We start from the raw sequence: 144179 nt of genomic DNA, 5'->3' as shown, positions 1-144179 counted from the left end.
TTCCTTAGATAGGGACTCACATGCCTGCTTCATAATCCAGTTCCTCCTCTGATTCTGATTGTTTTCTGTTCACAGTTCTGCTATTCTTGAAATTTATACAATACAAAAGGTTAAGCAATAACTGAAATAGCCATTTAACTCACCTATTTTCCTTCTCCTTCCTGATGAACACTCAAAGTTGATATAAGATCATTTTACTCTGACCTCAGCATACTCTGATACCTTTTTTAACTGTAGTATCTTGAACATATAGGTTCTTGTAACTCAAACAAAATCTTCCATTTCCAAGCTGAGTACCTGTCCTCTGCTGCTGTAGAGACAGTCTATTGCTCAGTGGATAGTTGTATAGAAGCTTTGAAGGCTGGACTTTCGGATGATTACAATGATCAGGATGATAAAGTTCAGAGCATGCTTTGCATTTTGGAAACATGTGTTCAAATAATACATCCCAAGGCACAGCAAGAGGATAAAAAAGGGTGTCCCTAATAATGTTTTGCCTCTCTGAATGAGAGTTTCTCCTGATTCCCTACTCCCATAGACTCCACACTGGATTTTGAGAAAACTTTTCTAAAATATGATAAAAAACCCGCCAAAAATTATCTGTCAACTCAGCACTGAATACCCAGTGCTTCCCAAAGTTTTAAAGATCCAATTTATTGGTTCATTGCCTGACCAATTGGCTCATAAGAAGATGTGAAAGGGAGGAAATATGAAAAGTGTTTTTCCCTAAAGCAGTTTTCTATCATTTTCTAAAGGATTCTCTAACCAGGGACTACAATAACAAGAGTATCTACAGTCCACAGGGGAAAAATATAGCAGGATTTTCAGAGTGATTTCTGAAACTTCTTTTCTAATAACACCACCTGACTTCTCCAACTCTCTCGACTCTACCACATGGAATATGCAATTTCCTGCAAATTTCCTGGTATCTTTGCAGGTTAGAAGTGCAGCAAAGCAATGGAACTGGTGTGTTGCTTCAAGTAGGATTTTCTTCTAAAGATGTATTTATTTGGCTTAATTTCAAAATACAAGGAAACTTCAATATAGTAATGGGTTTGCTTTCATCTGAAATAAAAAGAATTTATGCTTCTAATTGTTATAGCAAAATCAAACTGAAGAATTTTAATTTTGCTTAAAATACATTTCTTTCTGACAGATTTCAGTTTGAGGACTGGAAGCAAAAGTTAACCAAAGCTGCAGCTTCCTTCTCTTCCAAATCCACAGAAAAGCTCAGGTCACAGCAGTCCTCAGAAAGTTCAGAGCACAAATACAGACAGAGCTCTTTAACAAATGATACCCTTTTACCCAGCTGAGCTGAAAGGAGCTATCCATCACGCAGGAAGCCTGATACACCTGTTCACTGCCCAGGAACATCAAGGGCCTGAACATCTCTATCCTGCAGCAGAACAGCTACTTTTAAAAAGCACTGCTTTCCAGCTGTCTTTCCTTACCATGCCAGATTTCCATAACTCTTTAGGCTGGAATAATGCAGAGCCAACAAGCACATAGTGAGCCTGGAAAGGAGGAATAAAGACTGCCACCTTGAAAAAGCAATAAGAATATGTGTGGAATAGTAATCAACAAAGGTGATACAACGACCTCTGAGCTGTTTGGATAATGTCTTGGGAGCAAGTACTGCATGGAAGTAAATTTTAAAATACAAACAGTAGAATGAGATTTCTTGATGAGCCTTCTGGGTGCACTGGAGTCACGAAATCTAAGTCCACTGGTGCTTTAAGCATCAAAGCTCAAATACTTTAAATGATCAGGAGCCTAAATTAGTTATTTTTATCACCATATTTTAATTCATAATAATTGTTAACAGTATTTGCATACAGAATATCAAAACAAATAGGCCATTGTAAATCTACACCTATACTTTTTAATTGGCAAAATTCTTCTGAACTGTGAGCTTAAAAATTCAACTGGAGCTATTTTTAACATTATGCATTTTTGTATTTGCTTATTTCTAGAATAGAGGGAAAGAACTCTAGGGTCATTTATTTTAAGCTACAATTTCTGACAGGTTGTGAATTAGTTTAGATTTCAAAGTCACCTTGAAAAGTTCATCCAACTAGTTTTTAGAAAAATAAATAAGGAATTAAATACTCTGAGAAATTAGTGCTTTGGATAATTTTTTTCTTCAATATGACCATAAGAAACCTCTGGAGTTCTTACATCCTGTTGTGTGTCTGTCCCCTTGCCCCCTCACTCAAAATATTACAGAACACTGAGGACTAACGGGGTAGGATTCTCCTGTCTAAACACTGATGTCTAGAAAACCTAAGCAGAGTTGGCAAATATGATACAGCAGATGTAGACTTTGACAGCATTAGATGTTATGATTGGGACATAGGGAGGATGTAATGCAAAACTTCTACAGCACTTTCCTGAAAGTATGGGCAAGTGTCCAAAAGTAACTTCCTTACATGGAATTTTAGGGAGTGGAAGATGTGACACACAGAATAAATGCTGATGAAGAGAAAACAGGCACATGTGTATATGTATATAAACAAATCTAAATAAAATGAGATCTTCATGTCACCTGCACTAAATACATTAATTACATATAACTTTATAGATTCAGTAAGCATTTAATTCAAAAGAATTATTCCTCTGTGTTGAATACATAAAAATAAATACGACAGTGAAATAGTTTTGGAGTATTTTTAGAACACAGTCTAACAGAATAAGTGTAAAATCAGTGTGAAAATTTTAAATCGACATGGTATTTCAGAAAAAAAAAATCAGATAAAATATTTTATTAAAAAAAACCCCCTCACATTTTAAAAGTTCCCACCTAAATATAAATACTAAAAATTTGTCTATAGTGGTGTATTCATTGAGTGGATGTAGTGCAAAAATAGAGATGAGCATGTAAAGTCACATCACACACTCTTATGTTCTGAGAGGCACTATGCTTTTGGTGTACTATATCCATATTGACTACTTTGTATATAAATATATACACTAAGTCAGCACATACTTCTTGCATTTTGAAAATTCCAGTTAAAGATATGTCTGTGCTGAATAACACTCAAAAGAAATTTATTGAAGGAGTTGGAAGAAAGGATGGAGAGAAATATACCAGGCAAAAGTGGAAGAAAAAAACCTACGTTTTGCAGAGGGGTTTTTGAAAGCATTCATTTCTGAATCCACTCCTCTTGAAGTTAATGATAAAACTCTTATGGATTTCGGTGACAAAAAGACAAGTTCCCAGACCTTTTGAAATTTTCTTCCTATCAGTATAAGTGTCTCCCTGCTGAAGAGTTGCTTCTGTGGCTTCATGCTTAACAGAACAAAAGAAAAGTCTATTCTTTTTGAGACTATAAGAGCAGAGGCAGAAGGAACGAAAGAATAATAACAGAGCAAGAAATAAAGAACTAGAATTTCTTTTACTGTGCAGCTGAAGCCAATGGAGCAACACATGCCACATAAAGAGGAAACCCAAGAAGTTTGCCAACAATTTGTTAACATATGCATTACATTATTTCATAGCTACTGCTCTCATTATATGCATCCAATAGTATCATTATGAAAAAAGAAAAAGAAAATTATACATGGATAAACAATCCCTCAGATCCTTTTAGTTCTCAGGTTCTAGGAAGAGTTGATGTATTTTTGTAGCTTCTGCATTTATACAAACAAGGCTGACGTAATTATTCTCGAGGAATGATTTAGGGTGTTTGGGTATCTAACCTGTTCTTATCACTCTGTTACTGCTTTCATCCTAAAATGAATTTTAGCTTGCTATTTTATGAATATATTGTAATGAAAATTGCAAATTTAATATAAGGTCTTCTGATAACAGGATATCATTTTCATCAACCCTACAACTTCTGTGATGACTTTGAAAGTAAATAGTCTCTTACATGAACTTTCTAATTAACAGTTAAAAAGAAACTGAATGTAGGCAATAAACTTCGTGACTTGAATATCTCAGGGTTTAAGCATCCCTTTTTTACAACTGGCTCCTTAAGGAAAAAATGTTCTGAGAACTGCCACTGTGTTGGTGTTTTCTGTGTTTTTCATACATGTTCTGAAAGTTTCCCTTTTACTCATTTCTTAGTTACATCAAAAGTAAGTACTGTAAACTAGCATCAATTTTGCTGGGCCTTTGCAATCCTACAGTCTTTTGGGGTCAAACAAGGGAGTTATATCTAAGCACCAAAGGATAAGGAAATATTTTCAGCAAATCACAAGTCAGACACAGATAACCAAACCCAGTTTCAGGGTCCCCTGAAATGGAGGATGCTCTGGCCAATACTCCTGCATGAGGCCACAAGTTTAGAGCTCCTTATTGGCCAACTCCTCCCATTAGACTGTGACAAAGCATTCAGTAACCTTAGCAATTAAAGGTTAGAGCAATAAGTAATTATGAATTTCTAGGTTACTTTTCAGTAATAGCACTGATCAAAATCTGAGGATTTTTATGAGAAAAATTGCCTTGTTAATGCATTTTTATAGCATCCTTTAATTAAAAATTCATTTAGTCTAACTTTTAGGCTGAATATAATCTTATAGCCAAAAGAGAAGAAAAGACAAACAATCAATCCCCAATCAAATACAAGTTATGTTTACCTTGGTTACTTCCGGCTCTAAATGTCTTCTACAATCTGGAAAATTTTACTTTTTGATGTTGCTTTTTATAGAAGATTAGTTTTGAATGATTAGGCTGGTTGGTAACAGCCAACAAGGCTTTACAAAGAGCAAATCATGCCTGAAAAATTTGGTGGCATTCCATAATGGGGCTGCAGCATTGTTGAATCTGGCAGAGCAACTGACATTGGCTGCTTGGACTTCTGCAAAGGAACTGACATTATCCCACATAACATCCTTGTCTCCAAATTGGAGAGACTTGGATTCTAAACCCTCAGCATCCTATAATAAGTTTATTTGCAATAAACTATTTTGAGGAGAAAGAGTTAGAAGCAGAGGAATGGTGAGGAGAATGGTCAATTGGCTCAAGTGACCTTGCAGCTGGGAATGCCAAGGCCTGGAGAATAACAGTGTGGAGATTTTGTTTCTGGACATCACCAATATAAATTTTCAAAGCTTGTATTTCTGCAATTATAATATAAGTTTTATAGTATAAGTTTTATTAGTAGACATCTGAGGTATGGCAATAATTCCTTGTGCTTAGAAAATCAATATAATTATTCTCTCATACTTTTTAAACTTATAGCCCAGTTCCAACTGACTTTTAATAGTTACTATATAATTACAGTATTTTGCATTATAAGTGCTTACCACAAAATAGTGCATATTAAGCACAAAGGGTGTCAGAAATACAGCTGCATGAGATTTTGTTTTGTAACAGAGATTGCCAATACTAACAAGAATACACAGCTGTGGAAAGCAACAACCTCCTCAAGACAAAAATTACTTCATTAGTACTACATTCAGTCAGGCTGGCAGGGGTCTTTCAAAGGAAGTGTTTTCACTTAATTAAAAGCTGGAAAATATATAAATTTGGACACTCAGTTGAAATGTTGTTTCCCAACATTACCTCCCCTCATTTTGATACCTTTCATAAAAGGTATTATTTTATTTAGGCAGTGCAGCATTGTCAGGATTCCTAGTGTCACATAAAAGGGATATGCTAAAATGGATGGGAAATTCCATTGAAGCTAACTGTTGTTTTGGAAATCACATTTATAAGGTCATTACTTCATTTCTGGAATCACAATCCTCAAATGAACAGGACTGTTCAAAGTATATGCAGTGAATAATCTAGATACCTGCTGATTCTCATGCAGCAAACTGTTTCCTATGAAGAAAAAGAGAACACAGGCTAGAATCTCAGCTTTTGTTGCTACCTCATGAATGAGTTCAAGATGTATATGCAGCATATTCAGCATATCCTAAAGTGATTTAAATGTTTTTGATATTATTCCCATTTCAGCAAAGAGAGCAATTAAATCCTACAAGAGAATGAGAACTTTTTTCTTTCCCTTCCTTCCTTCCTTCCTTCCTTCCTTCCTTCCTTCCTTCCTTCCTTCCTTCCTTCCTTCCTTCCTTCCTTCCTTCCTTCCTTCCTTCCTTCCTTCCTTCCTTCCTTCCTTCCTTCCTTCCTTCCTTCCTTCCTTCCTTCCTTCCTTCCTTCCTTCCTTCCTTCCTTCCTCCCTCCCTCCCTCCCTCCCTCCCTCCCTCCCTCATCAATAATCTATGGAATATATTAAATATTCAGGCAACTTCTCCTGTAGGTGCTCCCAGCTGATGTGGGACACCCAAGGACCAGTGGAGTTTTAACCAAGTAAGAAAATATGACTCTGGGATTCCTGGGAAATGCTATGATTCCCTTGGGACACAAGGAGACCAACCTCACCTTAGAAAGACAGAACAGTGATGCTTTCTGCTTTTGTTCAACATACAGACTTGTTAATTTATGACTGCTGACTGATCGTTAAAACTCCCATGGTGTTGGTTCTTTGCTCTATATATTTTCCTGCATCACCTGACTTGCTGATCAAAACAACCAAGGGAAATCCTAGAGCATATTCAAACCTCTGTCTATGGAAGAGTCCAATGTTTACAGGGAGATGACTGCCATGTGGATAAAAGGAGATTCTAGGTAGTTAAATTTTATGTTCCACACCTCCAGAGACAAAAAAAAAAAAAAAAAAAAAAAAAAGAGTATTATTGCATTAAGGTTTTGCTCTCTGCATGTGTTACTTTTCTTTTTTTTTCTTGAAAAGCAATTGTTAGAAAAAATTCATCCAAGACTTTATTCCTTTAAAGTTCAAGGCAGATCTTAAATATAAAAGCTGAGTATACACTTTGACAGAAGAAAAAAATACAGATCAGTCAGCAATCAATAGAAGAGTCTGGCCTTCTGCATTTGAATCCTGCAAGGCACTGTTCCCAGAGAGAGCTCCCAGGTTTGTTAAAACATCTCCCTCCCTCTGTTCCTTCTTCCTTTGAAGTAAATTTCTTTCTGCTGCTGTAACTGCTGTCACTGCTAAATTATATATGCCCTCATGTTCTAAAAACTCTGCATCAGGCACGGTAGTCAAGCACCATTTTCTTCTGTAGCTTACAGCTGTGTGAAACTCAGGTTTTCCTGAGTTTTCAGGTAATTCTGACTCCTTGAATGCCTCATCTTTATTATCCTCCAAAAAAGAAGGAATATCCTCCACTCAGTGTGTTGGAATAAAGTAGACTTGTTCCAATTCAGCAGCATGTCTTCCACAACAGAAAGTTTCTCCGTGGTTCAGAATCAAATTTAGGAAAATCAAACCAATTAATCAAGGTACAATTACACTGTAAAATTAGGACTATCTCCTGAAATGCTTAAATCTGGTGCAATATCCACCTTCTCTTTGGAAAAATTAAGTATCTTCATTTGCTGAGGTTTCAACGATATAAAACACTGAAAAAGAAAAAAATAAAAGTGTGCTGAAATAGAAAGGAAGAATCATCTTACTTTTGCCTAAATATGATCTCAAGGTAACTGGCTAAAGCCCACGGTAAACAGTGTAACTTTGACTAAATTAAGCAGACCTGCAATCTTAGAAATAGAGAAGTGTTTCCTTGGTTTGGTTTATTTTCTATTTTGGTCTGTTCTTTCTGTAGTAGTTCACTATATAACACAATCAAATAAATACAATGTCTGTTTGTCTATAATCATGTAACAAAAGAGTGAAAAACAAGATAAAGGAAATATATTCCCCTCTTCTGCAGGAAGATAATGGCCTTGTACTGAAACCAACCAGAATATTTTAAAACAATTCTAGATTGCTGCAGTTTTCCACTTCAAAGTTAAGCAACTAAATCTAAAGGCACTTCACAATATAGACTGAATCTGAAGTCCTTTAGAGGTGATTTACTGAAAATTGGGCAATTCAAGAAGTTTTTGAAAACAGAAGGTTAAATGAGAAGTGTCAATATCCATTTATAGATCTGCTACTAAGGAGCCAAAAAGCCATTTTGTTGCAAGAAAACTAGCAATGCACCTTTTCACCAGACCCAAATTCTGCCAAAGCCAAAGCTTTTTCACATTGTTCAAGTAGCTTCTATATCAAGGCCAAAGTTAAGGAAAAGGGTGCAGTCAGGACAGACATAAATGCAAAATGTTCATTTTGGGGAAAGTGTTGGTTTGGGTGTACAGACTGTATTAGTGCCCAACAATACTGGAAAAATGGATATGGACTTTTCCAAAATAGAGCCCTAGTTTGGCGTTTCCTGCTAACTTCCCAGAAAAAAGACACTTTTCTTCACTTGCAAACTGTCAGTCATGCTGCAATGAGCACAGACAACATGAATCACTGTTTGAGCTCTAATCTCTGCTCATAGTGACAAATAAGCCTCAAAAATCAATCCGGTTCTGACTCCTCATATCTTTGGGGATTTTTTTTTTTTAACTATTAAATAAATGTATTGCATGTTTTAGGTACAAAATTAGAAGATATAAAATTGTAGGTATAATTAAATGAAATGGGAAACGACCTGGAAGGCACAAGTAATGGTGTTACCATCTTGTAATAAAAATGGAAGCTAACTCCCAGACCTTTAGATCCTTTTTAAATTTACCTTTTTAGGCTTATGGCAGCCTAATTCTTGCCTACAAATTGTAAAGCAACACAGTGCATGTCTCTTCTAGAAGTCAGAAGAAAATACATACAGAACAAATATGTTGAACTATAGCAAAAGGATCTGCAAGTAATGGCTTGATGTACAATGTCCTCTCCAAAGGTTACTATCTTCCCACATTCATTCTATTTTTGTCCAAAATGTACCTAACAGAAATATTAGTTATCTTGTATATCACCTATACACCTATCGAGTTAGGGACTTCCTTTGCCACCAGATTTTGTGGAGATAACTATTCCACTAGTCCCTTTAGTCTGAAGCCTTCTGCAAAAGAGTAAACGGAGGTCTGCCAAAACAGAACTACCTTTCACAGTGTCAGATTTAAATATTTGAGACTAATTAAGATTCCACATTCTAACCAATACCCTTGGTTAAGATGAGAATAAATATTTTTTCTATAACTACCTCTGTCATGGGATCCCCCATGCTCTGAAAAAATACATCCACTTTGGTTTTGGTTGTAGTTTCACGAAAGTCTTACAGATCATCATCAACTGAAACACTTTTCTCCTGAAAAATTTCACTGAAAATTTTAATCACATTGGACAATACCGTAAGAGAAAACCAGTAGTCCTAATAAACCTGCAGATTTGCTACTATTTTAACTCCTTTAGTTGAGGATAGAACTTTGCTTGAGAATGGAAATAACTGCATGACCAGAAGTGATACAATTCCTGCTTTGTGAACATCTATATCAGAAGAAAAGCATTCCTGTAAAAGAATTACTCCTTTTCAGAGTTCAGTGCACATTTGGCTGATGGCACAATTTATCACTATGGTCACAATGGTGCAAGTGGTGTATCTAAAGATGACCTTAGAAATGCAATGTATTCTCTATTCTCCTCCTAGCTCTGGTGCTTAATTTGCTTATCTATCTTATATATGGTCTTTTACATAATCAATAAGAAAGATAAACTAGCTCTAAAATCAGATTTAATTGATGGAAAAGCATCAGTTTCAAACCAAAAGTACCATTTATAAGTTCAGCACCAAAAGCTGCTTTTAATTTCCCTTGGGATTTGAGTAGCCTTCAATTGTATTATCACTTCTTCAAATGAGCAAAGGAAATTAGGAAAAAATAGTGAAATCTAATACTTACATTGAATGCAAGGGTGGATTTTATTTTTATGAGAAGTAATTACAATGTTCATGAAGTGAGAGAGATGCACAAGAAGAGTACTACAACACAGCTCAATACTGCAACCCCTACCAAAAAATCCCTACACCTGTTAATCATTCTGCAAGATATTTCTAGTTTGAGCAAAAAAGAAGGTGCTATACTGTGTGAGTTTGATATAACATTGTTTCAGACACTGCAAGAGGATGTGTCAGCACAAATATGAAAGCCATAAGTAATAAAAGCCTCAAATAATAATATATGCACTCTCTCTGTCATCATTATGCACCATCATTTATGGATGTCACCATGCACTCTTGCTGGGTCCTCTGGCATGTGTCCATTAGGGCCACTTACTGTCAAGTAAGCATTCTCCTTTGTGGTACTGGTGATCTTTTCCTTGCTCATCAGAGAAACCTACAGAAAGATAATGGATATCTTGGAAGCTGACTGTAGAAAAATTTCCTAAAAAAAAAACCCAAAAAACATTTTTCTAAATTAATCTCGGAATTTGGAATCCAAGTGTGGACTTTCACAATCCCAGAAAACAGTATTAATCAAAGCAAATCTGAAACCCATACCCACGGTATATGTTCAGGGTGTATGAGAGGGAGTGCACTTGAAAAGTGTATTTCAGGAGGGTTATCAGAACTTTTTGGCTTGAATTGCAGTGTACAAACTTCTAAAAAATCAATATGGAGCAACAGTAGTTAAGCTCTACATTCAATGCTGTAACAACTTCTCTGAATGTTCCCAGTTCTTAATGTTAGCAGGAACTTTTCTCTGTTCAATGCCTTGAGAGAGAGCAAAGGTGTCAAGTGAATCTCCAGCCTGTACTGTAATATACAGAGCAGCTGTGCCAGGAACACCCAGAGAAGTGTAATACAAAGAGAAGATGTTGTAGGACAAAACTGCTATTGTCTAGCACTGCAAAGACTTTGTAAAGTGACTAATTCACAGAGTGGACTTGCTGTATTTTAACTGACACCAGGCTAGATGCAAAAGCATTTATTATGTCATTAAATCTCCACTGGAAGCAAATATTTCTGTGCATCAGAAGAGTGGTGAAAATAATACACTCATACAAACACACAATTATCATCTTTGCAATTCAGACCTCAAGTGACTTCCAATGTAATCCAGGCTGATTGACAAAGTCAGTGAGAGCTACTGACAGACGGATCACACAAATTGATTAAATTTTGTACAGGCAAAAGAAGTTTTCTTAAAATAGATGAAAAAGACCATCCTGTCATACCAAGCAACATTTGGAGATCTACATTTTAAGTGCTGTGTCAATGTGAGAATTCTTCATAATATTATTTATTAATTCTCAAAAATAGTTGGAAGAATTATCTAAAGTAATGAAATCTGTATTTTATGATTCTTCCATCCAGGTTTGATACTTATGAAAAAGTTATTTCAGTTTTAAGTGGAAAACTAAGATATGGCATTGGATATAAAATAACAAATTTTTTCACTAGTCTTTCCAAGCTGGCTAGCTGCCTCCCTTCAATTTGAAATTTGTACTTGTACTCTGTTGTTGTTGCATCTTATACTAAAGAAGTGTGAATCACAGCTTATATTAAACAAGTCTGAATCAATGCTGTGAATAGAGATTGGGTCTTTTCTTCCCAAATTCTGTTAATAAGATTTCTGGATTCATTCTGGCTGACGTTTCCTGTCCTGAAGTTAAGGGTCTAGTCTAACCTCATTATCTGTCTTTCCTGCACGGCCAGTGCAGCAGGAGAGATGCACAGATACCTTCACAGGTACATTTATACAGCTTTCCACTGTCACCTGTCTGAGGTGGCTTCTTGTCAGCAGAAGTGAAGCCCACCTGCTTAGCAGTTGTCAGAGGTGTCAGTGGGAGATGTTTGGTCTGACAGCCATGAAGCTCTGCAGAGCCCAGCTACACAGCCTTCCACTCCAGCCTTACCCCACCGAACCCAGGAACACAGAAAAAGGGTTCTGAGTCAATTTTTCACTTACTTTACATCCATGCAAGTCCATATGTCTTAACTAAAGAGTAACCTCTGACCTGATTGGAAAATTCAGAAGATGGAAGAAAAAGGGAGTTTAAAGTGTAAGGTTAAAACTAAGAAAATCTGAAAATATAATTAACATATCAAACTGGTTTTCAGATTTGCAGCAGAATACAATTTTACCTGCTTTAAAATGTATTTAACTAATTGTTAGCTAGTAACAAACGGAAATAATATTTGATGTTTTTCTAAAGCTTTTCTATGCTATTTTTTTGCATTTTTTCCAAATACGAGCATCATGGTTTATTAAAAGAGCTCCATCTTCTGGTAGCTGATAAAGAATAATTCATCATAGATGAAGAAAGGCTTAAAATCATTTGCAGAATATAATGAAAAATTGATCCTGAATAACAAAGTCTGCAGCTGCATTCCACAGAGACTTTGTGACATTTTGATTTTATACTAATTTGTTACTTGTTAACCTTGATTTCTAACCTTTTGTCAGGAAACTTACTCATTATCAAATTAAAATAAAAGGGTAATACATTAGAACAATCCTGAAAAAGAGAAGTAAATGTATAAGCAAAAAAGTAGTAAAAATTTATTTCAGCTTTTCAGAAAGAGCTGAATTAACATGATTAGCATATTCTTTCACATTTTGTCTGCCTGTCTTACCAGTAGCTCAATATTTAGAAAAGGTAATCAATGCCAAAGGAGGAAGATGCCATCCTGCACTTACATAATTTTTAATACTCATCTCCTCATTGATTTTATTACTAAGGAACTTAGCCTCACTTATTTTGCTTTTTTCTGAAGAGGGTGTGTTTGAGGAAATGTAAGCTGAATCCCAAGGCTTTTCTCCCATGTTCTACCAACAATGGCACGTCTGCTTGATGTTACAGCACCACAGATCTGAAGAAAAATCAGTTTAAGAGATTAATTACCACTCTTTGAAGTGTTTATTAATAGAATAGCTGCATTTATAGGTTGGAGGTTTTCTGTAGTAAAAATCTATACATAAAGAATTATTGAAATGGTAACCCAACTTCCATATTTTTCATCATCTCTGTATGAAAAGAAATAACATGAAAATGGAGAGAGATTGAATGTGGAATCAGTTGTTTAGATATCTCTGTAAAACTGATTTTGTGTAACTTCCAAAAGAAAGTTCAAATGTTTGAAAGTTTGAAATATCTGTGATATTTCCTCTTGCAGGAAATGCAAAAGCAAGCAATGAAATAGGAATACTATTCTATTTTATAGCAATGTCATCCTTAACAATTAATTGCACATTAATTAAATAGCATGAAAAATGGTTTTCAGGGAAGTAATTACTAAATATTCACTCTGAAACAATATTAGAAAAAAACAGACAGGGGAAAAATATGATGTATATAATTAATTAGATTTTCTCCCTGTATTTTTCTTATCTTTATATTAATTGATCTTTGAAGCTGTATTTTTTATAAATTTACTTTAGAAAATCAGTTCCTTCCTAGTGACATCTCTAAAATCATACTTAGACCTATTAATTTATTGCAGATAAACTGGTAATAAGGAAAACAAATTCAGATAGAGGTTTTTAAAAATCCAAGCAGTAAAGTCTTTCATTCAGTTCTCACCCACCAGAAAGCTTCATGAAAATTAATCTGAGTAAAGCTGACTTGATTATTCCTGTGTACATGAAAAATGGAGAGAAAAAGATACACATTATTTTATGTAGTTAAAATATTTCAATGGAAACAAGTGTGTTTAAAGAAAAGGGATATTATATAAGGGCATTTCTGTCAGATATTGATCATTCTATCTTTCAAAAGAAATTTGTTTTGGTTTCAGGAGGCTATGAAGGTCTGAAAACTAAGTATCAGTGAAGTATGTAATCATCTGGAAAACACTGGTGTAATGAAGAAAAGACATATTGTTCTAATAAAAAGTAAGGCCCAGGGTACATGCAGAATGTAAGAAAGATCATGGTCAGGAAAACTAGATTCCAGTCTTTTCTCTGTTGGGCCATCACAGGCATGTATTTCATTTTCCCTGTTTCAGTCTCTTCCCCTTGAAAAATGTGAGAACGTAATTTGCCCCTCTGCAGAGAATTCTGCTTAAAAAAAACATATCAAGAGGTCAGCCTGACTTAGTAACTAGAATATCTGGTAGAAATATGACATCTGGCCATCATTCCTTACTTGAAGCTGCCCTGCTGTTGTATCTACTGCTCTCCAGCCTGTTTGCACTGTCCTGGACTGAGGCATTGTCTCCTGCAATATGGCCTGAATGGTGTCTATTTACTGTGGAGCCACCTTGATCTGGAAGGATACACTTTATATTAATTGTAATTCAAATGATGGACCAAAATAAATAAATCACAGTGAAATTCCAATCATTTATCTGTAAATACAGCCAGAAGAGTGGGGGAGTTTACGCAGTCAGATGGCTAAAAATCAGGAAAGAGGGTGTTTTATGGCATACCTAAAAAATTCCAAATAAAAAAGAAACCTTTTCAGGTTTGGTTTTTTTTTCAGGGAAGATGATGCTACTGCAATATAAAAAAGAAACATATAATGATACTGACTTATTTTCATGAATCACATTTCATTAGATGTGTCTTTAGCTATTTGTAAAAATATTTTCAGATGTAGAGGGAAGAGCAAGCTCTCAACTTGTTAAATATATTATTTTTTTCATGCAAACTATACTCATAAAATATTGCTGTGTCTTAGCATCTCAGTTCTAAATCATTGCTTCTAAATTTGGAATTAACTGTGGTAATGTCAACTCTCCTTAGTTTCCCATAACACAATTGTTTAATCCACTGCTGCTACTGATTCCCCTTTATGGAGCTGTTAAGGTGTCAGGGGAGAGCCAGTGCTTGGCCTAGACAGAGGAAGGCTCATCCAAGGTTCTCTTCTGAAGGAGAAGCTCTGTCCCAGTGCTGTGCTGCATCCAGAACCTGGGAACCATCAACCCATCACAGATTTATGTATCCCTCAGCTAAAATCTACAATGTAAAATTGAAATAGTATACATGGAGTGACACACACCATCCCTCTTTAACTTTACAGGTACTTACACAAGCCTGCTGCAGCCAATGTAGAATGAGTTCCCCTACAGAATAAAGAGGCTAAATCATCAATCAGGATTGGCTTTTAAAGTTTCACACATAACAGGGTTTCCCAGATTCTTCTGTGGCACTTAGTTGTCACTCTGGTTCCTTAGAATCCTAAAAGCAGATATGTGAGTGTCATCTTTGGACAGAAAAAAACTATTGTATGAAGGATTAAAAAATGAAAGTTTGGGTATCATATTTTATAAAACTCCCATTCTAAGGCTTTCTTCTGTAATAGACAACTTCTAATTTGTACATCTTTGATTAAGTCAGAAGAAATCCTAGGGAGACTGACGTGGTCATGTATTACATTACTGTGAAGTTTGGTATCACCATATCCCACCTTCATTTTTGAGGTGCTGCCAAGTGGGTGTTTAGAGCTCTCAACATTCAGGAGCAAAGAGGGAAGAGGACAAAAATATCACCCCAGTAAAAAAGACAAATCAACAGCTGTCCTTAATAGTCATCAAAGAGCAACACCTCTATGCATGTCTGGAATAACACATGCTCTCCTGCATCCTTCAGAAACAATATAACAGATCCACCTACTGAAATTCAGCAACTTTTTCCATATTATTTATTTAATTTTTATTACTGAAGCAGCGCAATAAAGACAAGTTAAACATAGAAGCTTCAGGGACTTATTTCACAGTGTGTCAAGCAATTATATATTGAAGGAGATGAAATAATATTATACTTAATGTAACTTCCCACCCAGGGCCTGCAAAAGAAACTGCTGGAAGTTATAAAATAATAAAAAAAAAGAAAATTAGGAAGAAAAATAATTATAAAGAACTATCCAAGACTACCTTGCTCTAATATTCTTTTCTTGCTCTAATGTTCTTTTCTTTGCATTCGTAAGAGATTTGAACTCTTTGAAAAAAGATTAATAAAGATCAGGCAGAAAGGGGGGATGAGAAAGGGTTGTCATTCTTATTAAATAGAAAAGACTTATGAAGGATTAACTCTACTGTTCGTTATGCATATTAAAATATACTTGTAGAATATAATTTAGTTTATTTCAGCTTTCCATTCTTTACATATCTCTTTGAGAGAGGGGTTGTATACCAAAGATAAACAGATTAGAAATACACAGATACTGAAAATAAAGTCTTGCATATATGAAGTAAATAAACATAAGGTTGACACCAAGAGAAAATATGAATTTGTCAGTAAATGTGTAATTGTAATTAGCCACAGATTTGGCAAGCAGACAAAGAAAACATCCACACAGAGGAATTTCATGCCAGAAAATAAAGCTAAACTGAAAAAGATAAATTGCACCCCATCAACGAGCTGGCCAGGTATAGCATGAGCTTGTGCTCTCTGGCCAGCAGGAACTCTGAGCCAGCCCACAGATTTGTTCTATTTCTGACAATGGCACAACCCTCAAAGAAATCAGAAGGCAATAAACAAATAAACAAATAAATGTTAGAGTTATTGTCAGAAAACTAAGTCCTGGCATTTTGTTAAAAGGACATTTTAGTGCTCAGCAGAAGACAGATGTGCTGCTGTCTTACACAGCCCTGACGGATCTGTAGAGTGCTTTGAACACCAATTTCAAGGAGAAAAGATATTACTTATTTATACCAGCACAACTTCCTATTGTGTCTGTACACAGGAGGCACAGGAAGGGTGGTGCCTGCTGGCTTCTGCTCAGCTGTAAGGTTCCAAGCCCTGTGGAATGGAAGGGGTTGCTTTCAGATCTCAGTCAGCACCCAGAAGGACCCTGTGCTGGTACCCTCATCTCAGAGCTGAGGGGTCATAGCCCACGAAGCAAGTACAACAGCAGCTCTGGTGTTGACACCAGAATTTTACAGGAAAAGTAAAATATAGGGATCCCAAGCTTCTCTTGAGTATGGATGTCTTCAGTTTACCTTCCTTCTTAGTACTGACAACAAGGTTACCTCTGAAACCACACAGATATTTTCTCTTTTTTGATAATCTTATCTGTTTTACTCATAGATAACTTCTCATAGCTTTCTTTAAGGAACCAAAACCAGTTTTGGGCCATGCATATCCCTATTTAACACTCAAAAGTGAAGAAGGTTAACAGATTAAAAAATAAAAAAAAGATCAAAAAAGAGGAAAAGAATTACAATCATCTGCAATAAACTACTGAGCTAGGGCTGTATGGGAGCATTATGTGGCTTTCCGAGGGAAATAAAATGGGAGTGGAGTCCTGTACTGCTTTCTAAGCTCCCATGTAATACTAGACTCAGGAACACTGTGACATGCTGAATTTTGTTTTCTCTAACAGCTGAGGAAGTTACGGTTGACCTTGCTGCCATGCACTCTAATCACCAAAAGGAAGCCTCCAGATATTTTTTTCCGCAGATCATTCTACTGAAAGACCAGTAAACAATATTCTCATTTTCAAGTGTGATGAGTAATGCACATTACTAGAATATGAGTTAATTTAGACAAAGATGCTGTGTTAACTTGCAATGAGGACTGACTTCCACCTGCTCACTCTGTGCAGAATTCCACTTTATGTTTTCATTAGCAAGGAGCTATGGTGTTTGAGTCAGATAAGGAGACTAGCACTGATCTCCACGCTACTATTTTATCTTACACAATGTTGCTATGTTTGCAAAACCTTGGGCATAGATTTCATTCATAGTTTATATTTTCACCAGAAATGTCATCAAAATGCAGGTCAGAATAGGGACAATTACATGTACTATTTTTATATTAGTATTTATATTAGTACTATTTTTCCTCTGGACATGCATTATTTTGACTATCTGACTGTGATGTCCACAGCAGAAAACAGAGACAGCCGTATTAAACCTCAGGAGTCTACTGGCTGCTATCAGACTGCACACGCTTCTATGCACCATAATACATGCTGAACACAGCTGAGCAGGACAGCAGGCCTAGAGGAGACTTCAGAAGCCCAATTATCACTAGTTTGTGTCACTAGAGAATACCCAGATGACTTCCCTTCAGGTGAAATTAAAATGAACTTATCTAACTTTTTAACACATTTTGCATCTCCCTCAGAAAGAAGAAAAAGCAAATTTACAGTAAGTATAATATGCTACATGGCAAATATTTGAGCTAAGCCTGGCTGGTGACTGAATTTATTGGGAAAAGATTTCATTAAAGAATAAAACCCCGTAACTGTTGTTGTGACTCCTGCAATGAAACCATTGAAGCTTACATATTTCATTGTAAAATTGAGGACAAAATTCTTTTATATTTTCATGTTTTTCATCATTGTTAACTGTGCAATATTTCCCTTTTTCTTCACTACCAAATTTTCAACTATAATAATCTGTTAAAAGTGGTTTCTGCAGGCTCCTGCAGTGTCTGATGAGACAAAAACAAAAAAATTGCATTGTAGCTATTACTAATTAAAGAAAAGGCCACTATTGTCTTCTCTATGTTAGCCTATGCCAACTTTATTTAAAATTTGCATTTTTGAGTTAAGAGGAGGCTTAGATCTGTCAGCTTCCTAGAGTTTACCTTGGTTCACTTCTTTCTCTTTTCTTCCTTAGACTATGATTGCACTTTCAAGAAGGCTATTTTACACTAATATCCTCCTAATAAATGAACTCAAAACAAGCAACTTTGTCTCATATATTTCTCATATAAAACCCTTTCAGTGCAAAGATGATAAAGCAAAAGGAGCAGAGGCAGCAAAAGCATGTGCAATTTACTTAATTTAAAATAATATCTAGTAAATCTGATGACCTTATCTTCCTCCAAGACCCCTTTACTATCTGTGGATGAGTTTTTTGTATCGAGTAAATCTATGCTCTTGGAAATAATAATGCAAACTGTATTTACACTGAAGTTTTTGCAAGTATTAGTATCCTTATTTCAAATCCTTCTGCAGGACCTCCTCTCCAGATTCTACAAGCATAAACCAAGTCTTGAGACACAAAGAGGGACATCAAATTGTCTCTCTATAAAAACATGATGAGACAGTTTGCTCCAGTGGAGGCATTGCAAAAACCTACTCACAAACAACAAATACAGGATTCCCATTTTGGGAGAAGGAAGCTCCAGTGTCCTTTGTGCAACAATCCTGTCCAGATCTAGCCCTGAGAAACAGTGTCTGCTTGAGAGATAGATGTACTAAACAAGGTCATCTGGATCCTTGCCTAGGCTGGCATCCCAAGCAGTATGAAACATCCTCACAAGCCTTAGGACAGATTTTTCCTGTTCGTATAGGCAGTGTCCTTCCTTGTATCCCCTTCCATTCTGGGACCCACAGGCAGGCTTTTACTGCCCAGTGTCAAATCTTGTGATATTCTGTGATTGTAATACATGAAAAAGTAGAAGGACTAAATTCTGCCCCTAAAGTATTTTCAATAAATAGTCTTCTCAACTTCAGGTGCACTGATAGATAGCACTGATAGATAGCACAGCTTTCCTTTCCAAGTGGCTCTGGTGTTCCCTCTCCTTTCCAAGATTTATCAGTATCCCAGCCTACTCACATTTTCATCCAGTCTATACCAAACTTCCCTCCATGTGAGATGCTTCCAGTCATCAGTGCACCAAACCTTTCACTGGTCTTCTTTCATTAATTTAAAATTCCATCTCAAGGCACAAATTATGTTTATTGGTTTCAGGAGAGTTTTAAAGCATCCTCTCCTCTGAATCATTCTACTAGCTTTCATGTTTGATATCGCAAGTTCACCAAATTATGGAATCATTCTTTAAAATGTCATAAGTTAATCAGGGTCAATACTAAATTATAGAATTCAAGAAGGGCTGAATATTGGAGAAATATTGCTTGTATTCAATGCAGGTTATTTATGCCCAAAATTGAAAACCAAAGCCATGAGATAAAAAGGGAACTGGATGAGGAAAGGACAATGTATTTCAGCCAGAATAAGAAAGAGGTTTTGCTGGTTTGCAGGTAGCAGAAATTTGCTGGTGCTTATAGTCCGTCTACCTAAATGTTTCAAACACAGATGTCACTACTCATTTCAGAGTAATTTGATTTCAGTTTACACAATGTCTAGTCCCCCTGGTGACTGGTACTTGATATTAATTCAGAGCAAAATTGCATGTCACTCTACTGTCTGTTCTTTGCTGCTGCATGCCAATCTGAATTTGGCTGTATTTCTGTGGGAGGTAAATCCTGTTTACCTATATCTCCATGGATTTGTGATACCTAATTACTGCTTTAAAAGCTTTCCTATATCACTGATCTAAACAAAAAAAAAAAAAAGAAAAGCCCCTCAGCCCTCCTAAGAATCATAATGCAGTGCTCCTAATAACATCTTCAAATTGAAAGCCCTACACTTCCTCTGAGAAGAGCTGAAAAAGAAAGGCACAATCATTATACTTGCTTTTTTTGTTTGTTTGTTGAAGGTTTTTTTAAGTATATAGATCAGACAATTCAACCATCACTGTGGTGGAATTTATCAGGCATAAACTCAGTTCCTCCTCATACCAGCTGGTTACCAAAATAGGTCCCTGACAGAAAAAAATGTATTCTATATGAAGTCTATATATGGACCACAGAAGCACCTAAATCCCTGTTAATCTGGCTCTTGACAAACTGGAGATAGGCAGTTGTATTTTTATTTTTTTCTATTTTGCATGCTGAAACATCTCTGCAGTTGGTCTCCAAAAAGAAAATCCTAAAGTACTTCGAGTGGAATAGAAAGAAATACAAAACTACATTTTGGCTCTAAAGTTTTACCAGTACTCTAATGTTAGATCTCATAGGCCACTGAAAGTGTTAAGAATTGATTTCAGAGATTTCTACTGAGCTGCTGGGGAAAGAATGGAAGAAAAAAAACCCAAAAACATACTTTTCTTGGCTCTACCAGAATGAGGAGCCTTACCAGCAACAGAAAATACTTGTGTGTATCCCAAGAATTCTGTTCATGAAAAGAAACTAGACACCACCATACTGGAGGAACCTTGAGCTGCTCTGTAACAGATATTTCCAGTCCATTTTTTTCTTTACTAACCCAAATCCTCAACTGCTACTTCTTAGAAACATATGGAGTTTCACTTTATGCCTTTCCAAATTCACCAAAAGGAGGCTTATTTTTTTTATCTCCAGAATCATGAACAGTCACTCTTCTTTATTAAAAAATCATTTTTTTCCCATAACTTGCAGTCTTGTGGTTTAAAGCAAGAACCAGGCATGTTTCTGACTGTTGTGCTATCTTTGTACCACAATAGATGCTATGTGCAAACATAATTGTGATTCAAGTCGCTTTATTTTGCAAAAGTTCAATCCCTTTTATTTCAGTAATCCTATTTCCCTTCCTAACAGTTTTTAAGCTCTTTTATTTGCAATAGACATCAAATCCACACTTCAGTATTTTAGTCTGGCTGGTATACATCATATAATATGCTATTTTATAACTGATGGACAGGAGTCCTTTACTGAATTCATTTTGCAAGATAAATCAGGATATTGAGCAAAAGAGAATGCTATCATTTGACAAAATCTCTTTAGTAAATCTATCTAGCTCATCAGATATGATCTCTTCTAAAAAAAATTTTTAGATAAGAGGTCATGTGCTGGCCTCAATGCCACCATAAAGAGCCCAGTGATATACATATATATGTATATATATATATATATATATGTATATGTATATCAGTGGCTATATCCATATATCTGTATCTATCCATATATTGCCAGTGGCACATTCACAGAACCTTTCCCAGCTCCTCATCTTTTTTCCTTATTGTTTTCTTTTTCTTTTTGTACATTCAGATGGTAAGGGGTTAACACAGATAACACTAAAATCATGTGGATTTGTGCAAACTGAATAAAAGATTAAGCTGATCATCTTTCCATATATTTCTCTGTGTGTACCCTAGCAAGGATGGATTTTCTGGGGGAAGAAGAAATGTGGAGGTCATACAGGACAACCTCACAGTGCTATGCAGAAGAGGGTGGCATTCAACAGTGTGTGGGTATGTTTATATTTGCTCACTGCTGTATTTTTTTCTTAAATTTAACTTATTAGAATTGAATTACAGTGACCTTTCTCTAAGTCCTTTCTGACTCTCCTCAGTATGTAATATATGTGTGTATACATATATATACAGACAGATAAATATTTCAGTTCTAATAACTGGGAGAACAGAATGACAGCCACTTACACTATTCCTGTAGTTTCAGCAATACAAACAGTATGTGTCTTTTTTATTTTTTCCTTTTTTTATCTTTTGGTTTTCCTTTTTTTTTTCCTTTTTTTTAATATGAAACAAGACAGAGGAAACACATTTCCACACTGCCATCCACTGATAAACTCACTAGGACTGTTATTAGCCAGATTCCATTTGCAGCCTGTGTGGCGTGCTGCTGGGAGAGCTGACAGCCAGAGGAGGAATGATGGTTTGGGGTCAAATTCTGCTCTGCTACCCAGGAGGAACCCTCCAAATAACTCTAGTGACTTTGAAAGAAAAGAGTATGTGTGTTGCCACAAAATCCCAACATGCATCAGGACACAATGACAGCAGAGCATCTCCCTTCAGTAGATAAAAATTAATGTTTTCTAAGAATAATTTAGAAAACACTCTCATTTTCAAACATTTTAGGCCAGCTACAGTGACTGCTGAAGCCTACTAGAGTCCTAAAAGAAGTTAGCTTGAACTCTCCTTGGTATCAGTTATGTTCTTATGTTGAAGGTTTTCAAATGTTTCCTTCCTGGTCTGATTTTACATTACCAGTCTTACTATGAAAGCTGAAGTAGGAACAAAATTATTGTGTAGCTGTTTAATAAAAGAAAGTACATCAAAAGAAGAAGCAACACTGCTCTCAGGTCTGATCTCTCTTGAAGCTCTTCTTTCTGTTCATTCATTTTTGGCACCCTTTCAAACATAAGGAAATAAATGTGTAAGTTCTCTCGCTAGTAAAAATCTCATTTATAGTGTAACAATCTACATGTTTGTTTCTCTACATTTTCTCTTCTATAATTCTTAATTATTCATCCTAACACTCTCTGTTTAAATACATTTTTTTCAAACAGCTGCAAAACCAGCCTACTACATTATCTTGCATGTCTAGTAGACTTTTTTCTTTTTCATTTATAATCTGTTTTCTTTCCATGCCAAGATTTATCCACAGTCCTGCCTGCAATCATTATTATGTGCAAACATCAACATCCCTGTGGGGCACTGTTGTAATGAGGATCAAGAAATTTCACTTAAAAAACTGAAAGGGGAGGAAATGGGAGGTATTAGCACCACATTTCACTTTTGAAGATACTCCTCTGCCAGTCAAAGGAAATCAACTAATGTTACTTTTTGCTTCCAAAAATGCGTAAAAACTAACTGAAAGTAAAGCCTTCTCTAACAAAGGAATACCCAACAGATTTAATTATGAGAGAAGACTGTGACACTTATGGAATAAATATGACACTATATTCAAACCTTTAATGTATCCTTCCTACACAAGAGATTGCTGAAGTGGCCCCACAGCCACAGAAGAGTCAGAAATTCGATTCTTAATATCATAATCACAGCAATTAGCACACAGTGTCAGGATTTTGACAGAGGCAGAGGCAGAAGAGTCTGTTAAGTATGATTGAATGAGAGGAGGGGAAAAAAGAAAAAAAAAAAATTCCACACATTAAACCCTCCTCAAAACAAAAGAAAATAAACAGAACTAGAGCAATCCTCTGGAGCTTTTATTGTACACATGCAGAGGAATTGGTTCCTCTAAGTGGCTCAACTTCATGACCTGCAGTGTCATCAGCAAATCCTGGCTGCCGGTCTAGGCTCAGTAAATTTTTCAGAAAGAGTTTTTTAAACACTGAGTTAATTTTCATCGTCACATCAGAATGAATGCTTGGATGACAAGTTGAAAATTGCTTGCAGTGTTTCTTGTGGGAGAACAAGAATTAGAGCCAGGGGCCACTGAGGACTTTTCCTTTGGACTTGAGCTGGTAACAGGTAGTAGTATCTTTTTGGTCTCTCTTTGCTTTACTTTTTATTTCACCTGACAAGGTCAATTTTTTTAAGGGAAAAGGAAACTGCATTACTGAATATAAAATTTGTAATAGGAAAAAAACCTATCCCTTATTATCTGAATGAGGAAACAATTCCTAATGTTCTATGGTATATCATGAGTGTCATCAGCCATTCCTACTCTGTGTTGTTATTCTGAATAAAAGAACCTGTACAAGAGTAAGTCTGCCTTATAAATGCATCTTAAAGTGTTTCAGTTTAAGGAAAATTGAAAGAGATGTGAGTATAAAAGACCTTATCGTCTGTTCTATTCCATCCATTTTTTCAGCATCAGAAATATGACTATATATCCATTTCTTACTTAATCTTTCTGCAAATAACCTGCTTTGTGTGGACAGCTATTGGAAGGCTACAATGCTGATGCAAGTTCTTACTGGTTAACAACCCTGTAAGGTCTATTATCAACTAGCACAGATCATTTCAGGTCCAAGGTTAAAGTATGCCATCAAAGTCTCCTACAGAGCAGGCTCAGGAATCAGGGACAGAACATGGGATCTTTTAGTCTTACTTTTGAATCTTCTGGGTACAATGGGGATCAAGAGACCTGAAACAAAATAGTGTGCCATTAACCAAGATTTCTTCTCAGTTTTCATCTGTTGCAAAGTACTGCCAATCTTTCAGCTTCTGCTGTTCACTGGGAAAGGACTGAGCATAATTCGGCATCATTTAGGTTATGTTTTAAAAGTTTTTTTCTTCTGTGGTGGCAAATCTGAATAATCAAATGGGCTTCATGGCTAAAACATTACCTGCTTTGAAGTTCATGGGATTGGATTTCTTCAACTTGCTGGAGAAATGTGAACATGTTACTCAGCATGTTATAGTGCACAAACTCTGCATCTCTTCATCATTCAGTAGTTTCATTTTACAGCAGCTGCAGACCCTACTTTCTGTTTAACACAGGACAAAATTTCATTTTCAGTGATCAATACACATATATTCATGAAATAAATTAAATAAGAGGTTACGATGAACTAATATCTGGTGAATAAACATCTCAAGACAATATATTCAAACTAATTCTGGAAGCAGAGTTAATAAAATTAAAATGTCATCCTCTACTTTATGTGTATTTTTTTCATTTAGAAGTAGGATTTATGTCACTAAACTGGGTGCCTAGTTTGGACTTGTCATTGTGCTCTAACCTGTGGAGAGAAATGAGCACACCCAGAGGGAATTAATCCTATTCTGTATTAGAAATCTATTTCTGGCTATAATGGCTCACACTGAAAATATCTTCAGTGACTAAAGAGCTGTCTATATAATCACCTTAGGCTGAACATGTAATTTTCACACAACTGAAGTTAGGTGAGACATATCCTATTAAAGTGGCAATGAAGCTATGTTCATGCCATTTTCTGGGCTAAAAGAAAATGGTTATCCACAAAATTCATACGTAGATTTTTGTGTTATCAACAAATAACTTGTTTTTAATGAAAGTTTTCACTAGTTGTCAAGGAAGTATCAAACCACCTACTTTCATGCTCTTCTCCACTTTGGAGATGTTTAGCCCTCCATCAACAATAGCCATTGTCCTGTGACTAAAGCAAATTTATAAAAATTACTGCTCTGGATTCTTAAAATGCAACCTATATAGTGAGGAATCATAGTAAACAAGATCTGACCTCTTAAAGGATGGCAGGTAACATATGTAATTTTATTGTTAAAGGGGGACCTTAATTACTTTCCTGTGCCTCCTTTTGTACAGTCTATAACATTTGTTTCCAGAAATATAAGCCAAGCAAAATTAACCTCTTAACTTCACCTTAATATCACTTCAGCATCTGTAGAAGTACAAAGCAAAACACAAATCTGTTGACTGTTTATTAAAAAAAAACCACCAGCTATTCTGTCACTAAATCATCTAAGTAACATACAGTAATTTCTAGCTGTTAAGAAAATCCAGAGATATCTTTTTCAAGTGTTATGCAATTCTGTATGCAAGCAGTCTGTGATGATAGTTCAAGGTACTTTTTTCTTATTTCCAAACACAAAACAAGCTTCTTTCATTTTGTTTAATCTAGTCTTATATAGAATATCCTCTTAAATGGGACTAATACTATCTGAGATATATTTACATTTTTGCCAAAAGATTAAAAATGCAATTTGTAAGTCAAAAGATTTTTTAAAATTATCTCAGGCAGTGTTTTCCAAAGCCACCCTAGAGAGATCATGATTCTATTTTTATGCCAGGTCCTCTGTCAAATCATTTACACCATCACTATAAGATTTTGGGCTGAAAAGGATGGCAGCAGTCCTTTTTTGTGTGCGACAGCCATATCAAAAATCTGGTTTTTTAGCTAAAAAATGTGAAATGTTTTTCATGTTATTGGCATGAATGCACCAGTCAACACAGCTCTGCAAAGATGATAACACAAGATATGAACAATTTCTTTTTCTGTTACGTTTTCTTGTTACCCCCAGGTAATGTATGTTAGGTATTGCTTTCTGTGTTTGAACTAAATGGTATTTAGAGTTGCTACAGCAGACATTTAAAATCGAATGGTAGTGATTCATGTTCACATGACTGGAAATACCCAGTTTGGTTTTTTAGTGCATGACAGAGCCATGGATATGGCAGAAAAAGAGGAGAGGACCAAGAATTGAGGTTTTTAGATTCCTGAAATGAAGTATTGCAGAGAAAGGGTGCTCTTTAATGTTTAAAACTAAAAAACCCCAAACATGATTAGAGTGTTATTGTCCCCTTCTGTGCATACTTGCACACTTTGTGTAAAAGACTTACTGCAGTGAGAGACTACACCAAGGGCTGAATATCTTCTCTTACTCTTTTAACCTGATGTATCTGCTAAAATACTTACTATGTTAATTCCAGAAGACTGAAAACTCTCAGAAGAATGTTTATGCATATTTCAAGCCTTCTTCTGTCAAGAGGCGCATCCCATCTTCTAAAATTATGTGCCCTGAGCCACAAAAGTGCAATTTCCATTTACTTTGTCTGAGGTGTGTCAAAGGGGTATAATACTCTATTGTGCAGAATGGGCATGCACTGCATTTCATATATGCTTGCCTTTTCATAGAAAAATCACACATAGTAAATGTTTTCTGTTGACTCAGGATAGTGAGAGCAAACTAGATGGCATAAAAATAGAAAACAATGTGAATGCATACTGCTGAAGCTTGAAGGAACTGATTCAATCAGTTCTTTCCATTTTCTTTTATTTCTTGCTCAGACATATCACACAGATGAGCACAGTGTGAATGCTTGTATTAATAGGTTCTCCTCAAAGAATGCTTCCCAAAATATTAATTTGCTCAAATTATAGGTAGATAGGGTAAATCACCGTAACAAACTAAGGTCCTGTAGAGCTTGACTCTAAATCCTATCATAGGTCATAGTCACAAGTTTTAAAAGACACACAACTGACATGAACAGTGGTATCAACTTATACCTGCTGAGCAATAATATGATCTCCATGGATAAGACATACCTATGTGTTATCAAATATGAACAGAAAGATTTCTACCTCAGTAGAAATCCCTCAGTGGTCAGAGGAGGCTGAGAACACTTGAAAAGTCTTTATATGGTCTAAAGAACCCTGCAATTAGAACAATGCCACCATTTTTAACTGCTTTAGCAGAGGAGACTATACTCAGTATGTTGTGTCACTAATGTTTTCCACAAAGTTCATGGTTTATTTGTAGCCATGTGATGCAGACACCATTGAGTTTAATACAGATTAGAATTTAATTAGTATTTCAGTGTTTCCATGCTGTGTTAGTTTTAGTCCATAGATATGAGAAGCATCTGAAAGTGAGTTTTGTCACTGTGTTGGACCAGAACATTTGTATTGTAATGTGTGCTCCAGTCTTTTGCACCAAGTAGAGAAACTGATCATTGTATCAGAGCTTAAAGGAAAGGCAAAACTATGATCTTTGGGAAACAGAAAAATTTTCATTGAGTGCTTTATTGCTAAAGCACAGAAATATATTTTTTAAATAGTTTTTCTACTTGAATTTAATAAATTCCAGTAATCTTTATCTATCTTTCATAATTTTTTTATTTGAAGACTATCTTATATTATTTTATAAGATACAAAGGTAGATGTGGATGTAAAATATTATTAATATCTCTAAGTATTTCATTATTCATGTTAATTTCAAAATTCCTTAAAAATATTAAATCTTAAATCAAACGACTGCTTGTGAGAAAAATAACCTAGTCTTTGTTTCCTGAGGCCAAAAATAAAATCTTCTTCTCCATTTCCAGATTATTTTTTTGGTCACAGCTAATAGTATCAGTGACTTGTTTCAGTTCGAAGATTAGGAATTGCAGAGAGACCATGACTCCAAAGCTGAGAACATGTAAGAAATTTCTTACATTTCACCACAGCTGATGGTCAACTCAACAATCCTAAAAGAGAGTTATAGTAATCTAGAGGAAAAAAAAAATAAAAAGGCTAAGAAATCACTCAATAGGTACAAAAACGAAAAGGATTTATTTAGTGTCTGAGATCTGCAGATGGAAAGAAATCTGGAGAGAAGATCAGCAAGAATGCTGACACTTGGCAGAAGCATATCTGAGTGAAACTTCACATTTAGCAATATTTTTTCAGTTTATCATTGTAATGTTTCTAAAGTTACTTACTGCTCACCATGACTGAGAATACGCATTGTAGCTGGAAGGGCTGAAGAGAAAGGTGACCACAAAGGTGTCCTGACTGTCCTTTACACCACAGAGAATGACTGTCACTGTCCACCAGAGAGGGTGCATGGAAGCTGACACAGACCTGCAGGAGATGCTTACAGAAGTGAAGCCCAAAGTTTTTTTTCTAGAGGAGTAAGGACTGGACAATGCAAATGAAAAGGTGGCTCAATAATGTGAAAAGCTGGAGATGTTTTACCACTGGGAGAATTTATTTAAGGACTAATTCTCTTAACTGTTGAAATCTATGTAAGTAGCTGGGAAAAATACATAGAAAAGACAAATGTTCAATTACTGAATTGCTGAAGAAAGTTGTAAAAAAAACAGGTGGTGTCCATGCATTATTTCACTACAAAGGGAAAATAAAAACAGGCAATCAAAAACACAGGAAATAGATGGCAAGATGAGGAAAATGATAAGATTTATAGGCTAAAAGGTGCTAGAATACAATCTTTGATAGACTGAAATCTAATATACTTGGAAAATTTGGTGAAGGCAGTAAAAAGCTAAAAAAATTTGTGCACTCTTGCAAGGAACAAAACAGAGGAATCTGAATTACTGCCACAGAACATATAAAGATATTTTACAAGCAGCAGACAGATAAGAATAACAAAACATAGCTTCTGAAAGATATCTATTATTAAAGAGGTAGAAATAAAAGTGTTGAAAAAACATTAAGTAAATAATGTTCCAGAGAAAAGGGATTGAGCAGATGAAACTGCATCAAGCCCTGGAAAATCACTTTAAAAATTTGATCCAAGGTCTAAAATTAAATATTGCTGCTATCTCAATTCCTATGACAATTCATTTACATTATGCAAAAGATTAAAATAGACCTGAGAACACAGGGTGGAACAGAGATTTTCTGTACTGCACTGGACCATTCAATTCTTTCTTGTTCACTTTTTTGTGCAGCTGGTGTGCTCTGAGGATCTCCAACCATTGATTAATTCACATACTCTGGTTATGAAATAGGCACACTTTCCTCATAAGCTGAACTGCTTCTGTGCATAAGGAGGAGTCACAGAAGTTCAGTCATAGAAGTTCACTGAAGAGCACCTGAGGAACTCTGAAGCTCAAAATATTGATGCCAAAATTGACAAGTTTTGGGACATAAGCTTTTTTAATACTGTTTGCATGGTCCAGCAACATGTCCCCATTTTACCAAAAATCTTCCCTAGGTGCCAAAAAAACCTCTCTGAAGGTTATCTGGACTCAGCAAGATTTTAAAAACAGTTTGTTGTGATCTTTAGTTTTACAAGCCTGTTGATCACAGCAGAGACATTTCTTACAGGCTTATGGGTTTCTTATGGGTTTAGGTCATCTTCTTTTACTGGTAAGTATGAGGAAAATCAGATGACATTGCACTTCTGTGTATAACTTCTGCCCTAAGTCAGTCGACATAGCTTGTGGAGAGGAAGAGTTTGGGGTACACAGAAGACGAAACAAATCAAATTATTAATAGCATATTTTATTAGATTAAGGAAATGGGTCCTGCTCCTCAAATATCCCATCTTTCTACTCCTGGCTTATTGCTAATGAGGCACTTTGATGATTTATTTTTCAAAACAGAGATGAGAATGGTATATATTTATGAATATGGTGCTCCTTTCTAAACTTATTTACAAGTCTCTGTATACAAATTTGAAGATATGTAAACAACTGCATGTTTACCTCAGGTGAAGCTAATAAATATTTAACGTATTTTAGAGCAAAATAACTTTTTCAAGCCAGTGCCACAGCTGAATCTAATCCTTGCTGACAGACTGTATTTTCACAATTATTTTTAAAGGTCTGTTTCTCTTCATTTTATTAGTGCATGATAAAGTCAAGCCCTAAGGCATCCAATTTCTGAGTTAAATTATGAAATATAGTAGTTTCTGAAGAGGACTAAATTAAAAAGATAGAAATAATGTTGGAAAAGAAAACCTCCACACAGTGATTTTTTAGACTTGGGCTCTTACAAGGAGTATATAATAACTCTAAGGTGACAGGATTTTATTGACAGCCCGTATGTTTTAGTTCCATTTCTATGTCTTTCAGTTGTACTAGGTACATGTTATTACAGAATGTGGGATGCAGTATTAACCCCTCTGACGTTGTGCTGTTTACAGTCAGTTAAGAGACTTGGCAAGAAACCTACTGACAGAGGCAACAAGCTGGCAAACCAGCACCAGCTCTGCCAAGGGTGAGAGGATGCACCCTATCAATCAAAACCTCTTCATGTTGGAGTTGCAACAAGAGGGACAGAAATCTGAACAGAAAAGCTCTCTATCATTTCAAAATATACCTTTCTGTCTAACAAAAAAAAAAAAAAGAAATAAATAATTGTCCCTGTTGTAGAGGTAGGAAGCAGAGTTTATCACTATTGCACATCATCTAAGTCACGTTTGATGGGCTGTCTCTCCAAGCACAGGCAGAAGCAGAAGCGTGGCTGCTCTTCACTTGCCTGGAGCTTGGGAGAGGTGGCCTTCATCCAGGACTGCACTGTCATCACTGCAGGTCCACCGTTCATCATTTTTCCAGCTGGGTGGAGCGCAGGCCTTGAAAAGGCAGCTCCTGTGTGGGACATTGCCATGGAGGTGGCCCCAGGAGCCAGCGCAGTCACAGCCCCAGCCTAGGAGCTGCCAAGAGAGACCCTGCACCCTGCAGACCTCACTGGGTCAGCACAACAACAACAACACAGGCTCCTGTTTTGGAGGGTGCCATTTTCCCAGAATTCTTTTTGCTTTGTCTCTGTCTCCCCATCATCTGTCTGGTGGGGGAGTGCATTGGCCGACAGAAATTCATTTACCATTCTTTGTTCTCCTGGCCCGTGAAGGATAAGGCAGGAGCATCCCTGCCCCGACCACATTATCTGTCTCCTTGGGGCCATGTGATGTGGGAACAGCAGCTGTCCTAGCTTTGTCCCACTGGTAAATGCCTTTCTGTGGGAAGGGCACCTTTATTTATGTATTGTTGTTATTTGTGATTTTAGTAAATTGTTGATTTTAATTTATAATCTCTCAGAATTGCCCTCTTGTTAAGGGGGATGGTGGATAGGGGAGCCCCTGAGGATACACCACTGGTGACTTTCATCTAAGTGGACTTTATGCCACTGATCACAACCCTCTGGTCCTGGCTGTTCAGCAAACTTTTAATCCTTCTTCACTCTCTGTTTATGCAACTCAGATTTTGTCAGCTAGTCTGTGATGACATCACGGAAGACTCCATCAAAAGCCCTACTAAGTCAAGGTAAACACCCACTTTTCTCCCTTCATCTACCAACCTGGTCACCTCATTGTACAAGGCTATAAGGTTGGTTAAGCAGGATTTTCCTTTCACAAGCATGCTGATTACTCCTGATCATCTTCTCATGCTTTACTGTCTTGTGCTTCTAGTGACTCAACACTTGTGGCTGCAGCCACTCGGGCTGCATGGATTTCCTTACATTCAGCTGAGTTCTCCTTAATATGGTCCTCCTCTATCAAGGGTTATTTTAACTTGCTCCAGACTTTTCCCTGATCTCAGGGGCTGGTGATTCCCAAAGGCTGGTCTTGCCAGTTAAGAGTGAAGAAAAGAAGGCACCAATTACCTTGGTTTTTCCCATGCCCTTTGTCTGCAGCTCCTCTTCCCTAAGCAGTACTGGGGCCAGGTTGTCCTTAGTGCTCATTTTGCTGTTTATTTACTCACACAATCCTTTCTTTTCATCCTTCTTATCCCTTTGCTAGATTCAATTTCATGTCAGCCTTGGCTTTCCTAACCCTATCCCTGCATGATCAGCTAACTTTTGCAAAGCAGCCCATTCATGCTAGGTTCCAAGTTTGGAGCAGGTTGCTCAAGGATTCGTGAGGCTTGGATACTACAACCTGTCTGTGCCACCAGTTCCTGAACTTAACTGCTCTCCCTGTGAAGACATTTAATTACCTCCAAAGAGAGTCTAACTCCATTGTCTCTAACTCCATTTCAGGAGAGAAAGACCTCCATAATCCTAAACAAATTTGCCTTCAGAGCCCCTCTCCCTATATTCCTCAGGCCCTCAACACCTTAGTGGCCCTTCACTATCTTCTTTCCAGTCTCCTGATGTTTCTCTTCTACAGAAATACCCAAACTGGACAATTGTAACTGGTTAATAACAAAATGTTTTAAATTATGGTCACCTTCAAAATTTTCACCTCTTCTGAGCAATTTCTTTAATTAAAGAAAATAACTTCTGGCATTACTAAAGGAAAACCTATGCTGACATACAAAAATCAAAAAAATATTCCATGTTTCTAGCCAGCCATCCTCATCTGAGATGACATGGCTTGGGATATTTGAGAAACAATTTAAACCGGAAACTGAAGCAACAGTTTCAGGAAACTGAAACTTGTTAATTGAATTAGGGTAAAGGTGAAAGCTTTTTGTTCAAACACCTTTTCTGCCTCCTCAGACTGTGAAATTCTTGTATGTTATTTTGCCTATTCTTTCCAACAACCAAGAAAAAAGGAATAGACTGCAGTGATTTGATCATTTTAGATGCTCTTGGCCAACACTGTAGGGTTCAGAGGTTTTTTTTTTTCCCAGAAAAAAAATTCCAATAATTTAACAAAACTTTCTTTTAACATGACCCCTTGGAAAGTTTGGACTTAGAATTTCAGGTTGATTGCTGAAACTCACAGGAAAGAATCAGGAACAAAATTAAGGAAACAACCCCAAACCTATGTGATTTGCTTGCATAAAAAAGACTGACACCACTATTAGTAACGCTCTAAAATACAGCAATAAAAATGCAGTCATAAAAATATATGTTTAAATATAATTTAAAGCTTTAGCTACATTTTGTAAACCAGACTACGCAAGCTTTAACATATTTTCTTCCTTCATGTTACTGCTACATTTCCTAACAGAAGCTGCAATATTTTGCAGTATAATAAGCAGGGATTATAATAAAAGGGTTAAAAATTGAGTTTAAAACACTAATTTCATATTCTCATGTTTTGTGTGAAGTGGGGACCTATGTATGATATGTTTATGATGAGAGCTTTCTGACAGCAAGAAATATTTGCCTATTTTTTTCAGAGGTAATTAAGAAACAAAGCAATAAATCGAACAACATTAGTCCCATGCAACATTTCCAGGCCTTAGTCTGAGGAGAGCTACTTCTTCCGAAATATAATTTTTATTTATGACTAATCATTTTCCCATAGAGCATAGCTAGGATCATTGATTCACTTTAGAACTTATCAGTTAATGTCTCAAAGGAAGACATTGAAGCCAACAGCAAACAGAAATGATGCTGAGATGGAAGTTATGTAGAAGAATTTAAACCAAAAGGGCTAAACAAAAACAATTATCAAAGGGAAAAGGAGAGTGTGCAAAATTTACATATTTGTTCTCACCTTCCAACAAAAAAATGTAATATAACACCAGTCTTAAAGTCTGCTTGCTGTTTCCATTAGATTTGCCTGCTTGGTTTTATCTTTCAAAACCAGGTCTATTGATTCTATGCTTAAACTTTATTCTGAGTAAATGTTTTTGTTTTCATGCTACAGAACTGATTGCACATAGTCTGGTTAAAGGATACACATTCACATTCCCCCTTATACAAACTGAGGTTCTTTGGGTAGGATGGGGAAGAGAATTGGAAAAATGAGAACCCATGGGTTGAAATAAAGACAGTTCAATAGGGAATGCAAATGTCACAGGCACAAGCAAAGAAAACAAGGAGTGTTCAGCCATATCCAGGAAAGCAGGGCTCCATCACACATAATGTTGACTGGGGAAGACAGATTTCCAAAATCCCATGTTTCCTTCTTTCTTTATATGCTGAACATGATGCCATGTAATCTGGAATGCCCCTTGGATTTGGGTCAGAAGTCCTGGCTGTATCTTCTCCCACCTTCTTCTGCACCCCCAGCCTCCTTTGGTGGAAGCAGAAATAGCAGAAATGCCCTTGACACTGCGCAAGCACTGCTCAGCAATAACAAAAACATCTCTGCATTATCACCACTGTTTTCAGCAGAAATACAAATCACAGCCCCACACCAGCCACTGTGAAGAAAATTAACTCTACCCCAGTCGAAATAAGCACAGATAAATAATTTTGTAATAAATCACAGGAATAATAGGCCAGTGAAAGAGAATTCAGCAGGGTTTTCCTCTTAAAATGAAATGAGAGAATTGGGATTTGGGACATGTTCTCATCCCAATCCCTCAGCTGAGCAGTGCTCTGGGAGCCCAGATGCTCTAAGGGTATGAGCAGATCTTCAGGGTGCTCTAGGACAGACTACCTGTTGAATTTAACTTAGCAAAATTGGAACAACCACTGAACTGACAAAGACCCCCAAGGCTATGCCCCATCCCATGACAAAGCTATAGCTGAGCAGCAAGTCAGGCTGTTCCACAGGGAGAGCAAAGCTCAGCTGAGGCTATGCACAGCACAGGCACCACTGCATCCCCCCCAGCAGATCCCAGACCCACAGTATCTGAGCACGGTGAGCACAGCAGGGATGCCCACAACAGTGGGTTCCCCCACCATCCAGAGAAAGCTGAGATAATGACTCAGTCTGATATCACACCAGGGAATCTAATCAACAGCTAGGGAACGATGTGGACAGGGCTGAGACAGGCAGATGAGGTGAGACTAGGGGCCCAGGCTTGAGCTGGAATGAGACTTCTGGCCATGGCAAGAGTGGGTGGGTAGGGCTCCAACGTGAGGCTTGACAGGGCACCATAAATATTTCATAATGGGACTCAGGAGGCACAGAACGGGGGTTTCACTATTAGCAGGAGGAAAATGCTTTCAGCAGGATCTCTAAACTGTCCTCCAACGTCTGTAGCAAAACATCCCAGTGTCATTAGAGTTAGAATTACCTTGGGTAACCGACTGTGAAGGAAAAGTAAATGACTGTAGACAGACCCATAAAAACAAAGAAATAATTAAATAGGTCCTTGTGGATGAGGAGCTTTTCAGAAAACAGAGCAATGGTTGAGCCTATTTATCATTTGGTTGATGGTGTTCTGACTTTACAGGAAGAATTAAAGCTGCTTATTACCTCTCCCATTTTCAGTATTGATCCTGGTGTTGTAAAAAATAGAGCTTGGATTATGATGCCAACTGGTTCCTGGGAAAGTAAACAGTACACAAACTATAAATTTCACATTTCCTTCCTGATGCAACAGCATTGCCCATCTTGCCTGTTCCACTCATGATTAGTGTTAGTTAAATTTAAAACTATTAAAACCCTGGAAATATAGATTAAAAGAGACCATCCTGCTGTCTGATTATAGGCCCCTTGGTTTCTGTTCTATAATGCAATCTATAAATTACTTAGTTTAGTGTTTGAAGTAATTGGTGTTTTTGCCATCACTATTTTTTCAAATCTACTCCAAGCTCTTTTTTTGCATAGCCTGTAGTCAGGATGTGAAACTGTCAATACTATTAATTCTTGCAATGAAATATTCCTGACATATTTTTAAAATAAATGGCTAATTTTATGACTGGTAATATAATGTTATTTATTTTATAAACAAAATATGATCAATACCTGAATCTGTGAAGAGGAAAGACCATTAAACAACTGATAACAAGGTCCCATCCTGTCAGGCAGAGATGGATGATCAGATCATCAGCATTTACTCAGGAGTTGCACTAAACCTCTTTCCAAAGTGTTTACTACGAAGTTGAAAAAATTGTCTGATCAAAATTAATATCTTCACTTGACATCCACATGGCACTGAAGTGTTGTAAGCAATTATGGTAGAGACAATCTCCGCCTAACACAAATTCAAGAATAGTGGAAGTGTTCTGCCTATATATTTTGCATCATTCTCCATTCCTTTCCCCAACTTTTCTCCAGTCCTTGGCAGAGATATGCTAATACTTGTCCAATAATGGAAAAACATTTAAAAGAATCCTGTTTCCTCTAACTCTCCCTTTTTAAGTATCTGACCATTGCCACTCCCTATTTTATATTCCATTTATCTTTATGCTATTGTAGCTACAACAGTACTCCCATCACTGACAGAAGTCACTAGGACAGCCTTAGTACTGGCACTAGGGCTCTCCTGTGACAGCTGGTTACAAAACCCAGGAATACTATTAGTATATGAGTGCTGAGTGATGGAATTGCTGTGTAAAATTTGGACAACCTCAAGCTACTCTTATTCATAAGAAAGATAAAAAGATCCCTGGCTCTTGGTTTGCCAATATTACAAAACCAGAAATCTACCTTGAACCATTGCTCACCAGAACTCAAGGGAAGCTGTTTTTAGTTAGCTGCTCATTGGTCTTTTATTGTCCAAGTATTAGTTAATACAACTACACTGCATTTTTGAAAAGTAAAAATCCCATGGAGAAAAGATAGATTCCTGTACTTCGATTGACAGCTTTAACTTTGGATGTTGTGGGCTGGATCCATATCTCTCTGAACACTTGCAATTACGTTTCTGTCAGGAAATCTCATATAGGAAAAAAACCTGAGAAGAAATCACTACTCAGTCCTACTCAGAAGGGCTTGTAATAACTTACCTCTGGCCCTTAGTAGATTCCTGTTGTTTCCTCTGAGTGAAATCACAATCTTACATGATGAAAATCCGTAAATTACATTTTTAAAACTTGCAATGAAATTCCAAGGAGATAGTTTTTCCTTTCTTATATGAACTTTCACTAAAAAGAGAGATGCCAGAATCAGTATCTTCTTTGTTTTTTTTGGGTGGGTTTTTTTTTGTTGTTGTTTGGTTGGTTGGTTGGTTGGTTTTTTTTCTGTTTTGTGGTCATGAACATTTCTGAATTTTTTACTAAGTTTGCTCCATATGACTACAGAATTTGAGAAAAAAAAAATCTTCCTTTCCCTATATGCGATGCTATTGCAATTACCAATGCTTGTCCTTTATATCAGCCATTTTGAGATGTCCTACTGATTTCACAAGGATTAGTTATGCCAGTAATATTAAATGACTGCATCTGTGACTATAGAGAATTTAAAAGGATGTTGTACATTGATTATGTATGCTTGTAAGCACTTCTGCAGTTAACTTTATGCGCTTCTTGTATTTTATGATATTTTGTTGCATGTTTACAGCAAAGTCTATTGACAATATTTTTTCAAAGCATTGGTGTATGGATTTGGGTGATTCATGAGGGGCAAAAATACTAAATTCTTAGACCGAGGTAGTTACAGAAAAAAGTTTGAACCTCTGAGATATAACACTTATGGTAACTTGAAGCAAAAAAGCAACTTTAATTTATTTCCTTAATCGACCCTTCAGCCAGCTTCCTAAATAGGAAAGACCCAACTCACTTTTCCGAATGCAGTCTCAGAAATTCTTATTGCAAGAGATTAGACAGAATTTTATTTAAATCAAGTTAAAAATTAAGAGAAAAGAAAAATGAGACATCTGAGAATTATGCTAGTAAATTAAATTTACTGAGTATTCCTTGGTCTTGAAACTAGGTGGTACAGAAAAGCTTGTTTTTACACTAGTAACCACTGTTATCCTGGGAAATTAAATGGTTGCATGCAAACTATTTGTTGGTAGTCCTCATTGGAACCTTTCAATTCCAGCATCATGCCCAGGAATTCTTTGAGTAACTTACTCATGGCACATCAAAAAAATCCTGCCAAAAACCCTAGCTGAAATGATAAAAGCTTACTAGCATTAGCAGTTGTGTTCCAATACTCAGAAGCATCATTACATACTGCACGAAGAGCTAGAAGTTTTTGTCAAGTATTAGGACTGTATGAAATACACACATATAAAATTTCAGATGTACATAAAATAAACATATAAAAAATTAATGCTGTAACAGCCATATAATATGGCAACAGCTCCTATGGCTTCCAATGTACATTACAGTCTCAAACACTGTGTTTGTTCATTCTGATTGCAATTTTATATCATCCCCCTGTATTGGGTTGATCTAACACTGTTTACTCATTCTCTATTGATGTCACACCACTCCTCTGCTCCAAGTTACAGTTGAGGAGTCCCCTGGCAAGGGAACATGCTGCATTTTCACCGGAGCAAACCTGCAGAGCACACACAAAACAGAGGCACAGCATAAGAGTGTTCACATGTTCCTTTAGTCATGTTGTTTATGGCCATTCTTCAAAAAACTCCTCTAGCTCACCATATTAGATCACAGAGTACTCTCAAGCGAGTTCACCATTCAGCAGAACAGTACCTTACATGGACAATGCTGGAGAATATGGAGCTGAAGACCAGTAGCTATTAGCAGGTTCCAAGTAGAATCTGTGATAAGATATAGCAATTGAGGGATTTGTCCTTTGTAGGTAAACTCTGCTGGTGTAATGTTAGCAAATACTTGCATGCATGAAGCCCAGCCAGACTAGACAAATAAAACTGTTTCCATGCAGCCCCAACCAAATCAAAACTGCCTGACTACTTGCAGCGGACTTGTTCTATTATGCCCAGCCTTTGGATGCTATTTTGAGTGCACAGATCAAGACTTAAAGCAGAGGAAACTTACTGCAGGAGACTATCAAACTCTTCTTGGTAATAGAAAATAGAAAGAACAATATGGCTCTTCTTGGCCAAACTCAGCCATGACCACCTCCTGTAGCCATTTCCAGTTGATTAACAGACTGAACACTTTCCCAAGGCACAAAGGAATTTTAGAAGACTTGATGAGCAAACTCATTCACAAGTTACAGGCCGGGATAAATGCTGTGGACCCCAAAGAGTGAACAACCATCCTCATATTTTGAAGTATTTTTCATCTTGAGGACAGAACATCAGGTCTGGGGAATTTATAAATTGTCAGGTGAAACAGACAAATTGATTCCAGAAAAGTGTTTTGAGCAAGAGCGATTTGATTTGTCAAATTTGGTATTTCTCTCTGCTGACAGAGAAAATGTCAGGTGTAATAGCACAAATCAAAGTTCCTCAAGTAATGTTTGTACGCATGTCTCAAAAACAAAAGAATTTTGTTGGTGCCCTGGGCTCTCTGACATATAACTGCACAGCAGGGCCAAGCATGCAAATTAGTGCTGAGAATGAGTCAGAAGCAATTGTATAAAATATTGCAAGTAAGTTTTTGTCCGGTTTGTGTGACAAATTCTCCAAAGAATTTTACGCTTTTGTGAATATCAATTCGCACATCTCTGCCTACACATTCAAGTAATCTCAAGCTGATACTCCTATAAGATAATTTCCTGTCCTCTGAAGCATTGTCATATATATATTGTTCTGCTACGCAATAAATATGCTTTGTCTTTACTCGGAGCCTGCTATCATTTTTCACAATAAAACCAATTCAGTTTTCAAAAAGCTGAACTGATCACTCTACTTCATGCAAGAGATTAAATCAGTACAGAAAACAGTAAAAGAATTCCATCCCTCAATATTTTTACATCACGTCATGCAACTGTGAATAGGCTGTACCACACTGATTTGGACTAAACCTAATTCCAGCTTAGAATTCCATAAAGCCACTATTGATTTATATATTTGTACTCTTATTCACCCGCTTTTCCCTTATGGTTTTAATGCCAGCTGGGGATGCAGTGGTGCCTGTGCTGTGCATAGCCTCAGCTGAGCTTTGCTCTCCCTGTGGAACAGCCTGACTTGATGCTCACCTATAGCTTTGTCATGGGATGGGGCTTAGCCCTGGGGGTCTTTGTCAGTTCAGTGGCTGTTCCAATTTTGTTAAGTTAAATTCAACAGGTAGTCTGTCCTACTGCACCCTGAAGATCTGCTCATACCCTTAGAGCATCCCAGTGCACAGTTGAGCCACATCATGAGGGCTGAAAGATTGGGATGAGAACATGTCCCAAATCCCAATTCTCTCATTTCATTTTAAGAGGAAAACCCTGCTGAATTCTCTTTCAATGGCATTTTCTCCCCACGTTCCCACCGCAGTGGAATGGGGAGGAGAATCAAAAGCAAAACTTGTAGGTTGAGATAAAAACAATTTAATAACTAAAAACAAAGCAAAATGCAATAATAACAATGACAATAATAAGGGAAAGAAATTTACAAAAAAAAATATTCATGCACAAAACAATTGTTCCACCTGATGCCTGAACAGCAATAATTACCTAACACACCTGCTGACTGAGGTCAGACCCTATTCCTGAACCTAGAGCAATCCCACTTCCAGGTAACCCCCAGTTCATATACTGGGCATGACATTCCATGGTGTGGAATAGCCCTTCAGCCAGTGTTGCCCACACCATTCTCATTCCAAGTCCAAACTACAGCACTGTATCAGCTAGTGAGGAGAAATTCACTCTACCCTAGCTGAAACTAGGACATTCTAGTAATTTACAGAGTTTTGCTTTTAACTTGTGTCACCTGTTAAATCATGGAGAAGATAAATTTCACTAAAATAACACGACTCATATGTGAAAAGGAAGGAGAGACAACTATTAATATCCAACTTTTTCTGGTTAACTCACATACATATTGTAACAGCTTAATACCCTCCTCTTCTCTGCAATGGGGAAAAAATAGCAAAAAAAAAAACAAAAACAAAAACAAAAAAAAAAAGTGGAAAACTTCTTTGTAGAAGCATCACAATAATTAAGGAATGCGGTACTCAGGTTGCTTATCCAGCCAGCAAAAGAAGTGGGGCTTTTTGCTCACCTGAGTCTTAAAGGTTCTATCACCATAATTTTTATAACTCACACTCCAATAGCTTATGAATCTGAACCAAATATTTTCTCAAGGGGAGCTGTCAGTTTCCCTAAACCAGTGAGAATTTTCAAACATAAATCTTTGCTGCACAGGAAACTCTCAGATGTTCTTAGATAGTTCTTAATGAAGACCTCCTGCTACTTTGTAAGCCTCACTCTTTTGTTGAGATTTAAAAATATATTGCACTATTTCTAAATTAGTCACACTTGAAGCAATCTCCAGGGGTTTCCTTGCAGGTCTCTCAGGCTGCATCACAGAAACGTTGACTTTATGAACTGTGAATGGATTGGAGAAACTGACAAATTTGTCAAGCCTGAACTGGAATGTAAAGACAGCTTGTTTGATGCAGTAAATCATGTGAAAACTATTTCCAAGGAGCCTCTTGACAAGCTGTCAGGACATTGGTTGGACAAGCACCAGGTAGCATTACTCAGGGCTGGAACAGTGACCACAGTGAGGAAACATGTCATTTCAGCTCTGTATTGCACTTTTTGAGAACTGGATGTCATATGATAGAAAATACCCTTTCTGTCAGACTGAGTTTATGTGCTAGGGCTCTACAAACTAGCTGCTTTAATAGATTTAAACTTCAAGCACAAAACTAGGCAGGTTCCCCTTTTCTCAGCCAGTGAGGAGAGACAGGCTCTTCCAGAGTATCCTTCAGAGATCACAGGTGAGGTTCCTTCCATGAGCTCACTGTGAATTGGCTCATCTTCTGGGTTTTTCTCAGCCCATATCTCCAGCCAGTTGAGGTCTTCCTGAAGAGTAGGTAGCACAGCCATCAGCTGCTCCTCCCAGTTTTGTATCCTATTCACACTTGCTGAGGGGACACTATATCCCCTTCTCCAGGTCATTAACAAAAATGTTTTGGGCAAAAAATATCAACTGCCTGTTCATTCCACTAACAAGTGTCCTCCTGCAAGACTTTGACCTGATGACCACAGTTGCAACAGTCAACAGATGAATGTTTTCTATTCTCTCAGACTAATTTTTGTTTTTCCTGTTTTTAACTGCACTTACAATTAGAAAATGGCAGTTACTGATTCTCACTTTCGGAGGATGTTTCTCTTCTTTTTGAAAAACTGTGAACAGTTTTCAGTAGTATTTTAAGAAAGTGTAAATAACAATGCACTGATTTAAAGGAAAAGCATTATGTGAGACTCACGGCCCCACCGAGATAAGCTCTGGTGTTTCACAACACCTACTGATATCCTTTGGCTTTCATAAGAGCCGTATAAAATTTCAAAATTTACTGTAGGAATATTCATCTTTAGTTATCAATAAACTTAAAGGGCTAATTGTTAGCCTCTACCTTGTTTTAGAGTTCCTAATTATCCTAATTTATTCCCTATTGTATAGGGAATTGTATCCCTATTATAGGGATATTGTATAGCTTTACAATAAATTATAGATGTCTGGTCAGATAGTAAAATGTTAATTGTACCTTTCATTGCTTTTATAGCCTTTTTCTTGTCCTGTTGCTTTGTTACCTTGTTTTCTACAGTTCTTCATAACAACTTTTTCTGATTTTCTATGTAGAAATGCCTATGACAGTTAAATAATTCATATAAGGATTGTTCATGACTTTCCATAAACATCCATTAATCTCTGAAATGTCACTCTATATAGAGAGTCCACATCAATTCTCAGATCACTACATGCAATACCTGTTGATACCAGAGGAAGCTGTGCTCTGTCATACATTATCATTCGAGGTGGTACTGGTAAAATTTCCATTTTATCAGCACCACCCGACAAACATTTCAAGAACAATCTGATTCCCAGAATGAATGTAAGAAAGGAATACTTTTAATATTCTGAGTAGTGTATTACTTTCTTTTGCAAGCACATCATGTGGGAAATCACTCTATATTTCAGTGATTATTAAGTTTAGAGTAAGATTATGGTAGCAAATAGACTACCTATCAATCAATGTCTTGCTATTATCTTGCCTATGAACTTCATGATTGCCATCTCTGAATCTTTTTACCTGTGAGATGTGCCAAATTGCACTGCCCTAAGAAAACTGTAGAAAGTTCTTTTCACGGAGGCCAGAGACTCTGGATCATCCTCTTTTCTACTTTTAATCCCAACAATTTAGTGAAACTGCTATGAAGAATGATGGATGAGAAAAAAGGAAAAGTAAGGTAGTGGTGGCATTTTCAAGAGTTTAAGAGATGCACAAAGCAATTATCCTCAATCACTCTGCAATCCTTTTTTTCCTTTCTAATTTACTTGTGATTTCTATCGTTTAATAAAATATACTAGCTGTGAGATATTTGAATCCTCTGAAATTGCAATTGGTTATTTTTCCAACGAAGATAATATTGCACACTCTTTATTATGATCCTTTTTTTACACCTTGTTCACTACAATTCATGTCTTTTGACTTTTTCTTCCTCTTGACTTTTTCTCACAAGTGGATACTGGTTTCAGTCAGACCAACCAGAAAATGGACAGATGACTCACTAAGAAATTGGACTGCTGACCGTGGCAAAGCTTAATTTGCTGCTGTGTTAAAACTACTTCTCATCAAGCTGACCTTATTACATTGCTGGCCTTCTCTTGTGCTAGCTGAAAGCACTTACTGTCAGTGGCTGGTGTTCTCCACAGGACAATGCAGTGTTAGCTCCTGATAAATCCTGATTACTTGCTAGAGTAATAAAACTAATAAATAAGAATAAAATTTGCCCATCCTGAAATAAATTTAGAATTGGATGCCAATACAAATGTTATCATGTCAATGCATAGCAATGTCTGTTGAATACTCCGTAAGTCAGACTAACAGCTAAAAAATACACAGTTTATATATTATTTGTGTAAATTAAAAGCTGTGAGGCTGAGAAGAAAGGAATTGTTAAAGCTGATGAGAGCATGCAGAACTTCAGACTTCTGATTAATCTATTCACTTCTCAAAGAATGACAAGGGGATATGGATTTTCTGTTTAAAAATGCAATGTGGATAACACCTTCTGTGCTGGTGTGACAAGATTTTAGGGGGAGTAGTTGCAGGGGTGGCCTCTCTGGAAGAAGGTCAGGGATTGCCCTGCACTGAACACAGTCATTTCCAGAGAGCTCTCTACCCATCACAGGCCAAAGACAATCCCATCACTGAACTTACTGTTGCCTCTGCAAAAATGATTTGAAGAAAGAATGGAAACTCTCGAAAGAGGAGGAGGGAACATGGAGACAGTGAGGAAACAAAGAGATGTGGAGGTAACCTGAGAGAAACAGGAAGAGAATACCAAGATCAGGGAGGCAGGAGCTGTTCCACAGCAGAGCTCATATTCCCAAAGGCACAGAGCCTTGGAAGGCCCACGCCAAAGCAGAGGAAAAAAGCAAAGGAGACCACAAGGAAGCGTTACATCCTGACTTGCAACCGCTGCCATCCCTCCACCACTGGATCCCCTGCCTCATTGAAAGTACTGAGTGCATCCTGAGGCTGTAAAAAGCTGGGAGGTGAGAAGCACATGAAGCTTGGGAAAAGGAGTGGTGTATTTTCCGTAAATGTTTTAATGGTTTTTTTTCTTGTTTTGCTTTTCTTTCTCAATACCTGAAAGAGTAATTAAGATTTTTTATTAATTTGCAATAAATAATTTGCCCAGTTTGAGTCTACTCTGCCTGCCACAGCAATTGTGACCTCCTTGTCTTTATCTTGAAACATGAGCTATCTTCTGTTCTGTTTCCTCTTCAGCCACGCTGAGGGTAAGAGTGAGGAGTTCTTGACTGGCTACCAGTCAGGACCAGTCCACCACAGACTGTTTTGGTAATTATCTTTTTCATAATGTTGCTGACCTCCTCAGTAGTCCCCCTTCTTAAAAGGAAATGAACCTTGTTTACAGTAATCCACTTAATTCAGAGAGAAGCTAAAACTGCCATCCTCACTGCCGTAGATGCTTAGGGACAGCTTCACATTTGAGATTATATTCAGATGTTCAGTGTTTGATCAATCGCAATGCTCTGCAAGTTGAATGACCCAAAAAACTTGCATGAAAATAGCAAAGAAATACTCATATTCACCAAGGTTGAGACAAATGTGATCTACATTACTCTTCCTAATGTCTTCCTGGAAAAGTGTCCTGTTTTCTTAGAAAAAGCTATCTTGGACATCCTCTCTACTGTTCTAAATAATAACATTAACAAATATATGCCAACAATTTGACCATCTCATTTAAGAAAATACTATTTCTATACGCAGAAGCTGCATGCTCCAAATTTGGTGTACTATTGCGCTCCTTCATGCTTGACTGCTTTCTTAAAAATGCAGAAGTCAGTATTAGGAACCTTTGTCTATATTCAGTGTCAAAATGCAGCATCCAACTGTAATTTTTCAAAATAATCAGATGCTTGGTTGAGCACCTAGTCTTAGTCAATTCAGTTGAATGCAATTGTAATAATGATATATCAGAAAACCCCGTTTCTAATGCTTATTCCTTTTTGCTACTAATCAAATCATCAAAGAAATTTTAAAATATATTTTTGAAACCTCTTAGCAGTTTGTAGACTTTTATGTTATCTGAAGTGGCAGTTAAACCAATAACATTAAAACACAAAACCCACAAAACTGAATGACATTGTCAGTATACAAAAAAAGAACAAAGAACTAATGTAGCATGAAAATGGAGCAATGAACAATCAAGCACGATTTTTTAAAATAAAACTAAATGGCTCTTAAGCTCATATTAATCATATCAAATCAAATACAATAAATATATACTAAGTCACACAAAAAAGCAACAAATTGTAAATATTTCAGAGCCGGTATACAAACAGATTTCCATCCTTGCCTAGTGATTACTTTGAGTTCACATAAACAGCTGAGAATAACAGTGAGAATAACACAGCTTTAAGAAATTAATAAATTTAAAGCAAAGGTTTCAAGTCAAATCTTAAAGAACCATAGAATGGAGTTAAAACTATCTTCAGAAAGCATCTTACCTATCTCTCCATCTACTCTGAGACAAATCATCTAGCTAAACTAAATATTTCATTAACCTGGCCCAAAAAATCCATTCAGTAATGCAGACCTCAGAAAAATTATTCCATGCCCCAGCATCAAGTTTTTTTTTAGTCAGAAAGTCTGTCCTATTGTCAAATACAAATAATTTATTACAGAATTTAAGGTTATTACTTCTCCTCTGTAGCATGGGTAAACATGCACAAAAATACTCTTTAAAAAAAAATTACTTCTCTTTTTATAAACACACTACTCCATATTAGAAAAAAATTAGGCTGAATAACCCCAACTCTTTCCATCCATCTTTGGTGGTCATGTTTCTGAAGCCTTTCCTCATTCACATTCACATCTTTCAGAATACCTCCAACAGATCTACTCTTTTTTTACTTCAAGCTTTATGACAGAAATATGAAACATTACTTCAGCTTATCAAAACTCCTGAACAGGGAGGTAATTTTATACAGCTTACAGGTTATTTGTGTAATTTAGGGTTGTTTTTGTCTGACTCACATGTGAATCATTCCTTTCTTCTCTAAAGAACTGCCACCTAGCCCATTGTTTATCCTTGTGCATTTACTCTGTGACTATTTTTGTTTAAGCATAGTTTTTTTTTTGCTTGTCCCTTTTGACTGCATCTCGTTTTTTAACCATTTTCTTCAATGCAACAAAATACTATTTTAGGACAATGAATAATCAACATTATCAGTATCTGCTACTATTTAAGAGTCTTCAATTTACCATACTTCTTAGGTCTGCTATATTTTACAGACCATGGCAACAAGACCACTGCCAAGGTTGTAAGAACATACCAGCATATTCTCATAATTCTGCAGGGCCTGAACACCTGCCCTGAGATTTCTGTGGAAATTGAGCTCATGTAGAACCTCTCAAGAGCTCAGCAGTCTGTTATATTAGGTCTTGACACAGCTGAAAAATCCTGATTTCCACAATATTCCATGTGGCTTTAAGTCCCATTGAAGTCCACAAGAGTATAAAACATCAAGTACAACACAGCTGCAATCTAAAAATGTGAGCAGTAGTGGATGAAATCACAAGCACTCTTGAGTTATGCTGTTCTGGTTCTGGCCAGGACAGGGTTAATTTTTTGCAGTAGCTGGGAGGGGGCATGACTGGTGCACTTTCTATACCACCTCATGCCATTGCTGACAGCAAGGGAAAGGGACTCTCTTCCAAGGAAAAGAGATTACTGCTAGTCAAAAAAACGTGGCAGAGGGAGCCCGTCAATATTGTCTGTTATTGGGTTTTTTCCTCCCCATGAATAATTTATTTTGTTGTACTTTCTGTCATTAGTATTGATGCTGTTACTGCCCATTTTCTTGTTTCATTGCTGTTTCCAGTAAATTGTTCTCATGCCAACTTGTGACCTTTGACTTTTATGTCTCCAATTCTCATCTCCATCCCACTGCAGAGGAGGGAAAGGGGAAAATGAGGGAGAGTGGAGGATGGTTGGAGAGTCTTAGTGGGGGCACTGAACTGGGGAGGACCATTCCTAAGTCATACATAAACAAATTCTAGAAGTAAAGATGAGTGCAAACTCATCACTAAACTGTTGGATACTAACAAGGAGGTCAGTTTTCCTTGTGCTTACCTCTTAATTCAGTTGCTGAAGAAGACTTTCATTTCTGCCATGGTCAAAAAACAAATGGCATATTTTGCTTCACTTTGAATATTCTGGCTGTTTCCAAATGCAAAATAAAGTTTATGTTTACCATGTTTTAGAATATGCTGTTTCTATTTTTCTGTAACAAATAAGCTTTAAAAAGTAATCATCTAGCCCAGGAAAATAAACAGACAAAAATGCCTGAAAGACTGAAGAAAAACATCTTCCAAGTTATAAATATTTTTAAATAAGGCAGTCTGTTATTCCTGGTAGAACAACTTCTGCTCAGATTTTCACAGAATGTTGAAGTTAAAAAGGTTAAGAGCATTGGACACTCAATACTTTAGCTTCAGGGTACTGAAAAACACTTAAGACCCTTTGAGTTAAAACCTGAATTAAGGATCTCTTAGAAAACATCCAGAATATCTCAGGATAGGAGGTGAACATGACTACTGTGACTAGATAAATTCACTCTGTTTAAACCACAGTTTTTTCCTCCTTTGTGTTAATTTTAATTTAATTTTCCTTTTTATTTTACTGAAAGCCAAAATAAATGTATCATTAAAAAATACATTGATGCAAAGCTGAACTGAGAATTAAATGTCAACAGGGAAAAAACAGAGAAAAAAAATCTGGAAAAATCGTTCTGTAGTCAATGAAGACAGAATTATCAGAATTGAGCCCTAACAGCTAAAGGATTTTCAAAAATGTGAATAAATGGGTTTTGTGCTTTTGGGGTGTTTTATATATCCCAAAAGGTGCACATTTTAATAAATTGTAATTAATTCTATGTATAGAAGTTTTCTCCAGGCTGGAGAACTCAATGGTGTCTGGAAAACGAGCACCATCATCACACAAATGAAAGCTAAATAACTTAATAGGACTAGGCATCCAGTAATATCTCTTCCTGAGTCTCTTTCATCTTCTTGACATATTTTTTGGTTTCAAAGTTAGAAGCTCACTACATATTAAATTCACTCAAATTCTAATATTATAATATAGGTGTATTTTGCCTACAAACCTGGTGGGGTGAAAAGAGGCTCTTTTGTTCACCATTACATTGTTAAACACAATGATTTCAGTTCATGATGGCATCTATAGATTTTCACAGTGAGGAAAGTGATGCCTGTGATAATAACCATAGTCAGATTTTCATTCTTGAAAGAAAGAATTTGAAAGAATTTGAGTTTTCCAGGTAAACTGGTTTGTAAATAATTATATTTAAAGAATATTTTCTAAAGAAAAGAAACCATAGGTTTTAGTACATGTCATAGAAAAGAAACTGTTTCAGTTAATGAAAATAACAGAAGAAACAGTACTATTTTACAAGTAATACATAAATAGTTTTTATAGAAATAGTTCTGTTTATCTGCAGTCACATAAATGCACTCTAATAAGCTCTCTTAATGAGTTTTTTCAAAATATATGCCTGGATTCCTGTCTACTGTTGTCTACAACTGAAACACACATAACCAAAATTCACATACAATGAATGGATATACAAACAAATGCTCCAATATTAAAAGATCTAACAGCCCAGTGATGCCACTTTGTTTTTAATTACCTTGTACTTATAAATGTTCTGCATTTCTCACAAAAATATCTTAATACATCCGTGGTTTCATTTCTGTGTTTCCAAGAAAAGAAAAAAAAAAATCTAGCGCTTCTGAAGTGTAAGGGTTTCTTTCTGTTATCTTACTCCCGGGATATGTGTCACACTAACACATCAACTCTTTGGGAAATTATATAAATCAAATTTATTTTTTGCAAAAGCCTTCTTAGCCAGTATAAACGTGTAAGTGTCAATGAAAGAGGTACAGATTTCTATAGCTAGTCAGACAGCTGAGGTTTGAGAATAAAAAACAGCATTTCAACATTCCTAGAGCTAGTGAATATTTCGACTGAAATACAGAAAATCTACTAAGCAAAGAGATAATAAATTTCCATTGTTGATTTCTACTGAAGGCTTTTGGGTAGACGCCTTATTAGAAAATAAAATCCTATTGCTAACAAAATTAGCTAAGAACACAACCACTGAGCAAACATACTTAATGAGCGTATTAAATTTAGAAAAGGTCTTATTTTAAACAAAGAAGCATACTTAATGCCTGCAAGCAGAAATCTAATCTGCAGTATCTGTGATGATTCAATAAACAGGAAACATTTGGAACCAATGAAAAGACTAACATTGAATTCAAACAGCTTTGTGTCAGGTCCCAAAATTCACACTAACTATAATAACTCAATATATTCTCTTAGCATTTATCTTAATAATGCAAAAAACCACAAAAAATTTTGAACTAACCAGTTGGCACAAGAATCCTTTGCAAGAAACTCCATGTATCACATATCACCTTCTTTTACAAGCACACTGGGAGATTTTCAGATACACTTTGAGTTGCTGAACCACAGAACTGCCACAAGCACATGTGTCTCCAGATCACATTAATGGAGACTTTCTTCGTTCCCTTGCCTACATTCAATCTCTTGCTCTTCCCTAGGTCCTCTCCCATTTCTTCTTTCTTATCTCCTAGATACAGAAGAAAATTTTCTTCTGCTCAAAATACATCTTTCTTCACCCAATATTCCATTAGTGAGTTATTTAAAGCTGTTTTCTTCTGATCAGGGAGCCAGTCATGAATCTGCTCAGTGACTGAGCTACTGAAATAGCAGTAATAGTCTGTGAAAGTGTTCCATGTTACCATATAACTTATACAAATCATAACCTATACAATTTGGTCTAATAAAAGATTTAGCCTTCTCTGCAAATCTTGCTTCTTAAATTAACATACCCATCAAATACTTATAAACATATGCTCTATTTATTTTTACACCCACATAAGTTATACCCATGTAAGTGAGATTCAATCACACAGAACACATATAAAACAAACAACAAAGAATTTCTTATTTTAGTACTTCATATATACTTATTTCAAAATGCTCTAATTCTGGACTCTACATTTCAGATTTCCCAGCAGTTATGAGTCATAGATCTGACTGTTCTTTACAGAAGGAAAATCCTTTAAGCACAGTGTTTTGTAATGAGAAGCATGCTATACTCATACAATTTCTTTTTGAGTAACTACACATTATAAAGAGGCAGTTAATCAAAATTCATCCCTGGAAATCATCTGGAAATTCTTAAACATTTATACTGTAATAATTTCTGTAATTTTATTAAATCTGGATTTTTGATTTCTCTTAGGCTATCAATTTTAGCAAGCAACACATAACTTCAGATGTATTGCAAAGGATCTCTGCCTGAATTTGGCTAGTATCCATAAAAGTTCAAGCAAAAATCAAGTGCTATCATCAAAGCAAAGTTAAAGGAGTAGAAAGGGCTGCATTTAAGCTGTGAAATGTCTCATGTTGAACTTGGAAAACATTATACCAAGGCAGCTGCTAATGAAAATAGCCTGTATTCCTATAGGACAATTCTTCTTCTACTGTTTACTAAGATATCTGAGGAAAATAAAGTTGAAGAGATAGAATTTTCAATATTACTTAAGGACACTGCAATGTGTGTTTGGAAAAACACACTTGAAAAACTTGTCCAGTTTGGGGTTTTGTTTGTTTTTTTTTGGGGGGGTTTTTTTTGTTGTTGTTATTTTTAGGGGTTTTGGGGTTGGGTATTTTTGTTTGGGGTTTTTTGTAGTTTTTGTTGGGTTTTTTTGTCTGTTTTGTTTTGTTTTTTTAAAAAAACATGAACTCAAGGCTAGTTTCTGAAACCCTTATCTAGTTCTTGCCTCATTAAGAGAACAGTCCTCAGAAGCTCCTGCGACTAGTTATTGATCTAATATACAAGGCTCCTAGTCCTGAAAGCTTTGATTAAATTTCTTATGTTACATACAATTTTGATGTAAAGGGGGACCTTTTGGTCTTGCTCAAGTGAACGAAAAGTTTTTTATTATTTTCAGTGCGATCAGAATTTCAGTTGCTTTTGGGGATTTCCAAGGATTCCTAAACTGGTTAAGAGCATGTGTAACTTACATGTGAACCCTATGCCAACACACAGGTCCAAGAAATAATGCCACCATCTTATTCACTCATGGACTTTCACTTTGTAGAGTAAGCAGTTCATTAAAAGTCACAAAACAAACCAACATTAAGATCAGAATTATGGTTTTGGTGATTTTTTTTTCCTCTACAGAGGTACTGTTTTCTATTATGATACATATAAATTGCACCACATTTCAAGATTACTGCAAGTAGTATGAGAATAAACACACTTACGGAAACATTGAAAATCACCTTCATCCAACTTCTAAAATTTCCTGAATTAAAACAAGTAACTGAAGAGGAAGGTAACCACCACCAAAAGGAAGGTTAAAATTAAAGAAAAACAGAATTCAGGCTAAATTTCTGGTAGAGCAAACTGGTTTGTTGACACATAAAACTAGGCTATTCTATTATCAAAATCAAAAATTTGCTTATATACAGCTTTTTTCTCAGTTTTTCTCTTTTTATTATATACAGGACAGGACATAAAATACTCCAATTCTTTGAGGTTTAAGAATACTTTATCGAATGAATTTAATAGTAAATTTACAAAAAGTAACTGGAAACAGAAGTAGCAAAAGAGAGGAGAAGAGGAGAAGATCAAGTAACCATTTAAATTACTCTGGAGTGCAACTTGATGTTTCCAAATGATTTTAATTTAATTTGCCAATAATGTATAAGATTTCAAGGATTTCACTTCACCGTAATTTTAATTGCTAAACAGATCTTTTACAGACATGAAAAAAGAAACTGAACAGAAAAGAGAAATTCATCAGCATAATTTCCTCACTGTATTCTTTCAAATTATCCTTTTTTTTTTCACTGAATGACATGAGGGTCTAAAAGTGTTTAATTCCTGAATGTACCTTTTATCTTTACTAACCTTTTTTGCTGATGAATTTTTCTTATTGTTTTCTATATTGAAAACTATTGGTTTTAGAATGTAGGTTTAAAAATAGAGGTCATAAAAGAAGACAGACAATATTCCACCAGAAATGCTTGCTTGACAGAACTTAATAGACTAAAGATAAGTTAGATTTCTCATCTTTTTATGGAAACAAAGGATGTGGGCTAGTCACATAAGCTTCTCAGCCTATATGCTATAGCTGGCTCTTCAAACAGCAGATTATTAGTTCTCCATGTAACCAGCTGTGCTTAAATTCCCAGCTCTGTCTTAGCTCTCACTGTGGGCTATTTTCATCACGCCTGTATAACAAGGTCTTAATAATATTTTTGTTCATAATCAAGCAAGGTACATCAATACCCAATGGAAGGTACAGGATTAAAATTTATTGAGAACTGTGATGATCAAAGAAAAGAAGCCTGTTCCAGAAAAGTTTGTCATCGGTGAAAATGAGTACAAAGCATAGATGTCCCTCCAGAGGCTTCCTGAACATGGATGGATCCAAGTTCCATTTTTTGAATTGGATTTGAATTCTTTAGTGTAGCTATAAAAAACTCCAGAGACATAACTAAAAGAGTTCCAAAATAGGAGGAGGGTTGTGAAGGAAATTATTTGAAGGTAGAGAAAGGAGAAAATTGTTTCCAGTGGGACTTTTAAATTCACTAAGTGATGAGAAACAAGAAAAAGAAAGCTGTCCCAGATATTCAGGACTGCAGAGATGGGAAAGGAACGAGAGAGAGCACAGACTGGCAGCAGACGTATCTCTGATGTACTGGAGACAGAAAGCTGAAGTCTCTAAAGGAAGAAGCGGCACTGCTGCAATGCTGAGCCACGAATGCTATAATTTTGAATTGGTAAGCACTGCAAATGGGATCTTGACATGTGTCACTGGGATCTTGGCATGTGTCAGCTTGCAGCGTGCAAACACCAGCCAGCCTCAGGGATCCCGTGTCGCTGTCAGTGACGAACACTGGTTTCCCAAGCCATTTGAACAACAGACGCCAGCAAGCAGCAGGGTGTTCTTTCCTCCCGTATTCTTTAACATCCAGCAGGTGACAGCTTTCAAGTTGGCCTGAACACGGCCGCGGCACCCACGTTTCACAGGTTTCCCCACATGGGCCCTGCACAGCCCGCTCCGGGGGCCGGCAGCGGGGAGGCCGCGGCGCTCCCCCAGCGCAGCGGGGCCGGGGAGCACCGGGCCGGGCCGGGCCGGAGGGGCCGCCCCAGGGCCCGCACGGCTCCTGCAGCACGGGCTGCACCGGCCCGGGGACACCGGGACACCGGAGATACCGGGACACCGGAGATACCGGGACACGGGGACAGCCCGGCCACGGCCAGCCCCCTCTTTGCCGTCACCGCTGTGCCCTCACCCGTCCCCGTCCCTGCCCCGTGCCCTCCTCCTGAAGAGGAGTATGACTACCATTCAAAACCAGCGTTAAAAATTAAAGAAAAAGCAGACTTCAGGTTAGATTTCTGGCAGACCTACTTATTGTTTTGTTGAGACATAAAACTGGGGTATTCTATTATCATATTCTGCTTATTTTTTTCTCTTCTTATTATATACATAATATAATGGGGCATAAAAACTTCCAATTCTTCTACTTTAAGATTACTTTATAGAAACAATTTAATAGCATTTTTTTTTAATGTAACTAGAAAAAGAAACAGCAAAAAAGGAGAGAAGTTAAGAGGAGAAGATGAGGTAACCACTTAAATTAATCTTGAGTGCAAGTTGATGTTTCCAAGTTATTTTAATTTAATTCACTTATAATGTATAAACTTTCCATTATCTCAGTTCACCGTAGTTTTAATTTTTAATTGCTGTGAAAAACATTTTTTACTGTTTTGGTAAAATTTAAAAGGTTTAATAAAAACATAATAGGAGACACACATAAACCAAAGGCTTTAAATACACTTTACAATACACCAACTTGTTGCATATTCATAGTTTTTTATGCATAGTCTAAGTAGTCTAACTTTTTTTGAGAACTATATAGCATGGCCACTCCTTGGGTTTGCTTTTTTAGAGCATGCGTGTTTCTTGGCTTGTGGTTTTAATCTTCTCCTTATTATCTTTTGATTTGGGGGGTGGTCCCGGCCTTTCGCAGCGTTGATAATTGTCGTGTCAGCTGCAGGGTCCCCATCACACGTTCATGGGCTGTGATCTAAACTAAGCGGGTAGTTTAAACATACTATTTCTTTAAAAACGTATGTCTTTTGCTATTAGAAAAAACTCCATATTCATACAGAAAAGCTATTATAACATTACACATATAGCATTTATCTTAATAGTTGCGAAAAGCCAACAATATGTCATGCACCTGTAACATTGCTAAGCAGCTCTTTTACAGACATGAAAAAACAGAACGAGAAAAGAGCATCGGGGGGTTCAAGCCAGTCCCTATTCCCACTCCCAGCGCTGTCCCACTCCCTGTCCTGTTCCCACTCCGAGTCCTGTCCCTGTTCCCGCTCCCAGTCCTGTCCCTGTTCCCGCTCCCTGTCCCTGTCGCCGCAGGACGCGCGTGCGCGCGCCGCCCGGGCATGCGCAGTGCGCGGCCGGCGCGCGGGGCGGGCGGAAGTGGCGCAGCGGCGGCGAGGCGGGACAGGGGGACAGGGACAGGGACAGGGACGGGGACACCCGGGGACCACGGACACTCGGGATCGGCGGCACACGGGGACCGCCGGGTCTGCGGGCCCGGCTTTGCTTCCCTTCGTCCCGCAGCTGCCCTGCAGACGGGCTGTGCTGCGGGAACTGAGTCCCTGCACAGTGCTCCACGCCTTTGGAAGTTTTTTCCCGGGCACTGAGTAAACCGGCAGGGAAGTTTTGCTGGTAATACGCGTGTGCTGATGGTCTTGGTTTTAAAGGTTTCGGCTTTTTGTAACTGGTGAATTGTCTTTCTGAAGCGATTAGTTCATATTTTTTTAAGTGTGGGATCTGCAGAGCAGCGCTGTCTTCCTGAGGCCGCTGCTTTGCAGTGGGCTGCTGCTTTCTAGAGCTGAATAGCTGTGTAAGAATACCTTTTCCTCGGGTAATGTTTGATTGTAATCTCTTTTGCACAATGTCAGATGAGAAAACTTTAATGTGAAATAAAGGAAATTTTATTTGTTTAAGAAACCTAGTTATATTCTAATGAAACTAAATGTAATTAAGAATAGCCCAGGACAAACTTCCCAAAAAAGATGAGTGCCCGAAGATCTGCAGTAAGAGCAAGCTGAAGTCTTGCAGCTAAGGGAATGTGTCACACTGCTGATTTGATTTCTCCTTTATTTTAGTTAATCTGACATGATGTTTTTCACCTCATGAGAATTCTCAAGGAACTGATAAATTACAAAATTAAACGTTTGAAAAAATTCTAGACAAACTGTACACTTTGTTCACTGACAGTTCTTGATTTCGTTAAGACTGCTGTATGGGAAAAGTGTTGTGATGGCGGGTTGGGTTTGTGGTATTTCTGTATTGCCTGTTCTATTCAAGTTGCAAATGTTCATTTTTATGACAAAGTGTTGCATAAAATATAGTGGGAATATATGGCTGTGTCTACAAATATGTGTCTTTTATAATGAAGCATGACTTATTCTATAAATATTTTAACTTCTGCACAATTAGCCCGAATATTGCACTGACTAGTATTTCTGTTTACAGGGGCTTCAGGTATCTCCAACTGTGACTGACCACATCAGTAGGACTCTGATGCTCTTGGCTGTTCCTTCGTTCTTCATGAGACTTCGGTGAGGTTTCCTTCAGAATCCGCATATCCATGTTTTATTCTCTTCTGTTTCCCAGAATGACATTATTCTGTTCATGTAATTTTTGTGTATGACCGAAGCATTTCTTGGTAGTACAGAAAGGACTAAATTTTCCGGTTAGTAGGCACAATGTCAAGGATAGGGCAGAGCAGCACATAAGAGTTAAGACCATAGCCATCCTCAGTGTTATATTTCACTTGAGTGATGCATATTGCATTCTCTTTGAGGGTGTTAAATTGTGGATCACATCCTAAATGCAGTATATAGTCTACTTTAAACAGTCTACATACTTTCATATAATTCTTTGTTAAAGTTGTTAAGCTCTTTGGTTGCTCACTCTTCATATTTTTGGCACTTTTATTACTAGAAGGCAAAAGGTATTTGTAGTTCACAGTCTTCTTCCTTCTAATGTGTGTATATGTTGTGTCTCACTCCTCTTCAAGGACTATTCCATGCTGCTGTCTGCCTTTCAATCTCTGTTGTTTTTGTTTGGGCTTTTTTTTAGTATCCATCGCTATGTATAACTGTGTTTACCCCATTTACAGACTTCTTAGGCTCAAGTTGGAATCATTCCTGTAAGTGTTAGTCAGGCTTTTGAAAGCAATAAAGATATTTGACAGACTTATTTATTAATTTTCACTTAACTGTTCTCCAGAAGAGTTGGGAACACCAAGGACAGAACTAACAATATCTTCTTGTAGATTTTGAAAGCCAATGCTCTGTCAGTTTGTTCTGGAAAATTTACTTTTGTAACTCTTAGAACTGGACACTTATGTCTTTGGTTTTTAATTGTTGAGAACAAGGATCTGGAAGCTTCAGAGATTAGCAGTTAGAACACATGACCTTAGTTTTATAGATAGGAGTTTAAGATTTGTAAAAACACCCCATTTGTTTTCTACTGGAATGTTATCTACATAAATTTAAATGCTCGGTGTTGTTGAGATATCTTCATGGGAAAATAAAAAAAAAAATGCAGAAAAATAAATTTTTAATCCCTCATGTAGTGTAACAGGGAGAAACAGGACAAAAAGTTGTTAATCTGTTATGTTATATATTTCCCTGGCTCATTATATTGTTGCTGGGTGAAGATCAATATTGCTGATTAACTTTGAAGTTGACTCTTTTTAGGTGGAATAGATCAACTTCTCGGTCTGCTAGAATGAAGTGTGAAGTAGATACTTTGAACTGAAAAGTTGTGTAAATCTTCTAGTTGCTCTTTCTACTAGAGACTTGAAATCCTGGTAAGCTAATGACACTGCTATTGTGGTGTGTGTTTAAAACAGATAAAGGCATTTTTTTAGCCTCATTTATCAACATCTTACAGAAATTCTAACTTCTAATACCTCACTAGTCAAACCAGGAACAGCATCTGCACCTTTGTAGCAGGCTTTTACTTCTCCTTCAGCTCAAGCAGAAATTGAAACCTGTCTGATGCTGTATCTCCCAGCTCTGTACTGTCATAGGTTGACTCTGGCTGAACGCCAGGTTCCTGCCAAAGCTGCTCTTATCATTCCCCTCAGGAGGACAGGGAAGAGAAAATACAACTAAAAGCTTGCAGTTGAGACAGGGAGGTCACTCACCGTTTACATGGACGAAAGACACTCAAAGTAATCTCACTTACTGGTCATCAAATCAGGGTAGGATAATGACAAATAAGAACAAATCTAAAGACCTTTCCCTCACCTCTCCCATTTTCTGCGCTTAGCTCCACTCCAATTTCTCTACCAATTTCTCCCCCTGAGCTGTGCAGGGGACAGAGAATGGGAATTGTGGTCAGTTCATAATGCTTCATTTCTACCTCCTTCCTCATGTGAATTGGAAGCTAGGGAAAAACAAAAGCTGGTCATCTTATGTGTGCCATTGCAGCTAAGACATCCTTGAACTAAAGTATTTTATTGATATGTCATGAGTGACTGTGACTTCCTGCTTATATCTGTTAGACAGGAATGACAGCTCTGGAGAGTTTCCTGGAAAATGGGAAGGAGAAAGAAGGGTCGCTCTCAACAAGAGAAATAGTCCTGAGTTATTAATGACGTCCAGTATCTTTGGATACTGGAATAACAATAAGGTGGATTTTTGCTTTTTCTGAAGAATAAGGTACTTTTTAAAAGAATGTGTATAATTTTGCTCTCTGCACCTGTGTGTGTACTTACGTTCCTAACTTATGCTTCACTGGTCTTCCCATTTTGCAATGGTTTCCCAATTCCATTTCGTTATAACTTAATATTTTGTTGGAAATCAGTCTGCTTAGTATTGCACAAGCTCTTTTCAACTGTAACTGAAATGTAGTTTAAGCTTTTTCTGAGTAGAATACCAAGTTTTTGTGTCCATTCAAAACTATAGAAAATACTTGTTTTCCTCTTCTTTACTATTATGTAAAAATTGCTAAAACTGTTGGAAATTAGGTCTGTGGCTATAATACTGTGATCTGGATTTTCAGAAAACTGAAAGCATTTTTTGCTTAGTTTATTAAAACTTACTGGAAACAGAATATTGATGATGTTGTGGCTTTTCTGTAGAAATAAAAATTATACTGCAGAGACAAAAGTACCCCCAGAAGAAATAAGATGATAGTGTAATGAGAAAATACAGCAATAGCTACTCTTTGCTAGATTACTTTTTTCTATTTCTCTTGTGTGCAACTTTACTGCAATAGATTACTCTTCCTCTCCCCAATTCTCTGCATTATAACACTATCACTATTAATTTACTTCATTGACTTTTAGCACAGTGAGGGCAGACCATAGATGACGGTCATCCATTTCTTAGCTAGTTCTGAGTGCCTTCCATGCTTAGCATCTGTAGATACCCATCTTATTTGATTTATTATTTTTTATTACTTGATTCATTGATGAAAATTGTTTAATCTATACATAAGCATCTTTTGTTCATTTTCAGTTAAAATGACGTGTTTTAATTTCTCACAGTCAAATTTTCTTGTAGGGAAAAAACTCAATATGGAAACTGTCCATGACCTTGTGCCTGGGGAAGGAGTCATTCAAAGTCTTTGCATGGTTTTTATCTGCATTTCTGTACATAAAATATTAACACTGTTTACATTACATTTTGCATTTATATGTCTTGCTATCTATTTATATGTAAAGTAATATTTTATTGCCATTTATGGTGTTTTGGAATGTTTGAAAAAACAGATGGGTTGGATGGTTTTCTATTGTCAAGGAAATGTTACTTTCTTCTTGCTACTTATGGTAAGAGATGAGGACAATCCCTCTGAAAATTCTTAGTTTTACATAATTAAACTGTCTTGTTATGAAATAGGTAAATGTTCCCCTTCTGAGTAAGATGCAACTTCTGGTAACTCTAATTTGAGCAAAATGAGGAGCTTCAGGACTCTTTTTATGATTTTTGTTTAGATAAAGCAGCTATGCCTGTTCAATTGCTTAAGATCACTAAAGGACAATCTGAGACTCCACTACCAAGACATTTGCAGAAGGAGAATTTGCAGCATTTGCAAGAAGGCTGTGATCACGCCAACAAATACATTCAGGTAAACTGACCAGTAAAAAAAAATTGTTTTGCTTTGAAATAGCTCCTCTTGCATAAGCAAGGCACTTCCATATTCCAGCTCAGTTGGTGACTTTCTGCAACTGTGTCTTTGTATTCATCTGTTGCATATCTTTAAGCAGTGGAAAATCAGGACCTTTTTGACCTCATTGCATATTGCTATTACCTTCATTGATTCACAGTCCTGTCCCTTTCTCTTATGTTATCAGACTAAAATGTTGTAGGAGCTTCTATTTTCAGGATAAGCTGTGGATCAATTTAAAACACATTATGCAGAATGCTTTGTTGAAAGTGGAGGGACTGGGGGAGGTTAAGTGGTATTTTGTTTTTAGAAAATTGTAATAAGTACCTCAATCCTGTTGGAGATCAGATTTCAGAGTAACTAAGAAACTTCTAAAGTAGTTCTCCTTTTATATGAAGCAATGCCTTAACCAGTTTTATGAAAAGTGTTGTTTGTAGCAACTACCAGCATCAAGACACAATTAGGTTTTTTTAACATTGTTAAGTGTGCGCTTATATTTGACAGTCATCCCAAATATATTTCAGATTGGAAGCACAATTCTGCTATACTAGTGAAATACTGAAATGACCTTTTTCATGCCTAAAACAAGTATTCTCTGTTAAAATGCAGAGTCAATTCTTTTGTGTGTTCTTTTTTCATCCTAACTTTTTTATCTGTGGCTCTGAGGATGATTTTAGGCATCCGTGATGCTTATGTGTCAGGAAAGCAGCATTACCTCAGGCTTTCTTTCAATTTGTTAAGTAAAAAAGGGGGAAAAAATGAAGGCAGTCTGGTTCTGTAGAAAGCCTAAGTTGTCTTGAATCCTTCAAAAAATGGCACAAACATTTTAAAAATATGAGCTGAACGGATCTAATGTTTTTCTGTATCCGAAAGAAGCATTTTTGCTACGACAGCTGTGTATTCTGAGTTCCAGCTCTAGTACTTATTTGACCCTGTGATTGAGTCCATTGAGGAGAAGGAAACTGGCAGAAGACCATCCATATCGCTGGAGAGAGGATAATTTGCTGCTGCTCTCACTCTGGACTGGTTCATTGTGGTGTCAAATTGATGCCAGGAGTGGTGCACTTCGGTGTCGCGAAGGAACAGAACCGCCCTGTTTGGAAGCAGGCAGAAGCTGAGTGGTGTAGGAGGTGATTTGATTGAGAATGATTCGACCTCCCTTAGGTCTTGTAAAGGAGCAAATGGAAACATCAATAACCACTGCTGCTAGCAAATGGGGTTTATTCCTTAGGGTGCAGTTTCCTGTCCCTGTTTACCTGCAGGATATATAGACTTTCTTGCTTTGAGGAGCTGTGTCTGCAAGCAGCCTTGACATGGAAGAACAGGGATTCTTGTTCGGAAGAAAGTGGTGAAGGAGACAAAAGTGCATTATGAATTAAAAAATGTTTCTGCCGAAATAAATGTTTCCATTTGCAAAGTGGAGCAATTACTATTCGACTGTGATTGAAAGCATACATGCAGTGCTATAGCTGGTTGTGAAAGGGAAAGTGTGTAGAATGCCTTTCTCAGACTTCTGCCTTATGTTAAGAGAACTTCATGCTGCTGCTGACATGGATTAGTAGGTGACTAAAACAGCTTGGCATAAACAGCACAACTGGAGAGCTGATAAAGCTGGTGCTAATGCACCATTAAATGTGAAGGAAAATCCAGTTCTGCAGGCTGAGTTTGAAGTGAACCTTAGAATGCACTGATGTTAGGTTATCAGTGGTGGCACACTGTCACTCTAGACCTGCCAAAATAGGGATCAGGTCCTGCTTTGACAAGGAGGGAAGGGCAGAGGAGAATTTTTAGTAAATGTGTTCTGGGAAAAGCAACAAAAACCATTTGGGGTGATTCTGTCTGACTTGTGTGCCTCAGTCCTTTCATTCTTCTGCATGTGTTTCACTTCCTGGCACCTCTTTGAAAATGGCAAGTTTCAAATTTGTGTCACAACAGCACAAGCAACGTTTGTACCCCCTCAGTCATCATGCCTGTTAACTAAACATGATGCCTTCTCCTATTAGTTCATCATCCTCTGGATTTTGCTATGGCAAAACTGAACCAAACCTGAAAATCAGCCACCAAATCAACTATAGAACCAAACTGAGAGAGCAAGGTCGTATAAGGAAGGAGACATGCAGTAGAAGAGCTGTACATGGTTGCTTTTAGAGTGCATCTAGTGGCATATGGAGTGTGGAGGGTTTAGGAAAAAATTTGCTTCTGAACTCAATAAGCAGTGCAGGATTTGTGAGGGAAGAGTCAATTTGAGCAAGTTTTACTAAGGCGGGTTCTTTTGAAGTTTGGAGCTCAAGAGTTTCAGGCATGTGGAAAAGGCAGTGGGGCAATATGAGGAAGTGGGTAGTAGCTGGGGAAGAGAACTGTAGTGTAGGTGTTTGGGACACAAAGGAAAGTGGAGGAACCGGACCATTATAGCAAAGAATGTTGTCCCAGAATTTGAAACTCTTTGGACAATACTGGGATGTAAAAGGAAAAATAAAAAGTGAAGATGTTCAAAAAGCAGTCACTATCGCATCAGTAATTTCCACTTTTAAATAGTGTGCTGGTGCAGATCAAAATTTCTTAAGGAAAAAATACATATGTTAATGTTGAGTTTTCCTGAGGTGACTGTTTCATTGCAAAAACTTTATTACAAGAAAAATTCTGTACCTGTGAGTACAATTTACCTGTGAGTACAATTCAAGACAATCTCAGCAAGAAAAATTATATATATATGTAATGTGTGTATAAGTATAGTGAAATTTTAAACAAAGCTGTAATTTTGAAAACAAGTGAGAAACCCTTCTGTTTTTAACAGGTAAGTTTCTACTTTTCACAGAGAAGACTAATGAGTTTTGTAAGGAGACTTAATTATCAAATTATTTTGGTTAACAATGTTGAGGTTTTGTGGAATGGTGTTATTTCCTTATAAAACAGGTAGTAAGATCTCATTGAATTTGGTTTGTACTACTCCTTGGTTAGCGCATTGTAGGACAAATTTTACTGTGAAAGGCCTCTGGAGTAACAATTCACTGCTGCGTACTTTATCCTGATTTGGTTTAAGAGGCATTTTTAGCGTGTAAGTCAAGCTTCCCTCTGAATATGTGTACTGTAAAATCACTGTGATTTACCTGACCGTCCTCATAATGTTGCATTTATAGACATAATGCCCTGCCCTCTTTACAAGAAACCTTTTCGTCTATTTTTGTGCTGTTTGTGTAGGTATAGAGTCTGTTTTCAATATTTTTATATTTCTTTATTGAACCAATTTTTGTGGTTTTATCATTGAGAAGGTTACAGTGCTTTATCTACCATACTGTGAAAGAATACACTCGGCTAACATTTTAGGTACTGTTGATACCATCTTTCTAACTAGATGTGTTGGTTCCAAAGAGATGTTAACATCACTGAAGTTGCTGATTTTTGCTTCATTGTAACTTCAGCATTACAATAAAAAGAGTGTTTTGAATTAATTGTTAAATCATAGCATCTTCTGGAGCGTTTGTATTATTGCCAAATAATTAGGACACAGCAGTTTCAAAACCTTTTCATACTCTTCTCACAGCTTTTTTTTTTCCTTCAGAGAAGATTATTTATCTTCATATAAATGTCTATTGTACCTTGACTGTGATTTCGTTCTGATATTTATGTTGTAATCCTTTGCCAATATTTTTGGAGAAGTTGCTGTATCTTTTAAGATTTTGATCACTACCTTTTCAGATGCCTTTCAGGTTTTGTGTCAAAACTAGTCCTTTTTTGCTATTTTTGTAACTAATAAAAGTTACATGTATATTTCCATAGCTACTGTTTTATTATTAAAGTTTGTAATCTAGTTGGTAGCATCTAAATAGTATTGACATGTAATACTTCCTTTGTTATATTTCAGGAATGTTGCTTTTTAGTGCTGTTTATAGCAGTTGATTTTTAGTTTTTTTGTTATGAATGTAGATGGCAATTTGTGCTTGTTCCTTAAATTCTGCCTGTTTTATCTTAGATGTTTCAGCTGTTATCAATATTTCAGTAACTGAGAGGCATACAGTCTTAATTCACAATGTTTCATTTTATTTTTTGCTTTGTAGGGAATAATTACTCTTTCCTACCCGTTAACAAAACTCAGAGATGGAACAGACTTTTTCAAGATTGTTCTTCAAGGTACTACATTTAAGTATGCATTTTAAATTTATGGTACTACATCAGTAGTCCCTGTGTTCAGTAGAATGTTAGGTATAAAATGCTCTCTAAAACTGTTCATTTTCTACAAAAAAGTAGTTTATTTTAAACCTAATGTAACAGGTAAATTAATGGAAACAATACAGTCTTCATATTTCAGTAGACTTCTTGTTGCATAACTTTTTAAAAGGCTATCCTGGAAATGTATTAGCTATATGTATAGCTTTAATAATGTATTTTCAAACTGGTTGTCAGAAGAAGGACCAAGACAATTGCACATGATAGTTACCACTTACATGATATATATATAGCATATACTATGTAAGGGCCCATTTAATGTAGGTCAGTATTTTGATTAGCAGCAAAATATTTGTGTTTCATTCTGTTTTGACTTAAGCATTTAAGAAAAGGAAATTTCACCTGACTAGTCAAGTACTTGAATACCAGTAGCTAGATCAGAACACCTAAGTTGTTCATCATGTAATAAGTTGTATAAAAATAGTATGTTCCTTTTAAGTCTTCCAGTCAGGAAGGTGGAGGAGGTAATTTATCAGGGATCTGTTGGATTCAAGGAACTTTCCATTTCCTTACATTTTATTCTCAGTTTATTTCTTAGAGTGGCTAGGGAACCATCACGTGCTCCCTCTGAGCCTCCTGCCTCCTGTGCCTGAGCAGCAGGCCTGGGGTGTGCAGGTCCTGCCTGGTGGCACTGCTTGTGGCTGGTGGTAGCAGAGGTGAATGAAATTGTTGGGACCTTACACAGTCTCCCTACTGGCTCCAGGGTTCTCAGAGGAGTGCTTAACCTCCCTGAGTCTCGCTGATTTCAGTGACTGTTCAGGAGAGGGGAGTTTATGTGCATTCTCCTTGGAAACATAGGTTTGCACATCTAAATAAATCATTGAATCAGTGAACAGTAGAAAACTCTTAAAATAGCAGTGTGATTTTTGCTTCAGTCCTCCTGGAAAGCTATTAGCTAATATTTCTGTATCCTAGAATATCTTCATAGTAGATTCTACAATAGTATCTTTGGTAATGTGACTGGGTAATATTTCCTCTCCAACACTATACATTGAATTATCTAAGTGAAAATCTGTTTTATTTCTTTTTAATTGCACACTGGTATACAATGGGCACATTTTAATCCTCCTACGAGGAATATTCTGAGCAATATGCCTGTAGTTAGCACATTTTCTGTTTGTACATTAATTAAAAAGTGTTAGACTCTGTAGATCAATTTGTTTTGTAACTCTCTTTCCACTGTTTTGCTTTGGAGAAGGTATAGTGATTGGAATGACTTTTGTTTTTTTTCCTCTAGATCCGGATAGCTTGTCTTCCCAGATCAACAGCATCAATGTCTTAATATATGGAAAAATGGCAGAGGATTGTGCAAAAATTATACGCTATGGGGTAAAAAAAGCCACCAAGACATATATACATATATTCTTGATTTAGGAATTGTTTTTCACAGATATATGTTGCCTTCCTTTCTTGTCTTAGTCTACCTGTCCCTAAAATTAGAAATAATCTGTTCAGTCCCTCCAAATCTATAAATATGAACTAGAACAAAAAAAGTATTTGCTTATGTAAATTCTTTCTCACACTAATATTGAAATAAACCAATTCTTTTTATCAGAACTGTTTACCTAGCAAGCAAAGGATCATGAATATGGATAACAGAGAAGTCACCCATTTATATTCATATTTTGAATGTTTTGTCATTTGATAATTTATATTTTAGTATTAAACTCACTTAAAAGACAGTTACACTAGAAGATTAAAAAAAATTAAAATTCAAAATCTGCGTACAGGGTTTTTTTACTGACTTGGTACTGGTGTCTTGCTTTGTCAGAAATAGAAGTTTGGTTTGATTAGCTCCTGGTAGAAGACTTAACACAAGTCAGCCTGTGAATTTATGAGACAGTGTGTTACCACTAAAGAAGGAAAACAAGTTAAAATTACCTGTCTTCACAATATTGCATTATCAATGCAATTTCCATGTTAGACAAATGTTACATTGAAATTAGTATATGATGCATTATGAGCTCACGTTAGTGCTTTATCATTTGTGATATGAATTCACACTAAATCATAGGATGGTTTGGGCTGGAAGACACCTTTAAAGATCAGCTGGTCACAAACCCCCTACTTATGGAGGGAGGTATGGGCATATTTTACCTCATTAATTTGCTCCAAAGCCCTATCCAGCCTTTCTTTTAACACTTCCAGTGATGGGGCATCTACAACTTCTCTGGGCAAATTACAGTCTTTATACAGATTTCTCAACGCCATGGAATTTTGAATTTTTGATGGGGCAACCACGGTGGAAGGTTCCTGAACTAATTTGCTAATGTGCAAGCTGCAGAATCTTTTTTAATTCAATGAACAAATCAATAAGAAATCTGATAAAAGTACAAATCTTGAACAAGGCACTGAGCAGCAATTAGAAGATTAAAAGATCATTACAAAAGAGCTACGTAGGAAACCTCATCCCACAGGCAACAACTCTTAGACAGCCAAGGTGCACTAAAACCTCAGTTTGTGCTTCCCCAATGAACTGAACCTTCATAGTGCTTCCCTCATGTCTCAAATGTGATTTTAATTTTAGAGGCATATGAATATGAGGAAACAATGATTCCTGAAGCTAGTAGTTTGAAAAAAAAACCAAAACATTTTTTAGCCATTAAAGAATAACTTCAGTAAGGTCCACTACTATTTATTTGCTGCACACCATTTCAGATTTTAGTATTCTTAAATTTCCATATAATTCTTGGCATACTGTAAGAACTTTAGCTAAGTAGCCAGGTGGAGGAGCTGACAATTTCCAAAAATGTGAGTAACCATGTTGTCTCCTGAGAGTCTTCTTGATCTGTAACAGAATAACCATCAGGAAGAATATTCTTTCCTGTATTTCACACTTATTGGATGAGGGAAATAGAATTTTTTTTGCCATTTGAAAATGTTGTTTGAATCTCATAGATTATTTATCTAATACACTTCCATTGACATGAAAATCCAACAGTTTAAGTAAATAGCTTTGATTCTCAAGGCAATTACAAGGTCTTTTTAGCTAAAGGTGAAATGGGAACTAATCTATTTTGAAACCAATATCGCATTAAATTTCAAAGCACCATGCAAATATTATGAAAATTTTTTGCGTGTTTAGGAACTGCAGGTCACAACCTGTTGTAGTTAACTGTGAATTTGTAAAAAAACTGAGAATGTGTCTGTTCTTTCTACCCATAAAAGTATGTTTTGAGGTTAGTGCTGTCTTTTCCTCATGGAAGTTGCACAGTCTTTTCACAGTTCAAGAGGAGATTTTTTTTTGTTGTTTTTTTTTTTAATGGCTTGCTACACATGGCTTATGTATAACATGAATGCTAGTGACCTAATATTACTCAAAATTTTTTCATTTATTATCAGCCTGTTAAAAAGCTGAGTCTATGTAATTCTGTACTTCCTTCTGACATAGGAGAGCAAGAAAAGACAAGTTACCTCTGCAGAGCTTCAATCCTGACTCAGGAGCCACATCCTAGAATCTTGTGCAGTCTACATTCTAATAAAATGCTGAAATGGGAATAATGTATATGCAAGGCATAGCTTTTTAGATAAAAATTTATTTTACTGTTGAAGGAACGTTCTGGATAGCATCAGCTATCAGTGAAAGAAAACACGTGTATTAACACCTCATTTCAGCAAAATTCATGGAGTTTCCTGAAATTTATTTTTGTGTGTTTCTGTATCTGGAAAGAATGAAACACTTTCATGTATTTTAGTAGGACAGTATGTTAGAAGTGCAAAGAGTATTGAGAGTTCTAATTGTTTTGACATGTTTTAGCTTAGCTTTGTGTGTGGCTTACTTGTAGGTTTATATATTATTTTTAGTCACAAAGTATACATTGTGACACTGCCTGAAAATCACCATGCCCTAAGTACTTTCATTGTGAATTAAACTGTCTGATTAAATTTATGTTTTCTGCAGAAATTTTTTCCCCAATGTTTTAATAACTACATATATCACTGTCACTTAATCTAGAAGCCTTTCTTTTGCTTGCACAAAACATTAAGGTTTTGGATCTTAAATCATTTAGCGTAGCATTGTCAGATTGCTGAAATAGCAAAAAAAGTGCTGTCATAGTGCAATATTTGGCTAAAACTGTCAGCTTTAATCAGAAAACTCTTTTATTTGTTGTAGTAAAAAAAAACACTCTGAGAAAAGTTATTCAGTAAAAGTTTATGGAAGTGCTTTTGGTAGAAGCTTGAATAGGGTTCCAAGTCTAATGTGTTTATTTGAATGGAGCACACTGGCACAGCCCTGCTAAACAGTTCTGATAGCGAGGGAGCTGATTATAAAGGAGCTTTACATTGTATCAGATAGCTTTTTTAATCATCTCTGATTACCTAAAGATTTTTAATACATTCTCTATCTTCTCCTCCTTTTTAATTTTTTCTTTTTTTTTTTTTTTTTGTTTTGATTTGGTGAGGTCACTTTTAAGAGCATGAGCTGCTGCTGGGTCTTGAATCATGTACCCTTTAAATCCTCTTTTTCTTGTCCTTTTGTGGTGTCTGAGGAACTTTGTACCAAAGTGAAAATAATTACAATTGCTTGCCAGAAAAGTTTGTAAGGTCTCTTTTGCTACCAGAAACCTACCTATTGATTGACCTAGCTATTTAACACATAAAGAAGCTGTTGATTCAGCTAGAACAGAGTTTATAGGAGAGTTTCTTGTTGCTACTGGTCTGGCTTGTGATTTCTTTCCTACCATAGTTAAGCTAACCCGAAAGAAGTCAATCTGTATTGTATTTAAAGAGAAATGATTATTTTGCTTTATTCAGTGTGAATCTTCCTCCCTTTGGCTTTGTCAAAAATAGCACTCAGTTACAGTAGCATCACGAGTGTGAAAATTTTAGCAGAATTAAAAAGAAAAGCTTTCTGGCATTTGTTGCAAATATAAATTCCATGTGTAGAGGAACTAAATCAGGAAACTTAAAAGACAGTTTTTACAATTTGTTCAGGATTTTTGTTTCTTCAGTGTCTTGAGACTTTGAGGTGAAATTTCACAGCATATAGCCTTAAAATATGTGTTAGAATCTGTGTAATTTTCTGTTTATTGCTCTATCCCCACAGGAAACCTTCATAGTTGCAGGATTTAAGGTGGTAAAATTGCCTACAGCAAGAGAGGATGGTAGACACGATTGTCACCTGGAAGTGTCTGAAGAAACTGGATCAGTCGTTTATGTACGTGGTTGCCCAATTTATTTTTTTTCTATTTTCCAAAATGCTTACATTAACATTTTGCTTTATAATAGAAAAAACAATAAAAACTATTAGAAACTGAAATGGTACAGATTATTTTACCATGTTCATCAGGAAACATGACACGTTTTTGTGTGTGCACACATGTAATTTTATAATAACTCTCACCAAATTAGTTTCCAGGTAAATTTTTACTTATTCGGTGCAAGAATTTGACTGTAGTTGACTTTAGATGCATTCTTAGAGCATTTTAAACTATTCTTGTGCATAACACATTTCAATAATGCAGACAAGGTAGAGGGTGCAAGAGTGATTTCAGGTCTATAAATTTTCATTTTTCTGGTCTATGAGTTTGTACTGTTTTAACTCATATCATTAGTTGTTTCCTTTCAAATACATGGATTGCTATAATCTAAGTTCAATACAGAGAATTGTATCCTTTTGTTCTGAGTAAAATATTTGTTCTTTTGTACTATTCTCTCATCAGTTCTGTTTAGTTTTATCTGTATATTGTTGTCTGATTAAATCCTAAATTTAAGAAAAAATACCTTTTTTTTTTACATTTCAGAAAGGCACTTTTTTTTTGGAATTGACCTCTATAGGTAACTAAAACTTAACACGCAGCTCAGTGAGAAACAAAATTATTTAAAATTATAGTGCAGATTGTTTCATTACATTCATTATCTGTTGATGATGATATATAGGTAGAAGGGGTATTTTTCATTGAAGATCATGAATAGCAAAACCACCTGCATCTGAATAGGTGTGTGTGTAAACTAAAATTGTCCAAATTCTAGAAACTACACAAGGCCTTAAACTGATTATTGGCAAGACCTCATGACACAGTCTAATCCCAAAGAAACTGTGCAGCTCTGTGCATGCCTGGGTTGTGCTGAGGTGTTTATCTCATCATTGACCACAGAATGGAGGTTGTGACACTTCTTTGGTGACACACACATTATTATTTGCTTAACATTAATACAAATGAGTAGACTTTGTGTATGCTTCACTTCCTCAATCGTAACTTTTCACTTGGCTGTTTAAAATTAAAATCAACTTCAGGAATGCAACTGAGGTGGAGACCAAAAGCAGATCCCTAGTAGCAGGGGGCATGTGTCCGGCAGCCAGGCTGGGCTGTGGCGTCGGGATGGCCGCTGAGCCCTGTGTTCATCACAGAGAGTGGGAGTGTGCTGGCTTTCACCAAATCACCACGATTACTTTTTTAAAACACCTTGCACTGAAGATAAGTCTGGCTTATAAGCAAGGCTCAAAAATCTTAGGAACTGTCCAATTCTGGTGAATTTTTTCCCCCAAAGGAAAGTAACGATTCACTGAGAATAGATCTTCTCTAAGCATTGACATGTACATACATCTTTATGTTAAAACCTTAAACCCATATAAGGTCTATGTTGTTTAAGTGAAGTTTTAAATTTGTGGTCTCCAACTTTCAAATACTACTCTATTAATGTGACCTAGCATATTCAAATAAATGTCTTTAGAAATGTGTGTATTTTTTGGAAGAAGCTTTTGTCTGAGTGTAATTGCAGTAAATACTACCTTCTTTTCTTCTGTAGCTAATATTTTCCAAGATTCAGATATGATTCTTACGGCAAAAATGTCTGTAGGGCAGGTTAATATTTCTATATACAATAATTTCATGATTACAAGCCGCACTGACTATAAACCGCATCTCTGGGTGTTGGCAACATTTCGTTCTTTGTCCATACACAAGCCGCACCTGATTATAAGCCGCTCTGTGTTCGCAGTGAGGACGTGCGTGCAACAAAGTTGCCAGATAGTAACAGAATCGTGGGATGGTGGGGTTTACTGACTCGGCTCGGGCCGTGCGGGCACAGGGCTGCCGACAGGGCTGGGTAGCCCAGCTTGGTGGGGCCGCTCGGGGCCGGCCGCTGCTGCGCCAGGTTTGCGCGCCCCGGCCCGGCGCTGCCCCATGGTGGCAGGCAGGGACGGAGCCCGCCGGCACCCACGGGGAGAGGAGGCAAAGGAGCTCCCCCTGCTCCTGCAGCAGTAGGAGGGGAAGGAGCCCCCCTGCTCCCGTGGTGGCGGTGGCAGACGGGGACGGAGCCTGCCTACTCCTGCGGCAGCAGCGGCAGCAGGCAGGGGCGAGAAGCCCTCCTGCTTCCCCCCCCTACTTTCCCCCCTGGGCCACGGGGATGGCAGCACGGAGCCCCCCGCCTCCCTCCCCCCTGCGCTGCTGGCACTAAGCCCGCCTGCACTCGCCGTGCAACAGGGTAACCTATTTGTAACAATCGCGAAATACCGGGTTTTACTGGCAGGTGCTCGGCTCAGCACCCTGGTTGGCACTTCCGGGGTTGAAAATTTCAGAAAATTTTTCACATATTAGCCGCTCCTGAGTGTAAGCCGCATTTCCGGAGTGGGAGCAAAATTTTAGTCAAAATGGTGCGGCTTATAATCATGAAATTACTGTAATGTTGTTTTTGCTTTAAAGGTATCAAATGCTATATTTGCAGTACTTACAATTTTGTAATCAGAAAGTTTGTCATTTTTTTCTCCACAGATTTACACTAAACCAGGAACAACTGCTCCTTCAGAAACTGCATCTGTGGTGAGTTTGTATTTGGGATATTTTTAAATCACATGAGATGAACTGCGTGTAAATAGGAAGGTGTGGAATTCATTTTTCTCCTGTTTAATTTGCTTCCATACTCTTATTCCAGGAGTCATTTAGCTTTTTCTTTTGCAAATAATATACTTGGATCACAAAATAAAATATGAAAAAAGTAGTACATTTTCTATACTTGTAGTGTGGTTCCCATCTCGATCTCCAAATGGACTTCAGGTTGGTTAGGAACTTTGAACTAGAAAGGTAACTATTGGTGTAAACAAGACTATATGCCTGTGCTGTTAAAAGAAAAAAGGAAATATAAAACTTTCTTTGATTTAAAATCAGACTTCCTATACTGATCTTAGCATTTGTTTGATTTCTGTTTGGAACAAGCCCTTATGTTTCTAAATTAAAATTCTACAAGAAATAGTGTTTTAAAGGCAGAGGAATCGGTTTATGAAATTTTAATATTCTTTACCATTATGTTAAAGATTCAGTACCGATGGTAATCTCATTTTCAGGTTTTATTTACAGTTTCATTTTTTCAGTATATTACTTGAAAACAGAAGTTATCAGTCAGTTTGAGAGAACTTGTATTCTTTAAAAGAGTCTAATCAGCATATATTACCACCTTGAGAGGAGATTAGTCCTTGAACTGTAGAAAATAGCCCTTAGTTTCCTTAATCCTCCAGCAGTTGTGGTATTTTAATCAGAAGATGTGCACAGTGGCCATTAGAGGTAACCCCCCCACCAGCCCAAGACAAGGATTCTGGGCAGTGACATTGCCAAGCAGAAATACAAAGCTATTTATGTATGTGCTTTAAAAAGTCCTCTGAATGGGCATGTTAAAATGGATCAGTAAAAAATTGTCTTTCATTGTTCATTATTGTAATGACTTTTATTCGCCTGGTTCATGTATTGAAACTTACTTCAATTAACTGGTTGGCTTAAGAAAGATGCAAGCACAGAAAGAAATTAAGTCTTGTGTGCTTTCTGAGTCTGAAGTGAATAAGATACAAAGAAATAGATAAATTTTTTTTGTGAGATGAAATAAGTATGTCTGAGGATGAATGATGTTAAAAGACAAAATTCTGTGTGCATGTTTGAATAACTTTTTCTTCTATTCCCTCATTGTATCATGCCTTTTCAGTCTGTTGCTCCAAAATATGTGTATACTCCCCTGAATCATCTTAAAGATGGAACTATAGTGAACTTGTATGGCGTTGTGAAATTCTTCAAGCCTCCATATATTAGCAAAGGAACTGGTATGTACTATATTCAAGAGATTTGAAATCTCCTCCAGCCAGAACTGTTCTTACTGTGTTTGTTATGAATTAACCAGAATGACAAATTCACATGCTCTTTGGACGATACTTTGACCAGCTAATAGAACAACAAAATCAATATCAGTCAGTTTAGGCAGACTGGTGGAGACGGCAAATGAAGAAAGTTCTTAAATGAGATATGTCATTTGTCCAGCTACTTTAACAAGACTTTGGGGAACTGAGGACTTGGAACATCTTAATTAGACAAGCACTGATTTCTGGAAATCATTAGGTCAGCCGTTCTTTCCAGATATGTAAAAACAGTGAAGTTAAATGCACTGACTTTCAAAGTAGCATATCTCTGAAGCAGCTAGGAGAGATTTTTTTTCTACTGTATTATTTGTCAAATTAATCACGTCAATTTCTTAAGTAGTAGAACTTTAAGAGGGAAAAGGATTATTTAACTATTTAAAAAAACTAACTATTTATTTACAGTAATTTCACGACCATAAGGCGCACCGGACTATAAGGCGCACCCCTCGGGAGCCAGGACATTTCGCAACTTTGTAGATCAGATAAGGTGCACCGGACTATAAGGCGCACCTTTTTTTTGCAGCGAGGATCCGTGTTGCGCGCAACAAAGTAACAAATTAGTAATGGAATCCTGCGATCGTGGAGTTTACTGGCGTGCTCAGATTGGAAACATTTTAACAGATTGGTGTAGCCTTTAAACTCAGTCCCAAATGCCCTCCCTGTGCGCGAGGCCCGGCACTCCCACTCACCCCTGGTGGCAGCTGCCGAGGCGGGGCTTGGAGCCGCGGTGGTTCGGAGCAGCTCGGAGTGGTTGGGGCTTGCTGCTGCACAGAGCGGTTGGGGCTCACCATGGCACAGAGCGCCCTCCCTGTGCAGTGGGCCCTGGCACTCCCACCTGCCCCCAGTGCCACCTCCCCCTTGCGGCTCTGTGCTACTGCGGTGTTTTTCCCCTCGCAACTCTGCGGAACCACCATGCCGTTCCCCAACTCGGCTCGGCGGCTCCTCCCCCCATCCCCCACTCGCCTCAGCGGCACCTCCGCCTGTGCCCCGCTCACCTCTGCAGCTCCTCCGCCCGTCCCCCGCTCGCCTCGGCGGCGCTGCCGCTTCTCACCCCTTCCCCACGGCGACCGCGGGGGCTGCGCTGCTGCCGCCACTGCTTTCCCGTGGCCGGCGGCGCTTCGCTCCCCCCACAGCTGGCGGCACCCGCCAGCTCTTCGCTCCCCCCGCGACCAACGGCTCCTCGTTCCCCCGCGCCGGGGCCGGTGGCAGCTCCCTCCCTCCTCTCGCAGCCCCTGCCAGCTGTGGCCACCCACTCCCGCCCCCCCTTGTGAATCAGCGCTCCGCAGCACTGTCCCCCCATTGCAGCTCACACTTCCGGGGTGGCAAATGTCGCAACTTTGTCCATCAGATAAGGCGCACCGGGCTATAAGGCGCACTTCCGGGTTCGGGGGAAAATTTTCGTCAAAAGAGTGCACCTTAAAGTCATGAAATTACTGTACCTAGTCCTTGCCTAAATGTCATTAATAACTTCCTAGTATGTCTTCCCTGTATATTTTGAGTTGACATCATTAAAATAAAACAACAGTCTCAGTGGAGAAAAGGGACCCAATCTGATATTTCTTATTTATGAAGATAGTTGTAATTCACTTGCTACTTTACAATGAAAATCTCTAAAACAGTTTTAATTAGTCTGGGATTTTGAGTAAAAATATTCACTAATCAGTCAAATATTTCAATGTTGGTTTTTGATTTTTTTGCACAATCCAGAGTGATGTTTTCTTGAGAGGGTACAAAATGATCAATGATTGTTCTGCATTGTCAGGGCATGAAGTGGCTTTTGTCAGAAAATTCTGTGGTTGCTTTAGATCTGTCCCAATGCTGCACCAATGCATTCTGTCTGATACTGTAATAATAGAATCATATAGCTTTAAGCCGATGCCCACTGGAAGGGTGGAAGATGGGGCCACTGTACTTTATCTACATGGGTCTTTATTCACCATATAGTTATGCCCTGAGGTATAAGATACTTCTTCTTACAAATATTAAGGCTTAAGGCTGAGGCCTTGCACTGTGTTCCCACTGAAGGTGCGTACCACTGGATTGGTACCTAATTTAGTCTTTATAGTTGGTTTATATAATCTATAATCAGAAGTTAATCATTTCCATTGCCATTGTTGTATTAGGTGAGTATTAAAACATGATGAATGAAATGAGTTTTCAGTATGTTCATAAATCATTTATTACAGAGAAAGTTGTTTCAGCTAAGCATGGTTTTGCTTGGGGCATATAGTTTGAAATGTCTGTATATGAGAACTTTGTGTGTTCTGAAAACTATGCTAGAAAGTGCTTTGGGTTTTGCTTGGTACAAGAGACAGATAGGATTTTGTCTACTAGAAGATCTGTTGGAAGTGTTCAAAACTATATTCTAGCTTTCCTTTCCCAATAGTTAAAAAGAGTCTTAAGATATTTTAAATTTTTAACAAAGATTGTATTTTCCTCTCTCCCCCTTAATCTTAAGGATATCTCTTAAACTTGAGATTTAAAAGAAAACAGAAGTAAATGGAAGAAAAAAGACCCTCTGTCTTTGTAGTGTCCAATTACAGAGATTATGTACTTGATCATGAAAGTTTTAGGACATTACAACATGACACCTACTGCTTCCCCAACTCTTTTTTTTCTTGTAGATATTGGTCAGTGTTTTCCATAAAGCAGGGATGAATGAAGAAGAATCCTTGCTGCTGGTTAATAGTGTCATAGAATTAATGTCCCGTTTTCCTGGGGGAACCTCCATCCAGCATTTTATCACTGATACATGCAGTATATTTGTATGTCACATGTTCAATTAAAATCTCATTTTAGCCTACCTAGACATGCATGTAGATTGTTGATTTTATCTTTATGAAATATTTCTTAGGATTAAAATTAATAAAGGATAGTGATTTTGGAAAAGGCACTTCTAAAAATCTTGGCCACTTCCAGGTCAACTGTTCTACATGCCCAAAATGAAGATTAAGAATCGAATCAGATTCTTAAAGAATTTTTTAAGCCCTAAGTTTAATTTTTATTTTCAATTTTTATTTGATCTTGAGCCTAAATCATCAAACTGCCCAGAATTTGTTTAAAATTATATAACTGAAAGAACAAGCTCTAATTTAAACTACACCATTTGGTCAACTTGAATTGCAGTAGTCAATTTTTAGCAAGTAATAGCAAACCAACTTTACAGTGCAAAGCAAACCCGTCACAGAATGTTGTGCTATCCATTTGTGAGGAAGCAGACTCATTTAAACCTGCAGTAATTTTTCCTTCAAAGTATTGTGTTCCATTTTGGGTTTTTTTTCTGAATCAAAATGTTGCAGTTTTATTTAAGTTTTGCAGAACAAAATAAAAACTGTTGCAGAGGTAAATATAGGAATTTCATTTCTGGACCCCTAGAGATCAGAATAATGTTTGCCCTTCTGTTCGCAGTGGTTTATATGCAGTTCTTTTTAAAATCTTTTTTCTTATCTTAAATTATGGAAAATAAATAAAAGATTAAAACATATTTAAAAGAATTAATAAAAATAGTAAATGGTGTAATAAATAGTTAATAGATATCTCACGACAGTTTCTTTGATCTACAGTTTGCAAATGATGACATTGAAACATCTGTTTAGCCAGATGCTTCTGATAGTTACCAAATTGTATCTCTAAAGTATATCACCCTATTAGAAATAATAAACTTTAGTAAAACAGTTTGATTCTTCAGAGGTTTTGTTTTGGGCTTCTGCAATATATGTTTGTATGTACATATATATACACACACATAGGAATGTGTGTACATTTGTATTATTTTTTCCTGTCTTATTGAAATATAAACAGTAAATTAGCTGGGTCAGCTACTTGCTGTTAGTACAGACACTTGTGTATTGAATGACCTCAGTAATTCTTGAAAACAGTATTAAATGTTTCATTTGGTTTTGAAGAGAAACTAATTTGCTATGGTAATCTCTGTCTTTTTTGCATGTATTGAAATAAAAGAAACAGAAGGCAATCTTTAATTAGAGTCCCTGACTGCTAACAACATTGCCCAAAACCTTTTTATCTCTTGGAAGGGGGAGGTTATTGGTTTAGGGTAGTGGGTTTTCCACTAAGTGTTATTGAGGAATAAATCTGTGATTGCACAAAAGGGGATGTGTAATTAGATCGATGCTTTCCACCTTAACAATTTATACAAGCATATTTGTCTGGAACTGCTGAAGTCCTCAGTAATAACTACAATAAATGTTTAATCAGTAAATACTAAACAACTTGCTGGTCCTACAATATCAATAACTACTAATCTGGAAAGCTTTTTTAGCAATTCTGGTTTTCTTAGGATGACTGAAAAATGAGTTTGTATGTGAAGCTGTGGGGTTTGGGGTTTTTGTGTTTGTTTTTTGTCTGTCTGTACACACTGTGGAGAAATGCAGGCTTTCTGCTCATGCTAATAATCAGCATAACAGATTTCCATAAGAGTGAAAATGCTGTGGTGTTATGAAAAGAAAGTTGTAACCTGAAGAATGAACCTAGACTGTCATGATAGTGGAGGCAAATTTAGATTTTCAGTAGCTGTTAGAGGGCTGCAAGAGATTTCCTATTTCAAACTATTTAAAGCACCTTGAAGCTTGACAGTCAGCATTCTCCATGCAGACAGTGTAATCTCCTACTGATTACCAAATAGCTGTTGATTTTTTATTAAATGAAATAAAGTACTCATTAACAAGTTATAGAAATTGTATTTAAAAAAAAATAAGGACTAATCTGAAAGAATATGAAAAGCATGTAAGACACATGCAAACCATCACCCTGTACATTCATTTAAATTAAACATGAGTTATGTCTCCTTGTTTTCATAACACCAATTCTGGGGTGTTACAGGCATCCTTACAGGTAGCTGTCCATGGTAGCTGGTTCCTTACATGATAAGCCTGAGTGAGAACACCTCTTCATAATACAGTAATTTCACGATTACAAGCTGCACCATTTTGACCAAAATTTTGCTCCCACACCGAAATGCGGCTTACACTCAGGAGCGGCTAATATGTGAGTAATTTTCTGACAGTTCCAACCCCGAAAGTGCAAACCGAGTCTGTGCAAACTGCCAAGTCGAGCACCTGCCAGTAAAACCCAGATTTACGCGATTGTTACAAATTGGTTACTGTGTTGCGCGGCGGGTGGAGCTTCTCCATGCAGGAAGCAGGGGGGGGGGTTGGGGAGAGGCAGGGAGGCTCCCTCCTGCTGGCCCCGCGGCCCAACGGGGAGGCAGGGGCTCTCTCCTGCTGGCCCCGTGGCCTGGGGGGAGGCAGGGGGCTCCCGCCCCCATGTGCCACCGTCGCCATGGGTGCCAGCGGGCTCTATCCCTGCCTACCACCGCGGGACAGCACCGGGCTGGGGCGAGCGAGCCCAGCGGCAGCAGCAGCCAGCCCCAAGCGGCCCCGCCGAGCGGCAGCACCGAGCTGAGCCGCCTGGCCCCGTCGGCAGCCCCGAGCCCTCACAGCCGGAGCCAAGCCAGTAAACCACCCCCTGCAGCAGTTCTGTTACTCTTTGGCAACTTGGTTGCACACGGGTCCTCACTGCGAACGACAGAGCGGCTTATGTATGGACAAAGAACAAAATGTTTGCCACCACCCGGTGATGCAGCTTGTAGTCAGTGCGGCTTGTAATCGTGAAATTACTATAATTAAATATTTTTTTTAAAAAACATCCAGTTTCAAGTTCTGTGTACTGTCAACCAAAATTCAGTGCTTTTACTGAGACAATCTAGTATGAAAGTAAGACGCTTTCTTCTGTTGCATATGAATTTGCTGAACTGTGCATCCATTTTGTTATATTTTTAAGACAGGTTATTTCAAGTAAAATCTACTCGTAAAAATTCTCTTTAAAAGAAAATCAGTGGAATTTTTTAATCAATGGGCTGAATTTCTCTAGTAAGGGAAAATTGACTCCAAAATATAAACTTCCATTATTTTTTTTTAGCTTGGTAACGAAGGGATTTTGCTTTGTTGGAAAAGTATATTGAGAAAAATAAAAAGTGTGATCAATTTTATATTGTTTTATTTAACTCTGAGACATTATTTAAATTATCAGTTCTGTGTAGAATTTGACTCACTGTTTTTTCAGAAAAGTGAATTCATTCACTGATTTATAATACTACTGTAGAAAACAGGAAACAATTTTCACATTTCAACTGGAAAAGACAGTTGGCTTTTTATTTTTAACTTCAAAAGGGAGTTTGCTGAGTGAGGATTTCACTAAAAAAATCAGTATTTATGCTTTGATCTCAAAGTCCTCTATTGTAATTAGGTTTATAGAAGTGATGTTTTGAAGTGATAGTAAGGATTGGAATACTAAAATCACAGAGAACCTCTGTTATGTAGAAAGTGTTCCCTGGCTATGTAAAGTAAGTGTACTATTTTATACTGCTTTGACTAGGATAATTATCAGTCTTATATGATTATGCTAATTACATTGAAAATTGAGGCAGTATGTTAACTTCTACCATTAAATAGGCAGCTGCACATGTATGAAGCTGACTTGTAAAATCACAGCATCAAAGAGTAACCACAATTTTAATGTGGAATGTTTTTTCTATTTCCTCTTGACTCTGATGTTGGATTATGTCAGTGCACTGTTGCATGTTATTCTGCATCCCTAAAGGATTGTAAATCTGTGAACCATATGGGTTTTTCTTCTTAATTGCTCATTTTGCTCATATTTGCAACAGATCTTTTAAGTTAATCTCTAGAATTCATACGCAGAGAAGTACATCAGTCTTTGGATTACAGTAGTAAATACTTGCAGTTTTGTCAGCTAGACAAAATAAACTGGAGTTTATTCTTGACATTCCTGGCATAGAATGTCAAAATAGACTCTATATGGACCTTGTGCCTTTGATGGGAGTGGGGAAAAGAGTGACCACAGCAACTTCTGAATGCAAAAGATGATAATTTATCATTATTGAGTCTGTGTAAAAATCTTGGGAAGGAAGAAGAGTACTAGATTTATAGAAACAGTGAAGGTTTTTGTATCTGTAGGAAAAGTTTTATTTTTCAGTAAGTCTTCAGTGGATTTCTTTCATCACTTCATTCACTGAAATCATTAGGGAATTTAAACTTTTAAGTTTAAATGATAGCAAAATTTAAGGGTGTATGAGCTGGAAATGGAAGAATAATTCTTTTGAAGCATGGGTTTTAATCCAGTCTTACTTACCTGTCTTCATGTTTAGGGAATCTATTCAGGGAGTTTACAGTTGTCTTTATGACAGTCTTCCTGTAGCTTTTTTATATAAGGCAAATACGTCAATTTTACTAGACTGATAGCATTCTCTTTCAAAACTGTCCAGCAATGACTTATGTGTCTGCATCTTTATAATGTGCGTGATGGAAATTTTATTGACTTTTAGAACTACGACATCTTTGTTCAGTTCCTAGCTATATAAACTGGCATAGTGTCATTATCACTAGTTACCTCATAGAATTACAGCTGAGGGAAGTTGGGGTTCTTGATAATTCTTTTTTTTTTCTCTTCTGTTTGGGTTTTTAAGGATGAGAAGGTGGCCATCAGTGCAAAACAGATTTGATTTGGGGAATTTAATTCACTGCCAGTTCAGATATTGAGAAACAAAGAAGTATTGAACATTTAGGGAGAACACCTTTCCTCTACCTTTCCCAGGTTCAGCTTCACTCCAGGCACCCCTCCTTGTAGTGTCTGTTCTGGCTATGGTTACAGGTGTCTCTTGGAGGGACAATAGGAGGTACAGGAGATCAGGGTCAGGATGTGGCCTTTCTTTCTGCTGCTCTTTGGTTTCTCAGATAGATTACCAGCTGCCATGTTGTGAAAGAGCAAATGAACTTTTACTCTCTTTTATGTTTATAAGGTATCAAAGCACACATTTTGTAAGCTGAAATGGAAAATACAGGTTTCATTTATGTCATCCACAAATACTGCTCTATTTTGGACTGGTCTGCATTGTCATCTTTGTATCTTGTTTTGATTTTACTTCTTAGATCATCATTAGAAGTGAAATTCTATGAAGTTTAACTTCAGAAAGGCATATTTAATATTTTTACTCTACTTTCTAACTACCACTGTGTGACTCTATTCTTATGGTATATATCTGCATATTTTGTTGAGGGATATGTAATTTATGTTTTAATTTGCTTGTAGAACTCATTACCTTTCCAGAAATCTGTGCAAGATAAATCTTAGAAAATGATTTCATAAAATTGTAGATATGCTCCTCATTTTGTAAAACAAGTAATTGAAACGTGAAAGAATAGCATGCCTGTTACAGACAGAAGAAAAAGGTTTCTGTATTCTTGTGCACAGAGCTGTGCTTAATCACACATTTCATTTTCAGTTATTTGGGCTAATTATCACTGAGATGGGCCATGCTTCAGTTATTATGGTACTGTAAAAAAATTAACTTTTTCAAAGTTACACAGATCATAGCAGAAGAAAATGGCTACAGAAGTGTTCCTCCCAGATTTAGTATCTGGGTATTAATAATTCCATAATGCCTGTTACTCATCCAGACACTTTTATATTTTACAGATTATTGCTCAGTTGTAACACTCGTGGACCCATCAAATGTGAAGTTAACATGCAGTCTTTTTAGTGGAAACCTAGATTCTCTACCAAAAATTTACAAAGTTGGAGATATTGTTCGATTTCATAGAATAAAGGTATGTACTAGGATGTGGGGGTTTTATGTGCTTGCTTTTCTGCAGTAAAAGGTCTTTAGGAATAATTCAGTTTTACACATACAGAAATGAACTCTTGGAGACACTGGATAAAGCAACTGGTTGTTGAAACAGCTATGGTTATGGTATGGACCAAAACTGAAAGTAAACAGTGATATTTTTTCAACAACAACAGTGTTTATTAAAGTACTTGACAAAAAATCATGTGGTACTGCTAGATGGATAGAGTTTAACTGACATAAATTGGCACAATTTGTTCCTCTTCAAACTGATGGAATTGAAGTTTCTTTAGGTCTTCTGTTGTGGAGCAGTTTAGGTCAGCTGGAGAATCACTCCAGTAAAGGGAATGTGTCTGGGCTTGTTTGTGTGCAGTATGATCCTGCTGCTTCTTCAGTGTTGTACTGCATTACTCCCTGTTTATCTGTATCAAAGGGTATGCAGGAAACTGTTTACAGCTTTGATACTGCTTCTGCTGGGTGTTTTTGTTATGCCTGCTGCAACTGTATAGGGAAGAGAAGCCACCCTAAAAGGACTGAATGGAAGCCGTGTAATGCTTGGACCGTACTTAAAGAGGTGGATCAAAGGACCAAAGATGTTATTTTACCATTAATTTGCAAGATAACCATACATAATTTTTAATATACTTTTTGTGTAAAAGAATTACATTAATAAATATAATAAAAGAGGCTAGTGGGGAAAAAAAACAACAAACAAACAAAAATCCCCAAAAACCCTCAGTTTGTATATCTGAACATTCTTGAGAGTGTTCTAGGAAACTTGAGAGATTTAGGAAATTTAGGATTATAGAAAAGGATGATAAAAGGGATAAATATCTGTAGTACGAAGCATGTACATTTTGATATGCTGTAGCAGGAGAACAAAGAAGAAAACCCCATGATAATAAATGTAAAAAGTGGTAAGATTTACCCAGTATTTGAGTTTCATACCATTGAGATTGTTAAGAAAGAACTTCTTAAGATTTAGAAAGTCTTATGTCCTTCCTCTATATTATAAGTATTAAAAATTGAGAGAGAAATTAGCTAACTATTCTTGGGTTAGTATAGGGTTTCTCTAAGGTCATCTGTATATATAATAAGAGTGGAATTAAATTATATTTATATTTTGATGCTTGTCTTGCTGATCATTACTTGAGATGTCTTATCAGTCTTGGAAGTTCATGAATTGGACTTCAGATGGGAAACTTATGCTAAATGTTAATATTTCCTCTGAATCCATCAGGGTGAATGTTACACAGATACATTCACTTCAGAAATTCAATGGCAATAAAAACTTGTTTATTGAAAACGGAAGTACTGAAAACAGAGTACATATTTTATATATGTGAAAAAGGAGAAAGGAACTGGTCAGAATAAAAGAAGTGGGAAGCTGTTGTAGGGCATTATTGGATTTCTAAGTACACATTAGGAAAATAAACAGGACCTCTGTCAGGAAATTTATGTATGCACCCTCTTTTATGCAAACGCAGTATATTCTAACTTCTACTATTTGGTATTTTCACAAACTTACTAGGGAAACCTGCTGATACAGCGCAGGTAAGGGACGTCACTGTTCTGATTTGGCATCACTTTTTGGAGATCATTCTAGAATCCTTGTCAGTTGGTACTTTATCATTCTGCAAGATGATGTTCAAGTATTTAAAGAGAGGGTCCATCAACTTTTTTCTCATATATGCTTTTTTTTTTCATCTCAGTTGAGCTTTTCTGAGTGGTTTCCAGTCCTAACAGACCTCCAGCTGCTCGCAATCTGTCTCTTCAGATGCATGAGCTGAGAGCTTGTTTAATTACTTTCTAAGTGAAAATGATCTAGAGTCACTAAGATGTCTTTTTCTGGATGGGAATGTTCTGATTACCCCAGCCTAAGAAGCAGCCACTTTGGAAGTTTTCATACCTGATCTGAGCAGGTAGAAATCTGACACAAAAGCCTGGTGCCAACTTCTGGGAGGGGAAGGACCTCTTTCAGCCATAGGCAGCATAGTAGATATGACTTCTAATTATTCTTTCTGCAGTTCCTCCTTCACTCTTTCCTGCTTTTGTCTCCAGGCCTTAATCACCTTCACTTAGCTTGCTGGATGGAAAGCAAGCCAGGGTAGCAGATGCCATAGTTTGTCAAAGCTGTGCTTATCAGTGAGGACAGATAGATACACACAGCCCTTAGAGTGTGTGCTCAGATTCTGTCTGCCCCAGATATGCTTTTGAGGGACTTCCAGGAAGTTGACACTGATAACAAACACATTTTAAAAATTACTGCTCCCAGTTACACTGTTGGCTTCTAATGGATAACTTCTCCTCATAGTAACAGAGGTGTTGGCAAGATCTGATGGTCAGAGCTAGTAAGAATTTAATGAAGGGGATTCTGTTGGAATTACTTTGGATAGAGGGTAATTTCATTTGCTTAGTATTTGTTGCAGAGAAGGAAAATTTTAAGTGTCTTATGATAGAACTGGAAAATTATCTAGTTTTAATTACATTTCTGTTAATATTTCTATTAGAATTTCCTTAAATAAATTATGCCATTTTCTCTGAGGAATATTTCTAAGCCAGTATCACAGTGCCTGCTGGCTTTTTTAATTATTAAACCAGAAATTATTTCAACTGGCTTAAGTATATAAACTTCTTGCATTCAAATTTTTCCACAAAATACTTACATCTTCAGGTGAATTGAATTGGTAAATAAAATAGAATATATTGCTTATTTTCTTCTTTAATTTGTGTTTCATTGCTGCAGATGTTTCTGACAATCTTATTTTTCAGGCAGCAGTTCAGGAATGCTAGAAAATAAGCTATTATTTATGGTCCTAATATCTAGGTGTGTTTATCATGTCTTCAAAAAACAAAATTTTGCTTCCATGTGACAATCTTTGCTAATTTTCTTTTCGAAAGTGCCTGCAGATAGTTTTGGTAGTTCAATTTTCTTCTTTTGATATTTAAACATATTCAAAATGGTTTAATTTTTACTTCAAATGACTTCTCTATTTCATTAGTATCTCTCTGTTCATACAGCTGGAAGTAAACCAGGATTAGATTATTAAAATATAAGAAAATATAATCATCATCCTGTATTATCCAAATTTGTTTAGACTAAAGATGAAAAACCATTTACAAAATGCAATGAAATATACCAGATGCATTCTGGTGCATTTTTTCTTGACAGGATACTTTCCTTCATAGAAATATCATCAGTGACAATCATAAAAAAAATAAAATCTTCCTTCTTAGTGTAAAAACATGTACATTAGCTTGGTATATGTTGTTTCCCTAGGCATTTTTTGATATTCTAAGATGATCTGTGACTGCAGTGGTTTCGTAATAGTCCTTTGCTTCTATAATTTAACAATCAGTTTTGATGGAAAACTACTGTGGAGATGCTATTATTCCAGCTTTATACACTACTTACTATCACACTTTTCCATTTAGTGAGATGAATAACACCATCTTCAGTAAAAAAAAAAAAAAGTATGTCTTTTACTTTGCTGTAAGTCTATTTATAAATATTTTAATATTAGCTTCTTTTCAATAACCAAACGACCATATTCAGGATAGTTTTGTACCCCATAGAAATCACTGGATTTATTATCCATGCAGTTTGTTAAGGTGACACTGCACCTATTGTTCTTTAGTTTACAAAAACTATGCCAAAGACTCCTGCAATATGTATACGAATTTCCTGGCTTACTTAGAACAAGCCAAGTGCATTTTATCTGCTCTGTTTTTGTCCCAGAGGATATTTTTGTTTAGAAACCATTACTTACTGAAATTATTTAAAATTCTCAGGAAATTTTTTAAGAGATAGCTGTCTGCTCTCCCCCTTCCCTGTTAACCCCCTGCTTCACCCTCCCCCAACAATTTTTTAAAAAATATATCCACGTCCTCTAGAAATGACGCAAAATCTACTGAAGGGGAATTGTTGTCATATGTAAAAGTCCCAGATTGACTTTAAGTTTAATTCAATTTCAGAATTGTCTGGAAAATACAACATGTTTGCAGTATCAGTATCAGTGCTTAAGTTGATCTGAGATCTGCTTGAGTGCCGTAATGAAACAGCATTTGCCCATATATTTTGTTCATGTTACACTCCAGTGATCCCTTATCACTTTAGCAATGATTTCTTTTTAAAGGAGAAACCCAGAGAATTTCTGTTGACCATCATCTGTTCTGTGGGTCTGACATAAGTAATTTTCCAGCTGTACAATATTTTGTTCTGTTACCCATTCTGCATTTTGGTCTCCTGTTTCTTCTGCTCACTAAATAAAATTGTTGAATTCTATTTACATTCGAGAGGACTCAGTGGCTTCTCCACCTGCCTGTGCTTGAGGACATCTGGTTTTGCTAAAGATCATCATTAGTTTTCTCATCATGAAAGTTGAGATTTACCTTCTCACATATTTTCTTTTTTTTTCTCAATTTCATGATTTCCTCTTCCAACATTAAGGCTGATTTCAAATTCACTTAATGAGGGTACTGGGAGATGTCAGAAGTACAGTATGTCAACCTACTGAATGCTCAAGGCATGACATAAAGGATTTAGGAAAAGAGGAAAATAATTTATGGTGAAATATTGGTGGAATCCCGGGGAGACAAAGTACTTTCTTTCATTTTGTGAAAAGCTTAGAACCTTCACAGAAGACTAGGACAGAATTTTTACTAAGAAGATATTTCATGATGTTTTAAAAGGACTAGTGAATAAATAAATTTATAGATTAATTAGAAATTAAAAGACTTCAATAAACATTTGACATGTCAGGCAACATACGAAAAATATACTTGAAATATATTTTGATACAGCAATAAGCAAAAGTGGTGAGAATTTTCTTCCCCTCTGGATGTTACCTGTTTAGAGAAGCTGTGGAATGCCAGTGATATGATAACAACTAAAGTGAATCTGTGTGTTTATCTTGGATAACATCTTACAGGAGAACATGTTTTTCCAGATCATAGATAATGGGGGGCAAACTGATTATGAAACCATGTGTTTTCCTTATTTGTCCCTTGGCTTTCCTTGTATTTTCAATATTTAAACTTAAAGATTAAAAGATTGAAGCTTTTCAGTGTTTCACTGAAGAAATACTACATCCTGAATTGATATGCTCCATTGGTCAGGTTCTGAAGAATGCTTAAGTAAATCAAAGTTTATCTTAGAGATGACCCTTAATGCATTTATGCATTATGTCAGAGTAGCAGGCATTAAAGGAGTTCCTGTCACCGAGATTGAACTGCTCTGTTTATGAATTTCCAAGGTCAATGAATGCCTGATTTGTGTGCTTTTTGCATCTCACCATGTTTATAAAATATAGGCCTAAATCATTGGCAATGTTTTGCTGTTTAGAACTTCTGACACATATTACATGTTCTGCACTTTCAAAATCGGAGGGATTTTCAACCATTTGAAAATTGAGCCCTGGGAATCCCATACTAGACTGTCTCACTAATGCTTGTGTATGTTACCGCTTACTTGGTAACCTGACATTACTTAAAAAGGGATAGATCAAAACAGACTGTGTCAGATTTCTGGATAATGAGTCATGCAGTGTTTTGATATAGATAAATCTATAATTTTGGGGAGCAGTAAGACTAGACTAGACCGTTGAAGGAATGCTTCAGACTTGAAATAAATACTATGTTACTTGTGGCAGCAGATACACAGCTAAATCAGCAGGATTCGGGAGACCTGCTATGAGCAGGGCAATAGACAGTGAATAATGGTGATAGCTGTATTCATAATTCAAGGAATGAAAGCTCATCACTGTTTGCTTTATGGGAAAAAATAACTCCTTGAAGTGATTTTTTTTTCCAGTTCCATAATATTGGGAAACAGGGCTGTTGTGAAGGGCCAGAAACAGGAATCCATTATAACCTTGCCATTATTCTGCTGTGTAATCTCTAAAAATGAATTTATTTCATGCCTTAGTTTCCCCATTTGTAAGAGGAGTCCTGATACATTCCCCACACAAATATTTTGACATGTGCAAATAAAATACTCTGCAAAGATGCTGTAGGTATAAATGTTACAGGTAGTTACTAGTCTGCCTCTTCAAAAATTTCTTGTGTAATATTATGTATCTGCTTATACATTTTGTTTTATTACTAGTATTAATTTTAACTTTTTGTTTTATTTTGTTTTTATTTTGACTCTGTTCTCCTGATAGAACCAGGAACAGAAATGATCAATGATCTGCTTTCCGTGTACATGATAAAGCAGAAATGTATCTGTTTTTCCACGCAGTGCAAACTTTTTTTTTCTCATTCATATTTTATTACAGATCAGGGAATACAATGGACAGATGCAGGGAATTACCAGTGGGGGATTTGCATCCTTAACGTTTGATGGAACTGTAGGAGCTCCAGTCGTTCCTCGAACTTCTAGCAGAGTGTACACTTTCATGGAGGAAGAACAGAAGACAGTAGAAGAATTACGTATTTGGGCAGCCAGTAATATTTCCATCTCTGGACCAGCAGCAAAATTGTCTGGTGTTCAACCAATGATGTTCTTTGATCTCACTTGTCAGCTGGTAGGAAAAGCAAAAGTGGATGGATCTTCTTTTCTTCTAAAGGTGGACTTCCTTTTTAAAAATAATTTATTTGGTTTATTAAGACATTGTGATAAATTTTTCAATAAAACAGACCTATTAATTTAAATAATATTAGATAAATATTTTTAATGTAAACAAATCTGTGATCTTTGGCTATTTTGTTTCTATGAAAACAAAGTAGAAAACCCACTTGTCTTTGAAGTTGATCACCTGATTTTGTTTTTAAGAGAGGTTTATTAAAATGGCTTTATATAGATTATAATTTCACAAAGATTTGTAGATAAATATCACATGATTTCTTAACCTTGAAAAATATTGATATTTATCTATGTTTTCTAGTTAGCAGCATTTACTGCTTGTTTTTCTACATTTGCTGGATATGATTAGTGCAGTAAGTAGCACTGCGTAAAAAGGAATGAATGGATTATGGTATCATGATAGATTTCAGGTAGATTCTTTTAGTTACTCATAAGCACTTTGGGCATCAGTGCTCACTGAAAATAAAAAATGCTAAGTGCCACGGAACAGGAGAGCAGATTCTAAAGCTGATCCTTAATATTAGCTAAATAAAAAGGAGGTCTCCATAATATTCCTAGTTTTAGTTCAGATGTATCAGTCTGGTGTTATTCCAAACTCCTCTTTATTTATTTTTTCACTTGATTGTTAAAACATGAGTAAGGATCAAGCTTTATTTTCCCCTTTATGACTTCATAAAATTATATATTGGTTCTACTGTGTTAAACTGTATTGTTACAATATTTTTAGAAATAGCACTTGGTGTTATTCCTTCATTGAAGCAGCAAAGATTTTTCTCATACAGAACAATGCATTACTACACAGAAACAAACCTTAAGTGCATGTAACATGTTCTGCAACTGCTACAAATATTTCCATTTAATTGTGCCTTGTGATGTAGATGTCAAATAAGACCCAGTACATTTCATGACTTTGTGGACTGTAATTAAGTTGTTCATTAATAAGTATATCTTCAGCATTGAAAGACCTTTTGCAAGGACAGAGACAAATGCTTTCTTAAATTATTATTTCTTTACACACTTTTCTGCATTGTAAGACCTGAAGTCAATTTTGTCACTTTCGTATAGTAGAGGTGATGACTTGGGGAAGTCTTAGGATAGACTTAGGAAGGTAAAAGTTTGAGGTCAAATAATGGTAGATCAATTTTTTTGCATGAAATATTAAATACTTAAATGTGTGTTAAAATACATTGGAGAAGCTTTAAAATGCCACATTAATATTCTGTTGCTAATTTCCTCCATTTTTCAACAGTGGCAAAATCCACTTCTGAAATCAAATACTGGTTGCGATAGAAAAGAAACCTTTCTGAAAACCTGTAGACAGATCTCTGATTCTTTTCTTGATTTGCAAAATAAAAAAAAAATCAAAACAACCAATTCAATACCAGCTGAAATTGAGTGATCATTAAATATTATTTTACTGTATTGGTTTTGTTATGCATTTTCTAATAATGATTTACATTTATTTTATTCCAAGTATATCCGTTAAATTAATGGTTGAGCTATGAAAAATCATGATTCTTTTAAGCATTGATCTTGTGTACCTAGTGGAGAGTGCTTCAAAGACAGCTAAAATGAATTTCAGCAGTTTTGTGCATCACCTGTAGCATAACTTTTAAATTACACTTGACAAATTAATTCCTATTTGCACAGCAGCAGTTGGACATGGTATAAAAATGGTATCACTGACCTGTTAGTGTTTACCATTTTCTGAGAATTTTATTCAGATTGGTGGATATTCAAAAACACACACTAGAAATTATTGTCATTTATGCCTTTCATAAGAGTTTTTTTATTATTCTTCCATACTGTCTGTCAGTTAAATTGTGTACATTAAGATGTACAATGAGCATATTCTGCTGTAGATAGATACAGGTATTTTGTCTCTCACATTTCAGTGTTTTCCAACCATGGTGATCAAATGTTATCACTCACTTTTCTTTAGCTCCTGTCTGTTAATGACTAGTAATAGAACAATTTGTTGTTTCTTATTCAGAATTAATTTAACCACTTTTGCATTTTATTCTAGTATTCACTTTTGAAACCGAGACAGTTTGAAACCAGGATGTTTTTGTGTTTTGTGTAAAGTAGAGCTGCCAAGCTCCTGAGGTAGAGAGCTTTATCTGTTTGCTTATTTGTGCAAGAAGAAACCCAAACCCAACTACTTTGGAAAGGATGTTATTTTAAAATAAACTTCACTAGCTAACAAATTCCTCTAAATGATGCCCTGGTGCCAGCCATGTTAGTTCCTCTGGCGAAGGACATTTTAAAACTAAGTCACCATCCTTTTATCTGAAGAAGGAGCATGCAGGGTATTTTAATCCATTTGTCAGATCATCTCTCCATTGTAGAATTACCAAAGTGTCCCAAGTAAAGCACGTTGAAAAATAATTGAGAACTTGACAAACTTAGGATTCTTTACTTTGTCAGAGTGACTAAATTTGTTATATATGTGCATTAAATCTGTTTTCAAGCTGAATTCTGGAAAAGATGTGATAATTCAAGCAATAGACAACCTCTCTTTCAGAGTTGGTTTTAAGTATTTCATGGTTCAGGATCAGAAGATAACAGGCTTTTTTTAATCTGTGGCAGTATATACCACCTCATTATCTGACTCCTTCAGAATATACTCTTTTTTGGCAACATGATTTGATGTCATGGGTCATTTTTGCTGTGAATGGTTTTCCTTTTTATCTCCTGATTTTGGATGCATATTCTGTGAATTATTCTTAGTGCATTTATACATGGCTTTGCTGATCCTTAGATGTTTTCCTGTGGGTCTGTTGATCCACAGCAGTTAAGCATAAGGGGTAGAAATTCTTTAAAAAGTAGGCTTTAGTGTCTTTTTTTCTTGCCCTCTGCAGTGCCTAACTCATGGGACAAACCACCTTGGTATCACAAACTGTCTGAAAATTGGAAAATAGGTTCTTCTGTTGAACCTGTATGTATGAAATCCTATGAAAAGCAGCATTTCAGAAGTATAGTCCAAATGCTTCTAGATTTTTGTTTTACTGTGCCAGTATATCAAACCATTATTTTTGAGTCTTTGAGAAGAGTACATCTTCAGAAACTCAGGAAACTATAGTTTACAGAATAATATTTGGGTTAAGAAGTATGATTTTGGGTTCAAGGTGTTAAGCCTGTCAGTAAACTTGCCTTTTAACAACACTTTGATAGCTGAAAAATATCTTTTATTTCAGTATTTCAGATATTTCAGTGCTTGGAGTGTATCAAGGATTTAGCTTCAGGCAAAGTACTGATGTTTTTCTAATATGTTCTGGATAACTAGCAGTGTATACTTATACAGGAGATCATCAGTAATTAAGTCAATATATACTGTGTACTTGGTCTTCACATGCTGTAGCTGGAGTGGTAAAAGACCCCTATGGCAGGATTAAAATAAAGTACAGACATTTCTGCATATTCTGATAGTTGTAACGGCTGACCCTAAGATTGTCTCAGCTGGTTTGAGTATGGTGCTGAGAGCACCAAGGTTGAAGATTCAGTCCTCATGCAGACCATTCACTTAAGAGTTAGACTTGATGGTCTTTGTGGGTCCCTTCCAGGTCAGAATATTGTCATTCTGAGCTGGATAAACAGCCAAGGTTTTACTAGAACTGTTCTTTGTGGGTTTTATTTAAATATTAACAAATTCCAGGTCTTTGCACTTGATTGTGTTCTCTGTAGAGGTTATTTTGTGCTCTGTAAGGAGTAATAACTTTAAAAATCTCATAAGGTCTAATTCAAGTATTTTAAGGACTTTTAGACTGAAACTATAACTAAGATCTTATTGTTAATAATTTTTAATCAAACAAAATGATAATAATAAAAAAGTCATTTAAAGTCTGAATCTAAAGTAGTCTCATCACATTGAAATAGTTCATTTGCTTTGCAGGTTTGGGATGGCACTAAATGTCCCTACCCCACATGGAAGGTGCCTGTGGAAGCAAAAGACCTGGAAGGAGAAAAAGTTCTTCTTCATCAGCTGAGAAATCTAGTAGTGGACATTCTAGTCTATGATAATCATGTACGGCTGGCAGAATCACTTAAGGTAATGCACAGTTTGGTATCTCACTCTCTTTTTGTGGCCTGTTTTGTTCTTAAAAGTCACTTCAGAGAATGCATCAATTTGGTTCTGCTGTAATTAGTTCCATATGCCTCTTTATCTTTTTCTGTATTTCCCATCCTTTTATTTGAATGCGAAACTTCTTCAACGTGTGTTAAACAGGCTCATTACCTGAAAATTGCCATGAAAAAAACTCTTCCAATTAAACACTTTCCAGACACTGTAATATAATAGATAATACAATGAAAGTAATGCACTCAGAAAATGTATTCTGTGCTTTAGAGTTATTTTAAAATGATACAATGCAGTGTTAAACATGTAGTCCTGTTAATGACCCTTAATTCTAAAGTCAATAGAAGATTTTCTGTTCTATAAGCTTCTGCAGTTTGCAGTGCAATCTTCATTTAGTTGGTCAGTAATGTTGTTATACTTAGAGAAAACAACAACATAATTAAATATTAGATCTTCAGCAATACTGCCATCTTGCTTCTGAATACAGGAACTTAGCAAAAGATTCATGTTTCATTTCATGCCTTGTCCTCTGTACTCAAGATCATTTTTAAGAAAACATTTACCAGAAAACAAAGATAAGTGATAACCTTTTTTTATGCTGGGTCTATCAGTGAAGTAATTTTGATAAACTAACACCCATTTATAAGTAAATTACAGATAGCAAAATAAGTGTAAGAATTTTTGTGAGAAGTCATACAAAACTGACAGAAGTATTGATTACTTACAAGATCTCTTCCAGAATTTTTCTTAGTAACTGGTGTAAAAAACGGATGTTCTAGTGAAATGGTATGTTTTGAATATGGAGGACAAAAGTATTTTAATATTAATAAAACATATTTTCTTGAGTAGCTGATGATACTCCCTTTATTATTCTCCTCCATTTATATTCAGGAATTGAATCACATATTGAGTATGTGATACGTGGGATGTCTTCATCCTCTCTCAATTTTTTCTTCCTAACCACTTTCTGTGCCGCATTTCTGAAGCATTTTTACCTTTGCTGGATACTGCACTGTGTTGTAGGAGCTTTAATAATTTCAAAGGAAATTGTTAAGTGACCCCCCCTTGACCTCTTGTGGGTGTTTTCCTCCTTTGGACTATGTCAAAAGTGACAGTAGTTTCAGTCATGCAAGCTGCAGAAGTTTCAAATTAGATAATTTTTGTACACCACATTTTAGTTGCTTGTCTTAGTGGAGTTATCAAAGAGAAAGGGCTCGTATGCTGGCAGTTAAACTTCAGAAATATTTATTATTTTCAGATTACAACATGTGGAATGCATTGTATTTCATAAAATAATGTATATATAGACACACATATAAAATTTGGCTGTGGGGGAACTCTCCCTAAAATGGAGAATTTTATTGAAGGCTTTTACATACTAGTGGAAATAATGTCATATAATTAAAAAGTATAATCAAAATATGTATGATATTTTATTGAGTTCAGGGCCTTGTTGCACAAAGATTTTTTTAAAAATTCTTTTATGTAGCAGTATAGAACTGGCAAGTGTTTAGTGTATCCACATGCACCTTCCCAAGTATTAGATATTTTGCCAGTTTGTGGTTTCAGAAACAGTAAAAAGTGCACTATTTTTCAGTCTTGTCTTCTACATTTAACACTAGCTTAGAGGGGCCTTTTTTAATGTAAATTGTTACAGAATTGTTAGGTTACACTCTTGTCTGTTGTATGCCATTTGCAGTGATGGCTGCAGCTTGGAAATGATGTTTTATGTAGGAGCAATCTGTTTTACACAACCTTGATAACAAGAAGGGCAGATTTAAAAAAAAAAAACTGAAATACATGTTCTCATTTTAAAATTGTGTATCTGTAGGCACATGTTCAGACAAGGAAACTCTGTGTAAGTACTACATGCCAGCGAAAGTGGGTAATATATAACAGGGAATTTTTGGCAAATCCTGGAGCACAGTGTCAGGGATGTTGCTGCAAGAGTTTGTTAAAAACTTCTTGTTTAGATCGTCTGTCAAGAGAACACTGAAGATATGAGCACTTTATATCATTTTCTAACACAAATAATACTTAAAATGGAGAGAACTTTAGTTAAAGGTACATTGAAGGGATGTTGCAGTTGATAATGTAAGTCGAGTTTTCCCCCCTATGTTTACTGGCCTTCCTTTCCTGCTGTGCAAAAACTGTGGCTTTTCAGCATTTGGTGCCTTAACAGAACACAAAAAAAAATTCAGAAATCTCATCTCTGAAGCAGGTTATTACCTGAGGCATAAGGATATGGCAAGACCTACAACTAAGCAAAGAAAATGGTGTTCACTGCTTTTGCTTGAATTTCCCTCTTCCTCTGGCAATATACCTGGAGTGGATGAGGCTTTCTCACTACTGTAGGAACCCCAGCCTACAACTGTCCAGGAACACAGTTGCTCCACATTCTTTAGCTTGATGCCAGTTTTCCAGAACTTCCCAGTGTTCACTGACTTTGCTATGCAGTTTGGAAATGGATCTGTGACATGAGTTTCTCCATCTCTAGGGCATTTTGCTTAGATGGTAAGCATCAAGGTGAGTGAGTGACAGTGGTCAGCACAGCAGGGGTCCAGCTGCCCACAGCTGGTCAGAGATTTCCTTATTTCTGTTTTTCACTGAATATGTGATCCAGTGCATTTCTCTTCTGGCTTGATACCATCCATTATGTGTTGCCATGCATTTTATGGATAATGCAATTGAAACAATTGACCTTGAACCTAACCGAGTCCTAGTCCATAGTTTCACAGTATTTGATTCATGTTACATATTCTTCAGATGTAGAATTTGTATATTTTCAGCAATTTCTCCCACCATGTCATGGCATGTCTTTCATGACAGTAGTATGGACTAAGAAGTTTGCTTTCCTTTATGCCAGGGTCACATTTTCAACATACAACTCAATTGAGTTACTACATGGCTGCAATATCTAGCTTCACATTTTTCAGACCAAGGTAACATTCCTCCAATATCTGAGTTGTATTCTAACAGTTTCTGTCTTTTTACTCATTGAAAAGGGAAAAAAACCAAAAAACACCACTCTTGAGTCCTTCAAACACTTAAATGGATTTAAGTTGATATTTCTTACTGCCCAAGATGGTGCCCAAATGTCACGTATATGTTTTGTCTCATTTGCAAAAAGTTGTGCACTATTTACTGAGCAAAATTAGACTGTTGATGCAATAAAAATGATTACAAAAAAATCTCACTGAATATAATCAACCGTAAATATAGGCAAAAAAATGAGTGCAGGTGAATTTGTTAGGTGATTCCTGTAGATAAAGACAGCTTCTTGTGTGCCTTTTTGGACAAACATGAATATTTATCTGTAATGACACATGCTATTGTGAATTTGCTGAATTCCAGTGTAATTGTGAACACAACCCGATACGTTTTGAAATAATCATTAGAATTTCCTATGCTAAAAAGTTGTTCTAGTTAACTAGTTACAGGGAACTGCATATGTGACTTCTGCATTTCAGTTCTCTCTAGTCTTAACTTGTATTCTTAAATAGTCATATTTGAATTAGACTGAAAATAGGGTGTTAGTATATTACTGCAAGAAATGTTTTTATTCACTTTAATTTCACTTTTAAATGAACTTCCTCTAAACGAGGTAGCTCATAAAGAGAATTGTAAAGTCAAGTAAGGGGCTGGCTTTGTATTAGATTTTAGTAATGGCTCTGTAAATCATGGTGTTTACTTTAATGTAGATCACAATTTCTTCTGAGTCAGATATGTAAAGAGCTCGGTCTGCAGGCATTCTGTAAGCAACAGAAATACAGTAACATTTTTATCCATAGCATCCACATTTGTTCTCTGCTGTTAACAGAGAGCAAGACTGCCTCCCAAAGGAATCCATGGAAACAGCATTCTGTCCACCAAGGCATCTCTGGGCTGACATTCAGAACCTTATAGACCTTTTCAGTATTTGTCAATGCTGATTATTATGCATCTCTTTTTTGTAGTTCAAAGTAGTATTAAAATATATAAAATAATAGCGTTTTCAGAAAAGGATCTAATAAATGTTCAGAAAATTGTTTTATAGTGATGATAAATCTTGCAAAGTGAATGTTGCACTAAAATGTGTAGTTCAGTTGACTTCTGTGTGAATTTCAGCACACAAGTTTAGAAGGCAGATGCAGCATTTTATATTCTTGGCTTCTGAGCTCTCCTCTCCCATATTTAATATTTTGTGCTTATACATAGAGAAAATAACTGATTTTTTTATGTACTACTTTTTTTAAAAAGAAATTTGTTAATTGAAATCAACTTTTTCCTCCAGAAAATTATATGTATTACTGTAGAAAAAGTAATCTTTTCTGTGTGACATGGCAGCACAGGACCCTGTTACCTCTTCCAAGCTGCCTGTTTTGAGTTAGGATGGTACGTGTTCTGATGTGTACTGAGCTTTCTTGGTTACCTGCTCCATGCAAGGACCATCTGGAATGGAGTTATTCCTTCTCAAACCATGGGAATAAAGCACTGTAATAGTGCAGGCTTCTGTCTCAATTAGGGAGCAAAACTGCATTATGCAGGAAAAAGAAAAGTCTTTTAAATGCATCCTAAGTGATGCATCACAGCACATCACAGTTTGGATACTGAGCTGTGCAAGCAATGCTACAAGCTCAATTTCGGCTGATCTCTCCAATACTTTGAGTTTTCTTTTTTTTCCCTAATTTGATATTTGAACCAGTTCATAGCAAGTTTTTTGCAACTTTCCCAGTCTATATAATGTCTGAAACTTTGAAGTGTCTGTATTGGTGTTGTAGGCAAGGGTGTTGACTGTATCCTTTTAAAATTATTTTTTTCATGGGTAAAAAGTGCAATCTAGTTCTGCACATTTCTGCCTCATTTCGTCAAACCAAAATTTCCTGCAGATTACTCTTGGAGGTAGGGAAGTAATTTGACACTGTTTATTTACATAACGTTATTCCATAAGCAGAACTTAGGTAAGAACTTCTAAAATTACTTTCTCCAAAAGCATTTATCATAGTCATTAGATTAGTCTTATGATATGAGTGTCCTTTGCTTTTTTGGATATTCATAATTAATTTATCTGCCTTTAGAACATTGGTCTTGGTTTTGGTTGTTTGGTTGGGTGTGTGAATTTTCTTTGGGGGATAATGGAAGTGATATTTTGAAATAAAAGCGAAGTTATAAAGATGTGTTCAGTGTTCACCATTCCATAACTTCCTTTTTAGTAGGTGGTTGTATAAGTTAGCCTAAGTCCATTTGTGTAACTTGACAAAACTGTTTCAGAAAACACAAAACTATTCTAAGGAAAACAGGAAGCATATTCTCCATATACCTGAGGAGATCTAACAGAGATAGGGAAAGTACCAAGATCTTTCAGTTTCTAACACATATTGTCTTTTGTCCTGGTGTTAAAAATGTTAACTGTAGTATAAGATAGGATGGAGAACTCTGACTAAGCAGATATGTTTGTATGTACATGTACACATAGTAAGCCATGCAGGATGATGAGCAGGAGGTCAATTGCTGAAAGTGATAATTCCCAGGAAAAATCACAGGATGTCAGTCTCTCTGGGGCTGTGTTGGGAATATAGAAGGCAAATTGTGCCCTTGGTAAAGAAATGTATTGACTTGTTTGATCTGTCTTCTGAAGTGTGTTTGAGAATTAGATTAACTAAGAAGGCTTATTCTGGTTCTGAATCACCCTTTGCTGCCAGTAAGGTTTTCTGATAAAGCAAAAAACAAACAGATCACACAGAGAAGTTTTGCAGTTTCCATTCCTGAAAATACTTAAAACCCAGCTGGGAACAACCCTAAGAATGCTCTAGTTGACGCTGCTTTGGGCTTTGGGCCCAAGAGATGAACAAGGTAATCACCAGAGGTCCCCTGCCAGCTTTGCTCTTCTGTGATTCAGTTAAAACAGGGAAGAAGCTTCATGAGCGTTAGAATTTTCCACATATATAACTAACTTTGTGTTATCTAAGTGGGGGTTTCTTTTCCTTTCAGATTGGAAGTTTTCTGAGAATTTACAGTATTCATACAAAACAAGCAAGTGCTGACAATGAAGATGTCTCACATATAGAATTTCATCTTCATGGTGGCACCTGCTATGGTCGAGGAATAGGAGTATTGCCAGAAAGTAACCCAGATGTTAAGGAACTAAAAGCGTAAGTACTATGTGTAGATGTTTGGTTTTCTCTAGTTCATTCCTAAAAACTCTAGGCTAATGTAACAGCTGTACAGTTTAGAACTGTAAATGTATCTAAGGATCAGAAACTCGAGAACAGAATGTGTCTTTAGCACCACTAAGATGAAGAGTATTTGGAGGGATAGGTAAAGGCAATTTTTGTCAAATTTAAAATAAAAGTAGAGATCAAGACTTCTGTTTTAATTAGCTTAATTCTAATTATGCACGTTTTAAACATGTGCATATGTGCTGCTTGAAAGTGGTGAGATTTAAAGATGTTCAAAATGAAGCAGATAATTTACATTCTTTACTAAACTGTCTTTATAAGGAATCAGAATCATTTAGGTTGAAAAACACTTTTAAGGTCAAGTCCAAATGCAAGCCTTGTCCAAGTGCCCTGCTAAACCATGTCTCTAAGTGCCACATCTACCATGACCTGAAAAACACCTCCCGAGATGACGACTCCACCACTTGCCTGAGCTTCTTTTTCCAATGCTTGACAACCCTTTCTGTGAAGAAATTTTTCTTAATATCTAATGTAAACCTCCCCAGGTACAACTTGAAGCTATTTCCTCTCCTCCTGTCGGTTGCCTGGGAGAAGAGGCTGACCCCATCTCAATACAACCTCCTGTCACATTGTAGAGATAAGTGACAAGGTCCCTGCTGAGCTTTGTCTCCTCCAAGCTAAACCATCCCAGTTCCCTTAGCTGCTCCTCTCAGGACTTGTGCTCCAGCCCCTTCACCAGGTCCTTTTCTGCTGAGCCTCTTCCTAGCCACTGCGTCAGCCTGTAGCACTGTATGTGGTTTTTGTGACCCAAGTGCACTTCACCTTGTTGAACCTCATATGCTTGGCCTTGGCCACCAGTCCAACCTGTCCAGAATCCTCTGCAGAGCCTTCCTACACTCCAACAGATCAACACTCCTTCCCAGCTTGGGGTCACTTGCAAACTTACTGAGAGCACAGCAGTGCCCTCAGTCACCTTGTCTTCAGCATTAGTAGAGATATAAAACAAAACTGGCCTCAGTACTGAGCCCTGGGAACACTATTTGTGAGTGGCCACCAGCTGGAGGTAACTCCTTTCACCACCACTCTCTGGGCCTAGTCATCCAACCAGTTTTTTACCCAGTAAATGTGTACCCATCCCAATCATGACAGCCAGTTTCTCCAGTAGAATGCTGTGGGAAACAGTGGCAAAGGCTTTACCAAGGTCCAAGTAAACTACCTCTACAACTGTTACCTCATCCACTAAGCAGGTCAGTTTGTCATAAAAGGAGATGAAGTTGGTCAGGCAGGACCATAAACCCATGCTGGCTGTGTCTGATCCCCTGGGTATCCTTCATGTGCTACATGATGGCACACAGGGTGATCTGCTCCATAACCTCCAGCACTCCAGGCTAACAGCCCTGTAGTCCCTGGATTGCCCCTCTGACAGTTGATTGACCATCTGCAGTAATTTTCAGTCTACTGGGACCTCCTCACTTATCCAGGACTGCTAATAAATGACAGAAAGTGGCTTTTTGCTCACTTCTGCCAGCTCCCTCAGTATCTATGGATGGATCCCAGCCAGCATGAAGTACATTGGCCTTTCCTCATCCTTTGTTACTGTTTCCCCCCACATCCAGTAAAGGATGGAGATTCGCCTTAGCCTTCCTTTTATCAATTATATATTTGGAGAAGCTATTTTTGTTGTCTCATACAGCAGTAGCCACATTAAGTTCTAGTCAGATTTTGGCACTTGTAATTTTATGCCTGAGTAACATCCTTGTAATCCTTCGGAGTGTTCTGCCCCTTCTTCCAAAGGTTATGAACTCTTTTCTTCCTTGGGAAAGGCTAAGTAACCAAAGCCCATATTCCATTATCAGGAATTCTGTTTCCAGTAGTATATATTTCTTTTGGCACTATTTTGTGTTTAATGTTCCAGAAATTATTTGGAAAGTGTCTCATCTGGATTGTTAATACCATCTCCTGAAACTTCTGGTTCAGTTGAGTTTTATGTCTCTGCTGGAAGGTTTATGTCTGAACATTTATACTTGTGTATTGATAATAAATAAATTTCATGTAAGTGTCTGTGTAATCCCATATATATATATGTGTGTGTGTGTGTATGCTGATTTATAAAAGATTTCTCTAGGTTATAAAATATTTAACCATTTATCTTTAGATTCTTAGAATCTGTGGATCTGACAGAAAGTCAGAATATGGAAAGCATGTGTTCAATGGATGTAGACAGCACTTTTGGCAATGTTACAGGTATGAACAATTGAAAGCTGATTTTCTTTTATATATATGTATATGGTGAAGATAAGGTCACAGTTACTGCTTTTTTATGTGTGTAGTGCTACTTTCACATTCAAAGCCTTAGAGAATTCTTTCAGTTTATTAGACTGGAAATTTACATTACTCCTGTCTTCCAGCACATATTACATGAAAAGATACTTTCGTACAAGTTAGTGAATAAATTCTTAAACACAGATGGTGTTCTTAATCATACTATATTAGATCACAAAGCAGAGTTATGTAAGTGCCTCCCTCTAAAGGATGATTCTTCAGGGACACTGAAAATTCTACTAAACAGCTGCCTGTTTAGGAACCCTTCTTAAGCCATTGGATGGAAAGTTGTGTCAGTGGCAGAAGTGTAAGGTGCACTTCCACGGAAGAGTGATATCTTATAGACAGTTCTACAGATCCCATATTATTTTCTGAATGGTATTTTTTGCCCAGGATAAGAATAACTAAAAGGGAATTAAACTCTAAATGGTTGGACATAGTCTGTATCTTTGCTTCTAGCTTTTAAAAATGTGTGTCATTCAGTCATTATTAACATAAAAACATAGGACATTTCTAAAAGGATGCAAAACTCAAGAATAAATAAATGCTTCATGTCCAGTCCATAGCTGAAAATTTAGAAATGTTTTGCGCTTGTTACTGCACTCTCTGTGTGTAGTAGAGGTTGGTTAGAGGAGGGACCAGGCAGTCCATATTGGTCTTGGAATAATGTATTTATGTTCTTGTCCAGAAGGATTTCAGGGTATGAATACAATTTATGTCAGCAGATCATTCACAGTATACTTCTGAAAAGTGTTCACTTTGATAAGCATTCCTATTTAATGTATATGCTAACTTCCTCTCTGATATATTAACTCTTGATATGCAATGTATGTCTCCTGCTTACTTTAGCTGCTTTTTTTTTAGTTTGTTGTTGTATTGTTTTTATACATTATTGGGATTTTCATTTTCATTGGTTCAGCTTTTGGTTTTGTGTGTGTATCTACCTATCTGCCTATCTGTTTGTATGTGCCTACATGATAAAAAAAAAAGAAGGAAGGAAAATAATTAGGAAATTCTTCTTGATTTTAGATCTTGAATTGCACTTACAGAGATGTCAACAGTTATCTGTTACAGGTGGGTAACATTTTGACCTTAAGGTGAATTTTAATTTTGCTGAAGAACAAAAGTAGTTTTGAAACATTATCTTAAAGGTTATTATAGCAAGAGCTAATCTAAGTGTATAAATGCATGTATGCTGTATTGTGTTTTTGTTTTTTTAAGGAATAGAGCATATGTGTATATTCTACTTTCATTTGGTTTTTCTACATGTTGTGTTTCTACTCTGAAGTGCATGTTCCCACAGCCTGATGTGATTTATCTTACTGACCATAATAACAAGCTCTATTGATAAAACTAAGGTTGCAGCTGGGAAGGAAAGAAAAGTTGGAAATTACGGAGAAATACAACCTGCGATTGCCATTTCCGGTGTTACAGATACTATGGTCATTAATAGTATGCATGGTGCTTTTTCACCTCTCTGTGTATTGTTTTGCAGTATTAACAGATCATCAGGATTTGAGTAACACAGAACTGAAAACCATAACAAACAGCCCAGCTCCTCAACAGTATCGCATTAGAGCAAAGCTGAGAAGTTACAAACCCCAAAAACTCCATCAGTCTGTTAAACTTCATTGCTCCAAATGCAACTCTTTGTAAGTGCTTCACACAGTATAAGTAACTAGGAATGTTTGGGATGCCTACATTTTCAGCTGAATGTAAATGTTATCATTTTGTGCAAAGATTTGAAAGTCACTGATAATAAGTAGGAAATTTATTTACAGAATCTTTTGAGTGCTTTCAAAACAATAGTTTTTCTTTATTTGCAAATGCAGCAGTAGTTTTTTTCCATAGTTGTATAGAAGTATCTTAAGTGTTTCTTTATTGCAGTTTTAAAATAGGATGTGCAAAGAGATATAATAGTCTCCAAATGAATTAATGAAATATCTTTGACTAAAGTGCGTCTTCAAGACAAGGCATCTTTTCTGGATCCAAAAATACCAGGGAAATCACACAGCTCAAGGCTATTCCCTTGGGTCCTGTCTCTGGTCACCACAGAGATCAGTGCCTGCTCTTCTCCTCCCCTCATGAGGAAGTTGTAACTGCAGTGAGGTCTCTCCTCAGTCTCGTGGGCTGAACAGACCAAGTGACCTCAGCTGTTCCTCATACAGCTTCTCCTCAAAGCCCTTCACCATCTTTGTTGCCCTGCTTTGGACACTCAGAGACCTTTTTGCAACCTAATTGATTCTGTAATATTTGTGTCATTTGGATGGCCTGCACCATTGTGTCTGTGTAAGGCACGTGGAAATGCACAAATGGTTCACTCTAGCAGGACAGGATAGAAACTGTGTGGTGCAGAGTTGCAGATTTTCCCTGGACAGTACTTACGTGAAGCTATTCTGGTCCTGTCCTTTTATTTCTTTTTTCTCCCTCAGCTTATGCAAGGTCAAACAGACTAAAACATAAAACCTGAAATTATATAAGTTTATATAGTCTTTTCACTCTAATGAAGTGCTATGCAGTTTGTGGTTCTTTTAAGGCCCAACTGAAATCACTTAAAGCTGAGGGATTTGGTTTTCCATGGATTTTCATTTGTGCGGGATGTAGCCACTAGGCTGCCTCTGCTCCTAGGTAAGTTAGCATATTACTTAGCATTTTTATTAACATGGAAAATCATCATATACTATACAACTCTCAATGTTTAAACTGACAAAACAATGAATATATTTTCCTGTATGTACTCTAACACTCATTACTATATTCTAATATTTATTTGGAGTTCTGTCATCCTTGTTAGTAGATTGCCTAAGGAGAAGCTGACAAAACATACTTAAAATTTGGTTTTAGGCAAGAAGTTCCAGATATAGATGACTTTGACATCATTTTACACAACTCTGCTGGTACTGCCCCAAACCCAGAATTGCACAATACATCCTGGTATGAATCTGTAACATGGACTACACAAGACCAGAAAAAGAGGGAAATAGCCATCCATTTTGTGAAACGTGATGAAATGCTTCAGCATCCTGAAGACACCTTGCTTATGATAGAAGGTAAATTGCAAATATACCGATTCTTACAACACTGTGTCTACTCTGTGTATGTACAAAGTGAAGACATGTTGAAGTTGTAGTCAGTGTAAGTAGTGATGATCATAAAGGCATCTTCAAAGAAAAGAAAAACTGAGCTGGAACTATAAGTTAGTGTTGTGCAAACAGGATATGGTAGTCTCTGAACGCCTTGTAAGATTCCTGTTTTAAAACTCTGTCAGTATTGTTTATTGTTGATTTTGCTAAAATTAACATCTGAATATGTTGGGGTTTTTTCTAGCTGTGCTTACTGGTTTTTCAGTTCTGATTTAAAAACTAGTCAAGTCTTCTAAACAAGCCTATTTTTAGTATTGATGTGGAAAGTTTAGAAAGGCTTCTGGTAATACAAGCCTCCAATTAAATTTGTCAGCCTCTGGATGTCAGTATTGTTTCAGATTAATAGAGCTTCTCTCAGTGTGAGTTTTTTTGGGTGGTTTTATATCAGATTTCCTGAGGAAAGAGAAATAGCCACTGATCCTTAAACAAGAATATTTAGTAAGAATGCTACTGAGAATTTTTTATATAATAAAAACAATAAATTGCATATAGCACTCTTCAGAGTTGAAAACAAAGTCTTCAACTGTGCTCAAGTAGTGATGTGAATAAGCAAATGTAAGTCAGGTGGTCCTTTGTGTGAGGATCAATTACAAAACCCCTTCTGTTTTCTGCTTTCTTTTATAATGAATTAGTTCTGATAGCTGCTTTATTTCTGACGTGTTCCCAACTGACTTCAATCCAAACTTCTCTTTCTTTTAAAAAAAAAAATCAATTTCTTCTCCATTTTCCTAGAACAGCTGAGCAATATAATTTGGTAAATTTATTTTCAGATACTAAACTGTCAACAACTAAGTATGTCTGTGTATAGAAAAGGTCAGTTTGGTAGCTTTGATTTTTTCCTAAGAAAATGGCTAGTAAAATCATAGGAGTAATTATATGAAAGTGATGTAAACTAAATACAACCTTGGGTACAATGTTAGCAATGAGGAAGATATTAAGGCATCTGCTTTGATAAATGTCTGTCTTTGTTTCTTAATTGAGTCTGTTTTTGAGTAAAAGTGGGAAGGTATTGGGCTATTTTTGAGTTTTTGACAGTGGATATCAATTATTTTTGAAGGCTCTGAAATCAGCTAGGAAATCTAAATTGTTCAACTTATTTCTGACTGCTGTTCAAGCAACCATGATTTTTTTTTTGTTTTGTTTTGTTTTGTTTTTAATAGGTGGAACAGTAAAAGAAATCTGGAAGCTTGCAAAAAGATTTAAGTGTGTTATTCCTGTGAGATCCACAAAAGACGATCTTGAATTATTAGATCTTTCAGCTCCTTTTCTTCTACAAGGGAATGTAAAATATTATGGGTAGGTTAAAAGTATTTGTTGATATTTCACTAGTTGTAGTAACAGATTGCATTTTCTTCAATAATTCAGACTGCAGTGCTTGAAGGGATAACTTACACAAAGATTCTCTATAAAGTACGTAGCATGATCCACAGTACTGACAGCAGGGATGAAATGCTCTATCATTTGGTGCCTGGTATCAGAGGTCTGACTGCAGTTTGGCTCTTGATCTGTAAATCTTTAGCCCTTAATTACACAGCACTCCAGTTTCAGTCTTGGCTGTGGTGCATGGGAGGGCAGTGTGCTGTAGAACTGGAAATGCAATGCAGTGCAAAGTACCTAAATACCTCTTCTAGTCCAGATCTGCTGTTTTCTGGTCTCACTTAGACTAAAGTCAAAGCATATGTTGTTTTTTAAACTGTATGCTGAGGTGTTTTATATATATGCACAACATAACAGATAATATTTAAATAGAGATCCAGAAAATAATCTCAGCCTGTCAGTCTACAATTCATTCTCTCTCTTAGTGTTGGGAAAGCTTAAGTTTTGGAATCAGTGAAGGATTTTGAACAGCCTTTCCTTAAACTTACTGTGATCCATAACACTGCAAAGTGCCTTACCTGTTTGTGGATGTCATTTACTATAGAGATGACTTCAACAGGTTTCTGAATTCCACAGTGTCAATGCTGTGGAATACAGTAGCCACACCTAGATCTGGTATGTGTGATCTGCTGTGCAATGCCATGTTCCTGCTGAGTGTGAGCTGTCAGCAGTGTGTTCCCCCAGTAGTGGCCAGCAGCATGCAGCTACTGAGCTCAGAAATACCAGTTTCCTCCATGCAAGCTACTGAGCTCTCTCTCAGCAGCTCAAGGAATGCACAGTGCAGTGGGGCACTCTGCTAGGTCTGCAGGCAGTAAAAAAATGTCTATGCAGAAATATTCCATGTTTCATGTGAACCCTAAAGTTTCCCATAAGGGCCATCCATAAAATGAATACAGTTAATTGTTTCTCTCTGTCATATATAGTTTTGACCTTTCCAGATATTGCTGTCTACAGCTTTTTTTAAATAAAGGCAGTATATGGGTACTTCTACTGAGACAGGATCTTTGCTAATACAAAGCATTTCGGCTTGCACTTTCATAATCCATATATTTCCCCAGCTACACACAACTCACCTTTAGACGTTGTTCTCTTTCAAATGGTTGGACTGTAAAAGTAAATGGCTTATAAGATATTCCATGATTACTTATAGGATATTTAGGAAGGATCCTCACTCTGACATTTCAGGGTTATGTTTCATGCACATTTTTATCAGTGGCATATACTTAGCAAAGTCCAGAAAAGATTTTGTGTGGTAGAATGAAGTATATGTATGTGCATTTGCATGTATATTCATTTATATATAAAAATAAGCACAGACACACTGCATATCAAAAGCAAAATTCGCAGTTAAGTTACCTTATTGGAGTTTGAGTGGATTTTTAAAGGAAAAAATTGACTCGACTTTATATCACTTAAGCAGAAGTATTTTTATTAACTTTTATGACACGCTTTGCATATAATTCTAAAAGATAATGAATGTTTATTTCAAGTGCTAACTGTAATATACTAATACAGAAGCTTAATTTGAAACAAATAGTTTTGTTCTGTAATTTCATTTCTTGAGGCAAATGGGAGCAACTCTGAAAACAGTTCTTCAATATTTCCATCCACTTGCAGCATTAGCTTACTATGTCACATGTAAAATTTATAATAATTGGTGTAAATACACCAGTAATAAAATACTTTTTTAACAACTCTTAGTTAATATTCTCAACATAGTCAAAGCCAAATTTCTCCTCTAACTCTGTAATGGGTTTAGAGTGTGCTACAAGTTCAGATTCATTCCTACTTTTAAAGTGAGAGGTGGTGGCATATGAATGTGTGTTAGCATTGTAATGATCTTAGAATCCTAGCATGGTTTGGGTTGAAAGGGACCTCTCATGATCATCTAATCCACCCCCCTGCCTTGGGCACAGACACCTTGCACTGCACCAGGGTGCTGAGCTCCATCCAGTCTCATCTTGAGCACTTCCAGGTATAGGCAATCCAGAGTGTTTCTGGACAACCTGTTCCAGTGCCTCATCTCCTTCTCTGTGAAGTGTTTCTTCTTTCTGCACAATCTGCATCTACCCTCTTTCAGTTTAAAAATGTTGCTCTTTGTTCTTCACTACAGCCCTGGTTAAAAGTCTCTTTCTGTCTTTCTTATAAGCCCCTTTTATATATTGAGAGGCCACGGTAGGGAATGCCCAGAGACCTGTTTTCCAGGCTGAGCAACGCCAGCTCTCTCAGCCTTGATGTACAGTTTTATTCCTGTCTAATCACTGAAGTGGTCTTCTACAGATACATTTCTCCTCATGGATAATTCAAAAACAGCATAAAGGGTTTTACTGTGCTCTAAAGCTGGTGTGTCTGGTAAAACAGTTACTTCAAGCAGCAATAGAAATACTTCTGCACTTCCACTGTATGAGAAAATCAGAAAAAAAACAGTTTTGTTTTTTTCTGTGCATAAGACTTCTAGTAAAATTACATCAGTGTTTGGTTAGTCTCAATATCTTGTTTTAAATGCTAGGTGTAAGCAGTGTTCAACTCCAAAGCCTATGAAGAATCTAAGTTCCATTGCAGCAGAGCAGCAACCATCATGGGAACCAACTGAAATAGCACAAGGTCAGCTGACATGATATTATCCTGAAAAACTTTTGTGTCTTGATTCTGAAGTGTTGATGTGAAATAGTTTGATTTGCAGTTCTGTGTTGCAGTTTTGTACAGAAAGCGTGTAATTATGGTCATGTTGAATATGGTGCTGTAAAATTCATTCACCTTTTACCAGTTGAAACAACATATTTACTTTTGGAACTACTGCAGTATGAATTACAGGATTTTATATGTTGACTAGTTTCTTCTACCATTGGTATCAGTAGTAACACTTATGATAGCACAGATGTCATGAATTTTTGGTTGTTACTTTTAAATTGTATGTACTTGCAGTCCTAGAAGTTAATCTTGCTTTTCCTTTTGCAGATACAGTTTTTCTGACCTCAACTAAAGTCTTATTAAATGATTCATACAAGTTAAACTTTTATCTTCTGTAAACTTCATGTTCCAGAGAGTCTGCAAGAAATAATATTCAAATGAAAGGAATTATACCACAACAATTATGTGTATTCTGTGCTTCATGTGTTCCTTGTGCTACTATATGGGTGGGATCTAAGATTGAAGCAAATACTAGCTTTTTGTTCACTAGCATGGGAATAAGTACTTAAAAATCTTTATGTGGTTTTATAGGCTCATCTGTTAAAGTCTTTCTAGGTGAATTGTGGTGTGGTCTCAAGAGATAAAGGACATTTTGCTGTCAGACATCAGAGCCTCTATGTTTTGGTCTTTTAATTTATACTTCTAATGACAATATTCAAAGTCAGTTGCTATTAAAAGAAGGATACTGTCAGCTTGAGTTGTTATAGTTTGCCTTGCACATTCTCTCAGGGAAATACCAATTTTTCTTTTTTTCAGTTTTAGGTATTGAACTGCTCCAGTATGTTTTTATTATGAAGTTTACACTGGTAGATGAAACAGGAACACTAAATGCATACCTTTTTGATTATGTAAGTAAATCTAAGTAGACTCTACAGATGATGTGAGTTTGGATTTTATTTGTTTTTAATGGCAAATGTATTTGCACAAATATTCATTCTATGTTACCTGCAGTGTTTTGTGGAAATAATTATAGTGCTATAAGGTTGTTAATACTGTACAGAATATAGAATATTAAAGCATAAAAACTTAAGGTTGAAGATAGATTATTTGGTATTTCCATAAACTTTTATGTATTCCTATGGCTGAATTTCTCTTTAATTGGCAATGTTAAATTATGCAGCCTGAATGCTGTGTGAATGATAGGAATTCTCAGGATTTATGCAGCTAACTTCTGCATCAGTTTAAAATCTCATTACCTCTTTTTTTTAACTCCACAGAATCTCTCAATTCAGTAATGCTTGATTTTTTTGTTTCACATGATCATGAGGTGAGGAGGCCCTCTTTCCCTAGGCAACTCTATCTGTACAGATACTTATCTTGGATTTCAGACTCAGTTTATTCAACTACTTTACTAACCTTCAAATTAACCTATCTTCAGTTTTCTCTGAAGCAACTTAAGACCTGCTACCTGAGACACTGAAGACATGATGTCACGGCAATGTGGGTGTGACAAAATGAGACAGAAAAACAATTTAGTGGGATTTTTTTTCTGCACAGCAGTATTGTTTAATGTGTATATACCTGAACATTTTCTGCCATTATATTAAATTGCTTTGAATAGGACTTTAAAGAGACTACTCTTCCTTGTTTAAATTTGAGACTGTAAGTAAAAATACCAGAAAAAATGTGTTTTTTCTTAAAATAAATGGTGTTTTAACAGCAAAGGAGATCAAAGATTACAATCCCCATTTCAGCCAGTCATCTTTTCCCTCTACTGTTCTTTTTCCTTTTTATATCAAGAAACTAAACTGCAAAAGGAAGGTGGGGGAAAATACTTAAGCCATCTCTTGATGCAGAATTCCAAAAATTTTTCCTTCAGGGTGGGTCACTTTCTTATCAGATACTGCTCAGTACTACAGTTTAGCTGCAGGAAAATACCCACAGTTTCTTCTGAAGTGCCAGCTGCTCGCATTCCTGCTGGTGGTACTTCAAAGACAAGCCAAGAGTTTTCAAGCCTAAACTCCAGTCCTTTAGCACCACCCGAGAAGGAACTGGGCTGCTTTGAAGTGCAGCTTTACATTAGCTTCCAGTTGCACTTCCATAGGTACATAGTGCTTTTCAGTGCTTTTCTTTCCTTCCCTCCTTACAGGAAAAGTTAGTCATGGAAAAAAAAATGAAAAATTTCTAGTCAGAAGAAGACTGAAGTTGAAGAAGAGAAAGTTACCTGTGTCATTTTTGCTGCTGGATGATCCACTAACTTCTGATCATTGCCATTACACATCATACAAAAATTATACAGCGGCAGATTATTCTGTATTTGTATCTTTTAACAAAAATGAGAAATTTCTACCAAAAATTTTAGCTTACTCTGAGAAGTTATAAGATGATGAGCCTTTAAAGATCCAAAATTGGGTATCAGACTTGGAAAGAATAAACTTGAAGTTTTTTTTCAGTCATGCTTACTGTATGTGGTTTAATAATACACAGAAATTGTTTATTTAACATTTTAATGTTCCATTTATTATTTTCAGTCTCCATTCAGAAGTGTACCCCACAGTATAAGCCTTTTCTCCATAGTTTCTAAAATCGCCAAAAAATGAAACTCACACTGAGTTCCACAGATACAAAGGCAGGTTGCAGTGCTCCTTGTTTTCCAGTGAATTTGTTCCTCTCAAGGGAGGGGCTATTGAGGGGAGCTGACCATTCTCTCTGGCCATAGCATTGTCTGATATTGTCTGGTTATGGAGGTTCATGAGGAATATCTGCCAGTTACGTATAGACACCAACATGTGCTTTCTGGGTGGCTATAGTCCCTAAATATTATGGGGTACTGAAAAACAGACTGTAAATTTTTTCAGACAGTTTGGGTTTTTTCTGTATCCAGACAGTTTTTTGAAATAGCACTACTAACACAGTAACTGTTGTATTACCTGATTTTAGGTTCCTAAAAGAACATGCAATCAAGGTTCTGGCTAATGATTTCTTACAATTCTTTCAACACCTCATATTCTTTCTCTTCTTTCAGGAGAAGTTTTTCCAAATTCCTGCCTCTGAAATCTTAACTAGTAATTTTCTTCAGCAAAAGATGCAGATGACCATGAATACGCTCTGTCCTCCAGGAAGAAAATTAGGTCAGCTTGCTGTTATTTTAAAAGGGGGATGGGTGGGAAGGGAAGGGATCTTTCAATCTGCTATTGCATATGCAAAGTTTTGGAATTCAACTTACGCACAGGCAAAACTCAATACAGAAAAATTATGGAGCCTGAAAATAGAGTTCATATTCATTTGTTCTGAAATATGTTTTCATATTAACTCTACCTTTGAGAAAGAAAAGAAATTATTCAGTAAATTTTCATGTAGCATGCAGTGGTGTGTGAATACAGTCATGCCTGTGCAGGCACTAACACACCATCTGTATTCATATGGAAGTTAACTGGAACACCCTCATACTGAATGTCACAGCACATTAGGGAAGACAGAAAGGAAATTCAGCATATGGCACATGCTTTGGGTGATATCCTGCTTTTGTTTGTACATGCTGACTTAGAACATCCCTTGCCATGTGAAATACCTGTGTAAATTGAGCAACTACTTAATCCAAATCCATTCACAGAGATTTTTGTGCACTGTATGTGTTGTGGCAGAAAGTAACTCTGCCTAAACTACACATGTCCAAGGTGGATGGATGTGCCATGCAGCTCCAACCTCCAGAGCACACTCCAAGTACATGGCTGTCAGTGACCACTACAATCACCCTGGAGTCTTTGCCATACCTAAAGTGCTCCTATAATATAAACACTGTAAAGGATTTTCCCTTTGAGACCAGTGAAATTGTCTCATTGGAACACATGAAGATGAATTTTATTATTGGAAAAATAACATATATGTATTTTATACTATGGCATGACTACTGGGTCCAAGTGTTTTGTGGAGTGCTGGTGCAGGGAGGACAAGTCTTGGAAGACTGTCACTGAACACCATTTTAGATCTTGTGGGAAACTTAAAAGCTACTAATTGGAATTTCAAAGTTAATTAATTTGTCTTATTATAAACTATTGTATACATTTAGATATCCTAGTTAAGATCTTGCTCAAGTTATACTTGTCTCCTATAAAAATTAGAAATTAATATTGAACAGTAATTTGAATTTTGTTTGTAGGTGACTTGCCATGGCTGGAATGCTTCATCAGGTCCTATAATGTCAGAGATGCAATGAAAAATCAAGTCTGTTACCAAATTTTTGACACTACAGTTGCTGATGATGTTGTATAGTCATATGTTGCTAATTGGCAGTAATCCAGTAAGAATCAGTTTCTGTGGGGGGCTGGGATCAGAGACTGTATTTTAAAAAAAAAGTTTGTTCTTTTCTTAGGAATTCAACCTGTTTTTTAGTTTCCGTACGAATGGGAATGGGAATTATACTTTGGTGTGTTTGCTGTTTTCCTGGCACACAACTTTGTGATCTAAGGGCAGGTGTAGATGCTAAGCTTTTCACTGGAAGCTGCTTGGTTTAGGTTGATAAAAGCAATCAACTTTCCATCTATCCTTCAAACAGGCAGTGATGAGGTTACTCTAAATTCGTGACTTTTACTCAGAAAAATGTAATCAGGATGATGCTGTGTGTTCATTTTTGTATTTAATTACGTCAACAGAGGCAGAGAAAAAGAGTTCTTCACTAACTCAGACTACTTTGTGCAAGCCAATATTACTGTTCTCAGTTTGACAAGGAGGTTAGTTTTTAGAGACTTCTTTGTTTTTGTACTGATCTGTACATTTAGACAAACTCCTCCTGTTAGTAACACTCAGGTAACTGCTACATGTACCAGTTACTGTAGATTCTGATGGGGTTGTGAACATGACCATGTAGTGATAATCACTAAAATTGAAGTCAAGCCATGAAAGTAAGGTAGTGTAAAATTGTAGAACTAATATTGACATTTAGGTAGATGGTAATGATTCTGAGGTGGCCTTGCTGGGTAACAAAGTTGTTAGCATGTTTATTAGCTGGGTCTGTGTTTTCAAAGGCTCGATCTGCCTTTTCCAGTGTACATAATTAGATTGTGTGCCTAAATTTAGAGATACAGAACTGGTCTGGTGCTATCATACATTGAAAATTCTGCTGGACTAGAAAAACTATGTGATGGTTTTACTTTGCATTCAGAAATTTCTGGGACAAGTTCAGAATAATTAATGTAGAAATCCCTGTCAAATCAAATGCTTTCCATCAGAACAAAATTACTTAGTATTTACAGCAACTGTTAACAAAGAATTTCAGAAGCAAGATGGAATATTTGTAAGTAAATTATTATTTTTATAGTAGATGACTTTTTTTTTCATTTTTGAGGGCCATTTAACAGACTATGCAATTTGTCTTAAAATTTCATTAAATATCCTCTGGTAATTTTCCTGTACTGTGAAAAATTATGCTGGGTTTATATGTCATAAGCCGGGATATTGTTCTTTATTGATGAGTGTATAGGGACAACCAATGTTAAAAGTGCTGAGTGCATATTTCCTGTAAAAATTTCTAAAACATAAAAATATTTTGGAATTGAAACAGCAGTTAATTAGAGTCTACTGACTTAAGAAAGTTTTTTTTTAATTTTTGCATAAATGCATCAACAAAAAGCAGTTGCAACAAATGAGTATTATAAAACTTCAGAAACTGGCCATACCCAAATGTTTTCACAAGTTCAAAGTTAAATTGAAGGCAATCTTCTTTGCTTTTATTTTATATAGGGTAAGAAAATGTGAATTTTATTTCTAGATTTTTGTTAACAACTCTGAAAGATACTGGTATTGTACATTTTTTTTCTAAGTAAGTCTTCATAAAGTAATAAATTAAAAAGATGTTTTGAACTTCAGTGTAAAATAAATCAATTTCATCACATGCATTGTCTGAGATCCCTGCCGAAAAACTCCATGTGCATCACATGATTTTTTTATTATTGAATATTGTATAAAAATGTTTAATAAAGAGTTCTCCATATAATGACTTTTTGCTTGTATTTAACTTTTAATTTCTGTTTCATAACTGTGAAAACTTTGTCATCAGTAGCCTTCATCCAACATAATGCTCCAAATGAATGTATATAGTTGTTGGATTAAAAGGTACATTTGATTCTTCTTCTTAGTACAATGCATTAAAATAAATTAATAATTATATATTTGTTCATGCTAAAGATCACTGTATAGAAAGGAATTAGTGGACAGACATTTAAAAATGGCTCTCAATGGTAGCCTTTGTATGGAGCAGTGGAAGTCACTAAGGTGGGACTTCAACCTTAGTTTCCTGTCCTGGTCAGTGCTGAGGGCTGTGAGTGTGTGACTGGTGGGTGAAATCCTGAGAGTGTCGTATCCAGATCATGCAGCACCAGCAGGATCTGGCTTCTGAAAGATGAGCATCTCAGGCAACAATGACTTCTAGCCATTACTTAAAATTTTCTTAATTACTAATAAAAGTCCTGTTTCCCTTGGTGAGTTTCTTGACCAGATGTGTGACTTCAGTTTCTAAAACATTAATAAATGATCAAATGTCTACTGTAATACTTTTTAAATTACTGAAATGTATATTTAAAGACGCTCAGAATCTGAACCAGTAGAAGATTGGGTTAATACTGGTACGCTAAGATCCAGTGAAAACTCCAGGCATGTCTTGCTGGTTTCACATCCTTCTTCCTCTGCATACATGCCAGCATATAGGAAAACTGAATCAAAGCATCACCTTCCTACTAGAAAGGGAAAATATGCATGGAATGTGGAGCACATCACGCACAGCAACATCATCAAGGGGGGAGAATATCTGAATATAAAAGGAGGAGCTGTGAGGAAAAATAATAGAACTATAAAAGACCAATAAAGAAACATGAACCTATTAATTGCTCCATTACATGGACAAATGCCAAAAAAATGATAAAATTGTAATTAAAAAGAAAAATGGTACTTTCAGGGAAAAAAGAAAACAAAATGGATTTGGAATAGTGCTTTTAGGGGTGACTGTAAATTGGTCCTTGAAGTCTGTTTTAAGGGAATTTAAAACTTAAGGAGAGATAAAATTTAAATAAATAACATTGCAGAAACAAGGAGTAATTCCTGGTAGGTGACCTGCTGTTCAGTAGTGATTGAACTTTCTCATCAGCTTTGCCATTACGGGATCCAGGGGTTTACAGACAAGGCTTTGAAATGCTTCGCTTAATGCTAATCCTTTGGCTATGGAGCAGCAGGAAGTGAGATTGTAAGAAGGGCAGTGGAGCCCAGAGGATACAAGCTGAGGTTTGCAACAGAAGGAAGAGAGCTTATTGTCTTAACAGGGATGAGTGCTTAGCTTTTCAATACCACAGTGTTTTAGATCACAAGAATTTATGCACATTAGGTCACTTTTTGGCCAAGCTGCTGCAATAAGATGTAAAACTGGGATACTACTGTATAGGGCAAGGCCAAATATTTAAATGGAGTTGAGAAAAAATTAAGCAAACATATTTTCAACTTCTTCCAGTGATGCATATTTTCAAGTTCTTCAAGTGCAATGGGACCACTGCAAAAAAATTTTATTTGGTGGGAGAGTGGAAAAAACCATCCAAATAAGAATTTACTTCAAGTGTTATACAAAGTGCACAGTGAATGTCAAGAATTGGAAACAAAAAATTAGCATAAAATGTACACAGAAGGAAAGAACTATTCCAGAGGATAATAATAAAAAAAGAAGTGATGGAGAGTCTTTATGATACAATTTGCTACAGCTCCTGTTCACAGTATTTCTTATACATGAAATTCCCACTAAGAACTATGGCTTGGGAAAACATTCATCTAATGATGGAATTCCAGATCCGAAGTGCTTAAAAAATGATGAGCAGAATTATGCTACAATTAATGAATTTATATTAGGGTGAAGTTATGGGTGGACTTCATCCCAGAACAATGTGCTACAATGTGGATTTCCTTGTTTTCTGCTACAGCTCTGATACATGCCTACAGAGACATCTCCACAAAACTTGTTTCGGTACCATTTGTCTCCATAAGCAGAGCAGACTGAAAGTCTAGGAATAAATCTACATTTAGTAGATACTTGGTTTAATTTGAATTTTTTTAAAAGAATATATGCTGAATGGGGAAATACGTGCCAGCAAAGAAAATGGTTTAAATGGTTTTGGGTTTTGGATGGGTTTTTTTTAATAACAGCTGTTCTATTACACAAAGCTTTAAGCATAACTTTGTTCTGTACCTTCTGCTCTTTGTATGTGCAGCCTGTGGACTGACACTGCTAAACTGACACTGACAAAAAAATATACAGTAATTTCACGAATACAAGCCGCACCAATTTGACCAAAAGTTTGGTGGAAACCCGGAAGTGCGGCTAATATTCGAGGGTGGCTAATACATGAACAATATTCTAAAAGCTGCCAACACGGAAGTGAGAGCCCGCGGCAGCCCCAAGCCAAGCTGGAGCCCGGCCGGCCCCGGCAGAGGTGGGAAAGCCTGGCAGAGGCGGGGCCAGCAGTGTGGGGGGCGGGCGGCAGAGCCTGAGCCAGCAGGGCGGGGCAGGGGGGCGGCAGAGCCCGGGCCAGCAGGGCAGGGGAGCCCGGGAGAACTGGGGCTAGCAGTGCAGGGGAGCATGGCAGAAGCAGGAAGCCTGGCGGGTGGGGCTGCCTGGCAGCGGGGGAAGCCCAGCAGAATCGGGGCCAGCAGCATGGGGGAGCCTGGCGGTGCGGGGGCCTGCAGTGCCGGCCAGGGCGAGGAAACGCGGCGGTGGTGCAGACGGGAGGGGGCGGCCGGCAAGCCTGGCGGCGGTGGCAGCCCTGCCGGCCTGGCGAGCAAACGCGGCAGCGGGGCGGTGCTGACAGGAGAGGGGGGCCAGCGAGCCCGGCGGCGGTGGCAGCCCTCCGACCGGGCGAGTAAACGCAGCAGCAGGGCGGCCGGCGTGCCTGGCAGCGGCAGTGGCAGCTGCCCTGCTGGCAGGGCGAGTAAACGCAGCAGCGGGGCAGCCGGCGTGCCTGGCAGTGGCGGTGGCGGCTGGCCCGCCGGCAGGGAGAGCAAACGCGGCAGCGGGGCGGTGCTGACGGGAGAGGGGGGCCAGTGAGCCCGGCGGCGGTTGCAGCACCACCCGGCCGGCCCCGTCGGCAACCATGAGCGGGCCGAGCCTGCCTGGCCCCGCCCCGAGCCAGTAAACCCCGCTATGCCGCGATCCTGTTACTAATTGGCCAATTTGTGAAAGCTGCGCACGGATTCTCGCTACGAACGAAAGTGCGGCTAATATTCGGGGTACGGCTTATCTATTGACAAAGACAGCAACATTGTCGAGGCACCGGAAGTGCGGCTTATAATCCGTGCGGCTTGTATTCGTGAAACTACTGTAGTTTTGTACAAACTACACCTTTAGAATTGAGTCTGTATTCAGCTGTAATTTCAAAGGCCAGCTATCAAGTATCTTTGAATTATGGAGGTGTTACTTCACTGAAAGGAATTCTCTGTATAATGACAGTTTATAAATAATTCTTGAATTCTTTGGTTAAAAGAGCAGCAAAACTGAAACTGAAATCTGCTGCTGGAACAGATTTAATTACAGATTTTATTTCTTTCTTCTTCTGTCTACAAATGAGGCCTTAAGCAATTCAAAGCCCCTCTGAAGCAATGTTTGAAGTGACAAATATGATCAGTTGCTGACAGGATGTGTATTTACCAAAAGGGCTCTGTATTGTTTTTAACAGGGGGTGAGTAAGGGGCTTTCACCACCCAGCTGTCTTATATGCTATCACTCTGACATACATTTGTTGCTCCATCTTGAAGGGATATACTTTTCTTAACATATTCACTATGCTAAAGGAGTAAAATCCCATTAATAAGAGTGGAAACATTGGAGTGACTGCATTTGACATAAGCCTGGGATACAGAGATGTCAGAGGCCATCTGGACATGCTACCCTGTGGTCTCCCATCACCTCCCAGGGGTGCCCTGGTACATGTAGTGTTGTGTGTCTGGTTCTGGCCAGGACAGGGGGAATTTATTTGCAGTAGCTAGAAGTGGACATGGCTGGGATGCAGAGCTAATTCTGTACCACTTCACAGCACTGCCAGGGCTGGGGGAAAGGGATTCTCTTCTGAGAAGAGGTTCCTTGCAGTGGAATAAGCATGGCAAAGCCCCCTCTGGTCTACTATCAGGGATTTTCTTCTATGTGTATAATTTCTTTTCTTATACCCTCTCTCATTAGTTACTGTTCATTTTCTTGTTTCATTGCTATTTCCAATGTATAGTTCTTACCTCAAGTTGTGACCTTTGCCTTTTTTGTCCCCAATTCTCTTCCCCATTCTGCTGCAGGGGACAGATAGGGTGAAAATGGGGGAGTGAGAGAGAACAGAGCATGGAGAGCTGGGACACTGAATTGGGAACTAAATGATGATGTGTGTAAGGACTCACTGCCCAGAGAACTGCATGTGACTTAAAGGGAAATATCTGCTTCCATTATTTGCTGTTTTGTTGAGAGTAAACCAAACAGACTCAAAAGTAAGGAGAAAGGTGAAGAATTGCTTTTTCCCTACAGGTCAGTCAATCCATTTGTTTAGCAGTGTGCTGTGGCTTGGGTCCTTCTTGCAGGAAATAGAAACAGAAAAGAAAACTTCAAAAGCTTTCTTTGAAGGGTTGGGAAAGGGAGGTCAGAAGTTACACATGGAGGAATAATGTGGAATGAGGATGAACCTTAAATATCTAACATGGCAGTTCTATAAATTAGATACTGCACATTGCAAATCCTAATGCAGATCTGTTGACTGCTGTGCTCCATATGATTCAATACTAAATAACATTTTGAGTATTATTCCAATCTATTGTAAGTGATTAATTAGACTAATTCAAAATTATGTTTCTAAACAAGTTTGATTCCTCTGTGTCCAGTTGTAGGAATTTGTTTTTATCCTTTATAAACTGTATGGGAAAAGAATTAGCAAAATTACAATAGTTGTCATTCACCAAGTGCCAGGACCTACTCATATCAGATAATTTTTTCTGGAAAAGGATATTCCACAATGATCTCTTCTAAGTGTACCTTTTCACAGCAAGCTTATCAAGGCAGTTTAAAAAGAGCAATCATTTTCAAAATTCATTTAGCACTGCTGTAAGGCCTAGTAGGATGTGAACGTCTGGCCTACTTTTCAATCTGGGTGAAGAGGTAGCTGATACAATGTGATAGAGCAGGGAATCCTGAGCTCCTTTCTTAGGGGCTAAGGCAAAGGTACTCAAGCCTCATCTCAAATATTGAGGTCATTGGCTAATATGTGTCAGGAAAGCACAGAGCTGTACCAAATACTCCTGTCAAGAGCACGTGCAACAAAGCAAATCAGAATTGGAAATCAATTCTAATTAAAACTGACACATGGAAAAATGGGACAGTGATATATTCTGCTGTTGGTAATTCTGCTTTGGTAAAGAATTTTCATCTGAAACTAAAACCAAATAGTAAATAAAAACTTAATCTGATAAAAAGCACAAGACTACTTCCTCAAATAGAGCAGAGGCCCCAGAGGAGGCACTGAGGTATTGAAAAGGGATTTTTTTCTTACAGGTACCATAAAACTGCTTTATACCATAGCATAACTGATGAACATATACATAAAAAATTCACAGGTAACCAATTTTCATGTATTCAATATGTATCCCACCCTAATTATATGTATGCCCCTCTTTAGAACCATACTTTTATTGAGCTAGGAGTATTGGAGTGCACTGTCCCCGGGGCTCTTCAATGCTGAGTGCAGATTCCAAACATGACAGCCGTCAATGACGGGTGAGTCTGTACCTGGGAATGCCAGAGAACACCGAGCTGGCAAACCCCAGCCCAGCACAACACCGTGTGCTGTGCTGTGACCCACAACAAGGGGCTCCTCTGGCTGCAACAGCTGCATTTCTCAGCTTCAAAAGGGACTCAGATGGCTGTCACCTCCTCTACAGCTGCCATACTTAATAAATCATCTAACCAGCTCTGAGTGTCAGTGCCTGTCTTACTGGGATCCCAAAAGAGCTGGAACCTCCTCGGTATAAAACACCGTCCATTTTCAAAGAACAGAGCAGTACTCTCCTCTTGGTCCTCAAATTAATTTTTAAAAGTTAGATATTAAAAGATGCAACAGTTGGTCTAGATCTAAAAGAGAACACTGACAAATTGAAAATAGAAGCAGCAGATTACAATAACTGTGTCTGAACAGTTTCAAAACATATATGGACAGGTGTGCATCTGTACCCAGTACAGCCTCTAACTTAGCAGGCCCAGGAGCAGATGTTTGCACTGACACTGATGTCTGGCCATTGCTGCCTGAGATGTCCTGATCTTAGTTAAAGAGAGGAGTGTGACAACTGACAACATAATAAATAACTTGGAAAGTTGTTAATCCAAAAATTCTGACATGTTCCCTGATGGAGCAGAGTCAGACCCTTGATGAGATGTGGGATTTTGATAAACAAAGATAAATTTGGTTATGATCCATAAAAGTTTTGATTTATCAAATTAGAAGCAGGAATAACATGGGGCAGGAATGTGCAGCATGCTACCCTTCTGTCCCCAGTTGTCTGACAAACAAATTATTTAACCCTCAGAGTTGTACCCCTCCCTGTACTAGACACACACAACAAATAGTTGGTAATAGAGGCCTTGGGCATTTTAATCAAGAGGAGAACGTAACACTTAAGGCCTAATTGTACAAACAACTCATCTGTTTTGTATAAAGCAGAACTACAGCCATATTTTTAAGGTTAAATCAACCCCTTAGAAATTAGACAATCTTGCAACTTCTACCCAGCTGTGCTTCAGGCAGGGGCACTATCATCTAGTACTAAGTGCAAGTGGATGGAAAGGGCTTCAAAATATTGAGCAATGAGTATCACATCTCTTCTTTTAATTGTACTGGAAGTACTGCAGCCCAATGATGTATGTGCTCATTGAAAGAAAATGTAGTTTGATTTATCAATGTGTAAAAGATGAAATTGAGAGATTCTTCACAGATTTCTCCTGGATATTATTATCTGCAGATACTGGAAAATAAATGCTCTCCTTGTAAATAAGATCTTCTTGACAGACCCTCTAGCCTGAGCCTTTTACTCATCCTCTGTTTTGTAATGGAAATCTCTTTGGCATGTATCTGGAGGATGTTTAAGCTTTTCATGTTTACTCTTATTGTTCTGGCAACATCAGGATACTTTTAAAGGGAAATCCACTTAAATATACACAAATTGAGGATGATGACCAAAAATTTGCTGTAGAGAAGAGACAAGCATAGATGCAAGCACTTGTCTTCCCTAAGTCCTGCACTGCTGTCCAAGAAAATGATGACATTTATTTTTTTGCGTAAGGTTTGCCATAGGCTTATTCATTTGGCTAGCCATGTGTCCACTTAGGCAAAATCCAAAGCTTAGCCTGAGCAAACATATTATCTTATTAGAAGTACATCTGAAGTATTTCCTTTTTTATCTCCATGGACAGAAGATGTCTGACTAATGCATAATTTTTAAGCCAGTCTAGGAAGGAACCACAGGCGGCCTTGGGAATCGTATGTGCTATGCCCCTCCCAGGACAGTTTTTGTTGTAAGTTGTGTGTGCTTATGATGAGATGCAACTCATAAATGAAACATATGAATGGAGGGCATGTGAATAGGAAAAAATGTGACTTTTTTTCCCCTTGCCTACTCTTATTTATGCAGGGTTGCCCTGAGAACATACAGAGAAAGAGATTTCATCTGTAATAAAGCTTGGGTTCTTCCAGAAGTCCTTAAAGACCTGGCAGCTGTTGCTGACTGTCCTGTTGTGGAAATCCTTTCTGAATTTTGAGAATTTCACCATAAAAAAATGCTGAAAGAGCTTAAGTGAGAATTTTTAATTTTCAAACGATAGCGAATTAGAGGGAAGCAGCTCTCTCTCCACACAAGCTGCTATTGTACTGGCAGCAAATCCACTTCCAGATTTACATTTGTACCCAGCTGTGTTCTCCTACACCCCCTCTCCAAAAGTTTATCATCTCCTCTGGATTTGAGCATGGCAGCTCTCCAAACAAATTTTAAATGTCCTGGCCTAAAATAAAAGATTTCTTTAAAAAGGAATGTTAGAAAGTGATCACTTAGTCTGCATTATTCCACAAATGCACCTGTGAAAAGAATCACATCAGAGCTAAGAAGGAGTGGCAATAAGTGACAGAAATGGTGGACATAACTTTTTGAAGTGGATTTGCAGATGAGCTTTTAGTGGCATGTAGCCACAGCTAGAAAACCAAGAGGACAGGGCAATCCTTGGGTAGTGTATCATAAAGTATTTGTACTGAATTTTTAAAAGCTGTTGTATTGGAGAACATCTGGAGATCTGTTCAAATTTCAGAACTGTCTCTGTTAATTTCAGACTACCTTTTCAATATAATGTCCTTAGATAATATCAGCCCTTCTTTTCAGACTGGAAAAAAGAGATTATTGTACAGAGGTGCATAAGCTATACACCACCACCTTTACTCTGAGCCACAGGAACATGAAGGATCATACCTAGCTTAGAGCTGTACTAACCATGCCAACATGGATTTCAGTCAGCTCTGAGCACTGGCAGGACAAGTTCACATTTTCCTGTGAAATACCCCAAGTGAAAGACTCAGTCCTCTGCTGAATAATCACTGCAGAGATTAAGATTTTTACAAGATGTGGCTAGCCTTGCCTTAGGAAAAGGCCTATGTTACATTTAACTCTGAAGGAGACAGAGTACGATTTCTCCCAGATGAGCCCACATAAGTGAGACTTCACCCAGCCAAGTACCTATGAAGAGAACTAAACCAAGGAAAGAAAGGGAATTTTCATAAGGAAGACATGTATCTGAGCACAATTCAGTAGAATTTTACTGGCTACACATCCTAGAAGTTCCAACTGTGCAGAACAGAGAAAGCATAGGAGTTGAAGGAAAAGAGAACAGTATTTTACATGCTTGCAATTCACCTTCTGAAATAACTTAGGATTGCAGATGATGACCACAGCCACAGAAATGAAAAGGAGAATGATGCACATTTTTGAAATCACTGGTTTTGTTGCACTTTAATTTGTTGCATTTTTTAAGTATTCAGAAGAGTTTCTAGAAAATCTCTGGTATTTGTTTGTCAAGTAAGTTTAGCTTGGATATGTTTTTATGTTTCCAAATTAAAATTTAAAGAATCTGTCTTTTCTTCCAGGGAAACTTAAAACTTTTTCCATGTCACAAGTTTTAGCTGTGTCTGAACCAAAAAATCCTTACATTCCAATATTGCTATCAGGACATTGATGGATAAATAAATATACCTACTTCCTAACAGAGATTGATGACTTCTGTATGTGGAAAAGCACAAATGGGGTGAGTTCCAATCCAAAATGTTAACAGCCAATTAAAAAGACAGAACAGTTGCAGTGACCTCAAAATTCATGTGGCAAACTCTTACAGAGTACCTTTGGCTATTTTCTGAAACACAGAGACACATTTAAGAATTAGAGGGTGGAGTGTTTTCCAGGTAGCCCTGTGTTCCTTCAAGAGGAGAGAAACGGACGTAAGTTCTACTGCGGGTTGTTTACACAGCAAAAATCTAGGCTGGGATATGGCAAAAGCAGTCTTTAAATTGTTTTATAAAATGAACAATTACAAGTCTAAATGCAAGCATTTTGCAGAAATGCAGCCTGTTCAAAGCCTCCTGCTGGAACACAGACTATGCTGAGCTGGAGGCGTGCCAGCTGCCTGGCAGCAGCAGATGCTGAAGAGCCTTGTTTTTCAGGCTCTATTGCTCTAGGGCTTTGTCACCATGTGGATGGCTCTGGGCCTCCAGCGCTCCCAGGTCATCTGCTTCCCATCGTGGAGCCTGGAAACCAGATCCTGAATCTGAGCCTGAGACAGGCTTCTCTTCCCACTCCTTAGCAGGAAGATGTCCATCCAGAGCATCTGCATTAAGATTCACTTCAGGATTTCTTCTTGGGTTTAAGTCACTGTTTCAGAATTACCAACACATCTGAAAAACTCAATATACTTGTAAAAAATAATACTTGCGCCAGATTCAGTCTGAAAAGCAGACTTTTAGAAGGACATTTTAGCCCTTCTCCCACTCCCATGCAGGACTAAACGTCTCCTGCTGATGTTTGCTTTGGGCAGGTGCAGCTGAGCTTGCTGCCCGCGCCCAAGCCAAGGAAAGGACTTGAGCAGTGACTCCTGTGGGGAGATTTTCAGCACAGCAGCAGCTGCCATGTACACATGGCTGTGGGAAGCACAGCGCCTCTAGAACTTCTCTGAGTGTCTCCCACCACTGCAGAGCCAGGATGAGCTACACCTCATTCACACAACTTCGTGTTTCTGTCGGGAAGGACTGAAATAGCCAACTCACAATGCCATGGAAGCTGTGTGCCAGGGAGTCTGCAACATGGATTCAAGTTTGCAATGAAGATAGGCCATTCTTAATTTTGTAAGTAATAAGTACTAAGCAATAATTAGCTAATTAAAAAAAGTCACAAGGATGAGGGAAACAAGGGAGAGGGAAGCACATTATACATTATGAAGTGCTGAACAACATTTTAATAATCAGTGACTATTGCATGTCTGTTTCTTAATAAACCAGGATGAACTTATATATGGATTTCATTAACATGCTGTAAAGCTTGGCATATCATAAGACATTGTTTACACAGAAAAAGCAGCCTTAATATCTCTCCCAATCTGTCACTAACAAAAGGGGCAAAATCACTAAATTAAGATCTTGCTTGGGGAGCTTGGCTGGCTATCTAACCAACAACATTCATGACTGCCTCACATTTGAATAATTTGAGACATTTTTTGTGAGACACACACTACACATTTGGAAGTGAAAATAAGAAAAATATGTCTGTTAACAATTTTCATAAGCTCTTATTTCAGACCACACAATGCAAATTTATCTTGTAAGAAAAAACACAGATTGACATAGATATTCTGAGAAATTAGCAAAAAGCAGAAACATGACAAGATAAAGTCATACCAGCCATTTTATTTAACTGTGTCAAACCTTCCATCAAGTATGCAGGTCATTAAACAGCTTAATTGAATTTGAGTGACATCTGCTTTTGAACAATTAGATGGCACATCATATTTTCATAATGAAAGATTTTCCTTAATTTTCATCTTCTTTCACTAAAGGGTTATTAAGTAGTTCAGCCATTAAAGTGCTTATTTATTAGTGAAGCCCAGATGGCCAACCACTATAAGTGTAAATAATAGCTGAGCCATGTCAGACCTTAATTAAGAGACTGCAAATTAGAGGAACATCATTCAGATCACAGGGGTTAACATTACACTTTGCTGCTATTAAAATTCCATAATGGTTTGTGCAGAGAAAAAAATCCCCACCCCCTAAATATGACTCATCCAGAATGCAATCTGAGGTAAGGAAAGGAAAATGTGTTGTATTGTGATATCCCTGGTATGACCCCTGTACCAAAGCTCTGTCATTGATTCTGCTGAACCTGCAACCCCAAATATTCTTTCTTTCATGTATTTGCAAGGGGCACATGACCTCGATGGGAACTGAGGGTATTCAGAAGCTGAAGGATTAAGTGAGTAGCCTGTCATACCCATTTAGTTATAAATCTGACTTGTTTTCTCACTCTGAAAAGAAAATTAGCATGTAATAGCCACACAAATTTTTTGTCTAAATCTAACAAGTAGGTTAGGATTGCAACACAGTGTGAGGCAGATATCTTTCTTCTCTGAGTCAACTGGTAACTTTAACATGTACCAGCTGTTTTCTGGTTTCTTGGGTGAATATAAAAGTAGAGACCCAGAGCCCTCCCAGGACCCATTTTGGCAGCTGTTCTGTCCCAAAATGCCTTCTTTACACAGGATGAAGAAAGAAATTCTGATTTAGATTTTCTGATGATCCTCAGCTACCACTCTGGCCAGTTTTCTGCCTGCGTTGCACAAAGCTGGTGGAAAAGACCTCAAAAGACCAAATGTATATTGACAAAGAATCACAGCAAATTTAACCTCTTTATAAATATAGATTTATGGTTCCCATGAGATGTGCTTTACAGCAGCTGGATTTTCTGTGGCTCAGATTCTGTCTTCATTGTTTGTTTCTAAATGAGTACCTGGGCAAAACTATCATAGCTTAAATAGCAAAGGCAAGTTTTGTCTGATATTTACAGCTCCCAATTAAATTCACCTCTCAGAACCACAAGAAGAGTTTCATTAGCAAAACATAATTCTAAACCAAGAAGAGAACTGTTGCAACCCAGACATTCAATTCTGCTATTTAAATAACTGTAGATACTAATTAGACCCATTGTCCAGGCCAGTGCTCAAACGCTGAAAATCAATTTAAGCTTAATGTTGCACATAACTCTTCCCAGTGTAAAGACTGTGAAAAATCCATAACATATTTCATTTCTCCTTTAAATATTTAGGAATTTTCTGGAGGCTTCTATCAACAAAGCAACTAGAAGATGCCAACTTTTAGTTGAAGGCAGTCATGGCACAAGCCCACCATTCCTTACCTACACTGGGTACTTACTCTATGCAGTGCACAGGAAATTATTTATTTGGCAATGCACAAAGGGGTGACATCATTCTAAAGTTCACCTCATTCCTTCTGGCTTTAACTCTTTCCAGTCCTGAAGGCCACAAGCAATGAGGATTGCTTTGCTGACAGGTTGGTGTTACCCTCTGCTACCACACCACCTCCCTGCAGGAGGCACTACACCAATGGAGCCAGGATTTTAGGGCTTCAGCTGAAACTCTCGACATTCTGCTCCTGTGGATTGAAAAAACTGCTGGTTACACAGCCTTTCTAGCATGAAATAGGTGATGGTCACACTGGATGCATTAAGGATGAGAAAAGCAAACAGATCAAGGACAAACTGGCTAGTGAACTGGTAAGTGATGCAGTCAATACATTGCTGATGCTGCTGAAATCAATAGTTGTGTTTTGATTATAATTTCAGGAAGAGTGGGATTTCACCAAAAACTTCCCCGTGCTTAATTCTTGATGGGTTCTATACCCACAGTTAATTGCTTAGCAGTTCCTACTTCCAGGCTATTCCTGACTAATTAGAAATATGAACTCTCTGGCACAGCATACCCCTAAACCACTGAACCACATCAAAAGACATTATTCATCAATGCTCTTTCTTATACTCTTCCTCAGCTTTTGTCAGATGAGAGACATTTTCCTAACATGCAATCTGAACTTCTTCATTCTATTTTCTCACCTCCTGTTGCTGGTCCCCAGAGAGAGATCGACAGCTCTGGCCCCTGAGGAAGGTGTTGGCTGTGATTAGGCACCCTCAGGCTTCTCTTGAACAAAGGGACCACAGCTGCTCCTTGAAAGTGTCAGCATATTTCAATATAGTTTAAAATCATGAAAAAGATTATAGTGCATGAATTCTAAAGTTAATAAACTAAATTGATATGCACCTATTCGATCTTACTTTAAAAATCTTGCTTTGTATTATAGTGTGGGTCTGGCTTCTTGTATCAATAACTATTCTCACTATTTTGTCTTTGCTAATAGGTTATCTTTGAAAAACCAGCACTGCAAGCCATGTGTATATTTATGTATTTGCATACTGTCTTCAACTGTAGGCCAGTGTGTAATTTGAAAGAATCTGGGGCACCATAATCAGTCTTAGTAAGGTTTATTGTGGCTGAAAAATTAGACTCCAGAGTATGAAGGGCAACCATACAGCCAACAACAACCATAAGGAAATTTCAAAATATATTTTAAAATATATGATGAATGAAAAAAAGCAAAGGAAACACAGGACAATGCATTCAGAATCCCATGTTACTAATCCTGCCAGGTTTATTTTTCATATTGCAGGAATAGTTTGGTAATGACTATTGTCTGAATTCCTATTCCATCTTTATAAAGATTTATCATGAAGCAAAGACTGAGAATGGCAGATGTCAGCAGTGACAGGTGGAGACCTGAAGTGCTCTGTACCCTGTACCCTGCCTGGTAGCCAGTTCTCATGGAAATGAGAATAAACATTTGTTATTTGCAATGTTTGCCTTCTGGAGTAACTACCATGGGTGCTGAAACCTTTCTTCCTAGGAAGAGGCCAGACATTGTCTGCTGATGGGAACTAGAGAATAAAATATTTTGGTTTTCCTTTTGCTTACATTGTGCAATTTTCATTATTTCTTTAGTAAATTACCTTTTTCTCAAACTACCTTTTTTTTTTTTTTCCATTTTATTTTTTCTCTGTCCTGCTGAGGAGGGGAAGACAGAACAGTTTAGTGGGCATCTGGTGTGCAGGCAGGGTAAACCCACCACAAGCACAGCACCATCTTTTTATTGTTCTTACAAAAGTCACTTTACTTACATGCCTATGTTTTACCAGTTGATAGAGTGAGTATTGCTAAAGGTAAAGATATGCTTCTTAATAATTTTACTTTCAGAACCAAAAGAAACATATTAGTGGAAGTAAAAATTCTGGAGTCTTCAGCAGGTTCTATAGAGCAAGGTTAATAGCCTGTTCTCCAGCTGTGGGCCTGCAAAATACATTAAGATGGGAAAAACTTCTAACATATTGATTTCTAACCAAGGTCAGACATAAACTTCTTCTTCCAGTTTTAAAATCCAAGTGTCCTACTCCTTCTGCCCACACTGCATCAAAGGGATGAAGTTTTCATGCCACCATAGCTGGGCCTGCCCATTAAAAAACTTCTACAAATTTACTGGGTAACAGCAGAGAGGTTTATTACTGCAAACATTATTTCTATTTTTAAAAAAAATCTATTCTGATGTTTCTTACCATTTCCATATCCTAATCCTAGTACAAGGGAAGAAGGGGACATTGACCTATGTGCACAATACATTTATTATTTTTATTACTGTTGTACTCAGGGGTCTCAATTAGTATGGACGTTCCTAAACACCTGTAGGTGTAGAAGAAAAGATTAGAGGTGAGTTCACCCCCGATAAGTCACAGTTGTACCAATTACTAAAGAAGAGGACCAGCCTTGCCCTCAATGGGTCAGAGCTGTGACTAATAAAGGTAAGTGTGATAAAGGGGGTGGGTTGGCTGCTCAGGGAGGTCTTGGAGGTGGAGGGTCTGGAGAAAGAGGACCTGGGGGAGGTAGAGGAGCCCTGAGGAAGAAAGAATAATCCAGAGAGATGCAAAGAACACCAAAACAAGGGAGAGATTTGCTGCTGTAAAAGATCTGCTGTGAGGTCAGCCTGGGTCTGATGGAGTCAGAGCTGCTGTTGGAGCCTGCAGTCACAGCTGAGCTGGGTGAAAGCTGTGCTCAGAGTCTGCAAACCAATCCTTGCAGTCACAGCCCAGCAGGAAATAACCAGCAGTCAGAGTCTGCATCTGGACCCTACAGTCAGAGCTTGCTGCAGTCAGAGTCAGGATGGCTGAGCTGTAAAGAAGAATAAACTGGGGCCCTTTTCATGTTGTTGAGTGAGAGTCTGTGCCTTGGCTCATTTCTGCTCCTAATGAGAGGTTTGCTACAACAAATGCCAGTTAAGCAAATGCAAGCAGAAAATATTATCTAAATCAATTTTCATCTTTGGTAAACCCACTAATTTTCTTCTTAGGCCATATCTCTTCTGGAGGATGCATAATCTGTTACAGTACTTCGCACATTTTCCTGTAAACATCCGACATATGAGAACGAACTCCAAATCTTTATCGTGCAAGAAAGTGGCAGTTTGAGGGCTTTGGGGTGGTTTTTTTGTAATGAAAAGCTTGCTCTCTGTTTATGCTGATCTTACACTGTTCTCAAAGCCTTGGATATAAAATACTTTTTGAGGACTGACCCAGCATCTGCAATTCTTGTAGTATTTGCATTCTCACATTATTATGCTGTCTAAATTATGATTATGAAACAGATGCTTCTTTTATCTTCTTTTTATTGAAAGACTGTATAAGCCCTTCAATCAGAGAAGAAAATTCTATAAGAAGTTTGTTTTTTTTCCTAGGGAAGAATTTCCTTAATGAGTTGTTTCTATTGTGTTTCTTAAAGACTTTTATTATATTTGTAAACAAATTTACAACCTTAGATGTCTGAGTAAAATTCACAAATTACACACTAAACCTAGCAAATACTATAGAAATGTATCAGCAAGTGCAATTTACCACTGCAGTCCAGTTAAATGGGCTGATTTTCCCTTTAGCATTTAAGTACAAGATTGGTCCTCTATGACTTGCAGCAATACCTTATCTCTTGCAGGGGAGGGAGCTATTCCCTACGAGTTTTAGGATGCAGGTCTGGAAAATCAGTGTGCTAAGGAGAAATATGCAGCAAGTACAGCTATGCTGGGTGGGTTAGGGGTGCCTGGGAAACATTTTGTGCTGTCTCCAAGATTAAAACAGATAAATGAGATAATAACAGAGGAAATTTACTTTGCTGCAGACCTTCACCTTAACAATATGTTCCAACCATTGCTTTGCCCTATATCCCCACATCGTCTAGGGAGGAAGGAATATCTAGCTGAGGATTCAGATCTCTTTATAGGTAAAGATGTCTGCACAAATTTGATGACATTAATAATAGACTCACTTTCTGTCTAGATAAACAAAGTATAATGTTAAAACATTACATAATTTTACCAAATCTTGGCTATTGGTTGGCATCTGGCAGATTTCCACCCTGGCTTTATGCCCTCTCTGGTATGGCCCCAAAGGGAAACTGCGCTAAGGGGCCCTTAAGCTATGAGTTGTAAAGTCACAGAGGGCTGAAGGAGAATCTGTTTGTGTGTTGGCAATGTCTTTATCTGCAGTATCAGTAGCACACACCTCTCTGGGCACCTGACAGATGTTTCCTGCAGGGCAGGCAGCCAGTGCCTTCTGTGCAAGGCAGAACGTGGCACCCCTGCTTGTGCTCTGTGGGTACACCAGCTTATGTGGTACCTGGGTAAGCAATAACTGAGTAAAAAGGGATTCCTGTTTTATCCATGCATAGCCCCAAACTTGTATTTAAATTTGGAGAAGCATGTGTTTAAAAAATAAATTGAAAATATTAATAGTGACAGCTGGAATTATCTCTGCATCTGCTCATTTAGTTCCCAATTCAAATTTCCATGCAGGCCCTATTTATGCTGCACAACAGTTAACACTGTAAATTGATGCAATTTCAACACAGCCTAAACCACACAGATAAAACACATACAGAGACATATTCACCACATTAACAAGCAACATCAGTCAATCACTTGCATTGTAAATTGAAAATCACAATAGGATAGATTGTATCAGCTAAACCCTTTCTGAAAAGCCCTGATCGCCCTCTGGATGGAGAGGCAGGGGAATGGAAAATAACTCCTTGGTGTTTCTGGCTATGCCATGCCTTCCTAAGGTTGTGTTCATTAGTATAACACGTACACAGGGAACTGACTATTCCCTCACTCCTGCTTCTTTCTACAAAAGGTCAAGAAAAAACTCAAATGGGACTCAAGCTCATAGAACCACTGCAATTTCAAATCAGGGAAACACTGTTAAACTGGCAGGCCTGAAATGTAATTCTCTGCTGTAGAGAGCTAGGGATGTGCGTGGGGAAGGTATCGGGCTGTACGGTCAGTCAGAACCCCTTCCCCCCAGCAGTCAGACCTCTGCTCCGCGCTGGCTGCACCCAGCCGGACGTAAGCAAAAGGAAATAACACTGACTGCCCAAGCTATAAAAACTCCTGTGAACCTTCAATAAACGCCATTTGCTGCCCACCACGTTAGTGTCCAAAAGCATATAAACCGAGTAACCCGGGGTTAGGGCCGCGGTGCCAGGCTTGAGCCAGGTCGCCACGCAACACTCTGCTCTCACTTTTGCTTTGTAACAGTCAAAGCAATTTTTTGGGAGTTTTTGTTGTTTTGGTTTGGAGGGTTTTTTGTTGTTGAGGTTTTTTGTTTGTTTTTGGATGATTGGTTGGTTTGGTTTTTTTTCATATGTTAATTTTTTATTATTATTATTATTTATTACTATTATTTTTTAAATTTTTATTTTCTCTTTAGGTTCCAAAGAGAAAATGAATGCCAGAAGCCCACCAGTTTATCTCAGCAAGCTAACTTGGACAAAAATTGGAAGAAAATAATTGTGATAAAGAACAGATTCACTATCACACTGACTGATGGTTGTTATGGAACATGCAGAAAGAACAAGATCTGTAGTAATAGTCATAATTTTCAGTGGCATCCTCCTCCTCTCTGTCGTTTTTCTCTCTTGGGCAATTGTACTTACAGATGTTAAAAGGCTTTTTATTTCTGTGCAAATTCTCCACCTGCAAAAACAGATACAGTAAAAATTGCCTACAGAATCCTCTTTAAAGCTCTTTTTGTATCGACAGAGAACATCATTCTTGAAAAGAAACATGGAAATTTTGCTCATTATTACAAAGGGTACAGAAATAGCCATCCCTTGCTTCTGTATTGGATTCTAATATTTTTCACCACCTACTAATTCTAATTACCTAGATACAAATTATTTTGATGTAACCTTATATTTTAAGACCATTACTGAGAAAAAGTGTTATATTATTGTAAGACAGATTCATGATCAATATTTTCCTTATAAAACTTCTATTTACGGACCATTTTTAGTACAGTATTTTTCTGCAAGTATTGTTGTAATTCACTCAGTTTCATGATTAATGTACTTTAACAAATTCTTCTGCATTTCACTTTTCTATTGGAGTTTCTCTTGGCTCAGAAAAAAGAACTTCAGGGCTTCAAAGACATGGATCCTTTTTGCTTGATATTCATAAGCTCTATTTGTTCCCTTCTGTCAATTGAAGCAATAACATCAATAGAATAAATAATCATTGTATCCGTCAGATTCAGGGTTCCAATATCATTGCAAAAAAACCATCCTTTTGGCTAAACTTGAACATCTTGGCTCTGATTTCACTCATGGTTATTTGCCTCAGTAAAAAAAAAGGAAAAATAGCCTGGAGGCAATGGAACAAACAAGTGTCAGATCAAGTGTCTGATCAGTCAAATCCTTTTTTTTTTTTTTTTGTATGGTTTTTCTGGGTCTGGGAAATGCCTGTTTAGAGTGACAGGGTGAGTCCTGAGTTCAAGCTGGAAACAAATACCTGAATCTTTGAATGGACCCTTAGGAGAGCACCAGGAGCTCAGCAGACCTCCATCATTCCCAGGGTTTCAGGACTGCCAAGATTGCAGTTCCCCGTTCCAGAGTTTCAGCTCCCCACTGCTGACCAGGTTTCTCATATGCTCCACCCCAAATTTCTCTTTCCCATCCACATTAAGACTTATATTATCAGTGCTGCTCAAAAAGGGTTTCCTGCTCCCAGTGGATGGATAGGCAGGACACTGCTCAGCCACTGCTGTCACCAGCAGGTTTCTGCGGCACAGGTGTTGCCCTTGGTGCTCGAGATCACTTTTCAGTGAGTAGGGAAGGAATGCGCAGGAATGCTCTGGGGAGCAGAGATCGGGGCTTCCCAGGAAAGTCCTAGCCCTAGGATGCCAAGCAGGCAGCAGTCAGGTGTCTGAGTGACTCCAAGCAGGGACATGAAGGTAGGTTGCTATTTCCTCATGGAAGCTACTAGTCTCTAAACTGTAATTCAAAATATGAGTGTCTAGGCCCTCCTTTCTGGAGCCACTCTTTCTTCTTTTGTGTTCCTGAAATTCCCACATTCCTAACTACACAAAGGAATTAAAAAGCTGCACTGGTCTGTAAATGGTCATCTTCTGGCCAAGAACCTTAACCATTAACCATTAGAATATAATTGAAATATTGCTACTACTACGGTATCATCAACTTCCATCAGTTTGGGTGAGTCATTTAATGCATTGCTACCTGTCAGCTTCAGAGCTACTAAAATCTCTTGTCCCTTCAATAATTATTTCTCTTTGCTGCTTCATTTCTTCAGCCATCCATTATAGCCACCTCAGCATTCACACTGGATGCTTCTCACTCATCTCTCAAATACCTGTGGTTGCCTTCTGTTGGTCACAGCAATGAATTGCTATGCTGCAGTAAATCTGAATAGTTCACCTGATAGGTCATTGTTAAACACTTAAGTTGCAGCTCATCAGTTTAATTTTTATTCTGCTACAGCAGGATTGCTGAGTTTTCAATGGCAGTAACAGTAGCATCTTTAGAAGATTTTCAGAGATGATTATTGCTAACGGTACTCAAACTTCATCGGTTTTGCAATGAAGTGAGTATATTTCTTTTGAACTGACAAAGCACATGAAACATTTCTCTTGTTAAAGTACATGCCAGCAGACATGGTTTAAACCTCTCACTCTAATTCTGATTAAGGTGCTGTGGTATTCAAAAAGCCCTTGTGTATTAACTGGTCTCGTCCCAGGGAAAGAGAAGAACACATTACGTACTCCTCCCTTCTCATTTTACTAGTATTTACTACTTCTTTTCCTTAGTTCTTTTTTCAATCATGACAAAACATTTCAGGCAAAAAATTCTATGGCATAATCCCTGCAAGTAGGAACATCTTCCAGTAGCCCTCGAACATCTTTGGTTGCTTGTTAAGAGATAGGTTATCTCCTTTCAACTTATTGTAGCCTCAGGAAAAAAAACCCCACTTTTCTGCGTCATTCAACACTTTTTTCTATTTATAGATTTTAGCAAACAAAGGAATTAATGCTCACTGGTTACACAGTTCTCTTATTAAATTAGCTAAATTATTCCCTCACTTCTAATGCTAAACAGTCCCATATTCAGTGTTTCTTCTCATTTGAGTTGGTGGGTTGTGAGTCAGTGGGTTGTGAGTTGGTGGTCACAATCTCCCCCAGCAGAATTACCTTTTACCCAGTCCAGGCTAATTTCAGCACAGTTGCTGAGCTGGGTTTCCTTGTGTCCCATAAATTCTGCCATTATCCATAATACATTCCTCTCCCCCAGCTTTGTCAACCTTCCCCCTGGTCTGAGAGAGCACCTGGGCAACAGTACCACCTTTACCTTCTCTCAAGTTCCTGTTGTGGTGGCTTAACTTACAGTCCACATTTCAGGTATCATGGAGGCATACTCAGGGGGGCTTCAGTGCTCTTTGGTATTCACAGAAGCCCCATGAATTGGGGTGATCTTGGTTTAACCAGTGATATGTGTACCAGCATTTGCTTCTTTACATTTTCTTACAGGAGGACTTTTTGTCTGGAAGTGTTACCCAGGATGCGCCAGGCAGACCTCACCAGACCAGAGCCAGCACCATCCTGCCACTCCATTCTGTGCTGATCCCATGGCAAAGTCCTTCTGTATCCTAAACAGGGTTTGAGACAGGTAACTGTGGTCTTTAAGTGTGTACACAGTCCTGTCACGGCCATTACCTTTAAGCAAACTAGAACAGGATCCCTTAACATCTCAATCTAAAGCAAAAATCCTGTTTTCTGAGGCTGTTTGCTGGAGAATTATATTAATGTGCCTCACAAGTATCTACTAGAAACAGTTGTTACTTAACCCAGAAAATTGCTGGAGTATGAGGTTTTTTTGAAGATCTTTCCCCAGTTCCCAGATCTAGAGAAGAGGCTACTACAGTGAAAACTCACCATGGCAATTTAAGACAAGAGTGCTGTGTCTAATCTTCCCTTACACTGTCCAGATATTAAGATGTCAGATATAGCAATATTCTGGTAACAGGAGACAAAAAAAGAGCTGCTCCTTCACTTGTTATGATTATATGGGGCAGGGGAAATCAGAAAGAAAAACTAGGATTCTGGGTGTCTCAGTTATAAAGAACCATATCCCACCACCCATGAGTGACATAACATGTCACAGCAGAAATGTGATGCACATATTTCTGAAGAGGCAAAGGCAATGCAGCACTCATAATTTTGTGTATGTTTGTGTGGGGTAAGCAGTTTCCTTAAAAAAGAAAGCACTAGGGAACATGCTAATGAAATGACATTACCGTTCCTAAAAGTCTTGCTTCTCTGAGCTGGGTTGTCCATCTTGACAGTGACTCTCTAGGATAACAAATTATTGCAGACCCTGCACAGCTGGTACAAGGATGTATCACCAAACATAATTTTAGAAATTTGTTGTGAAGCACACAGGTAAAAAAGCACAAGTGTTCTGAAAAATATGAATTCAAATATAATCAGCAATAGCTTCAGCTGAAATACTTTGTTACATGAAGGTACAATGTATTTGCCCTCTGACTCTGCTGTGAATACACAATTGACATAATAGAATTATTGTATTAGTAGGCATAAATAATTTTCTCAATTGTTGTCTACTTGCTCTGATAATCTACCAAGCTATTAGTCCATGTCAGTCTGATATAATAGGCGTTCCAGAACAAGTGGATAGAAATACATCAAAAAGTGGTAATCAGAAACAATGCTAGATTGAAAGTGTAGTCACTTATTTAACAGGCTGGTCCATAAAATATTAGCAAGGCTCCCCTTATTTTATGCAGGATGTTATTTCAAGGAACTGCTGTAGAAGATGTTAGCATTCAGACTTTTAAATACCTCTGGCTACAGCCAAGGTCCTGCTGCTTCTCCTTTGTGCTGCCAGCCATGGCCCCTTCCCTCTTCTTCACTTTATAAATACCAATAATTTAGATCCAAGAGAAATGTCTTTAGCAGCATATACAACTGAGATCAAGAGGTATTTTTCTCAGAGGGGTCAAGACCTTATATCTGACAGCTCACAAGCCCTTTTAGTGTGAATTCACTGTACGAAGCAGGTACAGGGTTAGAGGAGCTACTGCTAATGGAGCCCTTGCAGTTCCAGCAGGGCACATGGAACAGCCCACCTGTGCTGCAGTGCTCAGCAGCATCACCTCTTCTGATTTCCCCTGCATTCCCTCCTCACCTGCCTCTGGTGACTAACAATTGGTATCCTCACCAGCAGACACACAGAGAAATTTCCTGACAATATCAGGGGCAGGATACCCAAGACAACACGTGTATGTATGTGTGTATGAATATATGTGTGTGTGTCTAGGACTCCAAATATCCAAATACAGCCCTGTCATGAGCCTACAGTTCCTCAGGGTCCTGCCCTTACACCATCAAGAGAGAAGGGCACAGCTTTAGTGGAATAAGATTTCAGGGAAACAATAAAGGGGAACCACCTCTTTCTTTGCCCTGTCGCAATAAATATATTTCAAGCTTCTGCTTGAGAGCTTCCAAAGGAAACAGGTGTCAATAATGACCAAAACCATAGATAATTTCCTTGATGCTGTACCCAGAAATTTTTCAAGAAAATGATCTAAAAATTCAGCAAATAATCCTACTCTATTTTGCCAGTTTCTAGAAAATGGAAAAAATCTGGTATTAAATTTGAGGGATGCATCAATTACAATTGTCATTACCTATTCAGTCACTCAAGAAGTTCACTATTGTTTAGTTTTTCCTAGGATTCTTAAATAAATAATATATCTAATCCATAATATTTCCTTTTAGCAGACAGAGTAAATTGCTGGTGTTTCTAAAGCTGTTTTCCAGCAGTCTTGTTCACTGTTCATCTGAACCAACTGCAGTGCAAGAACTGTGTGTTTGGAAGCGCATGCAGGTCCAAGAGCATTGGAACATTGTGTGTCTGATATTTTGTAGGTGTTTAGTGTCAACCCATGGACCTAGAAATACAAGAAAATTAGAAGACCAGTGATCTTTTGTAAATGAGATCAAGTGATCCTCTTGTAAATAAGGAGAAAATAGTGGCCAGTTCAAGAACTTACTCAGGGGCACACTAAATTCTCTCGGAGCCAACTACTGAGCTTGTATTTCCCAAGATCTTACATGTAAGAGCATCTTTCTCTTCCAGCTGTCTGAAAAATTGGAGGTAACTGCCTCTGCTGGGTAATTACGTGTCAGAGTAAAGGAATTTGAAATGTGACACCCTTCAAGGTGCTTTTCCTTTCCCACTTCCCATGCTGTAAATAAAAAATCTCTAAGTGAGATCATTACCGAACACAGGACAGAGTATTACCATTATGCTGATGATGCAAGATCTTTTCCTGGCCTTGTAGCTGCAGGGCCTGGTCCATGGGAAATTTTGAAAGACAGGTAACTGAATGCATCAGAAGTTATTAGTGCCCAGACCTGAGAAGATAGATCTGTGTTCTTGGTGGAGGTCACATGCCCCAAGAGGGTACTCAGAAGTCTCCAGCCTATTGCCACACTGCACACTCTGACAGAGCCTTTGTTATTATTTTATTCAGTTGCATCATTCCAAGCCCCCATCAGAGGGCTCTCAACAGGGCAGCTGACATCATTGCAGCTGTACATTATCTCAATGTGATGGGCAATTGTGACACATTATGTCCACCAGAGATTCTTTTTATTTTTTTTGCATCTGCTGCTGCTTATTATTCCTAAATCTTTCATCAGGCAGTACTTTAGCTATATTTAAGAGATATTCACTGAGCTCTAAACTGGTGTGACTCTGTGCTCATACACCACCCACTGCTGAAAGTTTCTACCACTGAAATGAAGTCAGCTGGATAGCTTAATTCTGTTATGACAGCCCTGCAGAATAAAATTCCTTCGACATCACATCTGTTCCCATTATCCATTCCCAATGTTATGAATTTAGACTGAAAATATGCCTCTACTTTCTTGGTTTTAACATTAACATACGACACAAAATAGAAAGTGTGACATATACTTTAATAAGTGTGTGACAACACGTGTTTTTGTGAAACAGTGCATGTGCATGTGTGCACCTACAACATGCAGCTTATAAAAATGTAATTAATACTAAATTGGAATGCACAATATGTAAAGAAATCTATTTCAGGGTATCAGTATTTTGCATTTTTGCATTCCCATAACAATTTTATAGCACACAATGAAATAATGTGTAACTTTTCTATTTGCCTCTTCTGTGTGCACAATTGCATTCCAAATGCTGTTCAAGACTATAGACTCTTGCACTCTACAGATGTCACAGAACATGCAAATATTTTATTGTACAATGCACATACTGTAACGTGTGCCCCACAGGGTATTCCCTCATTTATAAGGGCTTGATGAAGATGTTTAGATTTCATTGGATCTTATTTATTTTTGATAGAAGAGCAGGAAGGCTAGTGTGCAAGAGGTAATCTTGATGGATTTGCTATGACAGATTTGGTGCTTATAAAATCTTCTACCCCACAGAAATTTGTTTTCCTGCAATGATGGCTCATGGGAAACTCAGATCACTCCCATTAGCAACGATGCATTGGTAATATTACTGTATTCAGACGTGGAGAACTCGCTTAAGATTTTTACAGTGAACACAGAGAAAGGAGGCTGTTTTCTGGGACGGACTCAGAGCAGCTGCTGTGCATTACTTTCCAGTACAAAGATACCTGCAATATTTATATTTTTCCTTCCATTTTGCCAGCCTTCCTTCAGAGTTGCTCAGTCAACACCCTGTACTGTTCAGGGAATAAAGCTACTCTCATCACCAAGAACACTCCAGGGCCCTCTGACAAGAAACCCCTTCCCCCACACATGGCCTCTGAGTCTCACATCTGTCTGTCTGAAGTCATTAATCCAAAGACTTCTATGGAGGCGGGATTCTCACGCTAACAAGCTGGCAGCTTGGGTTGTGCTCTGTTTTCTGGCTCTGGCTAAAGCCTTCCTTGCAAGAGGTTAGAAAGAACAGCCCTTCATTTTAAGCTGTGTTCCAGCAAGTGGCTTGAGCTGAACGATCATGTGAGTGCTTTTCAGACAGGCTCAGCCTGAAAACAGAAGGATCTTCACAAACATAACAGCCCAGCCCTTTCCTATTTAAAATATCAATTAAATAAATATTGAAAATTCTTCATATAAATCCCTGCAGCTGTTCCTTACCTTTATAATGTGTGAGGAATGTGGCAGAAGCCTTAGCTCACAACAACATACAATTCAACCAGGCTCATACATGATACATGTGTTCCATGTGAAATGAATATGTGTTTCAGTCTACAGGAAACTAACATTTTGCCAGCACACAAATGAAATACAGTTTCACAGTGGATGCTAAAAAAAACCCCATAGGCATTATCAAAAGAGACAATATTAATTTCAAAATTAGACTTTAGTAACCCTTAACTATCATTCTGGAAGTAGAGAGAAAAATAGTTGCCATTAGCTTTTTTTTCAAACCACATTCATTTGAAAGGGGATTCAAGATTATTTTATTTTGAAATTTGAATTACTATTTTTTAAAACAATTGCAATAACCTCTTCCAGCCAATAACATATTTTTCTTCCAGAAAACATATGGCTTTTTCTGCTGTTCAAGCTTCCACAGAATTAAGTTCTTTGGGAGGTCAATAACACATTTCTAAAGCTCTTTACAGTGATCAGACTGGATCCTTGACCTTTTTTTTTTTCTGGTGTCCTTGTGCTGTGAACTACACATATTAAAAAGCAGCTAAAACAAGGCAAGTGAGTTTTCCCTGATTTAAGAAAGTTGCTGATGGCCAAACATCACCTAGCAGGGCTCTGTGGCACCCCTCAGGCGAAAAGAAGGTTGCAGACGTCAGTCTAGAGCACTATTTCTGTGAGCATCCCTGAACCTCAAAGCAGTTTTTGGAAGCTTTAGAGTCAAAGTAGCTAAAAGGAAATTTACTTTAACTCTGTATTTTTGCTGGCCTGGTTAGTGAAGAACAACCACAGCCAAAAATGTATCCCACTGTACAAGTTATTCACTTACCACTCAAGTGAAGAGATTTCTGCTATGGGAAATGACCATGCTCTCAGTGTCAAGATATTTTCAGTCTTGTAAAAAGTATCCTAGAATTTATTACTGGGCACACATAGCAAGTGCCTCCTAATGATATTTTATTTGACAGACATGTTTTGGTATCAAAGGTCATTGCTTAAATCAGGGTATTCACTGATGATTTTAAGAGAAGAATGCACTAACTCATGCAGCAAACTGAGGTTTGCACCTGTAGAGAGATAAGTGCTGATGCTATTTATGTAGAAAAGGCACAGGCTCATTTAACATCACCACAGACAGCTTTTACCAACACCCTCAGATGCCTTCTGTGGTCCTGGACATCTGTGATTCACAAGACCAGTGACAGAAGAGCTGGCATCCCTGGCTGCTTTTTCTCCTTAATGACCTGCTGACATTGCCAGTGACCTTATCCTGTGTCCTCATTAACAGATGCTGGCAAATTGGAACAATGCTATAGAAGGCAAGGATTTCAGCCTTTGAAACAAATATAGAAATGTTTCTAACAGAGAATATCTACAAGAAGTTGCAGAAATGCTTCTTACAAGGTCGTAACATAAAAATGCACGAAAAGTAATCCACCAGCTGGTGAGATGCAGTTACCCAAGATGCTGATCTCCTTATTCCCTGTCATCCTTCAGAACCTATAAATTCCTCATGGGATACAGAAGTATGAGAGAGGGGCAAAAAAAAAAAAAAAGGAAAAAAACAAAATAAAAACCCAAAGCAAACCAAAACAGAAAAGAGAAACCCTAAGCCAAAATCTGACATTTGACAAGTAAAGGTGTGCTAAAAATTAATTGTATACAACTTTAACAAACTCTGTATCTGTCCTTTACAGAGAACAAATAAGTCATGAAAGGGAGAATGTGCATGACATTTATCATGGTTTTAAATAACTCTTCTCCCTAGGCTGTGTGTTTACTTATGAAGACAATACATACAGAGGGCTACTCTTCAGGGAAAACATGAACTGTAGAAGAGAATTTGTATGAGCAACAGCAAAGCATAAACTCTTGTGCTTAACGTGCATGTATGAATATTTCCAAAAATGGGGAATATCCAAATTCCTTCAGGATGACTTGAGCAATGAAAAGGAAATATATTCTTACAATTTCAATAGACCTCCATCAAAGTGTTCAATGGCTCTCAGGATAAAGCCAGGAACAAGCTAATGATATCAAAGGGAATTGTTAAAAGATATAAAATAAATGCAAACACAGTTCAAATGTAGAGCTAGTTTGGTCGGAGAGAGGTGGGCAAAACTCATATTTCCCAATGCATGCATTTATTATTTGTTCTCATTGCAAGCAGGTTTGACTGAAAACAAGTATCATGGATTAACCACAGCCAGCAACCCAGCACCAAACAGCCCCTCACTCACTCCCCACCCCTCCTTCCCTGGTGGGATGGGAAAGAGGATCACCAAAAGGTACAGCCTGTGGGTTGAGATAAGAGCATTTTATTAACTGAAATAAAGTAAAATATAATAATAGTAAGAATAGCAATGATAATTATATAAAACCAAGAGAGGAATAAAACCCAAGAGAAACAAATGATGCACGCAACAGCAGTTCACCATCCACTGACCAATGCCCAGCCCATCCTCAAGCAGCTCCTAGCCAACTTCTCCCAGTTTATATACAAGGATGATGTTGTGTGGTATGGAACATCCTTTTTGCCAGTTCAGGTCACCTGTCCTGTCCATGTTCCCTCCCAGCTTCCTGTGCATCTCCTCGAGCACAAGCCAACTGAAAAGTCCTTGACTTAGGGAAAGCAGTAATATAAAACAATTAAAAATCAATGTGTTAAAACATTCTTCTTGTATTGAATCCGACATACAGCATTGTACCAACTGCTAGGAAGAAAATTAACTCTATCCTAGCCAAAACCAGGGCAAGAAAAAAAATGCTACGGATAGCACAAAAGTAAGAAAAACAGTTATATCCAGTCAATTAGCCCATGTTAAAGGCATCCCTGAATGCACACTGAAAAGAGTAAACCCTCAAAAACTATTTCTGAAAAGTCATATAGCATAGGAAATATAGACTCAAACATCAATAAAGGGAAGAAGTGTGGTTTATTAAACAAGGAGTTTAATTTCAAGCATATTCTGTAATGAGAAAGAACAGAACATTTGCTGAGGGGAAAAAGAAAATAAACAGAAAAAAGAAACAAAACTCACTACTCCAAAACACTCCTCTAAACATTCAAAGGATAATGGTACAATAATAAGCAGCATGGGTTCATAAGGAACATGTCGTGCCAAGGAAACGTGATTGCTTTTTTGATAAAACTGCAAAACTCCTGGATGAGAGATACACAGCATGATTTTAATAAAGGATTTAATACAGTGTCTTACTAAATCTCCCAAAATGAATCCAAATTGCTTTGGACATAAGCGCTGTCATGTAAATTGAAAACAGGTTGAAGGATCACAAACACTGGCTGATGAGAAATGGCAGCAGATTGCACTAAGTTGTGGGGAAGTAGGCAGTGGGTCTACTGCAAGGCATGAAGTTGTTTTTTATTTTAATAACTTCATTAACAAGCTCAAAGAAAAGGTAAACAATATGAAAATTACCTTGGCAGATGAAACCACAGAGAGTAATGTTAAAATGGCAGAAAATAAACAAACAAACCCTAAAAAAAAAAAAAAAAAAAAAAAAAAAAAAAGAAGTATCAAGCTACTGCATTGGAGAAGAGAAAGCCCACAGCAGAAAAAAACCAAGCATCTTCTACAGTCAAAGCAATGGCCTACAATTAACTTAACAATAAAGGGGTAATTAATATATGTTATTTATGATACAGATGATTGTTTGGAGGGCACCCCATTGGACATAAAAGTTCATGAATTTCCAAGCTGCATATTAATAGTCTAATGTGGCATGGGAAAGGAGAAAATAATCTGCCTTTAAAAAGCATAAGGTTTTGTTCACTATTTAATACAATTTAGCATACCAAAGTAGAGAAAAATCTTGAAATGCACATGTAAGGGAGAGACAGGGACCATAACACCAGGAGATAACAACAGGGGCTGGAGAGAAATAATCTAAAGATGTTTGCTCCATGATTTCAAGGGATGAGGTAGTGTCTCTACTATAGTCTCTCCCTTCTCCATTCCATTATTTAAGCTCTTCTTCATATTCTCTCAAGTGAATCCTTCCTTCCTCACTCATGGCTCTTTTTTTTCTGCCAGCCTTCTTGACTTTTCTCCCTTCGTCTTTCAGAGTTTTTCTCAGCTCCCATTCCTCTCACTTTCTTAATTTCTCTTTATAGCAGCACATGGCTGCTTTACACCAGCTAGTGAGATGCCACTCCACTCCCTCAACCACTCTGACACATGTGATCACCCACTCTTGGCTGGACTGTAGGCTGGATGAGAAGAGGTGCTGCTGTGCTGGGCAATCATGGCCATCCCAAGCACAGCAGTGCTGCCAAAACCTTTTGAAATTCTTGGTAATTTCTCAGTATGGTTGCAACTG

At 37.3% G+C, this 144179-nt stretch overlaps 1 protein-coding gene across 5 annotated transcripts; it reads left to right on the top strand.

The window, feature by feature from the left end:
- Nucleotides 1–55139: 55139 nt before the first annotated feature.
- POT1 (protection of telomeres 1) lies at nucleotides 55140–114109 on the top strand. 5 transcript variants are annotated; one of them, XM_033058080.1, is made up of 23 exons: nucleotides 55140–55356; nucleotides 56170–56255; nucleotides 57402–57514; nucleotides 58214–58370; nucleotides 59648–59781; nucleotides 63876–63948; nucleotides 65282–65373; nucleotides 69092–69202; nucleotides 71760–71807; nucleotides 72958–73072; nucleotides 81680–81810; nucleotides 88106–88396; nucleotides 92306–92461; nucleotides 98459–98619; nucleotides 100802–100890; nucleotides 101998–102042; nucleotides 102464–102620; nucleotides 103813–104018; nucleotides 105272–105407; nucleotides 107998–108092; nucleotides 108936–109027; nucleotides 111145–111250; nucleotides 112279–114109. In XM_033058080.1, the coding sequence occupies exons 5-23, from the start codon at nucleotides 59659–59661 to the stop codon at nucleotides 112389–112391; spliced, it is 2340 nt and encodes a 779-aa protein (XP_032913971.1). In that variant the 5' UTR covers nucleotides 55140–55356; nucleotides 56170–56255; nucleotides 57402–57514; nucleotides 58214–58370; nucleotides 59648–59658; the 3' UTR covers nucleotides 112392–114109. The 5 variants fall into 5 exon arrangements, with proteins under 5 accessions (XP_032913971.1, XP_032913972.1, XP_032913970.1 ...); XM_033058081.1 differs by lacking the exon at nucleotides 57402–57514 and having other exon boundaries at nucleotides 58218–58370; XM_033058079.1 differs by lacking the exon at nucleotides 57402–57514.
- Nucleotides 114110–144179: the final 30070 nt, after the last annotated feature.

The sequence above is a fragment of the Catharus ustulatus genome, chromosome 4 (assembly GCF_009819885.2).
Source record: "Catharus ustulatus isolate bCatUst1 chromosome 4, bCatUst1.pri.v2, whole genome shotgun sequence".
Classification (NCBI taxonomy): domain Eukaryota; kingdom Metazoa; phylum Chordata; class Aves; order Passeriformes; family Turdidae; genus Catharus; species Catharus ustulatus.
The sequence above is the reverse complement of the archived record's forward strand: the minus strand, read 5'-3'. Positions and strand labels throughout refer to the sequence as shown.

Coding starts and splice junctions, on each gene's coding strand:
- POT1 (XM_033058082.1), top strand. CDS start 59,659: ATGCCTGTTCAATTGCTTAAGATCACTAAAGGACAATCTGAGACTCCA. Junction 81,811..88,105: donor TTCGATTTCATAGAATAAAG/GTATGTACTAGG, acceptor ATTTTATTACAG/ATCAGGGAATACAATGGACA. Junction 105,408..107,997: donor GGGAATGTAAAATATTATGG/GTAGGTTAAAAG, acceptor TTTAAATGCTAG/GTGTAAGCAGTGTTCAACTC.